Genomic DNA, 121,112 nt, shown 5'->3' with positions numbered 1-121,112 from the left:
ATAAACAGGGGGATGACCTTATGGCCAGCAGTAAGGAGTTCAGAGAACACAGGAGGCCCCTATCCCCCTCTGGGGAGAGAGACATTTGCCATTCTGACCAGTACTGCACGTTCCAGGGTCTGGGTGCTTCCTGCCCCAAGACTAGAGACGAAACACATCTGCTCCCTGGGCTCCATACCGTCTGTCCAGGATCAGTCTAACCATCTTCATATGAGGCCCTGGATTGGCTTTGGGCATTTTCTGGCCCGCAGTTACACACTATCCGCTCTGCCGCCCAACACCAGGGATGAAGTTTCCACCGCGAGAGCCAGTTTCAGGAATACAAAGCAGCGGGTGCTTGCAACGTTCAAATCAATTTGTATTCGGCAATGGCCGAAGGAGATAATCAGGGTGGCGGCACCTTGTTATCAAGGGCTCGGTGCAAATGTCATCCTCCCCGCAAGGCACTCCTTGGCCATCCAGTCTAAAAAGCCAATCGCCCTACTTGGTTTTCTTTAGATTTCTATTTGAATTTGCCTTGTCCCCGTATTTTTTCTCTTTGTCACTTCCACTGGAATATAAGCTCCATGACAGCAGTGACCCTGGCCATGCCGCGGTGTCACCGCCTGGAAGAAACAGCGCCTGTTCAATAAGAATGGGGGGGGGGGCGCCTGGGTGGTGCAGTTGAGCTTCTGCCTTCGGCTCAGGGCGTGATCCCAGCATACAGGGATCGAGCCCCACATCGGGCTCCTCTGCTGCGAGCCTGCTTCTTCCTCTCCCACTCCCCCTGCTTGTGTTCCCTCTCTCGCTGGCTGTCTCTCTCTGTCAAATAAATTTTTTTAAAAAACCTAAAAAAAAAAAAAAATACAATGGGGGGGGGCTGCATAGTTTGGGAACGGTCGCTCTGGCAGCACCCGCTTCCGAATCAGCGGGCAAAGAGCACTGCTGGCACTTTCTCTGGCCCCTCGGCGCCAATACCCAGCAACCCGCGCGCACTCCCCGAACTTCTCCAGACCGGAAACAGCGGGAAGCACTTCCGGAACTGGTGAGTGCTGGCGGCGAAAACGCCACTGACACTCGGAGAGGCGGTGGGGGACCTGCTGCGGGGCTCGGGACCCGGAGGTGCCCACCGCGCCGCCCAATCCCGACCTAACAGCCTTCTCCCCTCCCCCCCCCAATCTCTCTGGGGGAAACCTCGGGCCCAGGCGAGTCGACGGGGCGTCCCGTGCTCCCCTCCGGCGGCTTGGGCTGTGTTGGGCGGTCGCCCAGACAACAGGCACTTCCGGGAGCGGGCTGCCGGCGTGGACAGCGGCCCTCTTGGACCGTGTGGATAGTTGCCCGGCAGCGCCTGCTTCCGGGAGCGCATTGCCGAGCCTCCCGCGCTGTGGCTTAACCACCTTAGGCATCTGAGTGGAGCTGGTGGCCTCTGTGTTTCTTTGTTGCTCCTGGCAACAGCCACTTCCGGGCCGATTGCCCGCCTCCCCCGTCCCTGCATCTCTTGCGCCGGAGCGCGGAGTTCCGACTCTAAGCAGCGGTTAGTCCGTGGTCACCGCTCGCCCTCGGCTTACGGCGGGCCGCGCCTCCTGGGCCTCCTCGCCGCCTTGGCGGAGTCTCCGGGGCCGCCATGGTTCTGCTGCACGTGAAACGGGGCGACGAGAGCCAGTTCCTGCTGCAGGCGCCGGGGAGCACGGAGCTGGAGGAGCTCACGGTGCAGGTGGCTCGGGTCTACAACGCGCGGCTCAAGGTGCAGCGCGTCTGCTCAGGTGCGGCTCGGCGAGTCTACGGCTGGGACCATGGAGTCCGAGCCGGGGCGGGCCCTGGAGAGGAGTGGGAACGGGTCATCCGGGATGGGGAAGTGGGGCAGGAGCCGCAAGACTTTCTCGGGCCGGCTGGGCGGGGAGGAGGGGGGAGGAAGGTCAGGTTTTCTAAGATTTGCAAAGACTTGCGGCTGGCGGGCTTGGAAGGGGACACTGGGGTTCCTCCGAAGAGCCAGCGGAGCGCGTGGAGACGCCGGCACCTGGCGGGTGGGCGAGGCCAAGGGCCGGCCGCAGCGCTGCGGGACCGGGTGTGAAACAGCCCAGGAGAGGGAATAATCCGTGGGCGCCGCAACACTGGGCCGCAGAACAGGTGTAGTGGCATTGCGCAGGTGGGAGAGGTGGGACGGCCCCTGGCCCTTTTCAGAAGGTGAATTCAGGGGCGCCTGGGTGTCTGCGTTGGTTAATAGTCCCACTCGATCTCAGCCCAGGTCTTGATATGAGGGTTGTGAGTTCAAGCCACGCACTGGGCTCCATGCTAGGCGTGGATTAAAGAAAAAAAAAAAAAAGGTGAATTCACTTCTAGGGGGGAGCACCTGACTTAGAACGGTGCCCCGAGGGTGGGAGGACCCGCAGAGTGTCTTCTTGTTCCTTGCCCTTCTCCAGGAAATACAAGCCTTTTTCTCGTATTACAGCATTTGGTCACTTATGTCAACGATCTAGAGCAGCGCTGTCCATCGACTTTCCGCAGGGAGGGAGGTGTTCCCTATTTGTGTGTCCAGTAAGGCACCCACTAGTTGAACACTACCCAGGAACTGCGTTTTTACTTGTATTTTTTAAAGATTTTATTTATTTGAGAGAGAGAGAAAGCATGAGCAGGGGGAGGGGTAGAGGGGAAGAGAAAGGGAGGAGCAGACTCCCAGCTGAGCAGAGAGCCCGATGGGGGGGGGAGGGCTCCATCCCATGCCTCTGGGATCATGACCTGAGCTGAAGGCAGATGCCCAACCAACCGACCCGCAGAGGTGCCCCTAATTGTATTTCATTTTAATATAAAGAGTCAAGTGTGGCTAGTAGCTAACACATTAGACAGCACAGTAGTTGACATGAGGATACTCCAGATGTGGTCTAGAATGTTATTGAGTGTTTCTATAACTATAATATGTGATTTTTGTGCCATGGACAACTCCTTAAGGGTTATGGTTTCTACTTTTATGAGGCAGACATACAGCTTCTTAGTAAAATTTACTGATTCCAAAACAGGGTCAGTATTACTTTTTTTTTTTTTTTTAAATTAAAGCACTGGGAGAAAGGGGCCTCCAATTTCTTTTTCTATAAAATTATCCATTGAAAACGTGGTGCCAAATGTTAATAGTCATGTTAGTGACTATTCATGTGTTCTGTAGCCCCGGTTGAACTGTGATTCAGGCAGGCCCCAGTGCTATGCCTGCCAGAGACAGGGATGACTGAGACCAGCCCCTTCCCCCACATACTTAGAGTCTGGTGGGGGGAGAGACAATAAAGACCCCATGAAGTTACGCCATTTGTTTTGTAGTATTTTATCATTGCGGGCCACCTGGTGTCTTCCTACAGTGCTGTGGGAAGACCTAGACCTGTATGCTCTTCCAGAGGAAGGAAGGAAGGGCAAACAATTTTGCATGTTTAAAATGTGGATTCGTTTTGGAGTAAATATATGTGGGACAGGAAAAATACAAAGCCATGCTTTTGAATAGTGAACAGGACACTAGAAAACCAAAGTCTTGTCCCATCTCTGCCACTTTGGAAGGGCGTGAACTACCTTAAGTCCTCCCCACTGATCAGATTTATCCAAATTATTTATAAAGTAGGTATTCAAAGTAGCAAGGCTGAGCAAGACTCAGATGATAGAGCTGTAAGTTAGGGAAGACGAGGATGTTGATCCTCTCACCTACCTCACAAGGTGAACCTAAATCATCTGCGTGAACACGCTTGGAAATTGTAACGCCCTTTGTGGATATGTATTCAGAATGTCAGTGAATTTTAATTTGTGCTTCCTGAGGGCCAGGAAGTACACCACAGCACAGGATCAGAGCAAGGATCACAGCACTGCTGCCTGGGACCCCGGTGAGTTCCTAAATTCTCGGTGCTGCTGTTAACGTAGGACATGTCCGGGACCATTTGTCAAAGGTCAAGGACAGACCCGGCACAAACCAAGGGCATCTAAGTGTTTGGTAAATAAAACAGGAAGCCGATGGGCAAGACCCCTGAGCTCTAGGGAGCTTACGTTTCAGTGAGGTAGAAAGTGTTGCGATGATGGTCATGATGCATATTGTCTAACTTTCTCTTATTTTTAAGAAATGGAAGAATTAGCAGAACATGGCGTATTTCTCCCTCCTAATATGCAAGGACTGACTGATGACCAGATTGAAGAACTGAAATTGAGGGACGAATGGGGTGAAAAGTGTGTACCCAGTGGGGGCTCAGTATTTAAAAAGGATGACATTGGCCGAAGGAACGGGCAAGGTAATCCAGCCTGCGTCTTCTGTGTGCACGCCTGGGTACAGCAGCACGTACGCAAGAGGCCCCTTGCGTGAAAACAGTGCCCTCAGTTTTCTGTGCGAACCAGTGCGATGCCGCACTGTGTTACTAACTCCCTGGGGTGCAGTGCAAATCCAGAATGAACTGGGTGGGTAGAGGAAGCGTCTGTCTTCTTTGCAAATGCATTGAAGGTTCTGTTCTGTTATGGTGTGCAGGTGCTGGGGTTTATGTCGAGATTCCGTGAGAAAGAAGGAGATTAATGTCGGCCCACAGGTCGCCACTTGAATGGAGGGCATGCCTCTTTGTGCCCCCAGTACATGTCAGAGCATTCTGAGTGGTCCCCCTTTAGCGTATGCTTGATCAGGTGGGATTTCAAGAAGAAAAGATGGTAATGCATTCTGATAGCTTATCCCTTTTAACCTGCAGAAAAAGCTCCATTTAAAAGACTCGTAATTGATCACTGAACAAACACCTAAGTATCTTCTGTACCCCTAAAACACTGTTAAGAGCAAAAGAAATATAAAAGTGTCCTTACAAGGACTTCACAGACTTAAAAAATATTTTTGAAGGTAATAGGAATTTTTAGTAGTATTTCCATTGAGTTTTAGCCTGGAAAATGGCTGGCTGTCTTCCACATCTTTTCATACATAGACTCATTGTCAATTTGGAGAGGTTCTTTGCTTTTTAGAAGGAACTGCATCAATGAGAAAAATAATAGTATGTCATAAGAACCAGTTAATGGTTCGTGATTCATCTTTAAACTGGTATTGTCTTAAATTAGCCACTGCTGTTCTGACACAGCTTTATGTTTCTAGCATTTTCAGTGTCTAAGCCATACTTTTCTTCAGGAAGAAGTTAAGCTTTGAGAGAGTCTTACCTGACTTCTCACAGTCAGCTCTCCCGTGTCCCTCGCCTGAGTTCCACGCGGGTCCTTCTCTCATCTGCCGACTCAGCCAGGAGGGGGGTTAGGACATTGAAGAAGAGTTTTAAACGTGGCCGTGTCTCTCCCTCTTCCCTGTTTTATTTTCATAGCTCCAAGTGAAAAACTGAAGCAAGTTTTAAAGAAGACTATAGAAGAGGCCAAGGCAATAATATCAAAGGTTAGCTTTTGAAACGATGCCCTAAAGCCTGTCCTTTGAAATACAAGCTCCATGTCTGGCTTCCCGGCCTTTTCTTTTTTGTTTAGCTTTCCAGAGTCAAGGAGAGCAGCATGCTTGGGGCGGCCCCTTGCTTTTCCTTTCCGTAAGGGAGACCGCGTCCTCCCAGTTTGCGCGGGTCAGACGGAGACTGTGTCCGGCCTGTGTGAGTGCCGCTCGCGCCGGACCGCAGGTCACACTGTGTGTGGTGCGACTGGGAGCCGGCACCTGGGCCATGTTGGAGGAGCTTAGCAAAGTGACACGTAAACATTGTGGCCCTCGATTAGCTCCGTGGGTATTTGATTGACCTAGTATGTGCTGATACGAGTTACTTTTTTGTGATCGTCGTGATAATACAAAAACTATTTCATAGACAGAGAAACCTAAGTCCTACCACCGGCAGCTACCGTGAATCTGGAGAAAACGGATTTAAGGCTGTTTGAAGAGTTGGGTTTTCAGTCAGTTGCTTTATTGATGTGTTGCCACTGGTGGTTGTTCCCCCCCCTCCCCCCCCCCAAGGCCTTCACAGTTGATAGCTCTTTGTGCAGGGGTGGGCGGGCTGGGGAGGTTGGTTCTGCTTCTCCCGATTCCCTGGGCAAAACTGCTACTTCTAAACCACTGTGTCCCAAATTCTGCAGGCTCTTAACTAATCCTTTTTAAGTCCTTCAGGAAAGACTGCCCTTCCGTGCCTGTTAATACAGCAAAGGCTCTGTGAAGTCCTACAAGGAAGGTTTTGGTTTAGTCCAGTGTTGGCAAAATGCATTTGACCCCAGAGCATTTTTTTTTAAGTTTTGCTAATAATAATACTAACTATTAACACCTAGTCAGACTAGCAGCAGTCAGGATGAGTTAGGAAAACAGTAGCCTGGGCACGGCTCTGCACCCTTCACTCCCCACACTGTGTTCTGCTTGCTTGTCCCCCTCTTCCCTTTGCCTGTGGGTATGTTTATGTAACTCTCTCCTGGTTTACAGAGCGGTTGGCCGGGGTCCCCGTCCTCTCCTGCCATGATTGGCCCAAGCTGCAGAGCCCCCGAGCGGCAGGCCCGACTTCCCGCCCAGGGCCTGTTCCACGCCGCCCCCAGACATGCAGTGCGGGTCACTGTCCTGTCACCAGACCCTGCCCTGTGGGGGCAGTTGGCATTGTGGGTCGGAACACTATGGGGCAAGCAGGAGAAGGTTCGAGTCCCGTGGTAGGAGGTTGCTTACAGGGAGAGTGAAAGATGGTGGAACGTCCGGACGAGGTGGCTCCTAGGGAATGAGACGACTGTGTCTCCGCAGCCCCTTTCCCTGGGACACCCCTCTGCTGAGAGCGAGAGATCATTGGGGTGTCTGTTGTCCCGAGGCCACACCAAAGTTGCTCTGTCACCCGGCCATGTTCCCTGGCCAGGGTTCACTGCCCCTGGCCTTTGGAGGAGCTTTTACAGAAAATGACTCTGGCACCCACCAATTACTACTGGTGGCGCGGTGACACCCTCCCAGCAGAAGCCTTCCTTCATGTGAGCCCGCATCTGAGAGCTCAGCTCCCCGTTCCTTCAGCATACGTCTCTCATGGGAAAACCTGATATGTTTTGTGGGGATTTGCGTCAGGAAACAATCTCATGAGCCCCCCGGAGTAGGTGAGGTAGGAATATCTCCTCCACTTCACAGATGACAACCTAGCTTTCGAGAGTTTCACTCTGGGCGTCGAGTAGACGGTCTGCCTTCCTCCCTCAGGCCACAGATCCCGCCTGTCCTCACCCCTCTCTGGGACCTGGGTGTCCACGCCACAGGACGCCTGCATTTTCTCAGAAGCAAGGATTTTCTCTTTCCGTCTTACTCATCTACCACTCGGCCACATTATAACGCTGTTACCCAGAACAGCCCCAGCTCAGATGTGAGCCCTGATGTGCCCCCCTTAGCGCAGGACCTTCCATCCTGCCCTGCCACGGGGCCCCTCTAACCCCACTTCTCTAACCCACCTCCTTGCCCAGCTGGGCCCCAGCCAGCTCTCCGGGGGCAACAGGCCCTGGGCTCTGAGGCTCCGAATGGCCTGTGTCCTGCCCCCTCTCCCTCCCTGTGGGCAGCTTCACTCGCTGCTTGGCAGAGAGGTCAGGGCTGTGTGGCAGGAGCCCTGTTCTCTCCCTGGAGACTTGGAATGACCCACATGTCTCACCCCCCCACCGGCTGTCTCCCGTTTCTGCTGCTGCTCCCACTGCAGCTCGTCTGGGCCCCTCTTCTGGAAACCCAAGACGGGGGTAATGCCCAGTCTCTCCCCTCCCATGGGCTGCATCTACCCTGTTAATGCACTCAGGCCTCTCTCCTTCCCCGGAAATCAGTGCTTCACAGCTTCACCCTCACTGCACCCTGCCGCCCGCCTTTCCCTCCCAGTAAGCTTCCCGAAGCTGCGGTGCTCTGTGTGTGCACGGCTCCGATCTGCCCAGCTTTCTCAGGACCCCGTCTCTGTTTCGTTCCCCAAACAGTGACCGCCGTCTTGGGGCCACCGGTGACCCCCTCATCCACTGATCTGAGGCTTTTCCTGTCTGACTCTGGCCTTGGAGCCCATGGGGGCTCCTTCTGCCTTCCCGTTCCCTCCCAGCTCCCTGAGCACCCTTGCTCTTGCTCTCACATTTGCTGTTTATCAGAGTGCTTTCTCCCTTCTGCTCTTCTGCCCGTGGTTTCCCTCTGCTGCCAGATGCACACTTACCTCTGCAGGTAACTCAGATCTGCCTCCTGGCCTGACACCTGCCTTTGCACCTGAGTTTCCGCCTGGTTCCTAGATGGTTTACCCGAAAGCCTGCCAGCCGGGACTTCAGTCCCAGCTTCCCTGGACCCGAGAGCTCACGGATTCCTTGCTCCTCTCCCTGTGCTCCGGACCCAAGAAGAAGCACTTCTTGTAGACTTTGTGTCAGCTGAGCCCCCGGTGCCTCGATTACACAGGCTGCAGCCCTCCCTGCTGCCACCCCCGAGCCTCAGCTTGGGTCCTGTACCATCTGTCCGACGATGCCTCTCCAACCCCACTCCTCCTTCCATGGCCTCAGCCACTGCTTTATGTCAGGCCTTTCAGACTTCAACAGGGTAGGCTGAGTTCAAGTTTGACACCAACTACTTGGGATTGGCGCAGACCCTGCAAGTGAAAGGACAAGGCCCGGGCAAGGACCCCCTCCCCTTACTTCAAACACCAGGCCACCCACGCTTCTTCTGTCCTGGCTCTAAATTTGGAGGTTCCCACGACCCCCCTCCAGGTTCATCAGTTTCCTAGAACAACTCGTAGAACACAGTGCAAGTGCTGTGCTTACTATTATAGTTTTGTTATAAAGGATACAACCCAGAAACCGCCAGGTGGAGCCTGGGGTGGGGGCAGCTCACAGAGTGCCATGCGCTCTCCTCCTGGGATTCCAGGCCCCCACCTCCGAATGTCAGCGTGTCCAACCAGGAAGCTCCACTGAGCTTCACTACCCAGCATTTTTATCGGGCTTTCAGTACGTGGGCGGGAGTGAGCTTATTGGCCACATGATTTAACCCCTCTCCAGCCCCCTGCCTCCCCCTGGGGCGATGATGGGGGTTAGGTCTGGAAGTTCCAACCCTCTAATTCCAGCTTGGTCTCCCTGGAGTGGCCAGCCTCTCCCTTGACACGAGGTCCCACGTGGGTCACCTCGTTAGCATAAACTCTGATGCGATCCAAAGGGGCTCATTATGAATAACAACAGACAGTCCTACCACTCAGGAAATTCCTGGGGATTTCAAAGCTCTGTGCCAGTACCAGGACAAAAAGCAGATGTATTCCTCACTGTGTCACTCCTTCCTCTGTGCTCCTCTGAGCCTGCCTCCTGCTCTTCCCCCTGGTGGGGGGGTGTTCCTCTCCTGCTACAAGGTTAGACTCCTGGCACTGCCCCTCCTCCCCAGGGGAGCTGTCCCTGGCCTCTGTGGCCCTTCCAGCGCGAGCCCAGCTCCCCCATCTACCCCAGCAAAGCGACCCACTGCGCTTACCCACTGCTCTTTGCTTCTGCTGGTCCTGGAGCACACTGTTCCTGCCTCCACCCTGTCCCTTACCCCCCAAGGCCACCTTTCCCCCAGATGTGGCCTGATCCCCTCGGTCTGTGCTGCCCATTGTCCTCCCAGCCCCACTCATAGTCTGCCTCGTGGTCTAGGCCGTGGTGTAGACGGAGTGGCTTTGGTAGCGAGCACTCTCGGAGTCCCTTTTGTTTTGCTGGCAGTACCTGGCAAGCGGCCTGTTCAAGAACTTGATGAATATGTATGGAATGGATTAGCCCTACCTTAAATAGTGATGCCAGGCCTTGTCCTTTCAGAAACAAGCAGAAGCCGGAGTCTGCGTTACCATGGAGATGGTGAAAGACGCCTTGGACCAGCTCCGAGGTGCAGTGATGATTGTGTATCCCATGGGGCTGCCGCCCTATGACCCCATCCGGATGGAATTTGAAAATAAAGAAGATTTGTCAGGAACTCAGGTATGCGGCTCTCAGGCATTCTGTAAGGTGGGTCTCGTGGGATTTGAGCCTCCACCTCTGGCTGGAGCGCTTTGCCCCATACTCAGCTTAGGGGAGGACCCTGCGGTAGCGCTTCTGGGTGAGGGCCCACAGAAGGGCAGGCAGGAAGGTTGTGAGGCTGCCCATCAGGAGGAACTGAAAACATTCCCATTTTCTTTGGCCGCTGGGAGGCCAGGAACCTAATTTGTGCCTGTTTCTACCCAAAATGTATTGGTCGCTTTGCATGGAATTTTGTGTTCTAGCTTTACCTTTTGCTTCCTGTTATTTTCCTGCCTTTATGTTCCATTTTCCCTTGTTTTTCTCATTTATTCCTCATCCTCTTGGGCAGTACTGTGGCTCTGAGCCATCTGAAATAGGTGGGATATGCAGAAGCAAAGAGCCTCCCGATGCCTGTATTTAAAACCCAGCAGGACTCCAGTGTTCTTTCCTGGTAGGATCCTGAAATTCCACCTGAGAAGGACCCTATAGAGAAGGGTCCAGATGAGATCAGATACTCCCCACCTCCCAGACCAAGTTAACTGAGTCGGGGCATGAGTTGAAAACAATAGGAAAGGCACTGAAGCGAGCAAGGGCGGAGCGCCTGGGTGGCCCCGGTGGTTAAGTGTTTGACTCTTGATTTTGGCTCAGGTCATGATCCTCAGGGTCATGAGATCAAGCCTCGTGTCAGGCTCCGCTCAGTGCGGAGCCTGCTTGGGCTTGTCTCTCCCTCATTCTCTCTCTCTCTCTTAAAAAAAAAAATGAGCAAGGTCTTTAACTCGGTGGAGGGGTTGGTTCTTCCCATGGGGGGAAGAGGAGATGGAGTGGTGGAGGTAGCAACGCCTACCCCACACTGGGTGGGGGGGATGGGCACTGCCAGGCTCCGTGCGCGGGGCGGGGGCGGGGGATCACACACTGGGGACAGTGTCCTGATAAACCTTAGAGCCGGTTCTTAACCGCGGCCCCAGGCAGGACTGAGTGTCATTGAAGAATCAGAGGCCCAACTGTGGTGGGCAGCCAAGGAGCTGAGAAGGACAAAGAAGCTTTCAGACTATGTGGGCAAAAATGAAAAAACCAAAATTATCGTCAAGATTCAGCAAGTAAGTAGTTTTGCTTTAACATGCCACGATTTTTTGTTATTATTTTCCAACCGATAAAAATTGAGAATAAATCTGATATACCCTTCTTGTTGCAAATACTTAAATCCCAGTAGTCCAGGCTTAAAATAAAGCCATCCTCTTTATGCACCTGAAAACACTGGACGAACGTATGGCTTGATTGACACTGTCTGGAGTTTGTTTTAATGGGGAGGGGGGTAGAAATGCCATGTTAATTTCAACTTTAGGAATGGGCTACAAGTAACTAAAAATGTTTCTTGAAATGAAAACTATAGCCCAGAGCACTGATTTCAAGTTTTCAAGGTACTGATACTCTAAACAAGGACGATATATCAGAAGCCTTTACGGACAGAGGTAGCGAAGAGCTGTTTCTCCGCCAGGTGCTCTGGTCGCAGGTTCTGTCACAGTCCTTTCTCTGTGATCTCGGGGAAACAGTGCCCTCCGTGATGGTCTCCCTCCCTTCCGCCCTGGCCCTGCAGTGGCTGACGGGGGAACGGCCATGACAGACGGCACTGCCCGGCCTCTGGTCTCCGGCCCCTGTGAGGGCCCCGGGCGAGGGGCTGCTGGAGTCCAGGCCTTCCCGTGATGGTCAGAATGGGTCACCTGAGTAGCTATGGGCAAAGGCAGTTGGCGACATTGAGTGTCACCTCCTGGACTGCCCGTGGAAGAAGGCTGTCATCCATTCTGCTCTGCCTGCGTCTCTTCAGAGGGGACAGGGAGCGCCAGCCCGGGAGCCAGTGATCAGCAGCGAGGAGCAGAAACAGCTGATGCTGTATTATCACAGAAGACAAGAGGAGCTCAAGGTACCCGGTGGACAGAAGGTTTTCCGCATTCACCCCCTTGCCCCACCCGAGTGCCCCGGGCAGTTTGGGGGGCGGCGAGCTCTGCTGGATGCAGGGAGGGGGACTTGCTGCAGCTCCTGCCTCTCCTGGGCCACAGGGACCCTGCCCGCTGTCCCACCTGCATCCTTCCGGGGAGGCGGGGAGCGGGAGTTTGGACACAGGTTTTTTCTGTGTCTCTTGATGTGGCAAAACACTTCCCAGAAGTGCCTTCCAGCACAACATATTTATTTCCAGAGATTGGAAGAAAATGACGACGACTCCTGTTTAAATTCTCCGTGGGCAGATAACACCGCTTTGAAGAGACATTTCCACGGAGTAAAAGACATCAAGTGGAGGCCAAGATGAAGTTCGCCGGCTGACGACACTGCCAGAGATACCAGCTCGCCTTTCCTTAGGCAAATAATACGAATTTAAAGATCAGTAGTAGTAACAGTAAGGGCGCCTGCGGCCCTCTGTGAAAGATGTTGAAGTTCTAGTTTTCCTGGGTTTTCTTTCAGTTTGAATGTTTAAAAGAAAAATCATTCAAGGTTTTAGAACTTAATAAATACATCCTCAAAAGAATCAGTGATTTTTATTTCAGAACAACTGTTTAGTGTCTGAGGTTTTTCTCTGACAGAATATTAGAGATGGAGTGACATTGTCTTCTTCCGGATTTCTTTGTTTTCTGTTCTCACCGCCACGGCTGCGGTGGAGGCTGCGGTGGAGGCTGCGGTGGAGGCTGCGGTGGAGGCTGCGTGGAGGAAATGGAAGGGCCTCTTCTCCCCGCGAGTCCTGCGTGCACCGCGACGCTCGGCCGCTAGAGGCCGCTCGAGGCCACCCACCGCCCTCCTTCCATCGGTCTGTAATCGCCCAGCCTCCCAGGTCAAGTTTGCCTCCTGGCCGCTGCCTCACTGGCCTTGCTTTCTCGGCCTACAGGCTACACCCGTGGTGGCGGCCGGCTAGCAAGCTTGTCTAACCTGGAAACCGAATCAGTTCTTCTGTAATTTCTGGGCTATTCCTGCAAACGAATGCAGGCCCTGGTAACAGACGGTTGTCCCTTGTGGGCTGGGCCTGCCGCTGTCGGGGCGCTAGGCTTCCCCCGAGGCTGACGATGGCGTCGGGCGCAGTGGCCACCCGTCATCCTGACTGGTTTTCTAGGACAGCTTTGGTTTGAAACCCCCTCCCATCATCCCCACAGACCCTGGCTCTCAGGCTCAGTTCCCCTCCCAGACTGCCTGGGCCTCCAGAGTGGCCTCGAAGTCCCGCCTGCGTGGCTTTTGGTCTGTAGAATGCTGTGCCCCTAGCTGGAGCACATGCGGTGTGCTGGCCCTGAGTTAGAGCGAAGTGAGGGGGACTCGCCCTGCCCGGCCCTGCTGTGCCCCCGCAGCCACAGGGAGGGAGCTCTGGCAGCAAGTGGCCAGTGGGCATGCTCTACCTGCTGAGGGGCAGGCTTCCCGGGGCGCAGGGCCGGCCACTGTCCCCCTCTGCCCATCTCCAGCAGCAAGATGCGCCAAGACGCTGCCCCCTGCCTGGAGGGGAGGACTGGACTCCCCTGACTGGCCTCTCAAGAGCAGAAAGGACCTCGAGCACTCCACACAGGTTCTTCTCCCCAAACCTTCAGCCTCCCTACCTCCCCTCCTCCCCCTCCCACCATCTCCAGTTACCTAGGGTCGCTGCCCCCCAGCTGGCTTCTGGGGTTCCTGCTATTCCCAAAGCGATGTTCCCAAAAGCGGGCTGCAGCCCACCATACATCTTGGTTTCACCATACTCTTCTGGTTGATTGACAAATTCTGTAAAATCAAATCCGGATCTATTTTCCTTTTGACTTGGACTGTAATTTTAAATGTCCCCATGAAGAGTGTTTGTACTTGATGCGGTGAGGTTGGCAATAAGACCCTATGATTTTGAGGAGAATCTGCCTTTGACAGTGTATAGCTTACGTGCCTCACATCCGTGCCAGACTTGCAAAAAAATGGTACCAAGCCACGCAGTCACAGTTTTTAAGAACTTTCTGTATCATTAGGAATTGTTATTGACTGAATGGGATAGAAATGCTTCAGTGGCCACGATAGTTACCCTATGGCTTCATATAATCCAAAGTTATTAGCCAGAGGGTCACTCACTTTTGGGTATAGAAATCGCTAGATCTGGGGCACCTGGGTGGCTCAGTCGGTGAAGCGTATGCCTTCGGCTCAGGTCATGATCCCAGGGTGCTGAGATCGAGTCCCACATCCGGCTCCCTGCTCAGCGGGGAGTCTGCTTCTCCCTCTCCCTCTGCCCCCCACCCCCGCTTGTACTCGCTCTCTCTGACAAAATCTTAAGAAAAAAAGAAATCAGTGGATTTCTACATCACACTCCACTTCTGTATTGGATACTCACGTAAAAAACAGTCCTCTCTGCTCCTTTCTGCTTCAACACCCCCAGGCTCGCTGCTCAGAGCAGCCCCTTTGCAGCTGCCCAAAAGGAAAGGGGGCTGACAGTCACTGGTGCCCGCTCTGTGCCCACCGCGTGGCTGTGGGTTAGCCCCCTGTGCGTCACCCACTGCGGAGGCTGGATGTGACCTGAGGCAGCCACCTGAGCCATCCTTGGTCACATCGCTTGTGAGGGAGGAGCCAAGGGGCCACCCCTACCCCACCCCACACTTGCTCAGGAATCAGTTTATCCTGCAAGTCACCTGGGCTGATGGGAGGTTGCAGACCAGCCTACGATCGTGATCTTGCCGTTACTTTCTTTTTTTTTCTTTTTTTTTTTTTTAAAGATTTTTTTTATTTATTCGACAGAGAGAGAGGCAGCCAGCGAGAGAAGGAACACAAGCAGGGGGAGTGGGAGAGGAAGAAGCAGGCTCCTAGTGGAGGAGCCTGATGTGGGGCTCGATCCCAGGACCCCGGGATCACGCCCTGGGCCGAAGGCAGACGCTTAACGACTGAGCCACCCAGGCGCCCCTACTTTCTTGTTTTTTTCAAACCCATCTTCGGATCACTACCCAAAGGAAGCGAAGTGCCTATTGTCTGTGCGGCGCTAGTCTGGGCCCGTTGTTTTGTCCTTTCACGTAACTTGTGTTCTCACGTGGTTATTTCATGGAGACAGGAATGCCAGTAATAAAATTTGACACCACCTAAAACCCTTTGGACTAGCAAACTGAAACCCTGGGCAGTATCTCTGCCACCGGATTACCTCGTTCCTTGGCAACTGCCCCGTGAAGAATGTGCCATCCAGCTTGAAACGAAGAGCCACATGCTTGGAGCACAGTGGCCTCGCACACCGTGGAGTTCTGCAAAGCCTCAGAAACCACCCCCAGCCTGCTCTGACCGTCAGGAGACCTGGAGTCGTCACTCCGTGTTGCAGAATGCCCTACTGGCCCGAATTCAAGGAGAGAGATGGTGGGACTCCTGGGGAAAGTTTGGTATGAGATGTCATAGTAGTGGTAGCCGGCCTTGGTCCCCTACTAGTTCCCAGAGGGCCACGCTAAGTGCTTTCCATATATTTTCTCATGTATACCTCACAACAGCCATGTTAGGAAGAAACTAGGACTGTTGTTGTTTCACAGATAAGGAAACCAAGGCCCAGAAAGTTTCATTTGCTGAAGACGAAGCGTCTAGAACCCCACCTGCTTGCCCCAGAGTCTGCGTTAGCTCTAAAGATAAGCTTCCACTTACATCTGACATAGGTACTCCACCGCAGGCTGGAGAGCAGCAGGCCGTGAGCCTCGCCGAGGTGCCGAGGTGCCCTTCCAGAGCGGGCACAGGGCAGCCTGCGATCATTTCATGCCTAAGGCCCACACCTGCGGCCCTGCGGGTCCTGAGACTTCTCTGGTTCACCTGCCACTGAAGGGGAGGGGTGCCCAAGCCCACCCCTGAGATGCTTTCAGCACAACAGAAGCTTGACTCCACTCTGAAAACCACTGCCCCAAACCGATGAGAGGAGGAGTCTGGGGTTGTGTCCTGGCTGAAAGTCAGACCACAGGATTCCGGGTCACACCAGCATGGATGGATTCAGAAGCCAGGGGATAAACAGATTGCCACGGGCTAAGTCCTGGCCTATATCCTTGCTTTGAATAGATGGAATTCTATACATTCAGACCAAGAAAACAACAGGCTCATCCGTCTTCCTGTTTCCGCCACAAGGCAGGATCATCCTGAAATGCACAACGTAAAAGCACCAAAAAACCCAGACGACTTTCGTCACCCAAACCCCTGATCCCACAGTTGGCTGCATTGAGCGGCAATGCTGCTCGGTGGCCACAAAACCACAGCTGTGTCACTGTTTTCCCCTTCCGCCTCCCCTGAGTGCTCCTGGCACAGCAGCCCACAGTCCCTAACACATCCTACTGTTTTCCCTCGGCTCATGGAGAGGTCCCCCGTGCTCCGGGTGTCCCAGGGACCACCAGCATGAGGCTGATGAATGTGAGAACACACCGGGGCCCATCGTTCTGTCCCTTCATCTGTAACATCCTTTGGAAATAAGACCAAGCCAAGTATGAGCGACACAGCCGACACGACTATGGTGTCACCAATGCCCGTGGGCCTCCTCTTCCCCGTCCCTGCCTGCTTACTGCCCCCCCTTCCACCCCACCCCCATCCCCACTCCCCGCAAACACAGTGGACAGACACAATAGCAGCATTATTCTTGTGGGTTCTCATTTCTTGTTATACCATTTGCATTGTGCTGGAATGGGTCCCAGAGGCTCAGAGCAGCTGAGGGTTTGAGTGATAAATTCGCAAAATACAGAATGCACTCAGCTCCTTTCGATCAGAACGCTGTGGTATGACTAAATCACTTACATTGTAAAATAAAAGAGAGGAAGATAAAACGATCAAGGGCATTGATATGCAAAGCAAAACCAAAACACGGAGAGCTGCTTTGAGTTTAACTACCAGACCTTCACAAAATGAACTCCGCTCACACGAGCAGATGTCCACCTTTTCTGGCAACTGTGTCCAGGCTGGAAAACCCTGGGCATTTCTAGAGGCAGTGTACATTGAACTGATGAGAGTGTTTGAGCGGGATAGCTCTTGATTTTGCCTGGGGAAGTAAATATGATTTACGTTATTGAATATAGGATTTTATAGCTTTATGCTAGAGGAACCGCCCAATTGGCAAACCTAGGTAAAAAGAAATGTCACGAATGGACGATTGGCAAAGCTGATTTGGCCTGTGAAAGTTTGACCAAAGCTGTCTACGCCGGAAGATTCGCCCTGAGCTGAGATGGAGGAGAAGGATAGGAAACCTACCCGGCTTAAAGCAACTTGTTTGGGAAAAACAGAGAATTTCAGAGTGTGTGAATCCCCCGTCTGACTGAGAAGGTGCCGGGCATTTTTCTTTCTTTCAAAGTGAACTACATTTCTGAAAATGCCTCAGAACGTACTGCCATCGTTAAAATATAATTTTAACTACTAAATAAAGTATATTAATTTCATATAATTTAAAAATCATAATTTGTATTAGAATGATAACATGTACATAATTTGTAAAACTGTACCTTTTATGTATTTTTTTTAAAGTAAAATCTTCAAGTAAGGGGAGCTCCTGGCTGGCTCAGTCAGTAGAGCATGTGATGCTTGATCTCGGGGTTGTGAGTTCGAGCCCCACACTGGGTGTGGAGCCTACTTCAAAAATCTTCAAGTAGGGAGCATTTCTTTAAAGGAGGGCTGCCTTGAATTCCACAGAAAGAGGAAAGTTATTGTCACCAAAACCCCTTCCTGGGAGCCTCACATTTAGGCCAGGCCCTTGGTGCCCCCACAGCTCCTGAGAAGGTCATACTGGTCCGTGAGGCTGACAGCCAGCCTGCCGGTTTTCCCTCGGGAGCCAAAATTCAATGTGCCTCACACACCAGAGTTACAAAGGCAGGTAGAAATACATTTTTTTTAATGATAAATTTAAATATTTATAAATATTTGTAATTTATCGTATTTTCCTCAGTTGAAACAGCAGCTACGTAACACAGCTTTCGGATTGTCCCCTAACCTCCCCGGCCCAAGTGAGGCTGAGAAGTGGCTTCGGTCTCCACTCCGGGATGTCCCTGCCCTTGGCCACACTTTCCCATCCCCCTTGGGACTCGTCAGCGCAGTCCGTTCATATGTCTGTCGCCCTGAATGGACCGGAGCTCTGGAGGGAGGGCACTGTTTTAGTCTGGTTTTAATCCTTCTCCCCCAGAAGCAAGTCTTGTGACACTTCCCGAAGAAGACAAGGCCGATGTCAATGGGGACATGTGGAGGGACAGTGCCCTCTCCTCATCCGAGCGCTGCTTTGCCTTAACCCTTATGGACGAAGGGAGCACTGGGGCTGGAGTCGGGCCATGGGGATGCTAATTCTTCCCACTTCAGGCCTCACGGTCAGTGTCAAGGTTCCACAGTCCGCGCCTGCTGGGGGCCGGGTTCAGGTGAGGGACGCTCCTGCTTCCACACGCTCTGGCTGAACGTGGGACTTTCTGGGGCAGCATGGAATTTGGGGTCACGCTGTGGGCCTCACGGAGCGCTGGTTTATGGCCCACTGTGTGTGCCGTTGCCCCAGCCCGATGCGGGGCCTGCAGACTTCCTCAGGGAAGGTCACTCTCGAAGTCTTCTTGACTGAGGAAGCAGTCACACGATCAGAAGTCCATGTCAGGAGAGGAACCGCTGGCAGAGTCCGGGAAGTTCTGTTCCTGCACAGAGCACACCCTAAGCGATCGTCTAACTTTTTAAAAGGACAAGCGACATCATAATCCGTGCCACCCAGCTCAGCTCCAAATGGGGCATGCACGTTCTTCCTGTTCTTGGGGGCTTCCATCTGGTTCTGGGTGTCTCAAAAGGGCCACAGAAATTCTACCAAATTGAAAAGCTACCAAACCTTTGTACAAACATGGCAGGTAAAGGAAAAAGGAAAAGAGAAGTGTCTCTGGGAAGCTTCTGGTGGGGCGTGTGAAGCTGGCTGTGTAGCCCCCCGCACTACCCCCACTCCAGGAATGTATCTCCCAACTGGGGGATGGGGCACCCTCCCCCTGAGAGAGTTTGGGGTCCTGGAGCCGCCTTTTGACCCCCAAACTCCCAAAGTGCTGCACGATAATTGTTCCTTTAGACCTTTCCTCACTCCGGCTGAATTCTGGTCTTGTCTTCCTAAGGCCACCTCATGGACCACGCGTCTCTGCACTGTCCCTCCCCGAGGCCACTTCCAGTCACCTGTTAGACACCCCGGCCCTGCCTCCTGATGAGCAGTAAGCTCCACCAGACAGCACCCGGGGAGCCCAGGCTGGGTTTTTTGTTTGTTTGTTTTAAAGATTTTATTTATTTAGTAGGCAGAGAGAGACACAACAAGAGAGGGAACACCAGCAGGGGGAGGGGGAGAGGGAGAAGCAGGCTCCCCGCTGAGCAGGGAGCCCGATGGGGGTCTCGATCCCAGGACCCTGGGATCATGACCTGAGCCGAAGGCAGACGCTTAACGACTGAGCCACCCAGGCGCCCCAGCCCAGCCTAGTTTTTGATCAGAACCCAATGATCAGGTTTGCTCTTTGTTCCTTTTTAAAATGGCCATTTAGAAGGGGGCTTTCAACAATAAAAATATTATGGGCTCAAATTAGAAAATGGGGGGAGTAATCAAGGAAATTAAAAATAATTCAAATACCATCCTCCATGGGTGCCTGGCTGGCTCAGTCAGTAGAGCATGCAACTTTGATCTCAGGGTCGTGAGTTCAAGCCCCATGTTGGGTGTAGAGATTACTTAAAAAAAAAAAAATACCATCCTCCGGGGAGAGGGTGTTAATTTTTTTTATCTTGAAAATTGGAATTTATTGGGAAAGCACACACACACACACAAAGATAAGAAAAAACCGCATGGTGAACTCCCAAGTTCTCACCACCCCACTCTGAAAATTATCAGTGCTTTGCTAAACAGTGCTTTGCAATCTGTCCTTCTAGTGGCCCCTACTGAAATCTTCTAAAGAAATTCCCAGACATCACTTCACTTCATCTGTAACTTTTTTTGTCAAAAAAAGTTTTAACAGGGTTGCCTGGGTGGCTCAGTTGGTTAAGCCTCCAACTCTTGATTTCTGCTCAGGTCATGATCTTGGGGTTGTGGGATCGAACCCCACATCAGTGGAGAGTCTGTTTGCCCCTTTCCCTCTGTTCCTCCCCCTATTCACGCGTGCTCTCTCTCTCTCTCAAATCGGTAAATAAAATCTTTTTTTAAAAAGTTAACAGATTTGCACATAGAAGAATCACAAAGAAAACATAGAAAAAAATCCCCAAAATATAAATACTACAAACAGCGTTCTCTGATCATAGTGCAAACAAACCAGAAATTCGCACTAACATCCCACCCACCCAAAGGCCCTTCCTCCTGGAAATCTAACACATACCTTAAGCTACTCCCTTGGGAGACAAGAGATATTCCCAAGTTGTACGGTTTCTAGAAAGTAATGATATGAAAGAAGAACAGAAGCTAAGTGATCGTGCTACAACAGGATCTAGGAGAACGTGTAGGATTAAATATCAGAAGCCATAAAAGTGAAAGTCAATCCATTAAATGTCTAAATAAAGAGCTAGCAGAGGACCGACGTCGTAAACAGAAGAAAGCAGAAGGCAGGAATTCATGGAGGTCAAAGCAGAAACGTAATGAGTTGAAAAAGAGTGTTTGATACATCAAAACTGAGAGTTTGAAAAATCAAAAAAAAACTAGAAAACTATTCGCTGACATAACTAAAAAAAAAAAAAAAAAACCCACAAATACACAAAGGAAGAAATGGCAAGAGAAACATAAGCAGAAGAATTTTAAAAAATGAGACGACAGGTCACTTCTGCTAGGTCCCGTGTCCCCAGTGGCTGTCTTGCTTTTAGTTCAGTGCCTGACTGTGGATATTTGTTCTGTTGGACATTGACCTGACGAAATCTCCTTTTCTCCTTGCATTTCCCGCCCCTGGGTCCTGGGCATCCCCCCTTGCCGCAATGGTGAAGACTCAGCCTTCAAACTGTAGACTGAAGCCTGTGAGCTGTTGAGCCAGAGCCCGAGGCCAGGAGTCATCGGGCGTGCGAAGGGACACGTCTCTGTGGGGCACGTGCTTAGCTTGTGTTCGTATGACACTGTGAGTGGCACATGGAGACAGGGGACTGATTGAGTTTGCTTTGAATGTACCAAAAAAAAAAAAAGATAATATTTTGCACTAGTGTAGGCAAATAAATCTAAAAACTTGGATGGGATGGATACACTTCTAGGAAAGTAGCATGTACCAAAATCAACCCAAGCCCAGAGAGAATGTGTACGCAGAGAACTTTCATAGAAGAGAGAAAACTAAAACCCCACACACAAAAAATCACCAAGGGACTCTATGAAAACTTGAAAGACCGATGAATCACAAAGCTGCAGGAATCATCGCAGAGCATAGAAAAAGAAGGAGCGCTTCTGAGTTACTTCTGAGAAGCTAATATGACTAGTGGAACTGACGAAGACAGTCCTCTATCACTCATAAGCACTGATGCAAACATCTTTAATAAAACTAGAAGCAAAGAGAGTCCCCGAGCACGTCGAAGATAATATATCACGACCAAGTGGGATTTATTTCCAGACGTGCAGGGTGGTTTAATATTAGGCAATATATCCTATTGACAGAGCTGGGAGAGAAATCACATGATTATGGCCACAAACACCAACAAGGCATTTGACAAAACTCAACTCCCTGTTGATGCTCGCTGTAAACCACAAACCCCACAATCCAGATGATTACATCCTGCCACGTTTCTCTGGCTCTTAGATATGCTTCCAGAGACCCCCCTGGGATGGTCCTCTCCTTGGCAAGGTCGGGTATGGAGGATGACGTGGAGGAGCCAAGTTCAGACAAGGAAGCAGGGTCGACCTCACATGAGCAGTTCAAGAAGAGACAAAACCCCACAGATCCCCTGAGGGAAGCCCAAGGTGGTTTCCACCCCAGCCAAGGGCCACCGGGGGGGCTAGGGAGGGGGCAGCTGCCCTGCCACCACCAAGCACCCCACCCCCAGCCTCCCCAATCTGGAGTCAGGGGGTACAGAGAAGCCTGAGGCACAGAAGGCAGGAAACACAAGAAGCCAGGTGGTGGGGGAACCGCCTAAGCGTGGGTTCCGACCAGAGTGCGGATTCGAGTGCTGTAGTCACCGGCTCAGCGGCCATAAGGAAATCGCGCAGGCGCAGGGGCTTCACCTGTTACGTGCTCCTGGGTCTGGAGGCTGGGAGTCCAAGATGCAGGTGTCGGCAGATTGGCCCCCTCTGAGGCCTCTTTCGTGGGCTCGCCCCCCGGCCACCTTCCCTCTGTGTTCTCGCATCCTGCCGTCTCTTCCTCTACAAGGACGCCAATATTGGGGTAGAGCCCCACGGTCAGGCGACAGGAAGCCCCGGCAGCTGGGGTTTCTCTTGTGTGCAACACAAATGCCGGATTTCCGTTGTGATCACGGAGGCATCTACTTCCGAGAGGCTCTCCCCACACACAGTGGGGCCGCGGGTCTAGATCCAGAGCCAGCTCCCCAACTGCCAGCCTCCTTGTTTTAGAACTCTTGGTTGGTTTCAGTGACTGACCATTTGGGCCTGTTGTTTTTTTTTTCTCTTCCTACCCTTTAAATTCCTGCTCATATTTCAAATTCGCCAGTAGAGAATGAACCCGCAAAACCCTTGCCTCTCCCCTCAGCCCCACTAAAAGCAGACTCCCAGGCCTGTGCCCTCGCTCACTCACTCGCTCTCTCCCGAGACCTTGCTGCGTAGCCCCAGGTGTGCTGTGTAACTTCCAGCTCCTGGAAGCAATAAACCTTTATTTCCAAGTTTCCTGATGATTGTTGCCGAAGGACATCTTGCGATCATAATACAAACCACGAGGGCTCGTCCAACCACAGCACGGGTTATTGATGGGCCGAGGAGACAGCACACAACAGCGACCGCGTTCGACCTCATTTCCAAATGCTGTCACAATCGAAGGGACTAGAAGGGTAAGGGCTTCAATGTGTGAATTTGGGGAGGGCACAGTTCAGTCTACAGCAGGCTCTGTCATTTAAGAGCTGTAAGATCTTGGGTAATTTATGAACCTGACGAGCCTCAGTTAGCCGTTCCGTGCAATGGGAGTAACAGCATGGCCAACCTCGTCCACTGGGAGAGCGCAAGGGACCGCGCACCCAGGCTCCTCCTGGCTTTCCTGCGCCATCGCCGCCATCATCGGCCTGCAGCTGTCTTCTTCGTGTTGCAAGACGGCTGTTGTGCCTCTAAGGACCGCAGTTGTGTATCAGGCAGAAGGATGGAGGAGGGGCAAAAGGCAAGAGGCCACAGTGTGGGCGCCCCTTATGTGTGACCCTCCTACCACCTCCCTCAGCGACTTTCCTTTGCGTCTCATTCGCGGGGACTGATTGCTTCATCCACACCAGCCGTGAAGGAGGGTGGAGGGGTCAGTATTTCAGCCGGGAATATCACGACCTTGAACGAAATTGCAGTTCTGCTGGTGAGGAGAGGGAGCATAGACATGGGACATCCTCACCCCTGCCCTACCCAGCCTCCAGGCTGCTGAGGGTGCCGGGATAACTTGCTTGGAGCAAGACGAACAAGTAGGGGAGGTGATGGCCTAAAACGCAGCCATTTATCCAACACCCGAGGTCCACAAACAGCAGGTGTGTGAAACGCAGGACTGCGTGCCTGCAACGCCAGCTGAAGGAAGGAGCACTGGGTGCAGATCTGTCCTGGTCAAAATCGAGATTTGGTACCTCCCTGCGTTTCTGTTGCTTTGACATCGGGGCCTTGCCCACCGCGGAGGGAGGGGCCCTGCCAGCATGAGCTGATTTCCAGAGATCGCAAACAACTCACCTGGGAGCCCACCTTTTCTCGGCAAACCAACCAGTCCAGAGCCCGCACCCCAACTGCCTCCTTTACTGGGCTCTGATGCTCCAGGTCACTTGTCCCCTGTCCTAACCATGCCCAGGGCCAGGTGCCAGACGACTAGGGACAGCCCTACACGCTGAACCCGCTCAAGTTCCCCCAAAGCAGCCCCCAGCCCGCCTGCCCTGCCTCGCCCCCATACCTTCCTGCTAAACCCCAGTAAAGGCTCTTGCCTGCCTTTCCCCTCACTCCCTCTCCTCCTGACTGGCCCCTGTGCTTCCCGAGGGGCCCTGTGTGGCGCCAGGTGTCCCCTCCTCCAGGGAACTGAGTCACAAGCTCTCCTGATCCGATGGCCTCACTGCCCTTGAATAATCGGAAAGCCTATGTTCTAGGCAGGAGGATGAAACGGAAGTATAGGTGGGCACGGGCAGTTCGAGAACAGCGGCGCTCTGGGGGTCCTGCCGAGATCATGGGCCTCGGATCCGCCCCCCGCCTCTGCCCAGTGCTGAAGGGCTCGGCCTCTCCCTCAGGACAGGGTGCACACCTGTCACTCCCCCCCCGGGGGGGAATTCTTGCATGCCGCTCCCCACATTGGCACCTGAGCCCACACCCCACCCCATCCTGGTCACACTGGTCCAGGGGCCTGGGGTGCAGTGACTAGACATTCTGCCTCCCAGAGCACAGCCTCAGTCTGAACCCGTATTTGGGGAACTGAGGGGAAAAGGCGCTGCAAAGTTTGGAATCTCAAAGCAGCACTCACAGCCTGTGAACGCGCAGATGTGTTCTGGGCTGTTCCAATGAGAGGAAGTTTATATAAAGCTGTGGGAAATGTATCACTTCCTTGGATACAAACACAGCCCGGTTACACATCAGCTCAGGATTTTGTCACTGTGCAGACCACGCCGACTCTCCAGAAGAATATGTGGGGGACTGAGAGACATCAGAGGGGCAGAAGCCTGTACCGGCCAGGCCCCGGGGTCCTTGGACCTGGAGAACCACATACTCCAGAGGAGTAGCTTCCCCAGAAGTGACCGAACTGGGGTCAGAGGTGGGGGTTCCATCACAAACCAGGTTATCCGCTGGGCTCCCCTGGGCTGTCCCTCCCTGGGCTGCATCAAGGCAGGGGGTGGGGCAGACACCGTTCCTCTTTGCCTCATGTCCAACGTCTTAAAGATGTTGTTCGTATATATTTTGGGTTTTTTCATTGTTTCCTATGGGGAGGGTAAATCCAGTCTCTGTTTCCCCACTTCGGCCAGAAGTCGAAGTCTCAAGGGGCTCCTTTTTTATTTTTAAGAGAGGAAGAGGGCGGGGGGTAAGAGGGCTTCTCAGATCCTGCTTCTAGGGGTCCCAGCGAAAGACATTCCCTAAACAGATGCCTGAGGTCAGGGGGAGAGCAAGAGAGAGACTCTTAAGCAGGCTCCACACCCAGCACAGAGCCCGACATGGGGCTCGATCTCACGACCCTGAGATCACGATCTGAGCTGAAATTATGAGTCAGACGCTCAACCAACTGGGATACCCAGGCGCCCCTCAAAGGGCTCCTTTAATCAAATATTATGCTCACTATGGATCTACTGTCATTAAAATGCCAATGTTTAAAGAATCGTAATAAATAAAGCACATCGATCACTGAAAACTGTACTAAATATCATTTGTTTTGGGAGATCAAGAAGGCGATTTGGGTCTTACTGTATTTTGTGGTCTCCAAGTTGAGCAGCTGCCTTCATTTCGGTCTGCTTCAGTTCTGCCTGCATCCCACGAGTTGGAGGCACCTCTAGGGTTCCCCTTTGACTTCAGAGCTCAGTTCAAACTCCTCATCTGGTGCGGAAGGCCAGGCCTGGCTCATGGCAGGTGCTCAGAACCCATCCACTGACTGGTGGGCCAGGTAGCCATTCCACAGTGCCTCGATGACATAAGGAACTCCATCATTCCCTTCCTGTACCCCATGGAAGTGCCCATCCTTCCCTGCGGCTGTCACGGCTGAGGGTCCTTGATCTTCTTTCTTTCTATAACAAAGCCAGCCTCCAATAGTGATTCTTTCTTTTCCCCTAGTAAAAGAGCACTAATTGAATTTCAAAGCTGGACACACGGCTACTAACTGAAACACCACATTCCCTAGCATTTATTACAGGTGGGGGTGGCCACGTGGTCAAACCCTAGACAAAGAAATTAGAGTGAAAGGATGGGAGTAACACCAGGACATCTCTTTTATCTATCTATCTATCTATCTATCTATCTATCTATCTATCTATCTACCTATCATCTATGGGGTGGCAGAGGAGCAGAGGAAGAGAGAGAATCTTAAGCAGGTGCCACACCCAGCCTGGAGCCTGATGCAGGGCTCAATCTTACAACCCTGAGATCACGACCTGTGCTGAAATCAAGAGTTGGACACTTAGCTAACTGAGTCACCCAGGCGCCCCTGGGACATCTCTTTCAAAGTGACTTCTTCCTCTTCTCTTTCCTCCTTTCTGACACCTGGAAGGCAGATGTGATGTCTGGACTCCAGTAGTCATGTTGGACTATGAGATGACCTTGGAAAAGAAAGCCACAAGTGGCAGAGCAACAAGATAGAAGGAGCCTGAGTCAGGGCACCTGGGTGGCGCAGTGGGTGAAGTGTCCTAATCTTGGTTTTGGTTCAGGTCATGATCTCAGGTTTGTGAGATTGAGTCCCGCCTTGGGCACAACACTCAGTGAAAGTGCTTGAGACACTCTTCCTCTGCCCCTCCCCCTAAAATAAATAAATAAGTCTAAAAAAAAGAAGGAGCCTGGGTCCGTGAGATCATGGGCCACCACACCACTCGGGACTGCCTGCGTGTGTTCTTCTGTACTGGTTAAGTCACTATTTTGGGACTGGGCTACTTGCAGAAGAACCCAATCTAATTGGTGTAGTGATACAGCCCATCTCGCATTCTCCCACGGCACTTCTGGCCCATTTCTGCAGTGCCTAACAGCAGAATCAGAGTTGATAAAGTGGCCCTGGGCTGTGGACAATCCAGACGGACGGAGCCAGTGCCTTGGGCTGGGATGTCGACAGCTTGAAGAGCCCCCGCTGGCCAGAGGAAAACCGGGGAACGCTTCCAAGCCTCTTCCTGAGTTCCACTCTTAAAAGAAGAAATGAGCCAGAAGCTGTGGTGCCGGATTGTCAAATTGACAAATGTGGGAATCATTTATTGTTCCCGAATCAACATCTTATCTGGCAACCTTCTCTTTTCCCTCTGAGTATTTCCTGCTGGCAGTCTTGACATGGTCAGTTGTCAGTGCAAGCATCATTCAACCCTTTAGCCCTGAGAGAGGAGCAAACAATGAGGAGCTGGTCACTGAACAGTTACTCTGTGGGGGGTTGGGAAGGAATTTCTGAATCAAAGAAAAAGTCTTTTAAACATTGGAGCTGGGGCCCTTCCGCAACAGACTTGAGTCAGTTTAGGCATTTTCGGTATGTTGGGTGAAGACTATGGACTATGGACTCGTGTTCAAATCGACACAACCAGCTGACTGCTGTGAGATCCGAGCAAGTTACTTTACCTTTGTCTGCCTCAGTTTCCTCATCTGTAAAATGGGAATGATGATAGTACTTGCTTTTACAAGGTTGTTATGTAGATGAAATGAAATACTCCTTGTAAAAGCATTTAGCATGGCACAGAGAAAAGTTCCAAAAATTCCAGCTACTGTTCAGTTTCCGGAGACCTCATTTGAGAATAGTGAAACCCTCCAGAAGCCAAGTGACAGCTGAGTTTTCCTGAATGTAGGGAAGTGATGGACTAGGCATATCGTGGCCTTGATCTCAAAACCTGGATCTGGCTGGGGTCTCAGCATGCCTGCCACAAGGTCAAATTTCAATAGAAAGTCCTCATATGGGGAACTTCACAAGAAGGGAGAGGGTCTCAGTGCTCCCTGAGTCTGTGATCCACTTGGGGACCATCCCGGGCCATCCCATCAGGTCCTTTATCCCCATTTGTGATGGTCCCAAGAAGCCCAAGTTTCCTGGGGCCTCGCTCATCCTGACCCACTTCCCAGCCTCCACCCCTGCCTGCCCGCAGCCTTCCATCTGGCCCTCGGGAACCTCTAATGCACCCGAAAAATCCCTTGTATGCCCAGCGTCCCCTTAAATGTCCCCTGCCCTCTGTCCCATCGAAAGCCCCCTCCCCCCTCCAGTCCTCTCCCCACGCTCCCCTGCTTCCTAACTCACCAAGCAAACAGGAGACCGCCCGTCTCAGAGATGCTGCATGTGCTCCCCCCACCCCTTCCACCCCCCCACCAGGCATCAGTCCCCCGTTTCAGGGACAAGCATCCCAGGCTCCAGCCAAGGCCTTGTTCACGTAGTTCTGTCCCCTGCAAGGACACAGCCCTGGCACTCCCAGCTTCCTCTCCCACAGCATCATCCCATTCATAAATAAACATGTGGTAATGGTCCCCATCTTCAAACAAATCCTCTTGCCCCGTAACAAATTTGACTGTCAGAAGGCCTCTTCTGTTTTTTTGCTTCCTCAACTGAAAATTTAAATTTACAAATTTATAAATCATGTTTATAGAATTCACCAATCTATTATTTTATTTTGTTTTTCCTCTGCATTCAACAGCCTATAAAAACTACCATATCCAAGGATACCCATGGCTTTTAGGGACGTGTGGCTCTTTCAACCTCAGGAAATATTAACGGGACATAGCGCCTTAATAGGTCAAAGGGGAAAAGCTTATTATTCCCACAAATACTACAAGGGAATTTGATAAATCGATACCCATTCTTGATAAAAGAAACAGAAACAGCTCTTGGTAATCTATGAAATGAAGGATACTTTCTCAGCATGATAAAGAATAAAGAGCAGCTAATGTCATACTTAACACTGAGATCTGTGAGCAACGCTTGCCAAGTGCGTCCTCAGAAAAACAGATCTGGTGTTTTATATAAAAAATGGTATCGTGGTGTGTGAGTTAGACGAGGCAGAAATGGCGTCTTACTGTGATAAGCCCCTGAAATGTTGGTGTTTGTTCTGTTACCCTAACAGTCTTATATGGATGTTTCTGCTTGGTGGACAGTATCGTTCCGTGGTCATTCAGGGACTCAGCTTCCTTCCATCATGTGAGCGCAGAGCTCCCCAGCACCTTGAAATTGGCTTCCAGCTGGCGGAGAGGGAAAGTGAGAGTGGGGGTACACACCCTTTACTCAATTACTCTGAATGTGGCACACCCCACTTCTGTTCACATTCTGTAGGCCTGAGCTAGACATCAGACTTCACTTGTCTGCAGGATGCGTGTGAGACCAGGAGGGGAGTGGGCAGCAGCCCCAGGGAGGGGGGTGGGCAATCTTGTTGGTAGTGGCAGGAGTGCGAAGTAGGACCACGGGGGTGGAGGACATCCTGCTAACGATCTGTCACATTTAACAAGATTGCATATCCTTTGACTTCATAACCTCATCTCTAGCAATTTTTACTACGGTTATATTCATAGACGTGTGTAGATTTGCATTTTAAGGACGTAGCTCATATATTGACTTCCCGTGGCTGCGGATTCAAATGACCACACACCTGCCGACTTTGACAACAGAAATTTATTGTCTCAGAGTTCTGGAGGCCAGAAGTCCAAAATTAGCATTGCTGGGCCCGCATCAAAGGGTCAGAAGGGCCGTGCTCCCTCTGAAGACTCTGGAGAGAATACTTCTGTGCCTCTTACAGCCTCTGGGGGCTGCTGGCATTCCAGCCCTTGCCTCCACCTCCACATCCCCTTCTCCATGTGTGTGCCTTCTCTTCAGTATGCATCTGACCTCCCTCTGCCCTTTTATGCACATAGAAGACCTAGGACCCTCTCCCCATCTCAAGAGGCCTAATCTAACCACACCTGCAAGGCCTAATCTATTTCCCCCATATCAAGTAACTTTCTCAGGTTCCAGAAAGCAGGATATCTTTGACATCTTTGGGTGGCCACCATTCAGTCTGCGATGCCAGACAACACTGTGATGGCGAGACATTGGTGACCTCTTGGATGTCCCTCAAAAAAGCCTGGACGAATAAACTACCATCCGTCCATACGGTAGAACAGCTGCAACCATTAAGAGGAGCAAGGCTACAATCTATGTACCGACGAGAGAAAAATCCAGGTACAAAACTACTGCTTATCTCAAAGGAAAGAAATACACATATGCTTATATATTCAAAGAGCGTTTGTGGAAAGATCGTGAGAAACTGGTAAGAGTGGCCTCGTGTGGTTCAAACTATAGGGAGGCACGGGTGGGATGGAGTCATGCTTTCCCTGCAGGCTCTCTTGTACCTTTTCTGATAAATAAAGTCACCTCTTCTGATAACTATCGTAGCCAGCTGTAGCAGCCCATGTTCAGAGCATGAGTCACAATGTAGCCGGAAGGTGGCAGGCAACAGAAACGCCTGTGGACAGATGACTGAGTAAACAAAATGTGGTCTGTGCAGATGATGGAATGTTTGCTCAGCCTTAGAAGTAGGGGGGAAACTCAGGCACTTGCTACAACCCAGACGGACCCGAGGATGTCATGCTCAGGGAAATAAGCCAGGCACAGAAGGACAAACACTGTACGATTCCACTCATAGGAGGTATTTAGAATCGTCGAAATCAGAGACAGAAAGTAGAACAGTGGTTGTTAGGGACTGAGGAAGGGAGACTGTTTAATGGAGACAGGGTTTGTTTTGCAAGATGAAAAGAGTCCTGGAGATGGATGATGGTGATGGCTGCACAACAATGGGAATATACTTCACACCATTGAACTGCACACTTGAAAATGGTTTAAATGGCAAATTTTATGTCATTTTACCACGATAAAAAGGGAAAAAGTTTAAAAATCAGTTGTAGAAGTATGATAGTTGTAATAGTTGCCCAAAGAAAGTAGCTTACCAAAAATATGTAAATATGACCTCATTTTCATAATAAACAAATGAACAGTGTATTAAGAAATCCTTTCTTGACTTCCCATCCTTCTCTAGCTATGTCTCCCTTCTGTGCCATCCTTTAGAGCAAACCCCCTGAAAGAGTTGCCCATATCTGCCGTCCCTCCCGTTTTCTCTTGAACCTGCTCTGGTGGGGCTCCTGTCCGCAGTGTAGGAGAGAAGCCCCACGGTGGGGTCGGTCACCTGCACAAGCTCTCCTGCCTCTCTGGGCTCGGCCATCCCACCTGGAAATGTTGGGAAGCCCAGGGCTGGTCCGCCAGCTCTCCTCTCCCCTGCATTCACTCCCCAGCACGGTTTCTGCAGCTCTGGCCAGGGTAACCTCTGTGCAAGTCAGGACACGGTGCTCTGGCTGGGCATTGACAGGGCTGGAATTTGAAGGTGATGATAGATCCTCCCCACCTCCACCCCCACCCCACAAAGGCATCTTGTGAGATCCACCTGTTAGGACCAGGACACGCTCAAAGGGCAGCCCTGTCTGTGCAGGAGAGTTTCAGCAGACTGCCGTGAGGAGGAAGAGCCCCATGGAATAAGATGGGAGCCTCACCAGGGTGAGGCCGACAGACTGGACCCTCTTGGAACCCCAGTTTGGCTGGCCAGACTCCAAGGAGCCCTCTAGCTCTATAACCACCATGCTCTTTTTTCCCCCTAGAGTCACATTCCTGGGAGCACTGACTATGTCAACCTGACATTTGGTAGTTCAGCCATCCAAGAGCAGAAAAGGGCATTATTTGAGACTCAAAAGGTGTATTTTGTATTCATACACTTGACTTTCAAGACCCTGAATGAATTTTGCTGAAATAAATATTCACCTTTGGGTTTCATCCAACTATGTGAAGTTTTAGTCCCTCAGAGCCTTTTCTCTTTCTTTCTTTCTTTTAAAAGAAAATTAAAAGTGACTGAAAAGAGGGATTTAGAAATGAATGGCTATTTTTCAACATGTCTTACAAAATGAAAAGGAGCAAATGCTATAATATTTCTCAGAGACACGAATTTAGGAAAAGCGAGATTTAGAATCCAGTGGGTGTTTGTTGTGATGTGAGATTTCTATCCTTGCTGGCTTCAGTATTCAACCCTGCACAGTCAGAAGCGGGGGGGGGGGGGTGTGCGCAAATGCAGGTGACCACCAATCCCAGTTGCCAGCCTGCACCCCGGTTTTAGCACCAAGAGTCCTGCATTGCAGAAAACTCCTCAGTCCCCAGCAAGGAACCAGGGTGGTTGCTTACCCTAGTTGAGATTGCTACGGATATGAGAAGTGTTCATACAGCCCCACTCAACCCAGCCCAGGTGACCCAATGTCCCTGTCAGTTCGATGTCATCATGTACCTGCCTCAAGAGGCAACATCTACATCAAGAACTGTATGCAACACCAAGCACAAGGATTTTAGAAGGCTCGAGAAACAATGCCTTATGTCCCAGCCTGGTTCTAGCGAACTGAGAATCACCTGTCACCTTCAGGACTGATAGAGCAGAACGTGGGGACCAGGGCAGAGCTTTGTGACAATGAAGGCTTAGATGAGCTCCAGAATTAGACAGAGGCAGCTGTGGACAACTGCAGGCCTCATGCTAGACAACGGTAGGCTGCTGGAAGGCAGGGACTCTGCCTTCGTCATGTTAGTATCCCTAGTGCTGGCCTGCTTCCTCACACAATGAACGCCTAATCGGTGGCTCTTGTACTGGACAGAACTGTCATGGCAAAGGCGTGAAGAGGAGTGTGTGTATGTGCCCGCATGGGGGAGAAAGAGAGATGTCAGAAGGCAAGGCTGGGGCTCACCATAACTAGCCTCCACAGTTCCCCCATCTTCCCCAGTGCAGAGCTTGGGGCAGGGAAATGCTGACTGCCACCAGCGGTCACACCAAAGCATGCCCTCAACTCCCATTCTCCCAATCCTTTTTCCATGTGTAAGTCCAGGCTGGTGTCTCCTGGGTAATTACCTTGGAGACGGTCCAACCCCCCCTTCCCCTGCCACCTATGCTGGCCCCGGGGACCTGTGGATCAGCAGGTGTCCCAAGAGCCCACAGACACAAGCTGGTGTGGCTGGGTGTCGCTGAACTGACCCTGCTGTCCTGGTCTAGTCAGAGTTGAAGTCCAAGGCCACTCTGTGGATCTCACTTCCTCCGGGCAGCTTTGCAGCCTCCAGAGCTGGAGAAGCTCCAGGAGCATCTTCCCAAGAGTCCTCTGGAGCCAGATCGCCACATGACAAGCCCCACGAGGTGGCGGTTGTGTTCACTGAGTCTGTCTTTTCCACTGTTGGACTCCCTCCAGCCAGCTGTGTGCCGACACCAGCTTGGGAGAGCTAACCGTTAAACATTCAGCCATGTTGCCAGCTGGTTGTTAAACACAGCCACTGTTAAAGATTAAATTGTATCCGCTAACTATTAAATAGATTAGGTTAGATATGAAGGTGGTAACTTCTCAAAACGTATCACTTCCTAATCACTTCCTAATCATTTCACCTTATTTTACAATTATCTACACCTTTATCTATTAACCCCTGCTGTGCTTGGGAGGGGACAGCACGATCGTGGGGTGCTACGGGACATCTCTTCCCAACTCCGCATCACTGACGTCACATTGGCAGCTTGCTTTGGCCATAGACGGAGTGTTTACACCATGGAAATCTACAAATCAGGACTTTATCTCCCCCGATTGTACACCCCAGCCCAGCATGATGTCTGGCACAGAACAGGGCTCAGCTGCTCACCCTTTGTACATAAACTTCCTGGAGCTATCCCAGCTTGCACGTGCTACCTGCTTCCTGCTGGGACGCCGGTGACTAGTCAATGCCCTGTCTACATCGGTTCCCCTTGAGCCGCTGTGGAATCAATCCGTGTTAGCCTCCTGTGGCCGCTGTAACAAATTAACACCAACTGGATGGCTTAAAACAACAGAAATTCATTCTCTCACTGTTCTAGGAGCGAGAAGTCTGAAATCGAGGTGCTGGTGAGGCCAAATCCCTCCAAAAGCTGACAGAGAGAATCCTTCCTTGCTTCTTGTCTCCCAGCAACCCTTGGCATTTCTTGGCTTATAAGTGCAGCACTCCAATGTCTGCCTCTGCTTTCACGTTCCTCCTCCTGTGTACTTCTCTACATCTTTTCCTCTTCTTAGGACCCCTGTCATTGGTGCCCCACCCTAGAACCCACCCTAATCTAGTATAACCTCATCTTAACTAATTGTATCCACAAAGACCTTGTTTCCAAATAAGATCACTTTCTGAGGTTCCAGGTGGACATGAGTGGGAGGAAGGGACACTGTTTTTTTTTTTTTTTAAGATTTTGATTTTATTTATTTGACACAGGAGAGAGAGAGTGAGAGCCAGAGAGCACATGGGGGTGGGGAATGGCAGAGGAAGATGGAGAGGGAGAAGCAGGGAGCCCAAAGTGGGGCTTGATCCCAGGACCCTGGAATCATGACCCGAGCTGAATGCAGCTGCCCAACCGACTGAGCCCCCCAGGCGCCCGAAACTACACCATTGTTTAAGCAGACTTGCCCCTCTAGGCATGGCCTGTTCCACTCGACCTCCTGGAAGCTAGAGTTCAACCTTACTCTAATGACTGCAGCCCTGGCCCAGAGCCCACACCCGTGCTGGAGCAATCGCATGGCCCACCCCAAGGGGAGTTTCGCAAACACTGTTGACACAGCGAGATGCACATGAACTTCTCCCAACCCGTTGTGATGATGATATCTCATATTTGCGGAGCACTTAGCAGGTGGCACAGTCATTGTGAGTGCTCAAAGGCACCATTTCTATGATCTCCTTTGATCCCTATTTCAGTCCTGGAGAAAGCTGGAAAGAGGCATGCTCTCATATTCACAAACTTTTGCTTGGACTTTCAGGGGATTTGTGGACCTCTGGAAGAGCATCATGGGTCTCCTAAGAGTTCACAAACCCCAGGATAAGAAGTCTAGGAAAGGAACACATTTCATTAGGCCGGCAGCACGAATACAGCCCTGACGGCTGGAGGCACAGATGCTCGGGATGGGGCAACAAGAGTCGAGGCCGGGAGATCCGGGCATTACACAGGTGAGCCTGTCCATCAGCTGGAACCTGGGGCAGGGCCCCGGGCAGGTGTGACAGAGAGGGAAAACAAGGCTAAGTCTAGGGTAAGACAAGAGAGGCACCTAGGGTGCAGAATTTAAGGAAGTGTTCGCTCCCTCTCAGGGGAACCTCCATCTTCGCCTTAAAGAAGGAACCTAGCACAATCCCAGTAGTGGGATGTGGGCACTGGGCAGGGATGCATCCCCAGGCACTGGGACATTGGGGCAGAAGGCACATTCACTTTGAGACCCTTCAGGAGGACTTCTTTACAGAGGAGTGAACAGCAGGGAGGGGACCTCGGGGTGTAGGGAAGTTCCTGGGCTTGAAGAACGGGAGCTGGTACCAGACCTGACAAATGAACATGACTGATGGGCCCAGCAGGACAGTGAGGCTCAGAGGTAGGCTGCCTTGAGAGGGGCAGGGACCTGAGGTTGGGCCATGGCCAGTCAAGGTGACCTGATGGAGAAGATGCGGGGAGAATTAACACCTGACCCCTCTCCTTCCTCTCCTTCATCTCCTGCTGAGGCTCCCCACTGCCTGAGCCCAATGGGAAGTTGAAGAGCAAGGGAAACGACTGACCATGCCCTGGGCATACAGCAGGGTGGAGAAGCCTGGAGGAGAAAAGGGAGCTGTGGGTCGGGGCAAAGGGAAGGAATTCCATACAGGGAAAACGTAAACCAGTTGCAGGAGTTGGGTTCTGAGAGATGAACAGGTGGGTGAAGGGGCCCAGGAAGCCCAGGCAGGGCCAGTCCTAGGCCCTCAGCCACCTGCCCATCAGAACCCCCAAGGGAACTTGTGTTAATAATGCAGATTCCTGGGCCCTGCACCCTGATTTAGACTCAGTGACTCTTGGGGTGGTGTTGGAATCTATCCTTCCAGACCTCTTGAACCAGTGTTGTGGAGCCCTGGGCAGGGGTTGCAGATGGTCTCCACCTGGTCCCTGGGTGCTAGGGGTCCTTGGCCGGGAAAAGGCAGGGGGGCTAGAAGCCAAGCAGATAAAGAGAGCTAAGCCTTCCACCACCTGAAACCCCAGACTCTCCCACAAGCCTGTCCTAAACTTCCCACTCTATCTCCTTTCCATTCCTCTCTGTCACCCTCTAGGGGTTGCACATGAGAGCTGACCCAGAGTGGGTGGCCTCGGGCCGCACACAGGACTGGTGAGAAGCTGGGGTGAGCTGTGGATAGGGAGGGACATACCAAGGAGTCACTTCCTCGCAGCTGTGAGCAGGACTGTTTGGGGGCCACGAGGACCGTGCCTGTCTCTGCTCCCAGGCTGGCCTCTGCTCCACTGGCCAGGGCTGGCCAGGCTGGCCCACAACAGCCTTCCATAATCCCATCCCCTGGCTCTGATGACCTCCCCAGCCCGTGAGGGATCAGAGGCCACTCCTTTGCTTCTGAATATGTCTCTGCAGGGCGACTTACAGAGAGTGAGCCCTCAGATGGGCCAAGACGGTCCAGACCAGCCTCCCTGGACCCTGGGCCAGCTGTCCTCTGGAAGGAGGGCAATGGGTTTGAGGTCTCAGCTGTTCCTGGCTTGAACCTGCACCGGAGCCGAACTCCGGGCTGGACACAAAAGTGCCAGGCTGCCCTTGAACTCTTGGGAGCTGAGCATGCCCCAACCCTTCCTAAGTTAACCTGATGTGAAACAGAAGATCCAAGTGCTGCAAGAGAGGGGAACAGCTCCCCCCACCCCCACCCGCTCCCATGATATCCTGAGCCCCAGCACCAAAGGAGTCCAGGCTACTCAGTCTGCTTGGCTGCCGGTAGAGAGAGGATCTGAACCTCGATCCCCAGGCCATGTTCCCTGGTTGCTGGAGAACATCCAGCTCTAATCCTACTGCTGGCCCCATCCCCGCCCTGCCGCGTGTCTGGTCTCACAGCGAGGATCTGGAGGGATTAATTAGTGCTGTCGTGCTGGGCTGGTAGAAGGGCGGGCTGTCCCCAGGGGCTCCTTCAGCGGGAGTGTAGACTCTGCAACATGACGCCTGCCTTCTTCAGGAGGGAATCTGCCTCCCAGACCAGAGCCCCAGGACTCTCGGTCCGACCTCCGCATGAGCCGTGCCTTCCCTCCTGTGGGAGAGCTGAGGTTCAGAGCAGAGTGATGCCTTTCCTCTCTGTGCTGGTGGTGGGCCAGGCTCCCTTAACCGATGCGTGTGGACGGGTAGGGGTTGGAATTGAGACCCGTTCAAATGCTCTCTTCAAGGTGTTTTCCCTGGGGGCACCATCTCCCTACTACCCTCTGCTCGCTTGCCCTGTGTCTTCTCTTCACAGCTGGTCGTTGCATTTTTTATGGCATCTGTGTCATGTCTGTCTCCCCGACCAGAACATGGACTCCCTGAAGGCAGGCACCCCACTTTGTTCACCATTGTGTTTCCAGGGCTTTCCACAGCGCCCTGCTCATTGGAGATTTGCAGAATGAATGAACAATGAAGGAACTGACAGAAGGATGGTGGACACAGCCTCAGAAAAGGAAGAAGGAAAGAGAAAGAAGCCACCCCTGTCCTGGGTCTGGGAGAGCAGGGGGGTCAGTACCTTTTGTGGAGCTGTGAGGTTGTCACACAATCTGGAAATGGAAGGTACTTCCTGATCCGAAATTGGTCATGACAAAATCTTGTGTCATTTTAAATTGACACAGAGGTAAGCTTTGGTCCCAGAGCCTAGAGGTGAAAGGTAGTCATGGAGGGATTATAGGGGTGGGGTGCAGGGGCATGATTTTTCCAAACCAGTCGGGGCACCCAACTTCTTCACCACCAAGACCCTTTTTATTAATTTCCCCTCTTGTCCAAGGACCTCATGTTTTGAAAGTGTTTGTCAAACAATGTTAGGAATAATCTATTTATTTGCATATTTTTTATTAACTAGAGCCATCTGCAACTCTCTGATTGCCTTTCTTACAAGCATGAGATCATTAGGTTGAGATAATTCTAGCCCAAAGCAAAGTAACTTGAGATTTTCATTAACCATTGTAGCCAGACGGTGGTCCATGTATGATTTCCATTAGACTGTCTGGAAATAAATCCAGGTCATCCATGGACAAAAAAGCAGCAATGTTCTTGGTCTTTTCTGTCTCTCTCCATGCTAGGCTCTTCAGGACTCACTATGTGAGAAACATAGAATGTAAATACAGACACATGCCTCTGGAATCTAGGGCTGTGGGGTGAGCAGAGGGGCAGAGAGAGAGAAGTGGAAGTTCATACTTGTAAATGTTGCATATGATGGACTGAAAAATAATCTGATGGGCTGGTGATTTCTAAATTTCTTTGCAAAAGAGAGTAGAGACATATTCATTTTCTTTCTTCTTTTCCTCTGGTAGCAACCATTAAGCTGACCGGACATGGTGAGTCTCTGAGTCCCCTTGAGTGTTGAACTACTAAGTCGTTGAGCTCATGCGTGGGGTTGGGGTCGTCCAAATATTCAGCCCCTGGATACCCAAGTGTTGGGCAAAGAAGTAAACAGAAACATAAAAGAGGGAGATGGGAATGAAGCTATATTTGGAATAAGGAAGTGACATCAGATTGTACTTGAATCCACAGGAAGAAGTAAAAGCAACCAAAAATGGTAAATAAGAAGGTTAATATTTTTAAAAACTTGGTAAATGCATTTGCGTTCTTTATTCTGCTAGATTTTTAAAAAGACATCACAGTATATAAAGCAATGATTATAATACTGTATAGTTGGGTCTGTAACCTTACACTTATAATATATAGCTGGGTGTATATGGACATGATGTGGGTAACAATAATAACACAGAAAGAGAGTAGGGGATGAAGTTAAGTTTCCATAACTTACTGGAATTAAGTCAGTGTAAATCTGAAATGGGTTCTTGTAAGTTAAGATGTGTATTGTGAGAGCTAGAGAAATCATGTGCGGCTGGGTGGCTCAGTCAGTTAAGCGTCTGACTCTTGATCTCAGCTCAGATTTTGATCTCAGGGCATGAGTTCAAGCCCCACGTTGGGCTCCATGCTTAAAAGCCAAAAACAAAAGTTAAATTCATTAAGGAAATGAAAATTGCACAGTAGAAAATATCCGCTTGATACAAGAAGAGGTATGAAGGAGGAATAGAGAGACAAGGTAGTTATAAGCTACAGAGAAAATGGGAAGGAAAGCAAAATGGCAGACATCCAACCATATTAATAACATTAAACGGGAAAGGATTAAACAGTTTAACCAAAAGGCAGAGACTGACAGACTAGGAAAAAAATATCTATGATCTAATTATATGCTGTCTCCAGGAGACACTTTCTATTCAAAGATACAAATAGGTTAAATGTAAAAGATGAAAAAAGATATATCATGCAAACTGAAACCATAACAAATTAGGGAATTTAGATGAAATGAACAAAGACACAAAATACTGAAAGAGACTCAAAAAAAAACAGAAAATCTGAATAGACCTACAATGGGTAAAGACATGGAGTTAGTAATTTAAAAAATTCCACAGAAATCCCGAGCCCAGATGGCATCAATGGTGAGTAACATTGTATAATGCTGAGCTCAGTGCCTGGTGCAGAGTAAGTACCCAATACAGATCGCCCTGTATTGCTCTGATTTTTCTCTCACATGTTGTTCAAACGCCGTGTGGCACTTGCCTACCATCTCTTGCTGGACTGTGAACTTCCTGAGGGCAAGGAATCTGTCTTATTCTTTATATACCAAGTGCCCTGCTTGGTGCCTGGCTAATGCCCCAAGAGAGGTAGAGAGAAAATAATGTCAGAATTTGAAGGAGACATGTGCATATTCCAGTTGGGGGAATCTGGAAGATTCATGGAGGAGTACCGTCTGAGAAGGGCCTCGAAGGCTGGTCCGTGAAGGCTGGGGGATGCCCAGACAAAACTAAAGAAGGGCTAACATGGACGGGGCATCCAGGAATGCTTCAAGAAAGAAGAATGTTCAAGACGCCTCAGCCTAGAGATCCCTTTGTGATCTTATTATGGGTGAGAAAACTCCCTGTTTAAGAAAGTCCCATTTATCTTCTGTTCCTTTTGTCTTTGACCCTGCCCTTGGCTTCTTTGCAGACCCATTCTCCTGCCCTGACTTCTGTTGAATGTCGGCAGCTCCTCACCGGCAGCTTCTTCCCAATAATCCTGGGAGGGTAGGTGTACACGTTGACTCCATTTTACAGATGGCGAAACTGAGGGCCAGGGAGGTTATTAAATTGCCTAAGGCCCACAGCTAATGAGAGGTCGTGGTGGAATCCGAGCTCAGGGTTCGGCTTCCTGACAGGCTTTGAGGAGTTTCAGCTGTAACACAACTGACACCTGCATTGGGTTTTGCTTCTGGTTCTATTTATTCTCCCTCTTTGGTGAAAGTGTAAGCCGCGTGTAAGACAATTTAAGATTATTATTATTATGTTTAAAGATTTTATTTATTTGAAAGAGAGCAAGAGCGAGAAAGCATGAGCAGGGCAGAAGGGCAGAGGGAGAGGGAGAAGCAGACACCCTGCCAAGCAGGGAGCCGGACGCAGGGCTCCATCCCAGGACCCCGAGACCATGACCTAAGCTGATGGCAGACGCTTCACTGACTGAGCTACCCAGGAGCCCCAACAATTTTTTAAAAATATTTATTTATTTGTCAGAGAGAGAGGGCACAAGCAGGGGGAGCAGCAGGCAGGGGGAGAAGCAGGCTCCCCACTGAGCAAGGAGCCTAAAATGGGACTCAGTCCCAGGACCCTGGGATCATGACCTGAGCTGAAGGCAGACGCTTAACTGAGCCACCCCAACAGTTTAAGGTTATTAAACATTGTTTTGATGCTGTACAGGAAAGGCGATTACCCACCTGTCCAGGACACAATGTGGCTTCCAGGGCCCACACGGCTCTCTCTCAGAGTCCGTCCTTGAGGCCGGTGTGCACGTCGCTGGTCCCATGCTATGTCAAGGGGCTGGTGGCTGTTTGGGGGGATGGGGGGATGCACACGTAAGTGTGTGAGGCCCCTCACAGAGAGGAACAGGGGTGGGGTGTGAAGAGAAAGCTGGGCCAGGGCCCGGCGGCTGAGCCCCCGCCACCCCGCCCCACACGGTGCAGCCACATGACTGCACCAAACGCTGAAGGGTCTGAGTATTGTAAGTGTCAATCTAGTCCTCGAGGTTCTTATAAAGGTATATTTTGTCAAGGTAAAAGAAGTTACATATTTTATGTAACTTTTCTGCTTTGGCTCGACTTTAATACTTGGCTGTATGGAATGTGATTTCTTCTCTCAGACCCTGCAAATGTTAGGGACAGACCTATCGATTACTATACATACATAGAAAAACAGTTTTATTTTGAGTCTTTTCCTTTTACATGAACGGAATCATGCGATATGTATTTTTTGTTTATTATTTTCCCTTTTAGCTTAATAATAGGACTTCAAGAATTTTTCAGGTCCGTGCGTAGAAATCTATCTACTTCACTGGAACACAGGACACAACGCGTCTTCGTTACTTTTTCTCCCAGAACAGCTGGAATTCTTCCCAAGACATCTCCAATAAGAAAAGAAACTTCGCTCGTGTGTGAACTGAGTGATGCAGGCAAGACTGATGTAACAGGAACCTCCGTGGGGACAAGCCTGGCTCGTTCCCGAGACTCCCCCTCCGACGACTGCACACACCTCACCCTCCCAGGGTCCGGAGGCTTTCCAGCCAGAGGTCAAGTTCTAAGGAAGGAAGTTCGGGAGCTCAGAGCTGGGAGGCGACTCACTGGGTCTGCACATTTTTCACGGATTAGTAACACATTCTCTGGCGAGTTCATTGTGAGCGAGTTGGGAGCGCTTTCCTTTTTCTCTTTTAGTGACGTAATGTCACGATTGTACACACGCCTCTAATTGCAGCTCCCTCCCTTCCTCAGAAACTAATCGAGCATTTTCCAGGTCAGATTGGTGTTTAGTCATCTGGACACGAGTCCCCCTTCCTCTTGCCTTAATCTTTCCCAGGCTGGATTCTGTCTTTGAAACAATAGGAAATGACAAGGTCTATTTTTCTTTTCTTGAAAGGATTCAATCCATGGAGTCATGAGTTGGAACGGAGAAAATATGGGGAATGAATACGTACCCCCAATAGGAAGTGACCAACTTTCCTCTCTTTGTTCTGCAGAGTCCTGTGGGCTGAGCTCACGATATCCCAGAGAGTTTGCTTAAAAAGCAGGAAGGCGGAGTGTTCACCTCAAGATAAATTCCCAGTTGGATTTTCTGTTGGACCACTCTGAAATGCAATTAGGCTGTGAGCGGTCTTCAAGCAAAGATTGGGGACCTTTGAAGAGGGGCTCTGCTAGAATAATTTGTCGGGCCTTTGATGATATTAATTACATCTTAAAGCACCCACGTGAGTCAGTCACTAGACTAGCTTTGTAAATGTGTTGATTTTTCATTTCTCCAGCAGAATTAAGCTGTCATTTGGTATTTTCCAAGATACTACGAGTAAAATCTGGAGCAAATACAATGCCAAGAGTCAGAAGGCCAAGGCCCTGCTGGCTGAGAGTGGGCTGAGTAGGAGAGTCCCGTATCTGCTCCGGGAGGTGGAAGGATGCTGCCTAAAGAAGGTGATGCTATCCTAACCGCCAAGTGTCAAACAGGTCCTGTGGTCTGGAGCACAGACTCACCCCCTGGTGTCCTGCACATTAGCCTGTTTTCCCATGACACCTCCCCACTCTGGCTGTTCCCTATTCCCAAACATGCCCTTCCACCTCCCGCCTCCTGGCCTATCACTGCTGCTCATCTCTACACCTCCCACCCCTGACTCACCTTTCAAAATTCTGCTCATTCCTTGAGGACCAGGCTGAGTGCCTCCGCCATCCTCTCTTTGCTCCTGGGCCACCTGCTTTGACCATTTACTGTCATTCTTACACCCTGTCTTGAAAAGTCAGGACATCCAAAGGATAAAGGAAAGAGCCAGCTCTGCTCCTGGGTTCAGTGGAGGTGTGAGATACTGAAGCAAGAGGAAGAGGAGGCAGGGAAGGGGGCTCAGTAGTGGTGACCCGACAGGGATGTCTGGGGAGTGGAGACAGGGCTCCCAGGTGTGAAAGGCCTGGCCTAACATTTCTCTGGACTGTTCCTGGTGGTGCTGATAGGCCCTGGATTGGGGGGGGGGCAGCTTTGCTAGGTAAGACCCATTCTTCCCAAGGAACAAAGGAAGGGGAATTAGTAGCATCCATGGTGCCCAAAGGAAGTGCTGGTGGCAGCAGCTGTCACAGGATAAGTGGCCAGGGCAGGGGAGGTGGCCAGGGCTCCCAAGGCCATGGCTCTCTGGTGGGTGGGAGCTCACAAAGGGTGGGCTGGAGCTCCAGCTGTGGACTTGTGCATCAAGGCACACCAGAGCAACAGAGGTCTCAAGACTGGAGACCAGTGACATGTGGGGGGATCTCCCAGAAGGTGAGCAGAGGTGGGGTAGGTGGTCCCCGGGGCCCACATATCTGCACTTGGGATTTTGATCTGTGATGACATCCCTGGTCGGTGAGGCCCAGGGAAATACCCACTCCATTCATTGAAGTGATTTGGGCTTGCGTCTATGTGTCTGAATGACCCACTAGCTCAGCATTGCCGGAGAGAACCATCCACCCTGTCCAAGACAGTAGCCACAGGCCACGTGGCTCCCGGGCACTTGACAATGTGACTGGTGTGACTGAAAAGCTGACTTTTATATTTCATCAACTGATTCAAATTTAAACTTAGATAACCACGTGTGGCCAGTGGCCCCACACTGGACAGTGCTGCGTTGGATGGTCCACATCTGCGATTTGATACCGGCTCATTCATTCCCCGGGGAGCCAGCACAGCACACCCCCCCCAGGAGGTGCCTGGTGATTTGAAATTCCTAAAAAGGATGCAGTGACCTCGGGTTATTAGCTGGCTTCCTGAATTCTGCCTTATGTGGTTGATGTTATCATGGCTCTTTCTTGCCTTATTTCCAACTATAGACCAGCATGGCTTCCAGTCGACAAGGCATTTAGTTGGAGTATTTATTTAGGATTTAATCTCCCGGGCTACCGTCCAGTCTTGGGATGGAGTTTGGCCAACTCTGCACTGGTGGTCAGGCTTACAATGGGCTTCTTAAAACCAAATGACCCTAGTTCCAGGTTCGTAACTGCCCTGCCAGAACCGGGCATGGCCTTTTAAGTCCATGCGTGGGAGCCTTCACTGTGCACTTGGCCGAAGAATCCAAGGAAGGTCTGGCCTGGACACTTCCCTCCGAGTCCTGCAGATAGAATGACTGTATCCTCTACATGGCCTTCTCAGTGGCAGGGCTGAGGGCGGCTGCCTTGCCCTCTCCCTCAGCAGCGTGTTCTTACTTTGCCCTTGAATTCTGTCAGACCCCCTCAGTGCTAAGCGACACGGCCTTGGCCATGCTGGACGCTGTGCTCAGGAGGAAGAGTACTTGATGATAGAAACTTCCCTTTACTGTTGTTCTTACTGGATGAGAAGCATGATGACCCTCAACACCACTAGGTAGGAGGTGTTGTTATTATGCCCATTTTATGGATGAAGAAACTGAGGCACAGACAGGTCATCCCAAGATCAAACTAAGACCAAGTCCGAGTAGAAGCTTGGAGGCAAGAGGGCAGGAGGGGACCTCTGAGTCTGGGACAAAGCCATGGCCGCTATGATTGGCCTCCGTGTTTCGGTGTCCGGGTCGGGGTGGGAAGCAGGGTGAAAGCTTGGTGTTTTCCAGGAGGTCCCCACTAGGCAGCATGGGCTGCTGGGAGGGGGGACGGGCTGCGGCCCTGGGGAGAGAGTGGCCGGGAGCACTCACTCGGCTCCCCTGCCTGCCAGGGAGGACTCAGCCTCAGACCTTGGTTCCCCAGGTAACCTGGAGCAGAAGCTGGTCTCTGGGGACCCACAGAGAAGGCCAGGGGCAGAGGGAGAGGGAGATCCCACGGCACCCCCTTCCAAGACGTACCAGATACGACGCTGGCTCTTTTCCGGGTACCACCTGATCGCGGGAAGGGTCCCTGATGATCCTTTGGGTCAGGCTCCCGCCAAGGCTGCGGGGGACCCCGTGCCCACGGTGGGGGCCAACAGGGGCCACGTGTGCCCCCAGGTCCACAGAGCCTCCCCTGGGTGGTGGGTCAGTTTCCTGAGATGGAGGTTCTTGCAGGAGTGATTTGTTGAAGGCGTGCTCTCAGGAGAAATTCTTGTAAGAAATCGCTCCGTCCAGAATGATCGTGTCCCCTCTCATTCATATGCGGAAAGCCTACCCCCAGGTATGATGGAATTAGGAGGTGAGGCCTCTGGGTGGTGATTAGGCCATGAGGATAGAGCTCTCATAAATGGTATTCCTGCCCTAGGAAAGAGCCTCCAGAGAGCTCCCCTGTGCCATCCATCGTGTGAGAAGGTGCTGGCCGTGAGCCAGGAAGGGGGCCCTCACCCCACCATGCTGGCACCCAGAGCCTGGACCTCCAGCCTCCCGCACCTGAGAAAGACTTTTCTGTGGTTTCTAAGCTGCCCATCTCTGGCATTTTGTTACAGCAGCCTGAGTGGACTAAGACAAAAATGATGAGGGCCAATTCTCTGCAGGAAAGGGCAGCCGTGGGCCACCTGCAGCCGCCCTCGAGCCGCCAGGGCAGGTGCCGCCTGGTGCAGGGATCTGGGCAGGGCACAGCGTTGTGCACTGCACATTTGTGGGCTCAGGAGTGGGACAGATTTCCAGGCTTCCCAGTGCTTGCTTGGGGCCAGGGTGTGTGCTGCTTCTCCCTGAAGTGGCCCTGAATACTCAGCATCCACAAAGTACCAGCAGCCCCACTAACAAGCTCCCTGAATCCAGAAGGGCTGAATTTTCCAGCAGGCAGCTCATGGCTGGAGAGTCGGTGTTTGTAGGGAGGTAGTGACATGTGCAAACCTCCCACAGAGTGCTGGCTTCTTGTCATGGGACTTCCGGGACCCCACAGCTTGGAAACAGAGGGATATCTGTTGCCCAGAGATGCGCAAAGCCAAGGCACAGCAGCCGTGTGTGCCTCACACCCCCTGGGTGGACTTCCAATCTGGAGCTTCCTCCAGTCACCACGCTTCATCAGCCACCCTTCATCCAAGTCTGGTTTGGTCCTCTTCCTCCTGGGCTCGGTGCCCATCCAAACACATTCTCAGCAGGATCCTTCAGGCTCTGTCCATGAGAAGAACGTGGCATTCTTCTGTGAGGCCCAGAAAATGCAAATAAACAGCTTACTACATTTGCACAGGATGAAGACTGGGCCTCGCTTTGGCAGGCCTGTCCTCCGATGCCTCTCCTCAGGGGTCCTGGGAGGAGTGTGCACGTGTGTGGGGGCTGGGAGTTGGGGAAGACTCAGATAAGGGAAAACCCATTGTGACACTCAACACAAGCTTTATGACTGAGGTCCACGTGGGCAAAACTCTTTCTCCAACTGGTAAAGTGAAACCCGTCAGCTGCCATGTTCTCTACAGCCCCAAGAAGACAGTCGTCAGATGGACGGTATTTATGTTCAGGGAGTGAGAGAAGATGTGCTGCTTGAAAGCTGGATACGGAGACAATGGGGACAGGCTGCTCCAAAAGCTGGGACAATACCAAGTGCTCCTTGCTGGGCTCAGGGAGATGAAAGGACAAGGGTTCTCTTTGATCAGAACAAAATCCTCATGAAAAAGTTAGACAATGAGGCCATGTGTTCATTTCATTCTCTGCCATGACCTAGAACAGATTTCTCTCTAATAACAGATTTAAGACATGACATTCCCAGCCCCGTCAACCTCTCCCAGGACCCTACATTACAGGGGACTCAGTTATCTGGAAATCCCAAGGAATTTCAGCCTCTGCCCAAACCATCCCAGCCTGTCCATAGGATACCTCTCTTGACCAAAATCCCTACCCTCCCACCTTCTTGGGGGTCAGTGTAAGGGAAGCTCTTTTTGAAATCAGCAGAAGTAGGGGGTAAGAGAGGGGATATCACTCGGACTCACCTTCCCCCTCCCTTCCCTCTGTTGAGCGGAAACCATAGGATTTCTCAACAAGTCCGCGGTCATCCACTTGTGTGCAGTCTTACTGCTGTTAAAACAGGGCACACAGATGTGTATAGCAGCATAGCCACAGCAGCCAAGAGTGGAAACGACCCAGATGTCCACCACCAGAGGAATGAATGAACAGAACGTGGTCTCTTCGTGCAATGGAATATTATTCGGCCATTAAAGGCATAGAGCCCTGACGCACGCTACGACATGGACAAACCTTGAAGACATGATGCTGAGTGAAAGAAGCTAGTCACAAAAGGCCGGAATAGGCAAATTCAGACAAAAGGCAGATTGCTGGGGGGCTGGAGGGAGGGAAGGATGAGGAGTGACTGCTTAGGGTAGAGGGTTTTATTTTCAGGTGCTGAAACTGTTTTGAAACAAGAGTTGGTGGTTTCACAGCATCATGAATGTGCCAAATGCCACCAGATGGTGCACTTTAAAATGGTTAATTTTACTTGATGGGAATTTCACCTTTGCTGTAGACTAAATGTTTGTATCCTCCCCAAACTCGTATGTCAAATCCTAATGTCTAATGGGATGGTATTTAGAGGTGGGGCCTTTGGGAGAAGATAAGGCAGAGAGCTTGTTCATAGCGAACGCATGAGATGGATATAACACCATCATTTTTATACTCTGAGTCCCACCCGGACAAAAAAGAAAAAAATAGCTTATTCTACTCCACAGCTATAAGCCTCCTGTCCACCAGGGGGAGCTGTCCAAAGGAACCCCTCGCCAGTTCTCTCATTAGGAATCTGTTTCCTTACCTTTTTTTTTCCTGCTCCCCTGCAATGGTTTGATAGGTAACCCCACTGGATCAAAGGATTGCTGAGTGATCTGGTTAATCACTTTTACCACTAGAAGCTCTGCAGCTTTAAATTCTAAATCAGGATTTGGCAAACTTTTTCTCTAAAGGGCAAGAGAGTAAATGTTTTAGGCCTTATGGACCATAACTTATCTACAAAATCAGGCAAATGCCTGCTCCCTGTTTTTTCGAGCTAAGGAAGGGTTTTATATTTCAAAGTGATTGATAAAAAAAACAAAGAATACTATGTGACATGTGAAAATGAAATCAAATTCAATATTCGTGTCTATAAATAAAGCTTTATTGAAACACAGCTACGTTCATTCATGCTGGATTGGCTATGGATGGCTACCTGTGAGCCACAATGGCAGAGTTGAGCAGTCACAGCATGAACCACAATGCCTAAAATATTATCTTGCCCTTAAAGAAAAACTTTGCTGACCGCGTTCTAAACAAATAATGATAGAGATTAAAATCCACCGCCCGCGAACACATAGTGGCTGGATTCAAGCTTGCTGTCTGCATATCAGTATAATTTTTTTATGGATGTAGGGGACCTCCTGTTTACTCATCTGTAAAATGGGGTGGATAGCACTATCTCATGAAGCTGTTGTGGGGATTAAACGGCTTAATACATGAAAAGCAGCTATAGAACAGTGCCGTCATTATAAGCCCTCAGTAAATGTGCACTCTATGTTAATGTATAAAAATGAATTTAAATAAATACAGAAAACAAAGACTTCCGTCCTAATTTATTTCGAAATGTGTTGTAAACAGTTTGAAATGTCCCTTTAATAGCTTCTGGCTTCACCAGTATTGGATGACATGACGAATACTCCTTCACAGAAGGTACAAGTGAAACAGAACCAGAGGGGCATTGTGGATCCTTCCTTCTTCAGAAAGTGTGATCATGTGAAGGTACAGCTCTTTTTCAGTAGAAATGGCCCATATTTCTGGGGAGTGAAGTGTCCAAACCACTGTTCATCCATATTTCCTGGATGATTTGCTCCCTGCGCTCAATCCTTTCTGCCAGCTCTGCAGCCTCTATGGAACTGTAGACGGGATACGAAGTCCTACAAAACCCAGACAGTTCTCCTGGAAAATCGGAGTCAGAGGAGTCCTCCTCCCCCTCTTCATCCTCGCTGTCTTCCTCAGCCTTGTCACTTTCTGGCACCAGGTGCTCCCTCGCCAGCTGCAGCTCCCTGAAGTCCTTGGTGCAGGACACTCTGATGACCAAGGCACACAATGTGAGTGCCAGCCCGATGCAGACACTGGACACGAACAGCAGCGCTGCTCTCTCTGGGTGGGCTGTGGGGGAAAGGACAAGTCAGGAGCTGGGAAGTGCTGTCAGCCTTCACCAATCCAAAGTCCCACAGAAGCAGCGGTCTGCCGAAACCGGCAGCTAACGCAGAATGCCAGTCCTGGACAGTGTCTTTGAGACCGTCCTCACCTAACTGATCCTGTACTCTCATTGGTTAAGGACAAAAAAGGGTTTTGAGCATATATAGTCAATACAGGTATGTACGTGAGAGGACACAAAGCAGGGAGACTCAGAAGCTGGACCCCCTGAATGCAAACTCTGATCTGCTACTCATTCGCTGTGTGATTTTTGGCAAGTTACATATCCACTCTGTGCTTCAGTTTCCCCACCTGTAAAATGGGGCTAACAGCACCTTCCTGGTATACAGTTAATTCCCGTGACACTCTTGGAACGTTCGCTGACACAGTAAATGCTCAATAAACTGTTAGCTATGAGGAGTAACTATGAAAAATTAATTTATATATGAAGTATATATACACACATACATGAATGCAAGTACTAATACAGTAGATGTTAGCAAAGCTTCATTTCTTTAGATTAAAAAATAAACACAAATAAAAGTTCTGGTAGTTTTCCCGACATCCAAATGGTTGTATAAAAATAATATAAAAAGAAAAGATGCTACTTTGTACCACATATTCTTGTCTAAATCTTTAATAGGCTTAATCCTCACGCTAACCCTGCCCAGAAGACTATTACTCTCTCCATTTTTTAGCTATGTACCCTTGAGGGGTTAGCACTGCCTCTTTGGGAAATAATGATACAGCGAACTCTCTCAAAATACAGACCAGGAGTTGGTGGGCTTTCTCTGTAAGGGGCCAGATAGTGAGATTCTTCGGCTTTGTGGGCCACGCGGTGTGTGTGTTGCAACGACTCAACCCAGCCCTTTAGCACAAAAGCAGCCCCGGCCCTGCAGGTGTGCTGCGTTCTAATAAAACTTGATGGACGAAACTGGCCCGAGGGCCACGGGGGGCTGACCCCTCATACAGAGGCTCAGGCTGAGCCAGGAAGGGAAGCCCCTGCCGGAGGACTGCAGGCCTCTTTCAGCCAAGCCAGAACTAGAACCTGACCCCAGCCTATGAAGCTTGCTCGGACCCAGCGCCTGCTACCCTCCTTAAGTTCAACTCTCAACACTCATTCATTCATCCCTCAATTTCTGTTTTCCAGCCACATCGGCCTCTCTCCATTCCTCATGGGGGCCTCCCCCCCCCCCGGCACTTTTGCACATGCTGTTCTTTCTGCCTGGAATGTTCTTTGTTCCTCCTTCATCTAGACCCCTGTGCCCCCACCCCCAGGTTGGGCCAGGTTCCCCCTGTCATTAGGTCTTCTTGAATGTCACTCAATCACTGAGCATGTTTTGTCCTTTCTTATCCCGTAGAATGAGAGTTCCACGAAAGCAGGGGCCCTGCGGGCTGGTTCTTCACCACACCCCCAGCGCCCAGAGCAGAGCAGGGATTACACAAACACCTGCTCAGCGCAGGGGGGGACGGGCTGCGGATCTAAAGCCCGAGGCTTGGGCCCCTGTGGGCGGGGATTCTACAATCTTAGTTAGCTTTCTTCCTCTCTCCCTCTGCTGCGGGGCCGGGAGGGTCTGGTGTCTATTGCATGGAGAGCTTCTCACGGATCAGATGCTAGGAGCCTCCTGGCCCAGGTATGCCTCCTGCCAAGTGATGGCTCTCTAGGCCGCATCTACACCACTGAGATCCGGTGATCGAAGAAGGAGCACATGGCAACTCTTGGCGAAGCCCATTGCAGCAAGGCTGCCTAGTCATCTGACTGACTAGTTTGAGGTCACAGAATCACCAGGTGTTAGTTAGATGGAACCCGGAGGTGAGGCACCTGACCCCTCCTGAGGCAGCCGCGTCACTTTTCCAAAGCCACTGCGCGGCTGGGACCCCGAGCTTGGGCCAGGGCTGTCTCCAAAGCTCCCCCCCCCCACACTTGATTCTGAGGGCACATCTGGAAGATGTGGCACATTCTGGAAGAATCAATTGGACCACTTTGGCTTTTCTGACCCCTTTCCTATTACGTATTCCGGAAAGATAGAGGCATCGTCTCCGTGCAGTTAAACATTATCTGCACATGGGGCACCTGGGTGGCTCAGTCAGTTAAGCGTCTGCCTTGGGCTCAGGTCATGATCCCAGGGTCCTGAGATCGAGTCCTGCATGGGGCTCCCTGCTCAGCGGAGAGCCTGCTTCTCCCTCTGCCTGACGCTCCTCCTGCTTGTGCTCTCTCTCTCGGACAAATAAATAAATAAAACTTACAAAAAAACAACGGAGAATCCGCACACTATGCGATTGTTCTCAGTCAGCCTCTGCTGGCCCGTCACCGGCTTCTGTGAACGACTTTCATTTCATCAGCCGTCGTAAGCCCGCAGGAATCTCACAATGGTGGCCTGTGGCCTTTAAGGCCCCTTGACCCTTAGATCTCTGGTCTGGAGCCAACACAAGCTCCAGGTTCAGCTTACTGTGTCCAAATAAGACACGGAGAGGCCAGGGGCCAGGGTTCCACCTCCTGGGGCCCTGCTACTGTGGGGTGAAAGCACGAAGGAGACTGGGCCCTGCCTGACAGCACTTACGGACACGATAAGCACTTTCTGTCACGGACCCAAAGATTAGAGACCGTGGGAACACATCAGAATCCACACCTATGTGACAAGGCGGTGCTGATTTGCAATCGTCCTCGCTGACAGGGGATCGTGTAACCCTGACTTCGGAATGTGTTATTATACTTCTGTTTCCACGTGGGTTTGTCTGGTTGCCTAGAATTCCTTTCAGAGAAAACAACGAGGCCTCTGCATCTCAGGAGAAGCTCTGCTTTCTGACCCGTGACCCCAGCGACCCCAGTTACCCCAGGTGCCCTGTGCCCCCGGACAGTCCCCAGCAAGCTCCCCCAGAGGGCTGAAGACAGAAGGAGAGGCGAGTGACAGAAATATTGGACAGCAAAGGCCTGCCTGCAGGCAGATGTCAGTGAAACACTAATGAGGTAGAGCGAGAGTCAGGTTCTGGGCAAGACTGTCCAAAGAACGCTCCTTAGGCAAAGTCTGCTGGGGTCCGACGGCTAAGCCAACTAGTAAACTGCCTTCCTAAAACCTCCAACGCACACACACACACACACACACACACACACAGACACACCCCTTTCTGTTTCTCTAATTTCAGAATTTTTCTATGGGCTTCTTCAAACCCATGACCTAGATTCTAGAATGAGGAAGAGCTACACGGTTAGGATAAGAGTCATGTTCAAACACGCCTAAAATGATGCCTCACTGTTGGGAACAGGTTCATAGACCACTTACATGGACAAAAGAGAAACCGTTCTTCAGGGACCTCTGGACATTCTCATGCCCGTTCTGCCAACCCTGTGTTCCAACATCCTCGGACAAGCCCCTTGGTTGGACGAGTCGACTTGTCCCCTGTGTGTATGTGACTGTGCCACTGTGTCAAAGCCACTTGCAGCCTGACCTGGGGAAAAGTCCTTTTGGATTCACCCCATCTACTGAGTATGGAGTGGATTTTTCCAGAAGCTGCCCCCCTCACTCTCAGCTCCAGCTGCTCCTGCCACTGGCTTCTCCCTCAGACAGGCCTCCTCCTCCCTGTGCCTTTTGGGAATGGATGTGCCTAAACAACCCTCAATAAAACCAAATAAACGCCACAACATCCTTACATTTCTTTAAAATTGCCTACATGTAAATAGCAAATACGCGGCGATAATTAGGTGAATGAAAGCTCATGACACCACGCAGAGACTCATCGTCTGCTCATTTGCTAAGTACTAACTGGGCATGTATCCTGTGCCAGCCCGTCCTGGGCCCTTGGGCATGACAATAAGAGAACAGACATCGGTCCTTAAGACGCTTAATGTCTAGCAGAGAGATGGGTGCTAATGGGTAAATCCCTCGTATGATTTCTGGGAGTGATGTGTGTGCAAAAGGATAGACAAGGATGGAAGGGAAGAATTCAGATGACACCCATCCTTCAGGATCCTGGAGGGCATCCTTCCTGCTCAGAGAAACCAGAGCAGAGGTCTTATATCTGTTGAGTCTGATCATAGCCCAGCTGATGTCCATGCTGTGGCCTCAGGCAAATGGCTCAACTCCTCTGCATCCCTGTGTGCAGAATGGGGGATCAGACAACTCTCGCTCAGGGTCTTTGCTATGGTAAATTGTGTCTCCCCAAATTCATGTGTTGAAGGCTTAACCCCTACATATTTGGTGAGAGGGCCTATAAGGAGGTAATTAAGGTTAAATGGGGTCATTAAGCGTGGGGCCCTGATCCAACAGGATCAGTGCCTTTATAAGAAGGGATGCCAGAGAGCATTCTCTTTCTCTCTCCCCCCTTACTCTCTTTTCCTCCCTCCCTCCTTCCCTCCCTCCCTCTTTCTCTCCCTTCCTCCCTCAATCTCTCTCTTTCTCTCTCTCTCTCCCTCCCCCTGCATTCCATCTCATGCGAGAAGGCAGCCATCTACAAGCCAAGAAGAGAACTCTCACCAGAAACTGACTCTGTCAATACCTTGACCTTGGACTTCCAGCCTCCAGAACTGTGAGAAAATGAATTTCTGCTGTTGAAGCTGCCAGCCTACAGTGTCTTGTCATGGCGACTGGAGCTGACCAACCCAGTTGTGGAGAGGAACTGACGAGGCCCAGCATGGCCACAGCTCAGTGAGCAAAGTCATCATTACTTCTGGTTAATCATTATTCCATGAAGGATCGTCATGATGCCTTTCCTCCAGGGACTTTGAAAATACGGGGATATTTTTGACAATAAAAATCCTTACATCTCTTAATTCTGACAAGGGTGGCACAGAGCTCTTGGGCCTCCACTGCTGGGGGACCAGGATATGCATGGGGTCCGAGGGGGGCCCTGTTAGAAAGAGCAGTGGTGCTGGGAGATGCAGAGCCTGGCAGAGAGCAGGGGAACGGAAGAACAGAACATTAACAATAGTTGTGTTTAAGCTTTGAGACGAGGGGCGGGTTCTATTTCTTGGTGCTTTCCTGTGTTTTCCACTTCAAGCACATTCTACTTTTATGCATAAGGGATGGAAAGACCTCATAAATGTTATTAGGAAGAGCAAAAAGTGGAAGTGGGAGGGTGGTTTGAAGAGAGAAATTCTCAGAGGAAACCAATGACTACACAACAAACACTCAGGACTATGGACGCAGGAAGACGATGGAACAGAAGAGGCGTCCCAAGACTGTCCTTCTGTCTCCTGCTTTGGGCTGCTCCCTTCCTTCTTTATTTCCTCGGTGGAAGGCTTACTGGAAAGAGCCCCAGCCCCAGCAGGCCTCGAACAGTAACGCCGTAATGCAGTATATTAACATGAATTTTACCGAACGCCTCAGAGGTTGTGGCCTCCCTGAACAGAGTCAGGTGGGCATGGCCAAACCTTGCAGAGACGACATTTCAAAATATAGTCGACACTAAGGTGAGCAGACAGAAGGTAAGGAAAGATGGCAGGCACCACCCCTCACCGATGAGAGTTTCGGCTCTGCCAGGTGGGGAGGGCTGAGGGAAAGATTATCAGGGAGAACTTGGCAACTGTGAGAAGTAACATGGATGACTCAGGAAGGGGCTCCTCCTTCACAGGGCATGACCCGTTCTGTTTACTAGGTGATCCTTTAGCTCAATTTTCTTCCAGCCAAGGGTGGGATTCAATAATCCTCTGCCCTTCCCAAATTTTAGAGCTGCGGAACATGCATTCCTTGGGTTCCTTCTTTTCAAAGCAGAAAATACTCATGGAGCCCAACTCCTGAACGGCATGACTTCGTCTGTTTGCCTCCTCCCCGTGTGGTTCTCTTGTGGGTAGCCCAGCTGGAACTGTGCCTGAGTCCAAGGCTCTGTGTTTTCAGATCTTAGCAAAACTGCAGGTGCTGAGGCAAACTTAAAGTCATTTCTCTGCAGCTCGGTGTTGTAATTAAACATGGCACCCGTTAGTGAGAACTCAGCAAAGCCGTTAGCATTCTAGGAAGCTTCGATTCATTGACCTACCTCTAATGTAAGCAAATGCTGCCAGAGAGTTGCTAACAATAACTCCGTCTTTCCTCAGAACCCTCGGTTCCCTTGGGTCAAAGTTTATACCTGTTTCATAAAAAAAGGCAAAACCGATTAATCACAGCTGTTCACAGTATGCCTTCTGCTCCCAGCCCAGGACTGCCATAATAAATAAAAAGTCATAGAAATCAAATAAGTGGGCCTCTGACTGAATTACAGAAGACTAAGCCAGGAAGAGCATTTAGTAAATAGTGTCTGAAAATACTAAGTGGTAAGAGGGATTTAGAAATTCTAACCTGTGCTGGTTCCAACTTCAGGTGGTACTTGTCCACCCCACTACACAAGGGAACAAACGGATTTTCCCATCCGAAAGGCAGTGGCATACATGGGAGGCTTAATAACAGCTTACCTAACCACAGAGCTGCTGTCTGAGCTGTTGACCATAGATAAGAAGGGAGGGAGATTATGCAGGGAGATTGTGTGGGGCGATTTTTTGGAAATGACAGCAAAATGCAGGGCAGGTCTGGTTTCCGATGCCTGGTTACACTGCTGCGAGAGAGCTTAGGGAGCTCTCGATGGGCAGCCTGAGAGCTCTGGGGACCCCAGGGGATGTCAGACAGGTCCAAAGAAGGGTGGCACAGAGCTCTCGGGCCTCCACTGCTGGGGGACCAGGATATGCATGGTGTCTGGGGGGAGCCCTGTTAGAAACAGCAGTGGGGCTGGGAGATGCAGAGCCCAGCAGAGAGCAGGTATGGGGGGAACAGAACATTAACGATAGTTATCTCTGAGCTTTGAGACGAGGGGTGAGTTCTATTTCTTGCTGCTTTCCTGTTTTCCACATCGAGCATGCTTTACTTAATTAGGGGCAAAAGACCTCACAAATGTAATAAAAATAATACAAAACAAACTTTCAACACACAAAGTGTAATAGCTTAGGTGCTCTTCAGAAACTTTGCAGTTTCCATCAGGAGCCCCAAGGGTCTGAATTCCATTCTAGATGTGATAAGAAAACCAAAATGTTCATCCCCTCCTACTGACAACAGCCCAGTGAAAACCCAAGGGCAAAGGTGGCATGTGTTTGGAGACCCTCAGGTCCCGCCTGGGTCTGGTCCACCCAGGTTCCTGGTGGGGTCCTCTTTCCAACAAGCTCATCATAGAAGCCAGGAACCCCAAATTTGTTTCGGAGCAGATCTCTTTTTCCAAGTGATACTTCATTTAAGAAATAAGAGGGGAATGGAAGGAGGATTTAGTCCACTTATAATTTGTAAAACAAAACAAAATGTTGGCCACCATTTGCCACCGATCGTGACAACGCTGCCATTATCAGAGCTGGTAACTCCAGCTCACCTCCAGACATCCCCTTTCATTCCAACCAGTGTGCACCCGACTACGGTCACATGGGGCTGTTGACCTTTACTTAAAGAGGAATGCTGGTAGTAAGCCATAGAAATTACCATATTCATCATCTTTCTGCTTCAAAGAAGGTTTTAGATTAGCAATGGCCGGATCGATCGCTGAGAGTATGTTCTTGGGAACTAAAAACCAGAAAAGAAATATTTTAAAAACTTTGTACATTTAATACAATTTTTAACTGCAATGTGGGTAAGATTCAAAAAATCCATTTTTAAAGCAGTACATAAATTACTCACTCTGCTTGTCACGTACTCACACACACGTGTATATGTGCATGGTAATTATGTGACCATCAAATGTCCCAGAAAGGTAACATTTAAGAGAAGAAGTAAACAGTATATGGTATATTTACCCAACAGACTGCTTAACAATAAAACAAAGTACGAGCACCTGCTATAACATGGGTGAGCCCCCAAAACAGGGTGCTCAGTGATGGGAGCCAGACCCAAAAGACCACGTATGGTATGATTCCATCAACAGGAAATTCCCAGAACAGCTGAATGCACAGAGACAGAAAGTAAGTTCTGTAGTGCTTACCAAGAATCAGGGGTGGAAATGGGGACTGACTGCACGTGGGTGTCAGGGAACTTTGGGGATCATGGACATGTTTTAAAATCGGAGTACGGTGATCGTCGTGCAGCTAGCTCTGTGAATGTACTAGAACTCATTGAATTGTTTTTGCTTAAAATGGGTGCATCTTAGAGCATGTCAATCTCACCTCAATAACACTGTTAACCCTGGGGGCGCCTGGGAGGCACAGTCGGTTGAGCGTCTGCCCCTTGGTTTTGGCTCAGGTCATGATCTCGGGGTCGTGAGATCGAGCCCCACCTCGGGCTCCAAGCTCAGCGTGGAGTCTGCTTGAGATTCTTTCCCTCTCTGTTCTCACCCCACTCACACTCTCTTTCTCTCTCTCTTAAAAACAAAACAAAACCCCCCCAAAACAAAGAAAAAAACCCAACGCTGTAACTCTGAACATGAACTCCCTGAGATGTAGTGAAACAAAATGGCCGTAGTCAGAATCCACCACAGAGCTCCTCTCCTGCCTCCAACTCGGCTTTTCACCCACAGCTCTGAGCCCTCGCTTCCTTAATGAGCCTGAAGACACTTCTAAGGCTGCATGCAAGAATGAAAGAAGGATGCCCTACGTATTTTAGGGTAAGAGAAGAACGAGAGGAGAGCTGTGTCGGAAGGTGGGTAGAGATTCCTCCGAACTGACCCTAAGAAGAAGCCACCCCATCTCAAGGCGCCCTGGACAAAGCGAGCAGGACCGAGGCATGGAGGGCGAAGCAAGGGCCCTGAAGGCCGAGTGCACCCCAGCTGGCCAGGAGAAGGGAGAGGAAACCAGATATTTTTGCTGCAGAATATTGCTTATTTCTGTTTGTTCTTTAGCTCAGCTGGTATCTGGGAGAAGTGCCAACAGGAGACAGAAGTGAGCCAACATAAACCGCGCAAGTTCAACTGCACTGATTTTTTTAAGAGCAGCTAAGACATCTTCAGCAGCAAGAAAACCTCATAGCCTTTCTCAAAGCGCTTTACTGAATTCTTCTAGGGGATGTCCCAGGATGGACAACCAGAGAGCATTCCTCAACTGTGTGCATCGGCCGTGAGAGTCACATCCAGGGCTGTAAGGTGACAATGACAGGAGGCGGTGCAAGCTGTGCGGGGACCCCAAGGAAAGCCCCTCGGCAGATGGCAGGCACACCGCTGATTCTGGGAGCAGAGCAGAGCCCCAGAGGGCTGAACCATGTTGCCACAAAACGCTTTCTGATGAAACAGCCTCGTGGTCATGCTGCACCCTGAGAAGGGCGCCCCTGACTCCTTGGCAGGAGTAAGTCATCCCTGCCAGGACTTGTTGGCTTGTTCTCAAGATACAGCCTGAGCCGGGGGGGGGGGGGGCGCTGCAAATGCCAGAGGTTTTACGGTTTGGGGAAGAGGAAGAGCTCAGAGAAGAAGGACCGTCTAGATGAGACTTGCAGAATAACCAGGCCCTTATAAGACATTACATTGCCGTGTGCGACATGGCTCATGTCCACCAACTTGCCCGTTGCCTACGTGAAATGGCCTCGCCAGGGGGACAAGCCTAGGAGCTTGAACAGGTGTCAACGCACCTGGCAGATTCTTGCATCTCCTCGTTTCAAGAATGAAGATGGCGCTGGGCTGTGATTTACAACCACCCCTCACACCTGCCTCTCTCCATTTTGGATACATTTGTAAAACCACCAGCAAACCATTATTCATGGAGTTCTTAATACGTCAGACCCTGGGCTCACGTTTAAACGGTGCGTCTTGTGCAGTGTTCATGGCGCCCCATGAAGATACGTATCATCCCCATTCCTACAGACGGGACAACTGAGGCTCCCAGGTGTCGCTCACCTAGGAAGAGGTGGCACCTGAACGCCTGGTCTTGTGCGCACGTGCCCTCGATCTCTCCGCGATGCCGGGCTGTCCGTGGGACGCCCAGCCTTTGGGAGCTGGATGAAGGATCGTAAAGATGGCAAAGTGATTTCCACGTGGACAGTCCCCGTGAGTCTGTTTAGGTAAAACCAGAGAAGATGATTCGCTTAATTTGGGCAGGGCACCCACCTCGACTTCTTTTTTTTTTTTTTTCCCCTGAACGAATATTCTGTGTCAAGCTTGGGTCAGTGTAGACTTTAAGAAAGAAGTCTCCATGGGCGTCTGGGTGGCTCAGCCATTAAGTGTCTGCCTCCGGCTCAGGTCATGATCCCAGTGTCCTGGGATCGAGCCCCGCATAGGGCTCCCTGCTGGGCGGGAAGCTTGCTTCTCCCTCTCCCATTCCCCTTGCTTGTGTTGTCTCTCTCTGTCAAATAAATAAATAAAAATCTTAAAAAAAAAAAAGAAATCATAAAAAAAGAGAAAGAAAGGAAGAAAGGAAAAGAAAGAAAGAAAGAAAGAAAGAAAGAAAGAAAGAAAGAAAGAAAGAAAGAAAGAAAGAAAGAAAGAAAAAGCAAGCCTGCACAGGTTGCACTTATGGCCCAAAAGGATTCTTCCCGCCAGAGACAAACATGGTATCTCTGCTTCACTTCTCCTCCTTCTCAGTAGGAGGCCAGACTGCATGAGCACCTACAGATCCCAGCACAGCCCTCTCCTGCCTGTCCCCAAACCCTGCACCACGGTTCCTCCTGTCCCCAATTCTAGCGTCACCTATGCCATCCGCCCCCAAATCCTGGCAACCCCTCCCCTCCTGCCCCCAATCCTAGTACCCCCCCATTCCCCACACCCCAAAATCCTGGAACCTACTCTCCTTGCCCCTAAATCTTGGTGCCTCCAACCCACCTGTCCCCAAATCCTGGCCCCCACCTGCCTGCCCCAGCTCCTGGGAGGAGCTGTGCGGGCCCTAGGCTGAGGTCCACACGTTTCTCGTGCCTCTCACGCATTATCAGGGAGGGGATGCTGGCTGTGCCTCTGTCTTGGTGACCCTCGAATACTAGCGGCTACGGGGACAGAAAGGAGTCCTCCCTGCAGACGTGAGGGGGGATCGGGCTGAGTTTTCCAGGTCTGGCTTATCCTATGAGGAGGAGAGTCTGAAATCCAGCACATCCAAGAAGTGGCTAATGCTTAAACTCGGAGGGAACACACAGCGAGAGGACCTCATTTCGCAACGCGTTAAAGAAGAAAACAGGAGGAACGCATCCCAGCCCCCTCAGTGTGCTCTGTGCTGAGTGGTCTGACGTTAGCCAGACGTGCTGCCTACAGTTACAAGAGCGAAAGGCCTGCAGCCTGAATCCTGCCCCAGGGCTCCACAGAGAGTGGAAGTTCTCTGCCCAGCCTAAGCACTGCGGAGGAAGAGAGAGCCAGGATTAAATGAAGCTCTATAAAATAGGGAGGAGTGTTCTTTTTAAAATGTAAATTGATTATGTCCCGTGAGACGACTTGTCAAGGACTCCCTGTCCTTGGGTAAAAGCCTAGCCTAACTTCCCATCCACCAGGCCCCTCCAGTCCTACTCTGGTGTTCACCTCCCCCCACCCTTGCCTGTGCTGTTTCTTCTGCCTGCCCTTCCCTCTTCCCACCTTCACTTTGCTGACTCCTACACACTTGCTCTCACTTGCCTCTAATGCCACCTCCCCCAGGAAGCCCTCCTGATCTCCCAAGTGTGCAGAGCAGAGATCATACTGCTCACTGTAATTTCCCTACCCCATACCAAGGGGTGCGATCAGGGTCCCTATGGGTGAGGCATCCCTGACCCATCGCCTGGGTCATATTAGAGATGGGTAGCCTGTGTTTCTATAGAAATGAAGGCCGAGAGCTTGATGTTCAGTACTTGTCCCTAACGCACCTCCCTCCCCCCCATGGAGTGGGGTGTGTCCTGTCCCCTGTGTAGGCACAGCAAGATTGCTGGGTGGAACAGCAAATCTGGGTCAGACACTGCAGTTAGAAGCAGGGTATTGGCATAGACATCTGTGGGCTGGGTCTTCCCTGACCCTCTTATGTAAGAGCAACTTGGGTGGGGGGTTGGCCGGGCCCCTCTCTAGAAAGCCATGTTTATAATCACGTCACATGGTCTTTGGCCAGGGCTGATCCAGGGAGGGGGGCTCTGACCCCAGCCTGACCAATTCAATCTCTTTCTGTTAGAAATTTGGAATTAGGATGGTCACCATAATTGTTAGAAACGGGACATAAAATCACTGAGGCTGTGGGGGTGGCCGTATGCCGTCCAGCTCAGGCTCACGGGGAGCCTGGGTGCAGAAGGAGAGAGAGAGAGAGAGCGAGAGAGAGAACAAGGAAGCGGAAGTGCCATGAGAAGTGAGATGCCAGAGGGTTGCCATGACCTTGGAAGCCAGCCCTACCCTGAGGCCTTGCTTCCCTGCTCTGGCTTCCACGGCCTGATACCTCCCGCCTCAACCCCCTTTTTGGCTTAAACCAGCTCAAACTGGTTCCTTCACTCACATCCAAAGAGTGTTAACCAAGACAGATTCGCTTAGAAATTAATTATTGACATCCTCAGTCTTCATATCCACTTCCACATCGGTTGGGAGAAATTTTTTAAAAATGTAAAACCTTGCATTCCCATTTGGTGACCTATAAAATATTCAGAGACATTGCAAATCATTTTGTAATGATTCAGGTTGCACAGTGAAGAGCCATCTGGCCGGGGATGGAGGAGAGCATATTTTTAAAATGCCAACCACTTAGAAGGTGATGAGAAAGCGTCTGCTTGGGGGTGGGGGGACGGGCACTAACTTGCCTCACAGTACCAGGCACCCTCTCCCTTTGGAATAAGTCCTGGGGACCACACTGCTGGACAAGGGGGCACTGTCCTAGGGAGATGGCAGGACACTGTCAATGCCCCCACTTCTTCCACAGCCCCACACCCAGAACCAAGTTGCAAGCCCCCTCTCTGACCTCAGCCTTCTGTCCTCAACTGGACTCCCTCGAGTGCCTCCCTCTGCCATTCTCAACCTCACCTAGACCCCTCCACTGACTCTCCACTTCTCCCTTCTTCCTCAAGCCCCTCCTGTCTACCCACCACTCTGATCGCTCGCTTGGGGGCACCCCAGCTCTCTTCCTTCTTTGTCATTGACCAGTGAGCCTGGAAGACCCCTCTTCTCCCGTCTGGTCTCAAACAGCTGGCCACGCTGGAAGGAACCACACCAGTGGGCAGACCAGCATCCCCGAGAACACTGGCACTGGCCTCCCACTCCCCACAGCACTTTACACCTTCTCTTGTCTTCTCAAACTCTCTTCCCTCCCCAGTCCCCACAGCTGATGACCTCGTCTCATACTCAGAGAAGACAGAGGCCCCAAGAGAGAACAGCAAGTCCCCCCGTCATATCCCAGAGCCTCCTGTCCCGCTGAGACAAGGGAAACATCCTTTGCACCCATCTGAGGTCGACCCCGGCCCTTTGCCTCCTCTGCGTCCCTGATCTTTCCACCGGGCAGATGTCCTCAACGTCTCTCGCATCTTCCCACTTTCCAAACCCTTCTCAAATCCACCCAGTTTTTACCAAGGTGACCAGCCCTGCTCAGTCAAGTCGCTCCTGTTTCCTACCTATCCCCAGCCCACTCCAACCCATTCCCACCGTACAGTCCACAGACTGGTCTCTTAACAGTCCAGTCATCACAATGGTCTGACTTCCCCACTGCAAGCCCTCCACTGGCACCTCCACCCAGGACCCCGCAAGACCAGGTCGTGGCCGCCCCAGGGCTATTTCACACCACCTTCACCTTACCAGCTCCCTGCCTCCCGTGGGCTTCCCAGATTTACCTGGTGGATTTACCTGCTTGTTCGTTCAATGGCCATCTGTCACCCTCAACTGATAATTCCAAGGACAAGGACCATACCCCCCCCTTTTTTATCACCCAATTCTTGACACCAGGCACCGTTTTGCCACAGAGCCCATGCCCACAGTGTGCTGAATGAATGGACGACGGAGAAGAAGCTTGAACTGAAGCAGAACCTCCAGGCCTTGAGAGGCCACCTTCTCTCTGCTTAGAAGAGCCCCCCCCACACCAGCCCTAGGAGCTGTCACCTCATTCTTGAAGGCACCGCAGGAAGTTCACCTCATTTGCAGGCTACACCCCTTCAACTCTCAGCTGGAGAGGCCGGAAGCTACTAGAACTTCAGAGTGATCTGCGTGGCTTCTTGGGGGACCCCAGAGCTGCTCGGGCATGAGCGAGGGAATAAAGCCTGAGAGGGGAAGTCAAACCGCACCTCCCGCAGCGCACGTGCAGCTGCTGTTATTTGGGAAACGCACTCACGCAGTCACCTTATTGCACCAATTACAGCTTTGATTCCACAGACCACATTTTTAGCTCAGGATACGATGGGGTGCATCGGAATATTATTAGACCTTAAAAAGGAAGTACTGATCCATGCTACGACATGGTAAGGAAGCGCCAGTCACACACACACACACACACACAGAGCCCCACATCCGGCATGATCCCATTGATATGAAATGTACAAGAGGCAAACCCTTAAAGACAGAAAGTCGACTGGTGGTTGCCTGGGTGGGGCGGTGGGGATGGACTGGGGGTGACAGCTTCAGGGTGCAGAGTTTCTTTGGGGGATGATGACAATGTTCTTAATTGGGGTGACAGCTGCCCAATGCTGTGAACAAAATTAAATTCTGAGAATAAAATAAAATTCTAAAACCATTCATTTGCATGCTTCGGCAGGTGAACTGGATCATCTGTGAGCTATATTTCAATAAAACTGTTACAAAAAGAAAAAGGTGGGGCTATCTGGCAGCACAAGGGGTTTCCACGAGCACAGATAATTGAGTTTTTCAGATACGGTTCTCTTTGCTCTCCCTTGGCTCCTATGATCATTTCAAAATGAACAGTCCCCGTGTCAGGATTACAAACGTATGCTCTGAGAGTCATTAGTGCCCATTCACTTTTAGGCAGCTCTATAAAATTGGACTCTAATGAACCAGGCATTTCGTTTTCTTGTTTGAAGACGCTGGGAAAACCAAGTCATGCTGTCGTGTAACATTTTTAATTGTTTTCGGGTAAGCATTTGATCTGTTGACTCACCGCTGTGGGTATGCAGATAAAATGGCTATTGGCATAGAGTTAGTCATTTAGAGCCTAAAACCAAGACTGCAAGGTTAAGTGGGAGCCAAACAATACTTCTGAGAGCTTGCGTAATATTCCCATAAATTTCAGAGACTCCTAAGCGCCCAGATTAAAATCACTCCTCTCCCATTTGATTGTTCTTTTCCTGTTCGTCCCATTTGCTGCCCATCTGATCGCTGAAAGTGCTTTCAAAACTAATTTTGACCAAAGAACTTGTATTGTTTATCTAATGTGAACGTCATAGACAGGAATTAAGGATTAAAAAAAAGGTACTCTGGAATATCTGGGATGACAGCACGGTTTCCAGAGTAACATCGTTTGGTTTGTTGCACGAAAATGCCTCTTGTTCCCAAGCTCACCAGCTCCCAAAGAGGCAGGGTCTTGGAGCAGTTCGTGGAGGGTATATTCTTACCACAGGCATAGCTGACAGTGAGGTATTTTTTCACTCCTGGCAGACAGGGCCTCCCGAAATGGTGATTGTTGACCGTGATTTTGCATCTCTGCTTCCCGTAGCACCTCCTGGATAATACTTGCAAAGCCGAGTAAGACAGGCAGTCTGAAAGGCAGGGAACGTCAACAAGGCCTTTAGGTTGCATCCGCAGCCGGCTAACCACAGAGCTTATGCTATTTTCTGTAAGTAAATACATGGAGCTGGATTTCAAGTCTCATGGAAATAGTTTCTCAGATAATTTTCTGTCTCGTTAAAGTACCCAAGATGCTTTGCCACGTAAATCATATGGGCTAAGTCCCCTATAGGCAGAGCGGGCTTCATGACATGTGCTAGGAGGGCCCTGAGCTTACCATGATGTTCTTTCTGCTATCCCCATCTTGAAATTCTTCCATATTTTTGAGCAAGGGGTCCTACATTTTCATTTTGCATCAAGCCCTGCAAATTATGTAACTGGCCTTGTACATGAAACAGGCAAAATATGTAGAAAGCTGAATCAAGATTATTTCTTTATTTCTTTTATGCCCCTTGCCACTCCTTAAAATATTTTATTTGCCTTTTTTTTTTTTTTAGAGAGAGAGAGTATGTGCTAGCGGGCGGGGGGAGGTACAGAGGGAGAAGAAGAGAGAATCTTTTTATTTTTTTCTAAGATTTTACTTATTTATTTGAGAGAGAGCGAGACAGAGCATGAGCAAAGAGGAGGAGCAGAGGGAGAAACAGGTTTCCCACCGAGCCGGAAGCCTGATGCCAGGACCCTGGGATCATGACCTGATCGAAGGCAGATGCTTAACCAACTGAGACACCCAGGCACCCAAGGAAGAGAGAGAATCTTAAGCTGAGCGTGCAGCTGGATGTGGGGCTTGATCTCACGACCCTGAGATCATAACCTGAAATCAAGAGTTGGATGCTTAACCGACTGAGCCACCCAGGTGCCCCTGTTTGTCTACTTTGAGAATCCATCTGCCCTGCATGAACATAAGCTTCAAAAGGACAGGGACCCTTTCTGTCTTGTCATCAACACCCACATCCTGGCCCAGTGTAGAACCCCAGTAAGTGACTGCTGAATGCATGAAATGAAATGAACTAATACACTCGAGGATGTGTTTTTCAGCACCTGGCACAATGCCATCACAATTAGTAAATATGAATTTCACGTGTGCAGAGGTGAGGTGCAGCGATGCTCTGTGCTGTAAGGAAAAACAAGTCAGAAGGAGTCTATCTTGCATTCACAGGATGCACTGGAGCTGGAGACAAAACGCACACGTGGGACCTGGTGTCCTACAATGTGAAACGGGGGGTGAGCATCAGCAGTGTGTGACCAGGGCAAGAGGTGCTGCGGTCAGAGTCGGGAGAGATCTGTGTGGGCCAGCGTGGTCACAACAGGCTTTCTGGGGCAGAGGGACTCGGTCACGGGAGAAAGTGCATGAATTGGGTAGAAGCAAGCAAGGCAGAAAGGCATGAACACCAAAGTAAGGGGGCTAGCGTCGCTTACGGGGAGTCCAGGGGGCTGACCGTGAGCTAGAACAGCGGGTGTGGATAGGGAAGCCACAGAGAATGAGCGGGAAAAGGAACCTGGAGAGAGACTGAGCTTGCCTGTGAATGCTTAGCCAAAGATGGAATTTATTCTGCAAGCAACATGGAACCTAAAGAAATGGACCGATGCTATTGTCCTTTAGGGACAGTGTACAGGAAGCCCTGGGAGAGAAAGGGAAACACACTCGGCTTGGAAGCAATTTTAATAATACACATGTGGTGGGGCGCCTGGGGGCTCAGTTGGTGGAGTGTCCGACTCTTGGTTTTTGGCTCAGGTCATGATCTCAGGGTCATACAGGTGAGCCCGGCATGGGGCTCCTTGCTCAGTGGGGGAGTCTGCTGGAGATTCTCTCTCCCTCTCCCTCTGCCCCTCCCCCACTCTCTTTCTAAGTAAATAAATAAATAAAATCTTTAAAAGAATACTACACACTGGGAGGAATGAAGCGCTTGGAGAGCAGAGAACAGAAGAGAGAATTTTAGAGACCTTACAAAGTTCAGTTCACTTACAACAACCGCTAACATGACAGGCTGTTCTCAGCACTTGCGCCTCAACTGACGTGTTTCCAGTGCTCTGTGACAAAGGTTGTCCATCATATATATAACATATGTTATAATAAGTTATAGAGAATAGTTTGTTTATATAATATATAAATCAGGGACAAACAAATTCAGACCATGATGAAAATAATCTTTTGCACTTTCTAGATCAGCCAAACTTAAGAAGACTGACAATCCCAACTGCTGAAGAACGGCAACTCTTGAGCATGGCTGGTGGGAGGGTACACGACTCTAGAGCATAGACCGGCATCTTTTAGATCGGCACGTTTCACATCCTCAGCACTTTCATTTCCAAGAATCTATAGGCTCACTTAGCCTTTCTCTAAACCCTTGAGAATTCACAGTCAAGAGATCTGAGAATGGGATGTACGATTTCTGCACTGGGAAGGAGTAGCCATCTGAATTATAAAATTATTCTTAGAAGTCCGATGCAACTCTTGTTTATTCTGTTACAAAGGAAATACGTGTTTGTAGTTGAAAACTAAAAAAATACAGATAAGCCAAAACTAGGAAAATAAAAATTCCTGGTAAATCCGAAAAAAAAAAAAAAAACCACAACAAAACTATTAACCTTTAGGGAACCTCCTTTTAGCCACTTTTCTGTGTATGACTGTCCTCCCTCAGTGGTGTCATACGCATATCACTCTGTAGGCTACTTCTTCCCATTTAATATAGATGCGCAAATTTTAACGCATTTTAAAGACCTGCGTAGGTTTTCATCGTGTGGATGCGCCAGCCCTATTTACTATACCCAACGCGGTCATCCTTCAGATGATTTTGGTTTTGAACATTAAAAGCAGTTCTATATGGGGGCGCCTGGGTGGCTCAATCAGTTAGGTGTCCGACTCTTGATTTCGGCTCCTGTCCCGGGATCGAGCCCCATGCTCAGCGGGGGGGTCCACTGGAGAGTCTCTCTCTCCCGCTCCCCCTGACCCCCCATGCTCACACCCTCTTTCTCTCAAATAAATAAATAGAAGCAATTCTATGTGGAACATCCTTAGAGCTAAATATTTGCACACAAGCTTGATAGCTTCCACAGGAATTCTTGGAAGTAGATGACTTTGTCAACGGCTACTCAAAATATTAAGGCTTTTGATACACACTGCCAAATGGTTATCCAGAAAAGTTCTGATTCACACTCCCGGCAGAATTGTATGAGTGCCCTAGAAAACTTATATTTTCTTAGGCTGTGGGCCTGACCATATTCTTTAAGGCTAATAGAGGAAGGAAAAAGAAACCTCTCTCATTTATAAGACCACAACCCTCCTGAACCCAGGAGATCTTGTGAGGAGCGAGATTTAGAGAGGCAAGCTTCTGCGCTCTGAAATGACCCTGGGAGCAGAAGAGTTTATCTTGGTCCAAGTGAAACCCACAGCGTGTTTTCAGGAAGAGGCCCAAGGTAATTCAGGTCTGACTCAGGTCTGACCATATCCTTGTTGACACTGAGCTCTGAACTGTTTGCAGGATTTTTTTTTCAAGTGATTATCTCCCTCTCAGGCTGATTTTCTTTGCACCCTCTTCCTGGCAGACCATCCTCCACCCCCAATCCATCTGATAACACGATAGTCAACCATTTAATTTTAATTCTTTTTAGCTATTGTTTAACACTGAAACTGAAGGTAATTAATCCTCACAACGTGTGTTTACTTTAATAATTAGGCCACTCTTGGCAGTGGGGGCCCCTGGCACCCTAGTCCTTGGCTGGGAAGGCAAGGCCCGCCCACGCTTGGCCTTGGGATGGCCTTAGCCCAGACCTGGAGGCCCACTGGGTGGTTTTCTCATTCTCTTATTAAGGCAACAGCAGGATCCCTGGAGCCCACCCAGAAAATGTAACTGCAGCAGGAAATGACACGTTACAGTGGACGCCCAGCCAGTGGACCTTCCCGAAGTTCATGCCCAGGTCTTCGGGAAGGCTCACTCCCTTCCGTGTTAAGATGCAGTTTCACTGGTGTTCACGTGGGGCCAACCGTGATCAATCATTTTCACACTTTCCCTTCTCTTCCGCTCCACCAGACATAGGTTCTGACAGATCCGACTTGCTGCAACATCTTTCAGGCGTGTCTTTGAAGGGTCAGTGCCCTCCAGATAAGGCACCAGATGCAGCTTTGTTTGAACTTGTGTGACAGAAAGATATCATTTTTGAAGACGGTCTCACAGCTGGCTTAGTCATAGATCTGGTGTGACTTCCATTTTATCATAGTTGAAGGTTAAGTTTCAGAGTATTAGTTTGCTAGGGCTGCTGTAACAAGTGCTACCCGCTGGGAGCTTAAACAGCAGAAATGTATGTCCACTCCGTCCTGGAGGCTGGGAGTCCAATGTGTCGGCAGAGTTGTTCCTTCTGAGGCCTCTCTCCTTGGCCTGCGGATGGCCATCCTCCCCCTGTGTCCTCACATGGTCTTCCTGTGTGTGTGTCTGGGTCCTAACTTCCTCTTCTTATAAGGACACAAGTTATAGTGGATTAGGACCCATATGACCTTAATGTAACTTACGGACCTCGTTAAAGACCTTGTCTTCAAATACAGTCGCATTCTGGGGTACTAGGGTTAGGACTTCAGCTTACGAATTTTAGGGGCACAGTTCAGCCCATAACAGCCTTCGAGACGACCCCTAATCATCTTCAGCTTCTAGAACTCACACCTCTTGTGTGCCCTCCTTCCACACTGAATCAGAGCTGGTCCATGTGACCCCTATGTCCGCCAACAACTGTACAAGCAACCCACCTGGGAAGCTCGGCCGTCAGGTGACTGTCGCCCTGCCAGCATCCCATCTGCGACCTCACCAGAACACATGAGACCTTAAGCAATGACCACCACCCAAACTACCCCAGAATTCCTGCCTCATAGAAACTGCGTGGTAATAAACATTTGTTTTGTTTTAAGCTATTAAATTTTGGGGTATTTTGCTACATAGCAACAGAAAACAGATGCATATATCGAAACTTAAGAGTGGGTTTCTGGGATACAAAGAATTCCTCAAAATGTGGGTGTGGCTTTGGAACTGAACTTCGGGCATAAGTTGGGAGGACCTTGAGGAAAGTGTTAGGGAAAGAAAATCTAAGGCCTTGAAGAGAAGCCAGCATCGATAACCTTTGCACCCGGAGGCCAAGTGCATCTCAGAGTAGAACTTCCCAACTTCAAAAGTGAATTGGCACAGGGATGCTGGATATTTCCTTCAGGCCCCCAGCTATTAGTTTTGGCATTGGGCAGTGCCTCCTTTCCCCCCACCGTGCCATACACATAGAATTTTCTGAAGAAAAGACTGGGAAGCACAGTTCAAGGCCAGCATGTGATGTGTGACCAATGCCTCACCATGGCCTCGCCTGCATGGTACATTCCAGATGGGACCAGCTTAGGGCACTGTGCACAGAATGGAGGCTTTGCTCACCCTCCTTCAGGCGGGGGCTCAGAGGCTTTGCTGAGGACAGGCATGAGCACCCTTATGTCTTTGGGAATGTCCAGTATGAGCTCAGGTCCCACTGGGGTAGGTACTGTCAGCCAGGTCATGGGCAGCTCTGAGGATGCTCACGGGAGCGTGATGACGTCACACATGACAGGGGGCGGGAGGTCACGTGCAGATGCCCTGACCCCAAGGGTTTCCTCCTCCCCACCGCCACGAAGTCCCTTCCTCTTGATCCTACCGACATATAAAGTACGCAGAATCGAAAAAGCAACCAGCTGCCTGTAACAAACCCAAACCGTAAGTCCAGACAAACACATACCGTGGGGCGGGAGACTGGCGGCAGAAAAGGCATGTCAAGGATTAACATCTCTACTCTGTCATGTAAAAGTGTATGAAAAAAAAATAAGGGTCCCACTAGGGGGAAAAAAAAAGGACAAAGGCTAGAGAGACGGTGGGTGCAAATGTAAATACAAGGACCACAAAAACACGGGAAGTGTTCAAAGTCATTAATATTCACAGAAAGGCGAATAAGAGGATCATTTTATACCTATTAAATTGGAATCATGAAGAAAAATCACACAGACCTCTGCCAGAGTTGCGAGGAAACCCAGAGCCGTATGTCGCTGTTTACGCATATAAATTGGTACGGGAAGTTTTTGGAAAGAACTCTGGGGATACATATAAAGAATCGTAAACACGCCCACGCCCTCTTTCAGTATAAAAGTTCTGGGAATTTATCCCAAGGAAACAACCAGAGGAAAGACAGGCCCAAGTTCATCATACATCCCTCAGAATATTTGAACTCAGAAGCAGTAAAATACCCCCGCCACCAGGGCATGGCTGATTAAATGATATACTCTAGCCCTTCAACACGTTATGAAGAAACGACCGGCGTTGTTAGGATTTTGTCGGCCGCGTGGAAGAACACCCAGGATGTAAAGTTACATTTCAAAGCAAAATCAAATGTATCTGTGTTAGAATTAGCATTACGTAAAAACTGTTCTATGCTCAGACCCCAGGACTTGGAAGAGACCCTGAAAAGGAAGAAGTTTCTTATTTGATGGGTAACATTTATGACTGAACTGTTTTCTTATTTCCCTTTAATGTACTTGGGCGGCTGGTGCAGGACGCTAACAGAGGTCCTTCTAGTGATCTTTGGGAAAGAACTGGAAATTGCCCTCCGTCAGGATCTGAGCGCTAAAGCCACGCTCAGCGGGGCTTCCTGACCTCACTGAGGCCCAGCCGGCCCTCAGCACCCGTGCTCCCAGGGAGGCGCCGAGGCTGGAGCATAGGCGGTTCCAACAGACGGCAGCTTACCCCCAAGAGGAAAGGTACGCACATCACCTTCCAGAGGCCGCAGTGAGGCCTGACCCCCCGGCCCTAGCCAGTCTTCCTGCCAAGCTCATGTCAGATCCCAGGGCTGAGATAAATGGCCTCTCTCCCTTCGTCAAAGCCGTGTCGCTGAGCTGTAGTAACTTAGAGCAGAGAGCGCACTGGCAGCCTGGGGACCGGATGTGGCCTGTAGGCATGTTTTATTTGGCTCACACATTGTTTTAAAAGTTGGAACATTTCACATTTAAAAAAAAAAAGAATCCGGATTTCCAGCATCTCATGAGGGGTTGGAAGCCGTGACGACACCAGGCCCGCATTCGGGGCTGGCAGCCGTCCACCTGCAGGAGCCCTGTGTGGGCACCTCACTTAGGAGGGGCTCTGATTCATTCACACATGTCAAGATTCACGTGGACACCAACTCTGTGTCCGGCATTCCTCAAGTTTGCTGGGAATTCTGCAGGAAGCAGACAGACACAGTCTCGACAGTGCTTACCTTCCCCTGGGGAAACAGACCCTAGACGGGTAAGTGATGGTTTCCATGATATGAAGACACTCAAACAGGGGGGCTGCTTGGGACCACAGAGACCAGGTCCCATGCTGGCAGGGAGCCCCAGGAAACTTGTCCAAGAAGGACATCTGACTTGATTCCTGAATGATGGGGTGAGAACATTCCAGGCCAAAGGAAGAGCTTGTGCAAAGGCCCCAGGCTATGAATGAGTGCGCAGTGCCCCACAGTTTGTAAGGGAAGGGAGGGCAGACCCACGGCTGGGAGAACAGATTGATTCTAATTACAGCAACAAGGAGCAGGGCTTTAAGGGGTGGAGGGTGGGTATTGTGATCTGATTTATTTTAATAATCTCTCTCCAGCTGCTGAAAGAAGAAGGGACTAAGGGAGAGAATCAGGGAGAAGGGAGGCCGAGAGGCCAGTTAGGAAGTGGTCCGGAAGGTCCAGGTGAGAGATGCCCAGAAGCGGGGAGCAGAGCTGCCGATGAGAGATAGAGATACTCAGACCGAGTCAGGGGGAGGCGGTGGTCAAAAGGTATGCCTTCTAAAGAGGGTAATATTAAAGTGTGTTTGTACAAGAGGGATAAACGGATGGTTTGCTGGGGAGAACATGCCCAATGCAGTTTAAAATCTCACGTGTAATTTCCCAGGGCCGAAGAGGGAACAGTTTCCTAGGATTCGGCGAGATGGGGAAAGTATGTCCGCACGGGCGGCCAGCGGTCTGTACGCACACGTGCCAGGGTCTGCCCTTGATGCTGACCTGGAAGGGGGCACAGTCCAAGCCTCCACATGAGGCTGGGGGGCTGAGGATGAGGAGCCCTCCCAAGGGCCTCTCTTCCCTGCGAGCCTCTCGCCCCTGCAGAGCACAGACTGGGTGATCTCCGGCGTCTGGCGGCGGTTCCTGAATGCTCTTCAACCTCACGTCTAGTCAACGAGCAAGGGACAGAAGCCCTTGACCGTGGGGGTGCCAGGGGACGGGGGCAGGATGAGCAGGTTGTTTCTGCCCTGTGACTTTGCCGGGGCTCAAACTTTTCAAACTGAACCATTAAGCAAGGGGCACGGTTTTCTGTTCAGAGACCTTTCCCGTGTCCACAAGGGTCATTCATGGCAAGAGCACAGCTGGCTGACCGAAGGATTCCTCGAAGTCTCTATGGAAACCTGTCCTTTAGCCGTGATGTCTACTAACATTTGCTTTGGCTGATTACACTTCCCTTTCAACCCAACTCCCATCCAGCTTCCCGGGAACCTAAGGCGGCGCGACCCAGGGCACGTAAACCACGCGGCCTGCTTGGCTGACCGACTTCTGCTCAAAACAACGGCTGCAACAGATGTGACTTAGTGCTGCCTCCCCAAACACATGTGGCTAAGTCAGATTTAGCAAGCCTGAGAAATGGGGTGTCCCACCCCAATATCAAGAAGGAGAGTCCCTTTTTGCAGAAATAGGTCAGATCAGCAAGGGCCTCTTATCCAGCCAAGGAGATCAGATCGTATGGGGAGTCCCTGCAGGATGTTCGGAAGAACAGGGATCACACTGGCCTTTTAGCGGGATGCCTCCGGCCGCCCCGGGAGAAAGGCAAGTCAGGGAGTAGGGGGACTGCAATGACCAGGCCATGGTCCTTGGAGCTGATGCAGTGACGGGACCAAGGCAGGAGGGAGTGGAGATGCTCTGAACAGATGCAGGGGTTACATGAGAGGGAGACCGGAGTGTCAGGAACTCCCAGGTCACTCACGGGGGCGTGGGGCAGGGGGTGGTGGCAACACATACAATGGAAAGCCACGCCCACAAGGACCTCGCTGCCCCACTTGGCAGCCAAGCCCATTAAATGGGAGTCTTCTGGCCCAGAGCTAATCGGGGACAGCTAGAAGCCCATTTTAGCCTGTCTTTGCCCTTAAATGACCCTCTGCCATTGGCCAACGAAGGGCCTTCCTTCCCAGAACACCGAGCTGGGGGCCTTGGGGGTCCGAGTTCCTCTTGAACTGCTTTTGTTCTCTCTCTAGTATCGTCTGAGAGCTTGCCTGGGGGGTCGTCATTTTTCGTTCTTTTTTTTTTTTTTCTTAGATCCAAGATATTGGTTTTGTATGCATTTCTTTTTTAAATTAATGTTTAATTTCACATGCGATTGTAGCAATTTAATACATTGTGGAGCTCCTTTTATTTTTATTTATTATTATTATTTTTTAATTTAAATTCAATTAGCCAACATACCGTACATCATTAGTTTTTCGTGTAGTGTTCAATGGTTCATTAGTTGCCTATAACACCCGGTGCTCATCACATCACGTGCCCTCCTTGGAGCTCATTTTAGATTCTGATGAATCAAGTGCAACTCTCTGGGCCGTCTCCCCGTAGGGCCTGTTCTCTCTGGTAACATGGAGGACAGAGATCAGGCCACTGCCCCACTCCAGACCGGGGTGGATGAAAGTTATTTTTATGTTTCGTCTCAGCTAGGATATGGTGCCCCATTGTTGGGTCAAACACCCATCTAGAAGGGGTTGTGAAGAGATTTTATTTTATCTTTTATTTTTTGTAAAGATTTTATTTATTTATTTGAGAGACAGAGAATGAGAGAGAGAGAGAGCACAAGAGGGGGGAGAGTCAAAGGGAGAAGCAGACTCCCCGTTGAGCAGGGAGCCCAATGTGGGACTCGATCCTGGAACTCCAGGATCATGTCCTGAGCCGAAGGCAGTCGCTTAACCAACTGAGTCACCCGGGCACCCGTGAAGATATTTTAAAGATAGGACTAACACTGAACATTTAAAGCGGACTCTGAGTAAAGCAGATTACCCTGCCGGGAGGGGGTGGGCCTCAACCAATCAGTTGAAGGCCTGAAGGACAAAGACATGTTTCCTGAAAAAGGAATTTTCCTCCAGGCTGTAGCATAGAAAATCTGCCTGTTTCCAGCCTGCTATCCCGCAGAATTTGGACCCAAGATTGAACACCAACTCTTACCTGAGTTCCCAGACCGCCAGCCCGCCCTGCAGGTTTCAGATCAGCCAGGCACCACCACTGTGTGAGCCAATTCCTTAACACCAATCTCTCCAAAGATACGTGTGTATCTCCTATGGGTCCTGTTTCTCTGGAGAGCCCTGACTAATCATAACATCGGGCAACTTCGATGGACAGAGCTTTCAGCCCCATATCCTGGCCATCGTCTCTCAGCTCCAACTGCAGACCCCTAAGAAGAATGACTCCCGGAGCTCCCCGCGACCCTAAACAACTGGTTATGGTCCAGACTCTTCTCTCTACCTGGACACCATCCCCAGGTATCCACAGGTCTCCTCCTTCAAGTCTCTGCTCGGCATGCCCGTGACCCCATAAGGCCGTGGTTCTCTGCAGCACACCCCAGCTTCCCCTGTCTCCCTCCCATGCTGTGCTTTTCCCCTTACCAAGAGTGTGCGCCTGAAATTCAATGCCTGAGCTCCTCCTGTTCGTTCTCTCACTACATCTTGTGCATTGCTGGGAGGTCAGTTCCATGAAGACCCTGTGTTGGTCACTGATGACTCCCCCATGCCTGGAACAGGGTGCTGCATACACTCGGTGCTCAATAACTACTCAGTGCTCAAAAACGACTAAACAACGGGCAGATTTGGGAATGCGGGGCAGAAGGAGGTGGGACCCTGTGGGGGGTTCCTCCCTGCCCTTGACTTTCGCTCCAATCCAAGTACTGGCCACCGCATAGGGAGCCAGACCCCCAATCCCCTCGGCACCTTGCGAGAGCCACATGAAGCCACGTACCAAAGGGGGGGAGCCGCTCTGCCCCCGAGGAGCAGATGTCCGTCTCCTGCATCCTCCGCCCGTAGCTCGCCGAGTAGATGTTGAGGAACTTTGAAGGGTGGCAGTGCAGTTTCAGCTCTTGGTCTTCACACACGGTTTTGTTTTTTAATTCATCTGAAGCAGAAACAAAAAGCAGCGGCACCATCAGCTTCCCTCAGGAGGAATCGGGGAGCGCTGCCTATGCCCTGGCCACTCCCCCTTCCCCCCCACCCCCTGCACCCTGAGAAGGAGAGTGGGAACCGCCCCGCCCTGGGGTGTGACCCTGGAACAGAAGCCCTCTGCGGGAAGACGTGGGAATGAGAGTAAGGGGCAGGCGGAGGAGACAGGGACCAGGTATGTCTGAAGACAGGGCTCGCTGGGCTGGGTCTGGGCATGGGCCTGGCCATAACGGATGTTTCTCTCTCTCTCCACTTGAGGTCACACATTCCTTAATTGAAGGGAGCCTTGCCTCAAACGTTGGCTTGGACCCACACAGGTCAAGACCAGGAATTACCTGACTGCCTATTAAACTTCTGGAGAGAGCCGGGTTAAACCTCACCACCAGACCTCCTAACGTTCTAGCGTCCCCATTTACATATTTAAAAAGAGAGATGCGGTGAAAGTAAATTATTTCCCTGGCTAGGAAAGGGAAAAAACGGGGCATATGTCTTGTGAAGAGTCCCTCTTTAGAGAAGTATGAAGAGCCTGCCCCCAGTCTGGTGATTCGGGAACATCTGACGCTCGGCTGCAGGGGTGTGCTACCTTACGACAACGCGCACCACGTCACGGTTTGTTCCCAAAGAATTTAGGGAAAGGTTTGTGTGTCTGTTTAATCCGCTTACTATAGTACCTTTCCCTTTGCAATGTCACACAGCGCAGACGTTGTAAATGCACTGCTGATGAAAGTATAGTTGATTTTTTTTTTTAAAGAACGTACTGGAAAAGCATTCAATTAATAAAGATGTTTCATAATGATTTGAGTTTTAAAAGTAATAATCATTAACACTCCAGACACAAAGAACCACATGCCATATGATTCTATTTTGTTGGGACCTGCAGGAGAGGCAAGAGCACTCAGTCAGAACGTAGGTGAGCCGTTCCGTAGGGGCTGAGGCTTGGGAACAAAGGGAAATGACAAGAAATGGACACAGGACATTTTTGAGAAGATGGAAATGTTCTATAGCTGGACGGTGGTGACGGTGGCATGACTCAGCACATGTGCTGAACATCAGTGAATGACACACTTACAATGGGTGAAATTTATGACATGTAAATTACATTTCAATAAAGATAATTCAAAAATAATAAAAGCTAATATTTACTGAGCTCGTCCTCTGGATTAAGCCCTGTCCTAAGATCTTTAAATGTATCAATGAATTTAATCCTCAAAACAGCCCTCTCGGGAACCTCCTCTTCATATCCTTGGCATGTTGTGTTTTGGATTTTTAGACACTGTAGCAGTGATTCATATATTCTGGATGCTAACTTTCATCTATTATGTGTTACAAACATCTTTTCCTGCCACTTATCTTAGGCTGCCACTTATCTTAAACTTTGCAAAAGCAAAGCAAAGCAAAGGAGACTATGGTCATTTATTTGCATGTGTAGTTCTCTTCTCCCCACCTCCCCAGCATTTTATAGAGGAAAAAAAAATCACTTATCACACCTGTACAGGATTTTTCTACTTTGAAATGGCAACTGCAGAGCAAATGGGAACATTTTTCAGCCAAAAAAGCCAACAGGAGCTAAATTACAGGAGCTATTCAGGCTATCAGGGACTGCCTGGGATGGGGAGGAAGAATGTGTCAGGAAGGAAAATTAGCCCTTCCCCAATAACCACTCCCCAAGATTACCCCTCCCATGACCACCCCTCCCATGACCATCCCCCATGACCATTCCCTATGATCATCCCCATGACCACTGCCCACGACCACTCCCCATGACCACCCCTCCTATGACCACTCTTCCTATGACCAGCCCCCATGACCACCTCCCATGACCATTGCCTATGACCATCCCCACGACCACTCCCCAACCCCCACTTTCACTTCTCTCACTATTTTTTGGATTGAAGGTGCAGGCCACTCCCACCCAGATCCCTCATATGTCTCAAGCTAAAGTTTTTCAGACTGTGATTTGAGGCCTATTCTATTCTATTCTATTCTATTCATGAAATCGGTTTAGTCATTTGTGACCTGCAATTTCAAAAAACAAAGAAGAGTTTAGAAAGCACCAAAGCGCATCACGCAAAAAAGGATTAACATTATTTTATAATTTAAAAAAATCTTTTCAGTTGTGTGTGTGTGTCATGCTGGGCCAAAACGTAAAATGTTTTCCTTGCTCTGCGTTGTAATCAAATGGATTTGAGAGCCCCCCCACTGAAGCCTTCCAGGAAGACGTGAGTGGTGGACACCGGGGCAACGGTGGCTGTGGCATTTCCATATCCTGGAATCACTGACTTGAGCCCCAAACGTAAAACACGAAAGAAAATAATTTCCAAATATATATTCCGCCTTTTTCTATAACGTGTGAATTCCCATGCCTTTCTACACCAAACAGAGAAGCAGCCGTGAGGAAAGCTTCAAGATCTCAAGATGCCGTCAGCTCCCGGGCTGATAAACCTTGGCACTGTTCTTTAATCAGTGATGACGGGAACACTCAAGATAATCAAAGGTGTGAAGCAGAAACCGGGTTCCAGATGCTCACAGAATCCTGCCCCGCCTCGTCTCTGAACCCACAAGGAACTAACAGAGGAGGGAAAATTTAAGTGGTGACTAAGCAATGTTTAGAATGCCCTTCACCCGTTCACTGGAATCCGAATACAACAGTTTAAATCTAAAGCCAAGAAAAGCTTTGTTTTCTTTTGCTAAACAAAAAGAACACTGAGTCTGACCCTGACATCCGAGGGTTTGATTTTGGTGAGTCACATCCGCACGGGGATGAGGTTTTCAGTGCTTTTTATGAGTAAATGCTAAGTCCCACCAACACCAAAACACTGCCTTACTTCAAAGGCCCAGAATGAACGATGGCCTTTGATGCAGAACAGAGGACTTGGGCAGACGCCCCAAAAGAGCCCTAGCCCCCTTCCAACGGGGAGAACACTGAAGAATGTTAAGAATGCCTTCCAGTGGCAGAGCTCGCCAAAAAGGATGAAAACCAAGCCTTATCTAGCAAACTGGAAGCTTTCCTTTTTAACAGGATTGGCTTCTTTTTCTCTTTCTTTCTTTCTTTCTTTCTTTCTTTCTTTCTTTCTTTCTTCTTTCTTTCTTCTTTCTTTCTTTCTTTCTTCTTTCTTTCCTTCTTTCTTTCATCAGAATTTTTAAAAATTAGAAGAGACTTTTTAAGGCCTGTCATGCTAAGCGTTTATTAATCACCACCTCTCTGATGTACTAAGGCCCATTCATTAAAGGAGGCCTGGATGCCGATGCCGGGCAAGCTCACCCGGGGTAACACAACACCCGTACGCCAAGGCCTCCAGTGATCCTGTCCCCAGATTACAGGCCAATCATCTCCTGGAATGGAGGGGCCTGTGAGAGTCACATTACTGCTTGGGGTTACCCCTGTGTGATGTTGAGTCACTCTGGTTCCTTGGGAATGTGTTAATTCACTGTCGCCTAAGAGTGACACTTCTCGAGCCTAAACACAAAGGGACCACTAACAAACTGCCACTTTTGGTAGAGAAAGAGAATTTGTTTTAGAGCTGGGTGAGAGTGCTCGATGGTCTCAGGTTAGAAAAGGAGGGGGGGAAGGCTTCCAGAAGGGTGGCCAACAGCCCGGTGGGTGTGACAGGGGAGAGTGACAGGAGCCCAGGGAGAAGGAGAGCCAGGACTCTTCTTCAATGATAACAGAAACAGAGTCCCCCTCCTAATTCTGCCAAGCAGGGGGCTAGCGGGTCCTCCTTAATAACACAGATACACAACTTCCTGTCCGCAGGGGCCCTTCAAAGCGGGGTGGGGAGGGTGACCTGCCGTGATGAGAATGTGTGATTACTGATGTTACTGAAGATGGCCATGCGTGGCAATATTATCAACATGCAGGAAAAAAAAACATGCAGAGAGAGATTAAGTCACTTCTAATGGCTTTTTAAAAAAATTCTCGGCAGACAGGGTGCCCTGCTATCGCCTGCACCCGGGGCAGACCTCACCCCAGCCCCCCAGCACCTGGTGTCTTGCTGCCTTTTGGTCATTCACATCCTCCGCAAGGATGACTTTAACCTGCCTACTGGCGCGATGGCCACCAATCACCGAGGGCACCTTCATGACAAGGCCCGTGCTAAGCAGCTTACAAGCAGCACTGTGGTTTCAGTCCACACGACGCTGTCCTTACACACCCTTCACCACAGCCCCATGTGGAAGGTGCATTGCCCTCCCTCGACGGTTGAGTCACAGAGCCGATGCTGGAGGTGAGCCTATAAAATAGCTCCCCGACCACCCGACCAGCCAGCCCTGATTGGCGGCGTCCGCCCAGCTCCCTGGTGTCAATGCTCCCGTGGTGGCAGATGTCCCTGCCCGCAGGTGGAGCCGGGCAGAGATACGCATAGCTGGCTCTCGTGATGAGGGCTGGCCCCCTGCAGCCCTGGGGCAGCAGGTGCTGCTTCGGACACTCAGTGTCAGCTCGGGCTGTCCCCAGAGACAGAGAAGAGCCTCCGGGGTAAGAGGGTTACAGAAAAGGAGGCGGGAGGGTGTGGGAGCCCCTTCCTTCCTCCTTCACCTCACAGCAGTGACGGGGTCCTCAGGTCACTGATGTGCACGTTACCCAAGGTGCTCTGATCTGAATGACTGCATCCCCCTTCAACTCAAGGTGAAATCCTAACGCCCAACTGGATGGTCTTAGGGGGTGGGGCGTTTGGGAGGTGCTTAGGTCACGAGGGTGGAGCCCCCAGGCATGGAATTAGTGCCCTTCATGAAAGAGACCGGAGAGATTCCTCGTCCCTTCTGCCAAGGTGGCTACAGCAACAAGACAGCCATCAGTGAGGAAGTGGGCCCTCAGCAGACACCAAATCTGCCAACACCTCGATCTTGGTCTTCCCAGCCTCTAGAACTATAAGAAATAAACTTCTGTTGGTTATAAGCCTCCCAGTTTATGGCATTTTGTTGCAATAGCTCGAACAGACTAAGACACAAGCGCTCTGCCCCTAATCTATTACACACGGGGCAGCCAGAGGGGACTTTAAAACCCCAGCCACGCACCCTCCCCACTTAAAGAAAGAATCCACCTCCTTCCTTGGCCATCAGAGCCCCAAGGATCCACCCCCCGGACCCCTGGCCGATGCTCCTGTGTGCTCCCCAGAGCCCCCTTCTCCCTCTGGCCACAGGCTTTCATGCGGGGTGCTCCTTCTGTGCCCGCCCCCTATCCCGCCATCCTCAGCCCCACCATCACCTGCCAGGAAAGCCTTCCCTGCACCCCTGCCAGGGTCAATTCCCCCGGGGCGACCCGCACAGCACCAAGAGAGCGGGGCTCCTGCTGAGATGTTTCTTTGGACAGATCTGGTCTTTCCGGAGAAAGCGATATTTGCTAGAAGCTAAAGGACAAGGAACCAGCTGTGTGAAGACGTCAGTCAATGCTGGTTGGATGAAGGAACATTGGGAGCGGTCCTCGATGGAACCACCATCCAAGAAGTCCTCTTCATACCCAACAGCTGGCTGGACACTTGTGCACAGTAGGTGCTTAATAAGTGTTTTGCTGAAATGAAATTAGCGATCAGTCCAGGAATAAGGCTGTGGCCTGGCATCGACTTAGATTCAAGTTTCCACCAATCTCACGAGGGCCTTTTCACTTCTCTTAGAGACTGGTCCTTCGCAACTTTTTATCATGAAAACTTCCAATGTATAGAAAATGTGAGAGAGTATTGCAATAGACGGGAATATCCCCACCACCCAGATTCTCCAATGCTTAACATTTTGAACAAGGGCGACTCTAAAAAGGGTGTCTTTTCCACCATGGCAGGAGGACGGCCATTTTTGAGATTAAGCCGCGGGAAGGGCATGACTGACAACACAGAGATCTAGAAGGGATTTTCCTGAGTGAAGCAGGAGTTGACAAGAATTCCCAGGCAGGGCTCGGCCGGTGTGCAAAGTTCGGGCCTGCTTGTGGGTGTGTGTGATCATGGGCATGCGTGAGTATGTGTGTGACAGTGTGCATGCGTGTAACAGCACACACAGGCGTGATATTGTGTATGTATGAGTGACCGTGCATACATTGTGAGCGTGTGGTGGTGTGTATGTGCGTGTGAGTGTGAATGTGTGTGTGAACACACAGTCTGGGGGAAGAGCCAAATGGGCAGCTCTGAGGCACCGAGGCCCCAGCAGGGAAAGGGTTTAAGACGGAAGGCTGGATATTTGCTGAAAAGGTCCCGTGCTTTCTCTGCAGGTGCGCACTAGAGACCACAACATGCATGTGACCCAAAGCCTCACCCGCCCCCAGCACCCAGGCTGCCAGGGTCTTGGGAGGATGCTGGGCTCCAGAGGCAGAAACCGACAGAGAACAGAATGCAGACAAGGGACACTGCATCAAACATTAAGGATGTACCGTACGGTGACTAGCATAATAATAACAAAAAATGAAAAAAAAAACAAAAATGATGTGTTGGGATGGCAATACAGAATTTTTTCAAATGACTATTCCTTCAATATAATCCTTTGGTTAAACGGTGTTGTTATAACCTGCTTTCTTTTCAACAAGCCTGTTCAAGGGTTACCAGGAGCCTCTAACGTTGAGGTTGCCTCTCGGGCTGACCCGCCCGCCTCTCAGTGCGACCTACTCGCTAAAACGCAGTTCCATTTGAACTGCAATGGGTTAATCACAAAACTAACGTGTGTTACAGTGACACAGGCCAGTGGAGGAAAATGCAAGAATAGAGCAGAAGAAGTTGCTCAGGCCAGAAACCCTTCTGTTTTCTTTCTCCTCAGGAAGAGACAACTGGGTCCAGAGCCCCTGCTTTGGGGAAAGCAGAAGAGGGGTTCATAAAGATCTGGAAGCAGGGCCTCCAGGGGGGCAGCTGTGCTCTCTCGTGATAGCAAGCAGCTGGGGGTGGGCTGCCCCTGAAAAGGAGAACCAGCCCCTCGTTGGGGGGAAAAGCACTCGCAGCCTCTTGACACCCCTGATGCCTTTAGCATGGGTCCAACTGAATTTTACATCTTAGGAAGGATTTTTTTAAATTCAGGGATTGGCAAGAATGCACATGGAGACATGGTTGTCCACGTACACACACGCAAATATCCTCAAACTATTCATACAAATACCCACGACCCATTGCAGAAACAGGTAGGACATCTCTACTGACAAGTTTCTAAATTTCTAAGTGGGACCAACACTGGCTGGCAGAGAATCTCCACGAGGGCCGTGAATGAAACAGGGAACCCCCACCGCACACGCGGGCCCCCTCGGACGTTACTTACTAGGCTGACATTTAAAGGACACCAGGAGGTATTTACTGCTTCCGGGACAAAGGTCAGGTCCAAAAACACGGCTATTGACCAGGAGGTGGCAGGCCCGCCGGCTCTGGCATTCATCCAGCACCTTCTAAAATGAGGGGGTAGAAAAGGGATAGGCTTGAAAACCACACACAGCGTGTGTGAGATCCCACACACCCCCCCCCACCAGGTGGCTCTGGGCTCCAAGAAGGGAGAGACACCTGTCGGCCTGGTCTGGGGCGTCCAAAGAAGCTTCAAGCTGCCGTGAGCTGTGACTAAGGCGAGAGCACGTGTATGCGTGTGATCGGGGGTGCTCCCAGTGTCCCCGTCTTTCCCAGAACAAGAACCCTGACCCTCTAGCGGCAGATCCCCATCAGGAGACCGGCCTGCGATCTGCCTCAGCTGAAGGGAGCGCTGCTGATGATTTTGGCAAAAGTACGGCCTTGGGGAGGCTCCGGGAAGCATGAGCAAGAGTTGAGAAACAGCGTGTGGGCGAGACTGGAGTCGGAGGGCCCTTCCGGCAGGGCTGGGGCAGCTCCGTGGGGATGAGGCATCACAGCCACGGCTGTCCGTCCGGCCGCACAAACGGCTGGCCACCGACCACGGAGAACTCAGCACTCGCGGGAGGCCTTGGAGCCCCGACCCGAACACGGGCCCCCCGATGCAAATGAAAAAGCTGATTCCCGCCCTTGCCAACCTCAAGGACTCAGGACCCATTTGTTCCCTTTGGAGCAGTTTTCTTCACAGAATACGCAGGCTTTGCTGTTGAGCGTTTGGCTTGAAAGTTCTCCTCCTCTCCTGCTCTCAATTTCTTTTTTTCCAGGCAATTCGCTCCTTTGCGAGTGATAATCTGCTGTGCAGAAGCTCATGGAACACCCTACCCAGGGTCCCAGCGGGGCCTAGTGCCTTACGGCTGCTCTTCTATTTCCCAAATGGAGCAAACCCTGCCCGTGACCACCACAGAAGCCTTACACTCCGTTTCTGTTAAAAGGACACCAAGGCCGGTGAACGTTTCCCAAGAGTTTACTTATTACTGTTGGACTGAATCTGGCGCAGCTTGGCGAGCCTGAGTCCTGGGCCCTCATAGTAGCTCATGGACTTTCTCCATGGAGGAGGCCAGCCCCACCAGGAACCCCCTCAGGGGCCCAGCAGACGTGCATGAGATCAGGAAACCTGCCCAGGGAAACCCTGAGGACCCCCAGATGATGGGACACATGCTCGTGGTCGAGGGTCATCATGAAATGACTCTGCCCCTAGGTGGCCCCACGAACGTATCACAACCACGGAGTGGGACTCAAGGCAGGGCTGTTTCCAAACCGTGTCACGGCTGAGAAATGCACAGGGGGGGCTTCCTGGTGACCCTCAGCCACGGCCCAGATCAGCTGAGGGGCTCCTGGGGGGACAATGACACCTGTTCTCTCCCGCATCAGGCACCTTCCCTCCGAGGAAGAAGAAGCACTCGCCACAGTCCCCAAATGCCAGTCAGAAGACACGAGATAAAGGACCTCTTGATCTCTGGATGAAAGAGCAGCACGCGGGGATGCTTCTGGCAAACGAACCTTCTGCACAACATGAGCGTTGTGTTCACAAATGCTAACTTGTCTGCTTGGCTCTGGAAACATCCTCCCTCAGGCCTGCCGGGCAGAGCCAGGCACCCATGTTGGAGGGTAAGGGCGGTGCCCGAGCTCTGGAGCTCCAGGGTGCCGGGAGTCCTATTCTCACGGAGCAGGCGCTCCCGTCGGCACTGGCCGGTGTTCTTGTTATGTGCCCAGGAGAGCAGCGGACGGCCTGGGTACCAGGGATGGGAGGGCAGGGAAGTTGGGATAAGGATGAGGGCAGGCCAACAGGGATACAGCTCCTGGAGTGGCAGCCAAGGGGAAGGAATGGGGTGGGGCACACAAGGAAAGTCACTGCTCGTCCCTGGAAGCAACATGTGGCCTCTCCTCGGGATGTGGAACCCACATCCAGGGAATTCGCTCAAACACATTCTTTTGGCTACTCAGCGGGTATCTTTACCAATCACGTGACGACCCAGATACCACGATGCATGTAATGGAAGCAAGAAATGGTGTGAGAAATAGAAAAATCCTTCCGTTGTCGTATTATTTTTGCTTCTCCTCTTTGGGCCTTCGGGAGAGCTACACAGCCTTACGCTAATTCCATTACTCCTGAGTCTTCCTTGTAAATTTACCTTTACCCGCGTTTCTGTGGCTGAAACAATTCAACGAGCCAGGAGTAGTCTAAAATCCCCATTGAAATATTAGCTCTGCCCTCCTCCTACACCAAATCTTTCACTAATGCCAACCAAAAAAAAGAAAGACTTAGCCGCTCTCCACAAATCCCTGGTATTATCCAATGGGAGAATACATCATCAGAGGCTGCCCAAAGTAGCTCAAAACTAGAATAATGTCATCATCTACACCTGGAGAAGAAAACCACTTTTGAAAGAATGACCATGATCCATGTTTCCCTTCCTCCAGTGCATTCTCTGAGCGGTTGATCATGACCTCGGCCATCTGCCTCCAGAGACCTTGTGGTCTCCACGAAAGCGCCCCCACCCTTCCCTCTCCATGCTGGGGTATTGACGGGAGGGGTGGTCCTGGAGGTCAAAGCCCAATATGACTATACTGTGCTTTACTGCAGTGGGGAATACGCCTCCGGATAAATTCACATCGCACGTGGGTTCAGGGAGCTCCCCAGGAAGTAGGAATTCCATTTAGACTTGTGTGGTGAAGAACCCTTTTGAGAAGCAATAGCTCACCCATGAAATTGGTGATTTGTCCGAATTGGGGATTTCATGGATCAGGTTTGCTTTGAGTGAACTATGTAATCACAAGCATGTATACAGAGAGAGAGAGAGATGGGGAGAGGGAGAAAGGGGCGGGAGAGGAAGAGAGAACCATTTTATCATCTTAAAGCATCTATGAAGGGCGGTACCTGCAATGTGGTGGGTGCCACACAGGCTACGCCGTCTTCCCTCTGGGAGGCAGGCTGCTGGGCACGACACATTTGGTAATCTTGCCCATAAAATGCCGATTGGACACTTATCGTAGAATGCCGAGGGCACTGCAGATGCAAATGGTCCCCATCACAGGCATAGGCGGTGTGGTTTTGCAGGAGTTTGGTTAGATAACCTGGAAAATATTCAGCTGGTTTACAAGAGGCCCAGGAACCCACCACTCCTCCACAGCCTTCTGGGCAGGAGGACCTTGGCTCCCCCGGTGAAGGGGCTGGTCAGCCAGGAAGATGTGGGGCAGAGCTTCCTTGGCAGCTCCCACGGAGAAGACCCCAAACCAGGCTCGAGGTGAGGCTGAAGGAGCAGGTTCCAGTTTCCCATCTGGGTTGTAAACCTTGATCTGGAATGGCCCATTGGAAGGCTTGGGGGACTCTTTCCCTTTGGGACTCGCCAGGAGCCAAGAAATCCTGAAGCATCTCTATGAAGCTGGAAAAAATCCCAAGTGGGTGTTCCTTGGGCATGTCGATGCCTGTTCTTGAGGAGATTTGGGCTCTCTGATCTCCCACTAGCAAGGCCAGGTCTTCCTGGAGGGAGGGGATGCCATTTTATTTTGGGGTAACCACTCCTGGGCCCTGGAGAGAAAAGCAAGGCAGGGCACCCAGCATGGGGTAAGGGCCTGCTCTGAAAGGCGGGGAAGGGGTGGATGGTGGGGCTCTGTCACAGGTTAAACAGTGTCCCACCCCAAGTTCATGTTCACCGGGAACCTCAGATGCCCCCTTATTTGGAAATAGAGTCCTTGCAGTTGTAATTAGTTAAGATGAGGTCATAACGGAGTAGACTGGTCCTTGACAGGTGTGATGATGTCCTCAGAAGAAGAGAAGAGACAGAGGGAAGACAGCCACGTTATCATTGGTGTGATAACATCTAAAAGCCAAGGAACCCAAGGACTGCTTGCAGCCACCACAAGCTGGAAGAGGCAAGGAAAGAGTCTACCATAGAACCTTCCAGAGGTAGGCCGGCACTGCCACAACTTGACCTCAGGCTTCTAGCCTCCAGAGCCCCGAGGGAAGGAATGTCTGCTGTTTTCAGCCACCCCAGCCTGCGGTTTTCTTAGTGCAGCCCCGACAAACCAACACAGGCTCCTGGTCCCAGCTACTTCTCAAGCAGACTGGACAAGCCACAGGGCCTTAGGCTCTGAGGAGCCGTGTGCATGGCCTGGCAGGTGTGGGTGGCCTGGACCGCTTCTCAGAAAGAAGGAAGGAAGGTTCATCTGAAATGTAGATTCCTTTCCTCCTTCTCACACCTCATGAGGTCAGTTGCAAGGCAGCTGGGAGGGAAGCCAGGGACTTTCTGGTGAGGTGTGTGGGAGACGGGTTTGGCAGCCCTTGGCCTTTGAGGGGGTGGAGGGGGTGCAGAGAAAGGCAGTTGCAGAACTCCCTTATTCCCACACAGTCGGCCCGGGCTGTAGTTATCCCTCTGGAAGTTTCAAAATCCTCTGACCATGATTCTCTGCAAAGGGCACCCACTGCAGTCCCTGACCTTCCCTGAAAGTCACAGTGAAAGGCACCGTGTCATCTGCCGTAGGAAGATCTTGCCAACCTGAAGAGTGGGAGTGCCCACCCTCACATATAACCCAGACCCGAGGTCTCTCAATGCAACTCCCTTTCTCCTTCCCACCCTTGAAAGAAGAAGGCCGAGAAGTCAGCTACCCTGAGTTGGCTTCCCTTGGAGAAGCGGACTCAGGCTCAAGCAGCAAAACTGACATCAGGCACTGGGGCCGTGAGTCAGGGTCCTGCTTGTTGGAACAATGCCCTCACTCTCACCGTGCTCCCCACCAACCACCAAGAGAGGCCGGGCAGAGACACCTTGGTGGTCCAACAGCAGGTCAGCATCTTCCTGCAGGACACACAGGCAGACCCTGCTAAAGCCATGAGTTGTGAAAGTTCCAGCCTCCTTTGTGGGATCTCTGCTTCCCCTTATGAGCCACACCAGGGAACTCAGAGCTGCCCTGATGCTGGCCCAGGCCGGCACCTGCCCCGAAGCTCCCCAGGCTGGTACCCCACCCCTGCACCTCTTCCAACTCGTCATTAAAACTGTCTTGTCTATCCATCACCACATCACTCACCAGGACCACACCGGATGACCAGCTGACTAAAATGTTTTGTTTTGTTTTAAGATTTTATTTATTTACTTGACAGAGAGAGAGAGAGACAGCCAGCGAGAGAGGGAACACAAGCAGGGGGAGTGGGAGAGGAAGAAGCAGGCTCCTAGCGGAGGAGCCTGATGTGGGGCTCGATCCCAGAACGCCGGGATCACGCCCTGAGCCGAAGGCAGACGCTTAACCACGGAGCCTCCCAGGCGACCTCAGCTGATGACTTGAGCCTAATGGCTCATCCAACAGACCATGTGTTACTCTAGCTGGATGAAGGAATGAGAAGGATGTGTGGGTGTTAGAGGCACAAGACGGAAGGGGCCTGGGTCCCAGATTCATGGGACAAGATCAGCAGAGCCTTCTCCACGAACCGTTACATGAGTGGAAAAGAAATTTGTGCTGTTTGGGCCATTGCCTTTCTTCTATTTGTCATGTAGTCTGTTCCCTGTGAACAGAACTTGATCTCCGTGGGGTCATTTACATCAAGACGTGACGTAAGTGCACCGCAGTGGCCTGAGCCCCACCGCATGCCATACTTGTAGTCTGAGGGCCATGTTCTGGGTGCAGAAGCTCACTGCAGAGAACGGCCTCTGGAGGCCTTCCAGGCCCTTCTGCCAGTGTGTCATTTCTAACACCAGGTAAAATCGGCTCTGGAGTCGGTCCAATTCCTTCTTCGAAAACCCATGCCCGTGTCCAGACAATGGAGTACTATTCAGCACTAAAATGAAATGAGCTATGAGGCTGCAAAAAGACACAGGGCAAATGTCAAAGCATAGTATTGAGTGGAAGAAGCCAGTCTGCAAAGGCTCTGTGAGTCCAACGACATGACATCCTGGAAAAGGCAGAGCTATGGTGATGGTCGAAAAGACCAGTGGTGGGGCGCCTGGGTGGCTCAGTCGTTAAGTGTCTGCCTTTGGCTCAGGTCATGATCCCGGGGTCCTGGGATCGAGCCCCGCATCGGGCTCCCTGCTCAATGGAAAGCCTGCTTCTCCCTCTCCCACTCCCCCTGCTTGTGTTCCCTCTCTTGTTGTGTCTCTATCCAATAAACAAATAAAATCTTAAAAAAAAAAAAAAGACCAGTGATTGTCAAAGGGTTGGGGGAAGGGAGGCATGAGCAGGGGGAGCACGGAGGACTTCAAGGCAACGAAACTGCTCTGCATGATATTCTAGTGATGGACATGAGCCACGACACATTGTCAAAACCTACAGAACGCACAACACCAAGAGTGAACCCAGAGTAAGCTCCTGACTTTGGTCCATATTATGATGCGTCACTATTGGTTCATTGATTGTAACACGTCTACCATTCTGACTGGGAATGTTGATGAGGGGGGAGGCTGTGCCTGCGTGGGGACCAGGGCTATTTGGGAACTCTCTGTATCTCCCACTCAGTTTTGTTGTGCACCTAAAACTGTTCAACAAATGAAAGTCCATTTAAAAGAAAAAAATCAGGGGCGCCTGGGTGACGCAGTCGTTAAGCGGCTGCCTTCGGCTCAGGGCGTGATCCCAGCATTCTGGGATCGAGCCCCACATCTGGCTCCTCCGCTGGGAGCCTGCTTCTTCCTCTCCCACTCCCCCTGCTTGTGTTCTCTCTCTCGCTGGCTGTCTCTCTTTGTCAAATAAATAAATGAAATCTTTAACAAAAAAAAAAAAAAGAAAGAAAGAAAGAAAGAAAGAAAGAAAGAAAGAAAGAAAGAAAGAAAAAAAAAAGAAAAAATCAAAACCACCCAGGCTTCCCCAGAAGGGGAGGAGAGGGGGTTGTGACAGGGAGGGGACATGGGGTGAGCTGGCGAAGCGCTTCTCTTGATCTGAAGGGTGGGTACATGTTTTACTTTGTGAAAAGTCACCTAGCTATACATTTGTGAACGGTACACTTTTTGGTGGGTAAATAAAACTGCTTGTTAAAAAAACCCTTTACCTACAGTTATCTGACCAATGCTTTTAAACCAATGAAGAAAGACTAGAGAACATGGAGCCTATGGCAGATGGACAGGTCAAGGGCAGTGGTGGGATGGCACGTTCTACAGCCAACCACACACACACTGGACGCTACGCTAGAGGAATGGCAGGAGATGCTCGTGAGGTCGGGCCACTGGCCCTCACACCACAGGGTCCCCCACAGGTGCTTCCCACACCTCATTCTGATTGGCCCGTTGTGTCAGAAGCTGCTATGAGGTCAGGAAGAAGGACAAACTAGAACTCTCCATGGCTTTCAGCAACACAGAGGATGTCAAGGACCTTTTTGAGAGGCATTTGGGATGCTGAGTGGGACACTAGCCAGTTTGGGGAAGGTTGAAAAGAGAGTGGAGGTTGAGGAAATCCCAGATGGTTCCTGTGGTAGACAGACTAGCACCTCCCCACCCCCACTGAGGTACCCATGCTCCTTCACACTGTTAAAAGGGACTCTGAGGTTGTGATTAAGTTAGAAATCTGGAGATGGGGAGGTGATCCTGGGAGATCTGATAGGCCCCCTATAGTCACCAAGGTCCTCACAAGAAGTTCAAAGTCGATAAACAATGTGGCAGTGGCAACAGAGGCTGGAGTGATGCAGCCATGAGCCAAAGAAGGCAGGTGGTTTCTAGAAACTGGAAAAGGTGAGGAAACTGCTTGTGCCCTGAAGACTCCAGAAGAATGCAGCAGAGTTGACACCTTGATTTTAGACCTCCCAATTTCCAGAGCTGTAAGAAAATAAATCCTGTGCTGTTTTAAGGCACCCAGCGTGTGATGACATGTGACAGCAGCCATAGGAAACAACACAGTTTATACAGATGACTCTTGCAACATCTTGATAAAGACGAGGAGAGACACAGGGCTGAAGTTGTAAGAACTGATGTCCAGGGTCAGATTTTTAAATAACTGTCATTGAGTTAAAGCTAGGAGAGACCTGTGTACGCATGTGTGTGTGTAAACACATATGCAGATGAGCCCTAGGTCGTATGTAAATTACATTTGTTACTGTGGGTGAAGGTTGAACACATTCGAAAGTGGGTGTTAGCAAGAGGGTGCTTGCGATGCTGGAGTGTGGGCTCCAAGCTAGGAAATGAGCACCGGCGAGGCCCCGGGGAATAGAGGTCTGCTGAGATCCAACAAGGTCAGAGTGGGCGCGAGCACAGCAGCGGGCTGGAGGCCCAGGGCTCGTGCCCCAGGTGGTTTTGCGGTAGGGCAGCTGCAGGTGATGGAAATGTCCAAGAGGCGGCCATGGGAGAGGGTGTGAGAAGCGGGTGGAAGGGAAGGTTGCTAGAAATGAGGGTGCCCTCTGGGCGTCTCCCAGGATAAAAGTAAAGAAAGGGGATGGAGCAGGAGCCTGCTCCCAAGGTTGACCTTAAACAAGGGGCAGATGACAGATGACCCACTCCCAATCTTTCCAGTGTGCTGTCCCCAGTGAGCATACACACTCTTTCCATTGCATTGGGCAGAGTCAACACGTTACTTAGCGTTCTAGTCCATTCAGGCTGCTATGACAAACCATCATAGATCAGGTGGCTTATAAACAACAGAAACTCCTTTCTCACAGCTCTGGACATGGAAAGCCCAAGATCAAGGTACCAGCATGATTGCATTTTTGTTAGGTCCTTCTTCCTGGTTCAGAGCTAGCGCCATCTTGCCATGTCCTCACCTGGTGGAAGGGGCTAGGGAACTCTGTGGCATCTCTTTTATAAGACATTAACGGGATTAGGGAATCTCATTCATAAAGGCTCCACCCTAATGACCTAATCACCTAATACGGTCACCTTTGGGGGTTAGGATTTCAACATATGAATTTTAGAGGGACTCTAACATTCAGACTCTAGCACTTAGCTTCTCCACACCTTGGTTTCTTGGCCGGTTCAAATGAGATCCCTTTTAAAGAATGACTACCAGTGCGGCCTTGTGTTAATGGTTCTCTCTGAATCGAATGCCCCACCATGCTGGATCAATCAAAAATGCTTTATTTCTTAACACGCTCAGCCAGAGCTCTGGGTAAAGCTCCATGTGTGCGGGCACATATTTACTGCCCTGAAAGATGGCAGAAGAGCAAACTGTTAAGAAATCAGTCCTTAGAGCCTGGCCTGGCCTGGAAATGCTCTGTGGATCCTTTTTTTTTTTTTAAGATTTTATTTATTTAATCATTCATTCATTCATTCATTCATTCATTCATTCTGTGGGTCCTTGTTAGCTTCACATGGTTGAGGGGCCAAGGTGCAACTTATGTTTAACTCCAAGATCTTCTCCTGATGAATCCCCACTCTGTGTACCAACCAGCAGAAGCTCCTGCAGCAGTGGCCATGGCTACAACTTTCCTCAAAGGATCATCTTGAAAGGCCTGACCGGGTTGGGCAAATCTCAGAGTAGTTTAGATAAAAGCTTTTATGTTTTACATTTTTTCAAGGTAGATGGATAATTCACTGGGGCAAGAGGGGCAAGAGCTCTCCTCTGTTTTCAGAAAGACAAGGGGAAGTCACTCTTGAGATTCTCATCCCCATCACCTTTACAAGGAAAACCCATATGTCCAGAAATATTCCAGTGACCAGAGAATGACCAGAATGTTAATGATCAATTTTCAAGGAATCTTGGGTGTGTCCTGAAGTGTTCTATGAGAGGAAGAAACATTATGCAGGGGAGAAAGGAGGTGTTATAGCAAAATGAGCTTGGGGTGTGTGAATTAAAACAAGGCAAACACAATTCTTTCCATGCAGGACTTCGGATACTCCAATGTGCACACGACTGCCAAGCATCAGAAATGGGAGGTAGAGGGGCGCCTGGGTGGCACAGCGGTTAAGCGTCTGCCTTCGGTTCAGGGCGTGATCCCGGCATTATGGGATCAAGCCCCACATCAGGCTCCTCTGCTATGAGCCTGCTTCTTCCTCTCCCACTCCCCCTGCTTGTGTTCCCTCTCTCGCTGGCTGTCTCTATCTCAGTCAAATAAATAAATAAAATCTTTAAAAAAAAAAAAAAGAAATGGGAGGTAGAATCCCTCACGCATAATTGACCAGCTCTCCCTTTTTATTTTTTTGCACGAATTATCTGAGGGTTATTGTTAAACACAACGTTCTTTTTTTAAGACTTATTTATTTATTTCAGAGAGAGAGAGAGAGCCCCAGCGGGAGGAGCAGAGGGAGAGGGAGGGAGAGAATCCCAAGGAGACTCCACATTGAGCGCGGAGCCCAATGCGGGGCTCAATCTCACGACCCTGAGATCATGACCCTGAGATCACCATCTGAGCTGAAACCAACTGTGGGACGCTGAACTGACTGCACCACCCAGGCCCTCAAGCACATCATTCTTAAGGAAACATTGAGAGTTTCATAAACCACGGTCAGTGCTGACAGCTGCATTTAACTTGCATGATTTCAGAAGGCGCTTCAGAATCCCGTATGGTTTCAGAATCATCATGCGGTGTCGGGCTATAGGGAGAAGGAGAGGAGTCAATGCCCGAGAGCAGGGTTCACAGTGGGATTAAGGTGTGTGACTGTGCCCATCCCCTGTCAGCATTGGTGTCCTCATGGTTTACGGTGAGGGTCCGATGATACAACGGCATAGCGTCTGTATCAGCCATAACCCACAGCACCGGCTGAGGGGATCACTATTCCACTGCCAGCCTTGAGGAACACACATTGACGCAGAACTCTCTGGTGGCTTGCAAATCAAACTGCATTGCCAGTCAGCCCCATCTGCTCTGAGCGCTGATGGTAAGGTGTTCAACTCAGAGACAAGTACACAGCCCGGCAGCCACCCTTGTGGTCCAGAAATGTCACTGTTCAGCTTGAGGGGAAAGGAAAATTCCCCTTCCTTCCTTCCTTCCTTCCTTCCTTCCTTCCTTCCTTCCTTCCTTCCTTCCTTCCTTCCTCTCTCCCTCCCTCCCTTTCTTCCTCTTCCTCTCTCCTCTCTCTCTCTCTCTCCTTCCTTTTTAAAAATAATTAAGGCTATGGGGCGCCTGGCTGGCTCAGTCAGTGGAGCATAAGACTCTTGATCTCAGGGCAATAAGTTCAAGCCCCACATCAGGTGTAAGGATTATTTAAAAATAAAACCTTTAAAAAAATAATTAAGGTTTACAACATTAGTAAGATTTAGAACAGGCCACACGAGCTGCAAATTCTTCCTCTTTTCTTTTCTGAAGTCAGAGCCGCTCCACGAGAGTCCCGGTTTCCCAGGAGCTGATGCTGCCTGAGTCACTCTAAGCACAGGATGTAAGTATATCCGTGCGCTAAAGTCCCCTAATCACCAGGGGCCAATTTCCCCATCTTCCTTCTGGGAAGAGAGTGGAATCAATTCTGTTGCCCTTGCTACCCTCCCCCACTTATTTAATGGAGCAGAACCCTCCAATCCATTAATGCTTTAGATAAGAGACTACACCCTTTTATTCACAAATACTCGAAGGTGTTTCTACTTGTTTGAAGTTCTTTTCCAGAAAAGGATTTTTTTTTCTTTTGTATTTATGAGTGTGTTTGGAGAATTGGCAAGAGCAGGAGCAAGTGGGCAGTCCACGAGGCTTTAGGGCAATGAGTCAGTGCTTCTAAGAGTGCAGGAAAGGCCCCACAATGGATGAAGGGCTCATGACTGGGCACCACACACCCAAGAGGGTTAAGATCGAAAAGGGAAGTCAGGTTAAGTCATTTCTCTAGGCCCAGGTTTGGCACAAGAAGGTTGAACCTGGAGGTTAATGATGAAGAGAAAGAGCCATCAGCGTGTGTCTTAGGTGTTGGAGGGGGATCACAAAGGCTGGGGACTTCCAAGGGTAGCTCTCTGAACTTAAGTGATGAGCTTCCATCCCGGCCCCAAAACAGACCAGAGGAGGACAGAAGGTGAACTGAGGGTCTAGATGGAGTAGGGACTATACATTTTCTCTTGAGCATGTGGAAGGGGCATATTTCCCACTCCCCCTTACAATGGTGTGGGCCAGTGGAAAGTTCTGGCCGATGGAAAAAGAGGAAAAGTGATGTTTGCCACATTCAGATCTGGCCCTTGAGATTCTGTGTGACCCTCTACTCTTCCCTCTCTCACCCCATCTACTGTCACATGCGGAAGATAGAAGGGACAAGGACAGCTCTGAGGACTCAGAAAAGGTGGGGGAGCCACAAGATGGAAGGAATCTGGGTCCCTGAATGACGGCATGGAGCATAGCCTCCCCTTTTCCGATTACACTGGATCACAGCATGAGCAAGAGCTCATCCTTTATTCTGTTATTGCCCTAAGATTTGGGGGTTGTTTCCGCAGCTAGCCTACCCTGTCTAACACTCCAGCGTTCTGTCAAATCGGTGTTTGTGTTAAGTAGAAAGCTGGCAGGACTTTGAGAAGTACCGAAAACTTTCACCAAACACACCGCATTGGTTAGTGATGTATAATGTCGACACCGTTCCACGTGACCTTCAGTTTTCACCCAGGGAGTCATCTCTTTGAGTTAAGACCTTGCTACAATTAAAGTGAGTTCAATTACTAACGAGTTAAAAGGGATTCGAGGTCTCATTAATTAGTCACCACGCTCCACAACGCCACTGACTTTTAAAACCACATTAGCAAAAGTGGAAAGCAGAGACTGGAATGCTCCCAGGCAGGCAATATACTTGTTTCTACGTACTGATGGATGTGGGGGAGGGCGTGGGGCTGTGAACACACTGGGTGGCGGGTGTTCTCCACTCCAGAGAGTGTTGGCCCTGGATCAGAAGTGCCAAAGCACAGAGGTGGTGGCCACGGGCTATGATATGGGGAATTCGGGCTCTGAACCTGCTCAGATCAGACGCTTCTTTGGGGATGTTGAGTATAACTTCCTTAGACCTCATCTGTAAAACCAGAGACCTACGTCTACTGTAGAGGGTTGATGCACAAGTGATAAGAACAGCGTAAGTAGGGCACCTTGTATGGTGGCTGACGTGTCGTTTTTCTTCCCGAGGAGAGCGTGAGTGTACTAGAAGGAAAATAGGTTGGCAGTCCAACCTCTGGAAGAGAGAGTCCCCAAGAAGGCGAGGACAAGGAGCACTCCAAATCTACTTCTTCCCAGCTCCGCCTTGGTTTGGCCTTGGGACAAAGACACCTGGTAAAAGAGTAGATAGTGTTTGCTTTCATATCTAAAAAACTGCCCCCAAGGAGGGGCTCATCTCCGTGATGGGGGGGTCATGCCATCAATCATTTGTCATCAGGTTTTGGGGTGCCATAGAAGCACTTTTCACAGAAATGAGCACAACACTCCCTGAAAAGAACCAGCTACGGGCTAATTTGGGTAAGTTTGCTGGCTTCTGATAAGCCACTTTTCAGCCTATGAATTCCTGAAATCCAGTCCCTGACCACTTTTTCTCAACAAAGTCAGTTATTTGAGAACAAAACTGCTTGGTTTTCTTCAAGCCAAATAAAAATACTATTTCCAAAAGCATCGGACCTACAAACTTCCCGTGTTCGCTATTGTTCCAAGAGTATTTAGAGGAATCCCAAAGTGTATTATTACTCTCAAATTTCTAATCAGATATGGGAAAAATTAACCCTGGAAGTTGACTGTGAACCTTTGTCCAGTAACGTGACAATGTCCCCTGGCTCTCTGTGACTTCTCTGCCTTGAGAAATGAACATCCTGTGTTTTACAGGAGAGCCACATGGCACCCAGACACCAGCTTCCAGGCACATGGAGACTTTCCCACTGCCCGGGACTTGGAATTCTTGTTTTCAATTCTACCTTCTGGGAGCCACTTACCCAAATATCTTCTATCTTTTTACTTTCTCTTCCAATACCTCCTTGCCTTCTCTTTCTACACACCTATCTGTGAATCATCAAGCCCCAGACTTTCTTCTTTAGAATTATATATATATATTTTAAGGTTTTATTTACTTGTTTGGGAGAGAGGAGAGACAGAGATAGTGACAGAGAGCACGAGCAGGGAGGAGAGGGAGAAGCAGGCTCCCCACTGAGCAAGGAGCCCGACGTGGGGCTCAATCCCAGGACCCTGGGATCATGACCTGAGCTGACGGCAGACACTTAACTGACTGAGCCACCCAGGCGCCCCTAGAATTATTCATATCTTAAGTGGATTTTTCTGTGTGGATGCCCATGTGCAAATTTATGTGTATGGATTTCAGATCCCTGTGCCTGGCTGGCCAAGCATCTGTCTACACATGTCCGTCCACTGTATGACTTTTCAACTCACCCGAACAAAAACCTCAAGTCCTTTTGTGACTGGGATCCCTTCTCCCTATGTGACCTCATCTCCTACCATTTTCCCCTTGGCTATGGCCACAGTGGTCTCCTCGTTTCTGAAAAATGCCACCCACACTCCCACCTGAGGATTTTGCTTCGGCTGCTCTATTCGCCTGAAACCGTCTTCTTCCAAGTATCTGCTTTTCCCCTCCCTACCTCCTGCCCTTTGTTCAGATGCAACCTTATGAGACAGGCCTTCCCCGGCTGCTCTGCAAAGCACCACACCTTCTGCCCCATCACCCTGCCTCTGCTGTATTTCACCGCATGGAGACCTATGGTCGACTTCTCCCCTTTTGAATGTAAGAGGGATTTTGTTTTATTTATTGCTCTGTCCCTAGCACCCGGAAAGAATCTGACATAGATAGAGTAGGAAGTGAGGGAATAGTTGTTTTACGTATGCGAGAGAGTGCGGAGGACCAGTAGAGCAAGAGAAGGACACAGACGGGAATGAGTAGGTAGCAGCTTCTGGTGAATGCTTGCAGCAATCAGCTTCACCCAGTACTTCCACGTCTTTAAACTTCTGTTTTCCTGATGCCTCAACACCCCACACACAGACCATGAGCAGTGATCAAGGTCGTAAGGCTGGCCCTTGTTACCAGGTCCCCTTCTTGGGCTCCCTGACCACGACCTAGTCACCTTCAAACACACCAATAAAAAGCCTCATGCCTTTGCCTGTGTACTCCAGCTAACCCCCAATACAGGCACTTGCCTACAGGTCCTCTCCCTCACAGCTCCCCCCTGCTTGGTGGAGCTGCCCCCTGGGCACTCCTCCCATGTGGCCCCCTGTGGGGCCGCCATGCCTCTCTCCTCAAAGACCTGTGAGTATAATAAACCCTTTAATTTCCTATGCCTTCCCAAGTGTAATTTCCATGCCCATGTTGGAGTGATCCCGGGAGAACTGACTCCCCAGTTTATAACACAGTTCTATACTATGTTACATATACATGTATGCATACATATAACATATATACACAATAATATATACATATTTATATACTTATACACAGAAAGAGAAGGGTATGAATCAATGGATTAAAAATTACTCCAAGCATGCTATGTTGGACTCGAATTACAATCTTATGATTACACTCACTATTTTATTTTGAACAGGTCTGGTAGGAGATCCTTCATGCTTTTCGACCAAAGCTTTCAAATTCTATGAAAACTAACACCGTGTTCGGTAACCAGGTACTAAACCCAGAAAGTTATTCAGTGAACACCATCTGGATTAGATTAGTGTAAAAGTAACTGGATCAATCCCCATTTGCCTCAAGCACCTAAACGGAATACTTTTCCTTTTCTTTGGGATGCCGAGTAACCCCCCAAACTACAGAGCCACTTGGCGATTAAGGCGGGGGACTGCAGTGCATTTGATAACTTAATGCAACTTTTTACCAGCACTTGAAACTCCGATATGAAATCTACACTTGATCTTTCCTGCTTGGACTTGGCCAAATTAGTGGCTCTATCCCCATGTACAACAAAAGGCTCTCAGAAATACTCAGGGAAGCTGACCAACCAGAAGGCCCCACACAGCCCAGCCCACAGCCGTGGGGGCGGACAGGTGCTGTCTCCCCGCCCGACCAGTAAACAGCCTTTCAACTTCAGATTGCTTACCTCCAGTCTGCCCACTGCCGAAATGTGTAGGATGATCAAGGGACACAGGATACGTTCAAGGTCAAAATGAAGACTTCAGGGCATGCATTTTGTGCCTCATTCAGTTAATTGGAAAATTATAGAGTGATTGCACTGCTCGTAATAATGAAACTTTTTTTTTTCTTACACTTTAGAAATGAGAGGGTTTGGTGAGTAGCACCACAAACCTCAGAAAGCTATTTGGAAGGTTGCAACCATTAGATTTAGGGGCAAAACAGGTTTGCTGTACTTGTGATGGAATGCGTTCTGTTCCCTGAGCAGGGAGCAAAACCAGAGCAGGCAAGTTTCTAGATGTCGAGACAAATGTAAACAGCGTATCCCAGAGGCTGTGCTTAAGAACAGGCTGGGTGACCCCTATGTCGCTTACGGCCTCCTCACTGGATCACAGTGAAAGATCTCGGACAGGTCATCTGGCTTCCCCCTCTGTCACCTTAGAATTAGGGGAAGGAATGATATTTCTCTCTTTGTATTTCACAGATACAGGGGAGGCTGGACACATGTAAAGACATACGGGCGCCCACATACGGCCTGGCCTTGCCCTTGATATTCATCCTTAATTGAGTCCCTGGCACGCTCCCCCCAGGGCGGGTTTAAAACTTCTGCAGCAGGCTCAGCCTCACCAAACCGCCTGGGGGCCCACACTTCCTTAATTCTGCCAGGAGCTGCTTATGTCCCCTGCTGTGCCCTCCTTAGTGGGCATTCGGACTGTCCTCATTGCACACTTGCTCTTCTTAATCTGTTACCTGATTTTAGAGACAGTCACTTAGGCACCGGCTGAGTGCTTACAACTCTCACTTCTGAGCCCCGTTTGTCTTCTCTATTCTCCACCACCCCGGAGTCCTTCTCTAGTTACCGGCTCAGAGAAATCCTTCTAGTGGTCTGTGTTGGATGGACTGGAGAGACCCATGATGAAATTAGGGTGGTCGCAATCCTGCCGGGGAGCATTGGTGCAGGTAATGGGGATCGGGTAGGAGCAGCTGAGACCAGAGTCAACATCACGGGTGTATGACCTCAGCGCTGCGTGCAGCCCCACACTCAGAAGGGCCCCACACTTGGTTTAGCATTCTGCTGTCACCATCTGGAAATCCTTCACGATCTAATCTTTGGACTCACAGCCCCATAGGACAATGGGGCACGTGCATGGGCAGAGGAGGCACCCACGCTCTGAGCTGCCACCGTTCCTTGTTCCTCGTTCTTAGGGTGATTTGAGATGCCCTGAGCATAGAATTCTGGCAGGCCCACAACAGCGATGCATCCAGGAAAACCCAAAGCCAGGATCAGAAAAGCGTATTCCATCCAGGACGGTAAACAGAGACAGCAAGTACCGAGCACCCCCCTCCGCCGTGATCAGCATCGGCTTTGAACCAAGAGCGAGGCAACGGCGCTGTGAGAAAGAGGAACGACCAAGGAGCCCCGTCACATCGTCCTCACTTGAGTTACTCCCTGTGTGAGCCAGCCGCCTGTGCTGAAGACGAGGACAGGGAAGGAACGGGAAAGTAGGGGGACCTTTCCGTCCTTCCTCACACACCGTAAGCCCAAGGTGGAGAGAGGTAATGAGCGTGCAGCACACGCACATGGTAAGAGTCGGGTCATTTCTGTAACCCCGTAGATTTGCTCAATGCTCCTACATCTGCGCTGAAAACTGGCATCCCCTGGGGCGCCTGGGTGGCTCAGATCGTCGAGCATCCAACCCTTGGTTTTGGCTCAGGTCATGATCTCAGGGTTGTGGGATCGAGCCCTGCATCGTGCTTCGCACTCAGTGCAGAGTCCACTGGAGATTCTCTCTCTCCCTCTACCCCTGCCCACCACCCCCCTCTAAAAATAAATAAATAAATCTTTAAGGGAAAAAAAAACTGGCACTGCTCAACATGAAGATGAACAGTAGAATCCATGCTAATCACTCCAAATGCTCATTTTCTTTACTCGGGACGACATGGAGAGCAAGTACAAACACGGTGACAAGTTGGGAGAGAGCCCACAGAAGGAAGGAGAAAACTTCCTATTTTAGTACCTTTAAGAGCACGTTCCCCCTGACTTCTGAGCGAGGGCTCCCATGTTCATTTTGCACCAGGCCCTGCAAATGGTACAGCTTGTCCAGACTGAAATGACAGTGATTTGGGTCCTAGAACAAGTGGGGGCAGCTGATAAGGGCAGTGGGAGGTTGAGGGGGATGCGGCCTGAGGGACAGGGAAGACACGACGATGACTCCAGGTTCTGAACTGTGGCCCATCGTTTATTGGGGAAATTCAGCAGCGCCTCTGGGCATCCCGAGGAGCGTCCCGGGGCGGACACCCCCAGAGGGGCCCTGGAGGATGCCAGCAGTTTCACCGGCCGCACAGAGGTGGTGGCTGAAGCCCCGGGCGACGGCCGGTGGCAAAACTGAGGGCAGGACTGGGCGGGGCGGGGGGGGGGGAATGCAGACACTCATGAGATGAGGCGACAAAGAAGGCCCCAAAAAGGAGTCTGAGAGGGAGGCCACAGAAGAAAAGGCAAAGCGTAGGGTGGCTGGGGGGAGGGGTGGATATTAGAGGGTTGACCCAAGGGGGGTTCTGTTGGCTCGAGTGGCCATGAGCAAAGTGCCCAGGCTCTCCGTGCCTCAGGAGGTCACGTGTACCACAAGGATCATGGCAACACCACGTATGGGAAGTGCTCAGTAAGTGCTCCCAGCTCCTGGTCGTTCCTCAGCTTGTGGAAGCATCACTGTAAACTTCACATGGGATTCTCCCTGCACATGTCTCTGCATCCAAATTTCCTCTTTTCAAGGACACAGGTCATATTGGATTCCCCGCCGCCCCCCCTCGCCGCCGCCCACCCATAACCTTCTCTTAACTCCATTACTTCCGTAAGGACGCTGTCTGTGAGGGAGGCCCCGTTCTGAGGTAGCAAGGGTTAGGACTCCAACATATCTTCCCAGTGACAGGGTCGAGGGGACACAATTCAACCCGAGTCAACTCTACACAAACATTCTCCTTTATTATTATTACCTCCATTTGCTCTTGTTCTGTTCAAAGGTATGAGGAAGAGACCAATGAGGGGCAGCTTGAGTTTGGGGAACCCACACATGTTGTGGCCACGATCTCCATGACAACGTGACGTCTCTCGAGCTGCTCTCAGCTGCCCAGGGGAAGGTAAATATGTGAGGCAAGGAGGGGGAACAAAGAAAAAGGAACGACACATTCTGGTAACAAGCCAAAGACAACCCTGGGCAGAAATACTGACAGCAACGCAGAGAGGGAAGGCCCCTCACTGCCCGGGCTCTCCCATGGCTGCCCAGGAGCCCACGGGGGGCCAAGATACAGGTGGACAGAAATAAACACCATCCCCTTCCCAACTTCGGCCAATACACTGTTCCCTACACATGCATAGAAGGAAAACCAAGTTTTGATCATTTATTAAAATAAATAGCAGGTGTAATCTGTGGAGTAAAAAGGTCTTGTGAGGCAACAGCCTAGTGGAGGACTTCTACTAACCAAAGTTCTGAAATGCTCTTTGAAATGACAAGAGTCTCATCTGATCTCGAGATAAGCAGTAGATAGTAAACAGCGTGAGTCGCTGAAGTGTCAGCGGGTATCACCTTCACAGAAGGCATTTCTGGGGCTGATCTGGAAGTCATCAACCCCAAAGGAAAAGACAGATGCAGCTGGGAGGTGAGTCAAAGCTTAGAAAGCGAGCGAGTGGCACTCTGGTGTCGGTGGAGGGGGGGAGGGACTCGTAGAAGTCATCTGTAGGGCAGCAGGGCGGCTCTCAGCAAAGCCGTGGGCAAGCAGTCTCTCCTCCTCGCCTCTCTCCCTAATCCAAACCCTCTTGCCCGCCCCATGCTGTCTTGCCATCTCATCCCAACGCCAAGAGCAACATTGGCGGTGCCTTCTCTAGAGCTGTTCCCCTTGGTAAAGCTCCAGGTTCCAGAACCTTTCCGTCTTCCCCCTCCCCTGCTCTAAGACCTGCTTATCCTGAGTGGAAGACCCTCACAGCTTTGCTAGACACACTGCCAACGAAAAGGATCCATGAATCCATGTAAACGTGGAGGACCACAGCATCTGCAATCTACAAGAGGGCCACGCCCACCTTCACCGGCCATCAAAGCTCACTCCGGAATCCTAAGTGGCCTGACATCACATTCCTCCCTGTGTGACGCACAGAGAGCACAAGGTCCCTGCTGTGACGGTCCTGCACGAATGCATGAGAATATAACTAAGAAGAAACATCGGACAGATCCAAACTCAGGAACATCCTATAACATAACCGTCTTGGAATCTTCACAAACGCCAGTGTCAGGAAAGATGAAGACTGAGGGACTGTTCCAGGTGGCAAGGACACTAAAAGAGATGTGACAGCTGGAAAGAGCAGTGAGCTGGGATTTTCTTTTGCTCTAAAGTACATTATGGGGACGACCAGGGAAACCGGAATGAGGTCTGTAGCTTAGAAAACAGTATTGCAGTGGGTTGATTTCCTGATTTGGACCGCTGTTCTCAGGTAAGTCCCTGTTCTTGAGGGACACGCAGGGGTTTTGGAGTAAAGGACATCTTGCCTGTGACTTAGAAAGGAATAAAGTGAATATGATAAAATGGTAACATTTGGGGAATCTGAGTGAAGGGTATAAAAGAAGTCTCTACACAATTCTTGCAAATATTCTGTGTCTGGGAAAATAATAAGAAGTATCGAACATTTAATAAACACACAGACGGAATAAAAAGTGTGCACTGCTTTCCAGTAGGTCTCAGCCTTGGCCGCAATCAGGGTCACATCAGGATATTTAAAAATATCGATGCCCAGGTCCCAGCCCAGAGATGCAAGTTCACTTAGGCTGGGGAGAAGTTCCAGCATCAGTACATCTGAAAATCTCCCCCAAGGTGACTCTAGCAGCCCAGAGGAATGACAAGCAGCCTGTGGTCTTGTTAAACCGGGGGGGATCTCTGAGCTGGGGTCTCTCTGAGCCCCCTCATCTCGGCTTCCTGTGACAGCTGATCCTGGGGGCAACACAGCGACTCAACACCAGAGCAGGGTCCTGGGTCCAATCTTGGTCCTGCCACTAATAAGCTGGGAAACATCCTGGCCAGACCCCTTCCTGGTACCCGACCTGGGTTCTCTCCCCTCTGGATAAGACCGTCCAACAGCTGCCTCGAGGCAAAAGGATTCCATAACACTGGCCTCCCCAGACCCCAGTACCCCAAGGTGGGTTTACACAAGACAACAGTCCCAAATCCTTGTGACATCCAGGTGACAGAAAAAGAATTGGGTGAGTAGGGTTGACCGATTTCTGATATTGCTGGAGGGTTCAATCACAGTTTGCATGACTCCCCACAGGCCTGAAGTCTGCGTGGGTTCTCAGGAAAGGTGCTGGAAGAGGCAGGAGGACACCAGTCCTCCTCTAAGCAGCAGGGAGGCAAGCTGGGGAGGCCGGGCTCCCGAGGCGCAACCAGGCACCTGCTGCTGGCCCCTTCATGAGGCAGGCCTGACCCAGGCTCTGTGGGAAGAAGGTGCTAAGAAAGGCCTGAGGTTCTGTCCTGACCCCAGACCTCAACCTCTGCCCTGCTCTAGACCCTAGACCCCCCCTCCTAAAGCTGCATTGCTCAGGATAGTGGCCCCGGCCACACATGGCCACCGAGCACTTGCGATGCGGCCGCTGGGAATTGAGATGTGCTGTCATAAACACACCAGATTCCCAAGTCTTTGTGAGCCAAAAAGAACTGTAAAAGTCTCATTAATAATTTTTAACGTATTGGGGCGCCTGGGTGGTTCAGTCTGACTTCGGCTCAGGTCATGATCTCAGGGTCCCGGGATCGAGCCCCAAGGTCCGTGGGTGGGTCCGGTGGGTCAGGCTCTGTGCTCAGCAGGGAGTCTCGTTCTCCCTCTCCCTCTGCCCTTCCCTCTGCTTGGGCTCCCTCATGCTCTCTCACGCTCTCTCAAATAAATAAATAAAATCCTTAGAAAAAAATTTTTAACACATTTACTAATATTGAAATGATGATACTTTGGATACTTTGGGTTAAATACAATTTACTATGGAAATTCATTTCGCTTCTTTCTCTTCCTCCAAAGTGGCTACTAGAATATTTAGTATTACATGTGTATTGCATCATATTTGTCTCGTGCCGTTCTGTTCTGAAGTCTGTATATTGTCCTTTGTGACTTGTTGCCCTGGTAGAATTGTATGACCGTCCAATGGAGGAAGCGTTTACTACGTGATAGCATCAGCCCTGGACCCCAAAAGCCCTGCAGTGAGAACTGCTAAAACTTTTCCCTGTGGCTCTCAGGCTTCTGTGATTCCAGCAAATTCACCCTTCCCCACAGCCCACCAAAGCACAGATATTGTCAGGTAATGTCCGTTCCTCGCAGCTTGCTTGAACAACAAATTGATAATTAATTAATCTACAACCTAACACTGAACACTGCAATTTTAACCCAATCTGTGAGGCTGAACCACAAACATTTGACATTCTTCAAGTAAAGCTTTCGATTACTATATCAGACCTCGTATACTCCACCTAATACTGAACGTCCCACAGAAAGAGAAGATGTCGGTGATAAAGATAAATGGTGCAGAGTAGACTCAAGTCTACATTCCAGAAGGTTCCACAAGATTCCAGGGACGCCTTCCGTTTGGGTTTGGTTTGCATGTCCGACTGCCTTCTAAGGATGAGTCCCTTCGCTTCTGTGTGCGTGCGTTTTAGCTACACAGACAGCAGTACTTAATTAAGACATTCCTTCTGGTCAAGCCTTCCTCACACTAACAGGCCTGGGGCCATGGAGAGCCGAGGTGGGTTTATCTGTGCTGTTTCCAGAGACTGATCTTCTCCATCGTCTGATTTTATCCTGGACTCAACCCGGTACAATTCCTGTTGTGTATAGAGTCTCCATGTTTAAAACAAAACAAAACAAACAAACAAACAGAAACCCTTAAATTCAGCCACTCTTCAGGTCTCTAAGGGACTTTTCCGGAAACCAGCAAGAAACAGAGGTTGTTTTGCTGAGGTCTGGCAGTTCTGGATGTAGGACCCAAGTGACTGGTATGGACAGAGTCACTCCCATAACAGGGATGGGGGCTTGGCAACATTGTGAGAAATTTTCCCAGCTCAGAAAATTACAACCTCTTCATTGTTCAGTCGAACCTAGGGACTGAATACAATGCTTCGTTTCTTTCTTTCTTTTTTTTCTTTTTCTTTTTCTTTCTTTCCTTCTTTCTTTCTTTCTTTCTTTCTTTCTTTCTTTCTTTCTTTCTTTCTTTCTTTCTTTCTTTCACATATAGTATAAGATCTCTATGGCCAACAGAAGGCAGAGACAGAGAGAACGAAACATGTACTCTATGTTAAAATATATATGTGATTAAAAAAATCACTGTTCACTGTTTAATGTCCTAGGAAGGAAACAAGTAGGAAAGAATGTTTTCATAATAATGTTTTCCTGCTTATTTTTATAACATCAATACCCAGAAGTCAATACCAAATGCATGAGGCATTTGGGAAAATCAGTAATGTCTCTAGACCTGCATTTTTGAAACTGCATTGAAAAAGAGAAAAGTAAGATCTTGCAAGAGGATACTCTGAAAAAATACATACATGCACACAGAGAGATAGATGGCTAGTCAAAATCTTTTGTATAGAGAGGTATGTACAGGTGTGTCTATGTACATATAAACACAAATACGTTTTTACTTTCATTGCAGGAAGCCATATTCATTTTAAAAACATACCAGTCTTTGCTTAAGAACATGATGCCTTTTTATAAAGAGGGTGTCAAGGGGAGGTACTTTGATTTATTACATGAACTGATTCTCGAAAATTCTAGTTCTATCACCCCAAACGGACAGGAATGAGAAAAGGAGCAAAGCCCTCCCGTTGGACAGCATTCTTACATCACCCACTTTAAAATTAAATCTGAAACAGAGTTCTGACAGGCCTGCTATTTTCTTCAGTGCCAACAGCCACACAATAGACCTTTTTTTTTTTTTTTTGACAAAGCTCTTAAAATGCCTGGAGACTCCGATGTACTGAGTCACCGAACTGTACAAATACTGCACACCCGTTCCTGCTGGTGCCCGTTCACTTCTTTGGAAACTATACCATCTCTTCTCTGTGTTTGGCAGAAGGAAAGAAATATTTTCACTAGAGTTCCAACCTGTCCGAAAGAGGGGTGACTGAGGAGGGTCAGGTCTGAAAGTGTGTGGCTGTCCTTTGATCTGGTGGCCTCTGAGCAGGGGTGACGGCTGTCATTTCAGAGGGATCTGCTGGTTTTCCTTCTCCGTGGGGGCGCTGCCACGGTGCTCAACCCCATGACCGCACAGGCTTCACGGGCACCCTGGTGAGGGTGCGACATTCAGCACCGGGTGCTGAACAGTGTTGCTCTGAACAACACTATTCACCCAATTAACTCTTAGAAACATCTTGGACCATGACAACACATTATAAACCGCAGCACAGAGAGGTGGACACAATGTTTCACAGATACATCCTTTGGGTATGAATGTGCCAGGAGCCATCTGAACCCGGATGTGCAGAGGTGGGTGGGATGGGGGCAGGGGTGGTAGAGAGAGGGTGCAGGAAGGAGGAGGAGGAAAGGAGGAGGAGACGGTGGGAAGCGCCACCGAAGAAAAGCAGATCTAGGCTCGGTTTTCACGACTTTCAGTCTCTCTTTTAAAAATTCAAATCAGATTGCCCCCCCCCACCATGATTGTTTGGCTGAGTTGTGAAATAATTGAGAGGCGTTGCAAATGCATTCTCGCACTGCGAGCGAGCAACCGACTCCAAGTCTGAACACCTCCCCCGGGGTGATATTTTAGTTTGATAATAACGATGGCGAATATGTGAGCTGGCAATCAGGAGGGCAAAAGGGCCGGGGCGCAGGCAAGTTCCATAGAGGAAAGGGGTGGGGCGAGGGGAGCCCCGGGGCCCCGGGAGCGTGTAGGGCACCGCAGTGGCTGGATCTCTGTTTCCTCGGCTTCAGAACTGGACACCTCTTGGTGGCTGCAGGAGGCAAGCTGGCCTTGAAGAAGAGCATCAAGGAGCCGTCTCTAGGTTTTCCAGACTCACCTTTGGTCACTACAAATTTTCCCCACCCTCTTCAGGTTCTGAACATGTAGAAAATGGAGCAGGGGCACGCCCGCTGGTCTAGCCCAGCGTTCCTCAAGTCTGGCATGAGGACGGGATCATTCCCTGTAGGGGGGGCTGTCTGTGTATCAAAGAGGGTTCAGTAGCATCCCTGGGTCCCACTCACTAGATGCCAGCAGCACCACCAGTGGTGACAAATAAAATGACCTCCAGACGTTGCCAAGCACCCCTGAGAGCGAGGGGACGAAATCTCCTTGGATTGAGAACCACTGCTTTAGACTAAACATTAGGACGAGCTGAGTTGTCACCAGGTAAAGATAGCCATCTACTATAAGGACCAGATGGCATTTGGGGTCAAGGTCGACCACCCCAAATAACATGTCTGGAGCAACGAGAGACAAACACAGAAGTCTGAGACCAGCAGGCCTTTCGACTCAAAGCACTTTAGGGAGTCATAACAGAACACTGTTTAAAAAGAATTCTGGAGAGGGGGACCTGGGTGGCTCTGTCGGCTAAGCATCTGACTCTTGATTTTGGCTCAGGTCATGATCTCAGGGTCGTGAGATCGAGCCTAGTGCTTAAGATTCTCTCTCCCTCTCCCCCTTAAGATTCTCTCTCTCCCTCTTCCTCTACCTCCCCCCCCCATTTTCTAGAAAGAGAGAGAGAGAAAGGGAGGGAGGGAGAGAGGAAGGAAGGAAAGAAAAGAGAAGGAAAGGAAAAAGGAAAGGAAAGGAAAGGAAAGGAAAGGAAAGGAAAGGAAAGGAAAGGAAAGGAAAGGAAAGGATTCTGGAGAAAAAAATCCTGGGGCATCTAGCTATAAAAAAAAAGGCGGGGTGGGGCAAATCAGAAGAGAGGAACCTTTTGCACTTGAACTTCAGGAGTTAAAGTCACAGAACAGACACGACCTCAAGACCTGCTCAGTGGAATTCTCCACAGTGGGTCCTATAGCTCCGGGCCATCGAGACTACTTTTCATCCTGAGGCTACGGACGGACGGGGCTGTCTTTGCTTTCTGTCTAATCTGTCCAAACAGCATGCGGCGTTGCTAGTTCTGGAAGGCGTGTTTAGCGGTCCGGACCTTGAAGAATGGAGGAAAGAGTTTACAAACACCTACCCCTTAATTTCACCACCGAATTGACAAGAAGAAGAGTGTAAGCCTGATTTGGGGTTCAGGTACTTTTTTTTTTTTCAGTAGAAAACGGGCTATAAAATTGTATGCATTCCTCAAAGCCTATCCCTCTAAAGCTGTACAAGTCGGCCTTCTCAATGAGCTGGTGTCTTCTCATTTCCACCTGTCTCCCGTCGAACAGGCAGAGGGGGACGGGGCTGGGTGATCCACATCTCTCTTGTCCCAGAGGACAGTGTGATGATTTATGATTTCTAGGCCTGAAAACTTCAGATGCTGGTACACATAAAAAGAGTGAAAAATCTTCTGAGTCCAGAGAAAGAAAGGAAGAACTTGGTGGCACAGCGCTCTTCTCAGACCCTGAAACACTACTCTGTAGGCTGTCACGAGTACGCATCACACTGGCCCTGGCAGACAAAAAGGGTTATTTTATCCAGATTATTCCCCCACGTTGCAGGGGAAAAGGGACTCATTTGTAATCATCAAAGGAATGCTGACAGACTTGAAACGGGATTACATTCTATTATACTCATCCGAATTAAAGATTCGTTTTGGAGATCACTCTTAGGTTTCCTTCTGCCTGCTCCCCCAACCCCAAATGAGGCGATTTGTATTCACGAGACATCTGAGGCAGACATGAAATCAGACAGTTTGCAAACATACATTTCAGATTCAGTGGCCTGAGTTTTGAATTTTAATGTTGCCTGCTTCTCTGGGTATGGAAAACTTGGCCCTCAGGTCAAAACTAACCCCAAATATCACTTCATTCTCCAGCTTATTAATGCAGGAGAAATTCCATTTCAGGGGCCTGAATGAGCAAGGGATACATGTGTCCAGAAGTGCAGGTACGGAAAGGAAAAATCTATGCCTGGGCAGAGCTGTCTGGTAGGTCTGCGGGCACATTGCTAAATCCTCAATTCCACGCCCTGGGGTTTGGGTACCATTTGGAGAATGCGACCTGCCAAATCTACTATTCACCCTTCAAGCTGCTTTGTGTGTGTGTGTGTGTGTGTGTGTGCATGAGAAGGAAGCTTCCCCAGGACAGGACTAACTCTTTAGGGAAGCCCTGTATCATACCTCCCACAGCATCCGGTACCCAAAAGACTCGAACATTTCCTGTTCTTTCACACAGAATTCCCGTTGTATAGTCACTGTGGAACTGACAGCCACCTGGGGAGCAGGCTTGGATATCCCAGACTGGAGGTCCTAAGGCAGTGGAAGAGCTCAATTGGGCCAAAAATCTGTCCCTTGGCTTTAGCTGCCAAAAGGACAAGATATCTTTGAGACATCTCTCTCTGGGCAAGGAGACGGCATTCTCTATGAAGGAAGACGGAGCAAGGAATGTAGGTAAAGTGCCATTCTTTGTACCATTTCTTCTCTTTATAACTCAGTCCTTCCTTCTAGACTTGGTGTTCTTCTCCACAAAGTACATCCTCTGGGGGTTGCTTCAGGAAGCATTTATCAGTGGTAAACAGGGCTTGATTTCACACTCTTTTTTTAAGTTTATGTTTTGTATTAATCTCCACACTCTGTCTTGATAGTTTAGCTGGGTATATAGTTCTGCTCAGACAGGTTGTTCTGTTTTGTTTTGTTTTTCCAGAACCTGGAAAAATATTTCACTAGCTCCTGGCTTTCACTGTTGTTGTTGTTGCAAAGACTTTAGAGATGACATATTTTTTTTCTCTCTCTCTGATTGTTTTTTTAAGACTGTCACTTTTGTTTTAGTATTTTATAGTTTAAATATGATGGGTATAAATTTATTTTTATTTTCTTGCTTGGGATGTTTCAGTCTGAATCTTTCATTAATTCTTGAAAATGGGTTCCCAGATATTATCACTTTGAGGGGTACCTGTTGTTAAGCGTCTGCCTTCGGCTCAGGGCGTGATCCCAGCGTTATGGGATCAAGCCCCATGTCGGGCTCCTCCGCTGGGAGCCTGCTTCTTCCTCTCCCACTCCCCCTGCTTGTGTTCCCTCTCTCGCTGGCTGTCTCTATCTCTGTCAAATAAATAAATAAAATCTTTTAAGAAAAAGATATTATCACTTTGAGTGTTGCTGCTCCCTCATTTCCCCTGCTCTCTCTGGACTATTGGGTCACTATATGTTGAACTACATTCCATCCTCCATGTCTTACAAATTTTTTCTGTATTTTCCATGACTTTACCTTTTTTGCTGCATTCTAGATAATTTCTCCAGCTTTATGTTCTAATTCATTGTTTCTCTCTTCAGCTATATATATCTATCCATTAAGCTTTATTTTAATGAATATATTTTCATTAGTATAGAGGTATTAGTAGAGTTAGCAGATATATTCTGTTCTTTTTCAAATCTTTATAGCCTTTGATTCCTTAGTCATGTTTTAGACTTGCTCTTTTACTTGTTTTCTATTTTAGTTTTCCTCTGTTGTTTATTAAGAACTCGTTATTTTTACTGCTCTCTGTTGCTCATATAATGTGATTTTGGACTGTGTGTTCATAATCAGCAGGATTTCATCTGTAGGAATCTTTTGGAGCCTGTGATGATCATGGTTTTATATAAGGAGGATATATGTGTGTGTATGTGTGTCTGTGTTTTGCCAAGTATCTTGGAGCACAACTAACCTTGGATGATTTTGTTTGGATGAGGTGTTTCTCAGATGAGGTTTCTTGGTAAAGATAATGTGAACTTAAAACCCAGACTCTTGAAAAGGCAGGCCTGTGATTATATATTCTTGAAGGAGATTAATTTTTTTCTCCAAACCTGAGCCCAGGCTGAGACAAGTTTTCTTGCCATTTTTCTTTGCAGGAAGGCTGGTTTGTTTCTCATCCGCCTTTTTAATGACTGTTTAACCCTTTCAGGTCCCAGCTTTATAGGAAGATCTTTATTTCAACTTCTCACTTTACATTGGTCTAATGCCTCGCCTCTTGCCTCCATGCACCTGTTAAATGCTGGTTGTAAAGACCATCAGAAGGTCCCAGTGTAGCCACAGGGTCAGTGCCAGCTAACTTCTCCAGTTCTCTGATCCCTCTTCGTGTTTGTTCCTGTTTATATCCCTTTCATTTAGTCACTCACTCATTTAAAGGATGTCTGTTACATTTTACTCAGCGGCTCTGGGTATTTTGTTGGAAAAATAATTTCAGATCACCGGTTTTACCGTATTTCCAGAAATGGAATACAGATCCTATTCTGTAATCAGTTCTACGGGACTATATGGTACTATCTTTAGACAGGACATGGAGTGAACAATACCTTTACAGATATTTCCCACATAACCTGGGGAAAATTTGGGGCTGGTGTGGTGGATTAAGAGACAAGCATTACAGAAATGGCATTGCTTTAAACTACTGGCAATGTATTTGTTTTCATATTAGAGGAGCGGCCTGGGTTCAAATCCCCCAAAGTTGCTTCACTTCTCTTTGCATCAGTTTCTTCAATTTATTATCATAGCTTCCATTTCACAGGTGGTGAGGATTAAATGAGTTAATAAACATAAAGTTCTCAGAACAGTGTCTGGTTCGTAGTGTTTTAATGTGCTTGCTACACTAATAGTATTTTCAACTCACCCACTTCTTTCACTTGTGCTGAGGCAAGCCACACCCAGCCGGACCAGAGTCTTAAATGAGATGGTGCACACATCAGGGTCAGCTCATGGGTTGCAAAATTAGGGACCCCCAGGGAGAAGGAGAGACTCAGAGAACAGACTAGAGTCACTTGGTCAGCCACCCTTCCCATCTGAGATACACCTTCTAAGTCTTGGTGACTAAATACTAAAATCTTGGGGTGCCTGGGTGGCGCAGTCATTAAGCATCTGCCTTCAGCTCAGGGCGTGATCCCAGAGTCCTGGGATCAAGCCCCACATCAGGCTCCTCTGCTGGGAGCCTGCTTCTTCCTCTCCCACTCCCCCTGCTTGTGTTCCCTCTCTCGCTGGCTGTCTCTATCTCTGTCAAATAAATAAATAAAATCTTAAAAATAATAATAATAATAATAAAGTAAATAAATAAATAAATACTAAAATCTTGGTGACTCCAGGATTTGTATTACTAAGGAAAGCTTTTTCCTTCCAGAAAGATAAAAGCACACCAGCCTCATTAGAATAGCGACTTCGTATCATAAAACTTCAGAGAACTCTCACCTCTAGCTTCTAGGTCCATTACTTAGCTTGAATGACAAGAGTATGGACTTTGGAAACGAGTTAGTGGGTTTAAATCCTGTCTCTAAATTTTACTAGCAGGTGTGGAGCTGGGGCAGACAGTGAGATAGGGGGTTGGGGTAGGTAACGGGGGAGCAGTTGTTCTTTCAGTGCATATTACCCCCAAAGTGGTGCCTTTTCAAGAATTTTAAAGATGTTGGGGCACCTGGGTGGCTCAGTCATTAAAAGTCTTCCTTCGGCTCAGCGTGTGATCCCAGAGTCCTGGGATCAAGCCCCACATCAGGCTCCTCCGCTGGGAGCCTGCTTCTTCCTCTCCCACTCCCCCTGCTTGTGTTCCTTCTCTTGCTGGCTGTCTCTCTCTCTCTGTCAAATAAATAAATAAATCTTTAAAAAAAAAAGGAATTTTAAAGATGTTGATACGGTGGCTGAGACCAGTGACCTCCCAATCCTTAAAATCATGAACCCCATTAGCAGAAACATTTTGAGAACACATCTTCAATATACATACAAACTGCATACTGCTCAACCATTAATTTTAAGCCAAAGGCGACACCTTTTTTTAAGATTGAAAAGAAACCAGTATAAACGAACAGAAGTTCTAACATTTTCCTCCTACATCCACTGGATCACCTCCTGTGTGCACCCACTTTGGGTGGACTGGGTCGAAAAGGTACTGAAGGACAGAATGGGGCAAGTTCACTCTATTCAGTGGGCAATTGGTACAGCAGTGGTCCCTCCACGAACTATCTAGAAAGGTTAGGCAGATTGTGGCACCTTTTTTCCCTCTAGCTTGCTCCCCACCCAGCACCCATACAGGCAAGTGCCCCAGCTGCCCCCTCCCCCAGGCTCATGTCTAAGTCTGCCCCTGCACTGGGTCCCAGCTGGGTGGCTTGGGCAAGTTAGCCAACCCCTCTGAGGCTGGGTTCTCATCTGGAAAGTGAGGCTAATATTTACTAGGAGGAGAAAATCAGATAACACAGTGCTCAATTAACTTTTACTCCCTGCTTTTCTGTCCCTTCCCCTAACTTGCTGCTAGGCTGCCCTTTCCAATAAAGTGCCTGGGAGAGCAAAGCCATCAATAACGGAGCCACTCGCTGGCCCCGACTCCTCTTCCCTGCTACAGAAAGAGCAGCAGAACACTTCTCAAATGTAGTTACTTCCCATGGAAACAGACTAGCAGTTTCAGACGCTTCTCTTCATCTCTCTTCTTCTGTGACAGCTGGACAACTCCTTCAGATATTGGGCTTGTTTTTCTTTGGTTATGAGCTGGCTTTTCATCCCATAAAATTTGTGAAAAGTAAAGACAGTCCCTGAATAAAGGGGTGATGTGACTAAGGCATAAGAAAATGCAGAACTCTATGTGTGTGTGCCGGGACGCAGACACAAACTAGTGGCTGGGAAAATACAGTCCCGGTCGCCCTGGTGGGGAGTCCTGGAGGAGGGGTAGAGTGACACCCAGTCATGCCTATGCGCCCCTGAATGAACCCATGCATGCAAGAGGTAGTCCAGTCCTCTGAAAACCAGAGCGGTAGTTCTCAACTCTGGCTGTCCTGGAAGGAGTTGCCTGGGAGCTTTCAAAATGAGGCCAGTGCTTGCCCCACCCCCCCCAGACCAGTTAAATGAGAAAGCCTGGGGTGCTGCTTGCACATCCCCACATTTTTCAGACTGAAGCCATTCTTCTGGGCCTCCAGGATGGAGACCCACTGCTTCTCTGAGTAGAAAGGGAAGGTTCACTCTCTCCTAAAGGGATAACTGCATCCCCTCCATCAGGACCTGGTTCCCACCCCTAAGGCTTCGAGATTGATTGACTTCCCATTTTCTACATTCTGAAATTCTTGGCCAGTGAAATAAGGAGCTAGGGTTGGGTCTATTTGCTGGGCTGCAAATGATCTGGTACCAAGCACCACTTCTTGCTGGCTTGGGCTGCTGGTTTCCTTGGGCAGGGAACAGGACAGAGCCCAGAGAAGCCCTTCCATCTTTGAGGTTTGGGGACAATTTGGTACAAGGAAAACCTCAAAGGCCACCCCACTCTCCTTGTTTTTCATCTCCCTGCTCTTCTGCTTCCCACATTGACCACTATATGTCCCAGGGTGAAAGCAAAAGTGTGGATATATTCTCATGCCTACTTTGTCAAAAGTTGAGAGTTTTCTAGGACTCCAAGTGGGAACTAGAATGATTTTCCACCCCTTCCCTCCCTTGGTCCCTCCCCATCCCTCTCAACAAGCCCATCAATCACTCTGAACTTTTTTGAGAAGAAAGAAAAGAAAGAAACAGGGGTACGCAGGGAGACAAGAGAAGATGCTTCTGGCCTTCAGGAGAGAGACATGGAGAGAAAAATCATGAAGAAGAAGAAGGGAAGGAAGAAGAAGACCTGAGAAACCCAACTCAGCAAAATAAGTTTGAGAGACACACTGGAACATCGCTCTTCAAAGTAGGACAAAATGTGGAGGATCCTTTGCTTTTCATGGCTGGAGCCCAAGGTGGCGCCCCTCCCTCCTCTCAGCCCTCATCCCTGCCTTGTTCTTTGAACAAAGATGATGCTGACATTACACTTCTGTTTGAAAAAAAAAAAATCAATGATCATTTTGGACCTCTCAGGCCAAATCCTCAATTTGGGCATGCAGTCAAAAAAACAGAGCTCCACCCCAAGAGGAAAATGGGTGAAAGCCGAGTGTATTTGAGTTTGGGATTAAGGATCACAGGCACCCAATTTTGCATGAACTCCTCTTGTCTCCCTGGGATATGTTTTTAATGCAGTGATGATAGCCTTCCAGTGGCCGCTGGCAGTATCTCAATGTCTTCAGGGACGAGGGGGAAGGGGGTGTTTGGGGGAGACTTTCCCAGCAGGCTCGGAGGTGATTAGCACAAGTCACGAGCGCGGAGGGGGAGGAGGAGGCCATGATGCAGCCCCTGGCTTATTAAGAGTGAGATCCGATGCTTGAATCCTCAGAGCAAAAAAAAAATCAATGACCCAGGAAAACACACCAGCTGACAGCCCCAGGAAAAGGCTCAAGGAAGAGTTGCAAAGAAGAGAAAGGCTTAAGTAACTTTCCAAAACTCTGCACTGTTAATCTCCTGGGAAGCCCTATACTGTACACACAATGGCTGGGACCCCTGACATTCTGGTACTTTCTTTCATGTGGAAACACCATCCTTCCTCCATCCCCTTCTTCCCAAGGCAAAGGGCTCCCAAGTTCCCCCCTCCCCACCCTCCCTCAGCTTCAGTTTTTGATGTTCCCCTTGTTTAGAAAAACCAGCATGTATCTGCATTGTCGAAGGCTGCTCCCCAGCGCTGGGCTATTCTTGTAAGGCTCTGTGGGGGGTGGGGGGCACTGTCTCCTTAGAGACCTCTGGTTTCTAATGCCTCCAAGTTCATAAAAAAAAGAGCAGGGCCACCTGTCCCCGGGAAAGCAAGCATTAGGTTTGGAGGCCCCCAAGGGTTGGGGGGATGGGGGTGTTGGAATTACATGATCAGTATCCACTGCTTTGACTAAAGCATTCTACTGAACCCTCAGACAGTCATCTTTTTTTTTTTTAAGATTTTATTTATTTATTTGACAGAGATAGAGACAGCCAGAGAGAGAGGGAACACAAGCAGGGGGAGTGGGAGAGGAAGAAGCAGGCTCCCAGCGGAGGAGCCTGATGTGGGGCTCGATCCCAGAACGCCGGGATCATGCCCTGAGCCGAAGGCAGACGCTTAACTGCTGTGCCACCCAGGTGCCCCCAGACAGTCATCTTTGGAGCTTGGGAATTTTCCTTAATGCTGTATATCACACAGTTGGGGGGGGGGTCCCTAAAAGTTTCAAGTCAAATCAATCAACTTTGAAAGACTCCATCTTTCTCTCTGAGCCTTCTCTATCTACTGTTTCCTCAACGCCACACAATATAGCATTTAGATTTAAACTTGAACATGTCTGTGCTGTGGAAGGAAGTAATTTCTTTTTCTTTTCTTCTCCCAAAAAGGCTCCCTGACACTCTCTCCCTAGCCCTCAGATCCCTGAGGAGCAAAGCTGATCAGAGTTAAAATGGGGGCTGCTTGTGGATGGACCTGGCCATATCACTACCTGCCATTGGCTCAGGGAGTTTTTAAACCTTGGAATTCAAGTTCTACACCAAACACAGAAAGAAATAATTCTTTTTTATCACTTACTATCATTTAGAAGAACATGTATCAAAATACCCATTTCCCTTAGTCTGCGGCATCCTTGGTGGATAGCTCCAGCACACTTTCTAGAATGGTCGCTACATACAGACAACGCCAAACTTGGGTGGTAACCTACAGACGGCCGCATATACTGCAACTGCTTCACTAAAGAAACAAATTCCAAGTGTCTGTAATCTATGAAAACAATCTAATGGTTACACCGCAATTTACCTAAAGCAATATTTGTTCAGTTGCAATGATGTCACCAAAAAAGGGCGGGGGGGCTTGTCAGCTTTCACTGCTTTCTCCACAGTATTCAGAGCCAGGGGGTGGCAGATTCAGAACTGCTTTCCATAGCTTAAATCAGCAAATACAGAACTTTTCTAGCAGCCAAGAAAGTTCTATTACAAAAAAAAAAAAAAAAAGTCAATAGCACTTGAAAAGCATTTCCCTAGCACATTTACCACAGCATTCTGACCCCGTGGTGCTCGATTTTAAGGACCACGGTTTGCTTGCCAAATAGGCATATCTTGGCTCCCTTTGCTAGGTAGAAACACTGCCTTGATATTAAATATTCAAAGCAAAGAACCTCTGACCTAAGGGCTCTCAGCTAACAATGACACTCTCTGTAAGTAAACTAGAAACCCAGCTCAGCTTCTGCTTTGCCAGTGTTCTCTGCCATGTACTAGTCTACTGCAGAGAAGGGTGAGCAGTGACTCCGTTTACCATGATTAGATTGCAAAAGACCCTGCAGGCAAAAGCTTGGACTTGGCAGAAGATTCCTTGAGAAGTGGGAGAGTGGAGTTCAGAGCTGCCTCCTGGGCTGGGCAGGGGCTGGGAAAGGGTGAAGTCCTCCGTCTTCACCAGAGGGAGACCCAGGTCTGTTACAACTGCAAGGACTGTGTTGCTGGAGGCAAATGCTGCCCTAATACAAGAATGTGGCTCCTACAGCCATCATCAACCCAGCAACTTCTCTCACTTCGTGGAGCCACACCTACAACCCCAGAACTGAGATCAGCTGCGGGTGCTTTGGTGTGAGTCTCCCCAAAGAAAAGCCTCACCGTTTACTGGGAGGAGGGAGTCATTATTTCCTGTAAAGGAGACTGGGACTGGAGGGCGGCGGGGGCGCTAGTACCTTTTAGCGGTAAAGTCAAGACCACCCCCGCCCCCAGTCTGTTCTGTAAACTTCTGCTCATCTGGGACACAGACCTCCCGGCGGGCTTCTCTCCCTGCTTGCCGGCTCAGACTCCAGGTCACGCGTCCCCAGGGTTAGTCTCCTTACATGGGCACCCGGGAGGCAGGCTGGGGAGCACCCGGACTATGCGAGTGGCAAACCAAGGGCAACTCCTCCGACCGGCACGTGTATTGTACGGCGCTGGGCGCGGCACAGGACTTAGGAGCCTCCAGGGGACACGCATCCGTCAGAGTCGTGTCCCTGATGCCAGGACCCGATGCTGGGAAATTGGCGAGATAAACAGCAGGGCGAGAAACTCCAAATATGTTACCTACGCTTCCTTGGGGAGGAGAGGGGCTCCCGTGCCATCACTCCACGCGCAGCCACCTCTATGCCAAAGGCTCACACCAGGCAAGAAAACTGGCTATGAGCGTGCCTCAACTTCAATCCAACCCGGCTGTGCCATGTCGGGCGGCTGCCCCCAGCCGAGGGCTCACCTGCGCGCACCGCGGCGCGGGGGTCGCAGGGCGAGGGAGGGTGCTTCTTACCAGAGAAGTCCGTGAGCGCTGCTATCTCTTTGGAACAGACCAGGACAGTGCAGTAGAAGAGGCGCAGGAGCTGCGCGGGAGGCTCTACCTGCCTGCGGAGGCCAGGATGCTGCGCGGGCTGCGGGGCGGGCGGCGGGCGCGCGTGTCCAGGCAGAAGCATGGTGCCCGGCGCGACCCAGCGCGGGCGCGGGCCCGGGCCCGGGGCGCGATGGGGGTCCCTGGGCAGAGGGCAGCGTCACATGGCGGGGCGAGTCGGTGGCCTGCGGCTCCGCGGCCCCCCGCCACCTCCCGGCTCAGGCTGCCAGAGCCTCTTCCAAGCGCAGGCCAGCACCGGCTCCCCAGCAAAGGGGAGGGGGCGGAGAAGTGGGGCGGGGCGAGGAGCCCCGGGAAGGATCCGCGTAGTTTCCCCGAGAGGAAATCTCCGCTGCCGCCCCGCGGGAGGAAACGAGGGGGGCCGAAGGGAAAGTGTAGCCTTCGCGCGCCTGGCGGCTGCGGAGGTCGACCCCTGGCGAGCTGCCCGCCGCGGGGGGCGCCCCCAACAGCGCACCAAGGACCGCGCAACTTGGGCGCCTTCCACGCCTGGGTCCCCGCCCAGGAGACGGCCCGGCACCGCTGGCCCGGCCCGCGCTGGCCCGGTGCCAGCCTCGCCCTGGCTGCGGGAGGAGCGCGGCCGGTGCCCGTGACGCACTTTGGAGCCAGCCCCGCGCGTTGAGCCCAGGAGCCCCCGGGGCGGGGCCGAGGCAGGGGCCGCAGGAAGGTGGGGTCCTGGAGGTGTGGGACCCCAGTACTGACGTCCCTGAGACTTGCGCGGCGCTCCTCCTGTAGAATTACCAAGCACGTACAGTTATCCCCGTTTCACGGAGGAGGAGACTGAGGTCCCGAGCTTTGCCCAAGCTAACGCAGCCAGGACGGAAAGAAGAAGTGTTAGGGGAGGGGGGTTTCAAAGCGGGTCAGATGTCTTCAGAGCCGGTTTCTTTCTTCTTGCTCCGACTACGTTTCCTTTGGGTACTGGTTGTCCGCAGAGCTCAGAGGATCTGACACTGGCCCGGCACAAATAGCACCGAGCGCTAATAATTGGGCTTTGTTTTAAAATGGGCCACCGCATCTTTCTGAACCTCTAGATTACGCGCGGTGTGACCCAGGCCCAGCTCATGGGCGAGGAGAGGACTGCGCGGCCGGGGCTCGGGGATACAGAGGACAAGTGCGTAGGAGCGCTTGGGGGCTCGTGGCTGCGCGCCGGGTACGGGAACCTGGGGGCCCCAGCGACCCAAACCCTGAAGACTGCGCGAGCGTCCGGCCGAGCGGCGCCGGCGGCAGGGAGGAGGGCTGGGCCGGCGGGCGCTCGGCACAAAGTGTTCCCGAACACCGCGGGGAGGCCCTGCCAAGTTCTCGGCGGGCCTGACGCGGAAACGTAGATAATGAGGCCCAAGGGCGGGACCAGGCGCACTGCCCCAGCCGGCTCCCAGCTGCACTGCCAGGGCCGCACAGTGCGGCGGCGGGGAGGCTTGGGCGCAGAAATCCCAGACGCGCCGATCTACCTGTGGGACCCTCGCAGAGATGCGCCGCAAGGATCCAGGAAGGCTGGACGACGACTTGGAGTCCCACAGTGCTCCCGCAGGGGCTCCGTCGGAGGAACTGGTATTTCTGGCCCCTTCCCCCTTGTCTGTAGGTGGGGGCGGCAAATGCTAAGCCTCAGTATTTCTGCAGCAGGACGCACTCTACCCGGCAAAATGAATTTTAAAATCTATGTTAAAATACTCAACCTTCTCCGGGCGCCCTGCTGGCTCAGTCGGTGGAACACGCAACTCTTAATCTCCAGGTTGTGAGTTCCAGCCCCATGTTGGGTGTAGAGATTATTAACTTTTTTTAATCTTAAAAAAAAAAAGACCTCAACCTTCTCAATAACTTTTGGACCTAAGTGTTAGTGTGCACCTTCTAGGTTGGGGAAACTGAGGCTGGGAGGGTAGGTAAGGATGCCTAGCACTAGGAGTCACTGAATAAGTAATGTTGGCTCAAAACGTGTAGTTTGCATCCCAGCCATTCACGCATCTGGTTTAGGTATGAACTGGTGTGTGCTGGGGACTGTGGGGGCTAGCACAGGGAACCTCGCTCCCACAGGGCTGGGGGCTGCTGCTACGGTCCTGTAGGCATAAACTGGGCTCTGTTACGAACCATGCACCCCCATGGTTTTCTTCTCTGTAAAGTCTCAGGCTTTTGACACTTTAATTAGTTGTTACAGGTGACATGGGTACGACAGGGCCTGGAGTGGTAAATGCTCCCGTCAATGTTAGTCATTATTACAGACGGGAAGACAGACAGTGACGGAGAATCATAAACGAAAAGGGGACACAGAGCGAAAGATAGGGGGAGCTGAGTGGGAGGGAGGGAGGGACATTTTTTTAAAAGATTTATTTATTTATCCATTTGACAGAGAGAGAGAGACAGCCAGCGAGAGAGGGAACACAAGCAGGGGGAGTGGGAGAGGAAGAAGCAGGCTCCCAGCAGAGGACCCTGATGTGGGGCTCGATCCCAGAATGCCGGGATCACGCCCTGAGCCGAAGGCAGACGCTTAACGACTG

At 50.2% G+C, this 121,112-nt stretch overlaps 2 protein-coding genes across 7 annotated transcripts; one reads left to right on the top strand and one right to left on the bottom strand.

Moving 5' to 3' along the window:
• The first annotated feature begins 1,020 nt into the window (after positions 1-1,020).
• On the top strand, positions 1,021-12,364 carry CFAP298 (cilia and flagella associated protein 298). Its single transcript, XM_045785518.2, has 7 exons — positions 1,021-1,742; positions 4,065-4,232; positions 5,280-5,347; positions 9,670-9,828; positions 10,812-10,943; positions 11,669-11,764; positions 12,038-12,364. The coding sequence occupies exons 1-7, from the start codon at positions 1,604-1,606 to the stop codon at positions 12,146-12,148; spliced, it is 873 nt and encodes a 290-aa protein (XP_045641474.1). The 5' UTR covers positions 1,021-1,603; the 3' UTR covers positions 12,149-12,364.
• A 35,605-nt stretch (positions 12,365-47,969) lies between these two features.
• EVA1C (eva-1 homolog C) lies at positions 47,970-119,044 on the bottom strand. Of its 6 annotated transcripts, XM_087861763.1 has the most exons (9): positions 118,534-119,037; positions 85,387-85,583; positions 82,435-82,558; positions 75,020-75,172; positions 63,922-64,065; positions 58,343-58,498; positions 56,011-56,091; positions 54,554-54,643; positions 47,970-48,553 (listed from the first exon to the last, which is right to left on the bottom strand). In XM_087861763.1, exons 1-9 carry the CDS (start codon positions 118,691-118,693, stop codon positions 48,177-48,179), a joined length of 1,482 nt encoding a protein of 493 aa, XP_087717889.1. In that variant the 5' UTR covers positions 118,694-119,037; the 3' UTR covers positions 47,970-48,176. The 6 variants fall into 6 exon arrangements, with proteins under 6 accessions (XP_087717889.1, XP_045641469.1, XP_087717890.1 ...); XM_045785513.2 differs by lacking the exon at positions 58,343-58,498 and having other exon boundaries at positions 118,534-119,024; XM_087861764.1 differs by lacking the exons at positions 82,435-82,558; positions 85,387-85,583 and having other exon boundaries at positions 118,534-119,044.
• Between the last annotated feature and the right edge of the window lie 2,068 nt (positions 119,045-121,112).

This window comes from Ursus americanus, chromosome 4 (assembly GCF_024610735.1).
Source record: "Ursus americanus isolate L20-20 chromosome 4, mUrsAme1.1.p, whole genome shotgun sequence".
NCBI lineage: Eukaryota > Metazoa > Chordata > Mammalia > Carnivora > Ursidae > Ursus > Ursus americanus.
The sequence above is the reverse complement of the archived record's forward strand: the minus strand, read 5'-3'. Positions and strand labels throughout refer to the sequence as shown.

Coding starts and splice junctions, on each gene's coding strand:
- CFAP298 (XM_045785518.2), top strand. CDS start 1,604: ATGGTTCTGCTGCACGTGAAACGGGGCGACGAGAGCCAGTTCCTGCTG. Junction 1,743..4,064: donor GGTGCAGCGCGTCTGCTCAG/GTGCGGCTCGGC, acceptor CTTATTTTTAAG/AAATGGAAGAATTAGCAGAA. Junction 5,348..9,669: donor CCAAGGCAATAATATCAAAG/GTTAGCTTTTGA, acceptor TTGTCCTTTCAG/AAACAAGCAGAAGCCGGAGT.
- EVA1C (XM_087861763.1), bottom strand. CDS start 118,693: ATGCTTCTGCCTGGACACGCGCGCCCGCCGCCCGCCCCGCAGCCCGCG. Junction 64,066..75,019: donor AGAGCGGCTCCCCCCCTTTG/GTACGTGGCTTC, acceptor CCTGCCTTTCAG/ACTGCCTGTCTTACTCGGCT. Junction 56,092..58,342: donor CAGGTGCCACCTCTTCCTAG/GTGAGCGACACC, acceptor TCTGGTTTTTAG/TTCCCAAGAACATACTCTCA.